The sequence below is a fragment of the Lepidochelys olivacea genome, assembly GCF_965140295.1.
Source record: "Lepidochelys olivacea isolate rLepOli2 genome assembly, chromosome: 4".
NCBI classification, from domain to species: domain Eukaryota; kingdom Metazoa; phylum Chordata; order Testudines; family Cheloniidae; genus Lepidochelys; species Lepidochelys olivacea.
Genome location: NC_140414.1, coordinates 122,394,869 through 122,537,889, shown reverse-complemented (window position 1 = coordinate 122,537,889; position 143,021 = coordinate 122,394,869). Strand labels below are relative to the sequence as shown.

The 143,021-nt window shown below is 42.6% G+C and overlaps 3 protein-coding genes and 1 long non-coding RNA gene across 6 annotated transcripts; 3 read left to right on the top strand and 1 right to left on the bottom strand.

The window, feature by feature from the left end:
- Window positions 1-4,156: 4,156 nt before the first annotated feature.
- On the bottom strand, window positions 4,157-33,316 carry LOC311520057. 3 transcript variants are annotated; one of them, XR_014711464.1, is made up of 6 exons: window positions 33,191-33,316; window positions 32,467-32,662; window positions 22,094-22,304; window positions 20,239-20,404; window positions 19,387-19,658; window positions 4,157-9,278 (listed from the first exon to the last, which is right to left on the bottom strand). It is a non-coding gene; the product is annotated as an uncharacterized lncRNA (long non-coding RNA). The 3 variants fall into 3 exon arrangements; XR_014711465.1 differs by having other exon boundaries at window positions 32,467-32,540; window positions 33,191-33,271; XR_014711466.1 differs by lacking the exon at window positions 33,191-33,316 and having other exon boundaries at window positions 32,467-32,784.
- A 5,462-nt stretch (window positions 33,317-38,778) lies between these two features.
- On the top strand, window positions 38,779-52,127 carry TMEM128 (transmembrane protein 128). Its single transcript, XM_084625444.1, has 5 exons — window positions 38,779-38,906; window positions 41,013-41,154; window positions 44,278-44,439; window positions 47,532-47,641; window positions 49,495-52,127. The coding sequence occupies exons 1-4, from the start codon at window positions 38,795-38,797 to the stop codon at window positions 47,629-47,631; spliced, it is 516 nt and encodes a 171-aa protein (XP_084481570.1). The 5' UTR covers window positions 38,779-38,794; the 3' UTR covers window positions 47,632-47,641; window positions 49,495-52,127.
- Window positions 52,128-72,873: 20,746 nt separating this feature from the next.
- On the top strand, window positions 72,874-108,309 carry OTOP1 (otopetrin 1; the record flags this gene model as incomplete). The annotated part of the gene is made up of 6 exons (XM_084627643.1): window positions 72,874-73,361; window positions 80,598-80,734; window positions 86,967-87,025; window positions 92,191-92,321; window positions 100,841-101,781; window positions 108,139-108,309. The coding sequence occupies exons 1-6, from the start codon at window positions 72,938-72,940 to the stop codon at window positions 108,307-108,309; spliced, it is 1,863 nt and encodes a 620-aa protein (XP_084483769.1). The 5' UTR covers window positions 72,874-72,937.
- A 21,634-nt stretch (window positions 108,310-129,943) lies between these two features.
- Window positions 129,944-132,016, top strand: DRD5 (dopamine receptor D5). The gene has a single exon (XM_084627491.1). The coding sequence runs from the start codon at window positions 130,016-130,018 to the stop codon at window positions 131,492-131,494; it is 1,479 nt and encodes a 492-aa protein (XP_084483617.1). The 5' UTR covers window positions 129,944-130,015; the 3' UTR covers window positions 131,495-132,016.
- Window positions 132,017-143,021: the final 11,005 nt, after the last annotated feature.

The following is a 143,021-nucleotide window of genomic DNA, read 5'->3' as shown; positions in this document are numbered from 1 at the left end:
TCAACTCCTTTATCTTCACTCTGCAGTGCAGCTTGTCCCAATCATAGCCTTTTTCGCACAAGCCTTGAGAAATCTGCCCATAGGTATCCCAATTCCTGTGGCTCAAGCACAGCTGGGACTGCACAGCCTCCTCTCCCCATATACTGAGCAGATCCAACAGCTCTGCAGCGGTCCAAGCGGGAGAGCATTTGCTGCGATAACCCGCTATGGTCACCTGGGAAGATGAGGTGAGACCTCTCCACGCCAAGCAACCAGGAAATGGAATTTCAAATATTCCTGGGGCTTATAAGGGGGAGGGGAGGATGGTTTTTTATCTGGTTGCAGGGCAGTGGAGTTCAAATTGCTGTCCAGAGCGGTCAGGATGGGCATTGTGGGACACCTCCTGGAGGCCAATTAAAGCAATGAAATTAAATGTGGTGTCTACATTCGCGCTTTGTTATAAAAATGTAGACGAAAAAGATGTAAATCTCTTGTGAGATGTATTTTGTTGCCAAAACCAGGCATTCTCCTGACAAAATTCACCTTGTAGTGTGTACGCACTCACTGTTTGAGTCGACAAACGGCAGCTTTGGCGACAAAACTTGGAGTGTAGACGAGGCCTTGGTTTCATATAGCACATTTTATACTCAGGATCTTAGTAAATACTTACTGAGAGTAGAGTGACTTCGTGGGCAGTGGAGCAACCAATAGGCACTTGCCCCAGCTCTCACATGTAGCCTGTTTTATTGAGAAAAGGGAAGCTTGGCCAGGATACTACTGTTTTCTCTTGAACCCTACTGTTTTTGAAAAGTACCTTAGGATCTTCAACTTCCTCCTGGATAGTGAAGAGATAGGCAGAAATACACTTGGGATTGTTCTTTTCCCACCTGCTTAGGATGTAAAGAATAGCACTACTGGCAAGAAGAAAAGAGAAACTGATATCTCTATTCCTTGCACTTTGTGCATAAAGTGGTGAGATTTGTGAAGGTCCTTAGTTTCCATGGGAGTTTATTCCACAGTCTTGGACTGCCCCCAGAGAAAGTTTTTTGTCCCGCACAGATGAGCTTTACTCTTATTGTTGAGAGTTCCACTGTGCCAGAGAAGCAGTTTGTTGACTCCAGTCTTTGTCCTTAAGTTTTAGGCAATCTGTTACATATCCTGAGCCCCAGGCAATGGAGCATTTTGAAGATAAGTACAGAGACCTTGAACTTTATTTGAGATTCTATGGTAAGCCAGTGTAAAGAGGAAAGGACGGGTCTTGGTATGTTCGTGGTAGACTGTGTTGCTAAGGAGACATGCTTCAACATACTGTACTAGTTGGAGTTCTCTGAGTACAGAGGGCTTCATGTCCAGCTATACTGCATCACTGTCATCCAGCCAAGAAGTGATGAATGCACGAATAACTGAGGCCAGGTCATCTGAACAAGCCAGGATGGGACAGAGTTTCCTAGCCAAGCTGAGATGGTAGAAAGCTTATTCCTCTCTACATATTTTTTAAAAGGTAATGGAAAGATATCATAATTGAGAGTGAGAAGGGAACAGAGGTTCATAAACTGTCCTGTTGGAAGAACGATTAATTGGACAATCTTTCACTATCAGCTCTTCCTCTTTTGGCCTTCAATATTTTTGGAAAAGAAAATATCCAAAGAACAAGCCAAATCTATACTCCAGTACAAAGGTGGGCAAACTATGGCCCATGGGCCACATCCGGCCCGCAGGACCCTCCTGCCTGCCTGAGTTCCTGGCCTGGGAGGCTCGTCCCCGGCCCCTCCCCTGCTGTTCCCCCTCCCCTGCAGCCTCAGCGCACCGCGTCGCTGGCGCAACGCTCTGGCCGGCCGGGCAGCGTAGTTACAGAGCCGTGGCATGAGCCGGTGCTCTGGGCGGCACGGCTGTAGCGCCACCAGCCACCGGTGCTCCAGGCAGTGCGGGAAGGGGGCAGGAAGGGTTGAATAGAGGGCAGGGGAGTTTGGGGGCGGTGGTCAGGGGTCGGGGCAGTCAGAGGGCGGGGAACAGGGTGCTTGATGGGGCAGGGGGGCAGTCAGGAATGAGACGGGGGGGGTTGGATGGGGTAACAGGGGGCAGTCAGGGGTGGGGGGTCTGGGGGTAGCCAGGGGACAGGGAGCAGGGGGTGGTGGATGGGGCAGGAGTCCTGTGGGGGGCTATCAGGGGACAGGGAGTGTTGGATGGGGCAGGAGTCCTGGGGGAGCTGTCAGGGGGTGAGAAGCAGATAGGAGGCGGCGGCCAGGCCACGCCTGGCTGTTTGGGGAGACATAGCCTCCCCGAACCGGCCCTCAATACAATTTTGGAAACCTGATGTGGCCCTCAGGCCAAAAAGTTTGCCCGCCCCTGCTCCAGTATCTACCCCTACCTGCAGTTTCACATTTCTAACTTTCCCTTTCTCTTTGACATCAGGATATCCCCTCATTTTATTAAGCTAAGGCCTGGTTTACATTTAAAATTTAGGTCAAACATAAGTACGTTACTCAGAGGTGTGAAAAATCCGTATCTCTGAGTGACATATCTATACTGACCTAACTCCTGATGTAGGTGCAACTAGGCTGCCGGAAGAATGCATCTCTTGATGTAGTCTGTCTGCACTGTGGGGCTATGCTGGCATAGCTATGGTTTTGTAGCTAAGCCAGTACAGTATAGGTTTTGCAGCGTACACATGGCCTATGCGTGTCAATAAATTAAATTGTCACCTTTCCTCTAAAGCCCTCTCTCTGACCCTGACAGCATGCAGGATAAATCTGTTTTAAAGCATTTAAATCACTGTGACACAAGTCACAAAATGAGTGAAAAATAGTGCTGCAATTTCAGTTTACTGCAAGTGGTATTCAGAGCTTCACAACAGATTTTCCTTCTGTTCTTCCCAGTGACATGTTCTCATGCTAGCTCTTAGCATATGGATATTAATGTTATGCTGAGGGCTGCATTAAAATGCCCTTCATTCGGGATCAATGTAAGAAACAATCAAGCTGCATTATGGAATAGACAGCTGAAACCATAGGAGCCCCCAAAACACGAAAGCCATGCAGAGCTGGTCAGACACTGAGCTATGTGGGGGGAAGGGTTTCACTGGTTATTGTTTGTTGGAGTTGGGCATGGGAGAGAGTGTAGACACATGCATAAACACCACTACAGGAGAAAGAAGGCAACAAGGTAGCACCAGACAACCACAGAAGCATTGGTAGCAGGACACTGAGAAAAAGTTGAGAGAATTTTTGGGCTAAGTGCTGGCTGGAATGGGGCTCGGAACTATGAGCAAACAAACTGTCCCCTGTTGTTTGAGTCCAGCTGTGTTCTGGGAGGCAGGACTTTGTATATTCTTTGTAAATAAACAGGATTGCATCAAAGAAATATCTGACTCCACATCAATTTCTCCTCATAACAGAAACCATCCTCAAGACTCCAAAACCTGGCTAACCCCTGAGGTAAAAAAGAACAACATTAATATATTATTGACAAAGAATGAAGGGCACTTATAGGTTTGATTTCTGCCCCTATGTTACCCTTTGATTCTTGGTGATGAATAAATGACACAGTCTTTCAGGGAGGGAGCATAAGGCTCATGGGTGTGCACCATACACACACATTTAAAGAGCAGGTTAGACAAACACCTGTCAGGGATGATCTAGATAATACTTAGTCCTGCCATGAGTGCAAGAGTCTGAACTAGATGACCTCCCTTCCAGTCCTATGATTCTATGTAAGGGGATTAATGGTTTGGTTTTTGGTTGGAGAAAAGTCTCCTCCTGACTCCTCTTTCTTAGCAGACAAAGTAAGAGCTCTGCAGCCAATCAATACTCTACTTCAAAATTATCCTGCCTTAGACCCCTAAATCATTTGCTAATGCAAAAGCTTTTATAAATTTTCATAGGCACTCCATTGAACTTCAGGCTTTTACTGATTTTCAGAAACACTTTAATTCATTAGAAAAACTGTTTGTTCTTTCAGTTTCCTTCTCTTACACCATAAAGTACACACCTGCTTTTTTCTCACTGTTGCAGTTCCCAGCTCATAGTTTCTAGCTTTGCTTTGTTTACATTGTTGACCATTTGAGAGGCAACAGATCTGGGGAGTTTGCAGTTGGGGAAATTTCCTCTGGGAAAAGAAATGGGTGACAGAGTCTGGGTATTTTCTAGTGTTCATTGTTTATTTACAAAATAAACCCAAGTCCTATTTACTATGAACAGAAAGTAACAACTGCAGAAACTGCACACAGACAAAAAATGCCTTGACAATATAATTTTCATTCACATTGTAATCATGATGTCTAATCAGCCCACACCTAACCCTGTGTGTCTTTCTTTTGTACATTTTTTTTGGTACATTTGGTACATTTGGTTGTTTCCTGAAATGGGCACACACAAACAGGGGCAATTACCCCTGAGCATTCAAAAATCAGAAAACAGACCAAGATGAAATATTTGAAATCAAATCTCATGATTAAGCTATAGTTGAGATATTTGAATCGGTGCGATTTTTGAATGTATAGGGTTGGCAATACTACTGTGCAAATAAGAAAACAATACAATGGACAGAAAATAACCCAAAAGAGAGTGTCTCAATAACTGTGTGTAGATATAGATAAATTTATGAACAGAATTATATGATGGGATCGCCTGCAACAGCATGGGACTGGACTTGTTGACCCAGGAAGTCCCTGCCAGCCTGCATCCTTTGTTCCTAATTCACTTGTAGGAACACCAGCTAAAATACCAGTGAATTCAGCTCAGTTGCCAAGGAACAGCTCCCTCTTCTCCCTTGATCTCTGTCTTTATGTTTAGCACAAAAAACATTCAGTTCCTTTCTCCTTCCTGAGCCCTTGACTGCTTTTGTCCATCGTGTCAGTAGCCTATAAAAGCATGACCAAACAGGATGTCAAAGCAGTGACTGATGAACTGTGGGATGATAGGAAAAGAGTTATTTGCCATGTTGAGGTTTATCACACCCAAGCTTGCTTTCTTGTTATCCTGGTACACAAAAAAATGTCTCCAGCCAAACAGAAGCAGCGAAAGTATGAATTTTAGTCTCTCCTCAACCTCATTCACGTCAGTGAGAAGAAAATTTCAATTTCTGTTCTGTCTACATTGTATTGTTTAACCAAATTTGTAACCAGTTAGCAAGATGGCTTACATCCACACAACAGGATTAACTCTCAATTAGAAATTACATGCAGTGTCGTAGCTGTGTTGGTCCCAGGATATTAGAGAGACAATATGGGTAAGGTAGTATCATTTATTGGCCACTCCGAGTATATTTCTGAGACCTGAAGAAGAGCTCTGTATAAGCTCAAAAGCTTGTCTCCCTCACCAACAGAAGTTGGTCCCATCTTGTCTCTCCAATTAGTAACTGTGAAAATGAAGTGTTAATCAGTCTTGCCAGTTGCCAGGGGCGGCAGGTTTGTATAATTTTTGGTGGTGCCCAGAATGGGTCCAAGTCCCACCGCCCCCCAATACCTGCCTAAGGCTCTGGGAGGGAGTTTGGGTGCAGGAGGCGGTTTGGGGTGCAGGCTCTGGGAGGTAGTTTTGGTGCAGGAGGGCTGTGGGCTCTGGGATGGAGTTTGGGTGCTGGGTGTAGGCTCTGGGCCGGGATGCAGGCTCTGGGAGAGAGTTTGGGTGCGGGAGGGGTGCGGGCTCTGGGACAGAGGTTTGGGGTGTGGGAGGAGGTGCAGGGCATGGGGCTGGGCCAGGAATTAGGAGTTTGGGGTGCAGAGGGCAGGCTGCCCCAGGGCTGGGGCAGGAGGCCAGAGGGGACTCCCCCCAGCCCTCTCCCCGCCGGCAGCAGTGAGTTGCGGACGAGAGGGGCCCCTCCCCAGCTCAACACTCACCCAAGCCCTCCCAGGCTGCTACTCAGGAGGTCCAGCCAGGATACCCCCCCGCAGTCAACTCAGAATCGCCTACTGGGGCAGCGGGGGCTTCCATGTGCCTCCTCCCTCTGCAGATGCAGCAGCCCCCTCGGTCTGCCCCTGGCACCACTCCCTTGTAGCCGGCAGTGAGGTAGCGCAGCATGGAGCAGCTGCCCGCTGCCCAGGGCAGGCGGGGACGCTTGGGGGAGGGGCATGTGGGAGCAGCAGGCGGGGCCGGGGGAGAGACCCGGCCCTGACCATTGGTAGAGTCGGGCTCCCCAGGCCCTGAATTTGCTGGAGCCCAGGCACCACGGTCCCATACAACTTGCCGCTCCTGCCAGTTGCCTATATTGCCACACAGTTCTTTTCCTCTAGTCGTATCATAACACAGTTGTTCTGCAATGCAGACAACGCCCTGAACCATGTTTGTGTAACAAAGTTGGCTGATCATTCTGCTTCCCAACTCTTTTAGCTGTAGGATATCTCCAAGTGCATTGCCTTGCCAAGGCTGCCTCTAGGTTTTTTGCCGCCCCAAGCTCCGAGAGCGCAACTGCCCAAGCAAAAAAAAAAAAAAAGGGGGGGGGGGAGATGGGGGTCAGCCAAAATGCCACCCCTGGAATTGTGCTGCCCCAAACGCTTGCTTTGCTAGTGCCCAGAGCCGGTCCTGTGCCTTGCTGTTTTTAGTATGGCTCTGTGTGTATTGTCCTCTGAAACAGTATGCCCAGATTTTCACAGTATACACTAATGCACAAAATGGTAGATGTGGAATATAAACACTTGACACAAGACTGTATTGTGGGAAAAGCTGCTCAGTAGACACAACTTAGCTGTGTTTGTTGTAACCAGAGCAGATGTGCGTGTTGCAACCTAATTACAAAAACATCTTAGCCCAAAAGATGTAGTCAATTGTTTTGCAAAGTACAGTCTTATCAAATTTAGGAGTGGAAGTCCTGAGTCTTTTACTTTGCTGCCTGACGTAGTAGAGACTCTTAAATGTTGCTTTGCTGAACCAATTTGGCCATTTTTATAAAACAAAACAATGTAAACAACCAAAATCCCCTACAATACTCTAGAGTAACTGCTGCAAACACTGCAGTTTCTCTATGATAGTGGTTTGGACTATTACTGTAAAATACTGTAGTATTTTTCTGTAAAGGTACTACGGTACTTACTTCTCCCACTCTAGAGCAATGATTTAAATGAGTTATTTTGAACAAATACGTGAGTGATTATTTCCAGGGGGAAAAAGCCTTCCTCTATTCAGCAATATTTTTCACAGATTTCACAATTTCCCCCTGGGCTCCACTACTCAGCAAAGCTTCTCTTTAAAAAAAACCCCACATGCAAAACCAATTACAGCATACAAAAAGTCTATTTAAGTAGTTTTGCCTTTCAGACATTAAGGAAATGAATGTTATAAGGAATAACGAGGAAGAGGATGTGCAGTGACCTGCAGAGGAGAGAAGATCTCATATAGGGATGACACACTGGACCTAAAAAATGCCCTCTACATTCTACTGCCATCCTTCATTCACACTCTTGAGGACCATTTGGAGCAACAGAAAACCCGGCAATCCAGGTCAGATGCAACACAAAAGTATCCATAGCCCACTTATTCCTGCCCTATTGAGTGGGCAGATCTTTCCCCACACATCCCACCAGCCCTTGGAGACTTGGGGTGTCTTCACTGCAGAGTTAACTTGAGTTGACTATACTTGAGTTACTTCTCTCCAGTTAGCCTAGCTCAAGTAAGGGTGGCCACACTGTGAAATAACACTTGACTTCTATATCCACACTAGTGCTGCATTCACTAAAGTTTCCAGGGACATATTCCATGGTTTATTATGCTGAAGTAAGCTGAACCACTCAATTTCTTTCCCAGTGAATTGTGGAAAAACTTGTTTGTCCTTTCTGGGCATACAGGGGAAATTGTAGGAAGGCACCGGAGGACTAGCAACACTTGAATGGAGCCAGCCTACGTCCGCACTGCAGAATGGAGCTGATAAGTTGTGGTAACTCAAACTTTAGCCTACACTTCCTGACAGGCCAGACAACTCAAGTTTAAAGCACTACCACACAGAAGTTCAGAGTTTTTGTTTGTGGACAGGATTCAAGGAAGGAGCAACACTCGGGTTATTATTCAAATTAACTTTGCAGTGAAGACAAACCCATAGAGCAGCAGCAGTCTGGATGGATTGCTGGGTCCAACCCTGATTACAGAGCAAGATCAAAGAAGTAGACTGGAACCAATGGAACCATAAAAGTTCAAAAGCGTTTATGTGCAAATATTTGTGGGCTCATGGCTGTTTCTTCACAGGGGCAGAGTTATATGAAAACAAGGGGGAGGAGCCAGCCAGCTGCCTCCATAAGCAAAGGAGAAGGACAAGAAACATCATTAAACCCTGTGACAGGTTTCAATCAGGCCACCAAACCCCTAGGGGGTGATGGAGAGCTATAGTCCCACGGGCAGGCCTTAGTCACACCTTTCGGGTGCTGGGGAATTAGCGGAAAACGTATGCCGGCACGAGTCTGCAGCGCGCGCCCTCGAGCCCCGGGGCGCGCCGGCATGAGTCTGCAGCGCGCCCCCTCGAGCCCTGGGGCGCGCCGGCACGAGTCTGCTACCCAAGGCAGGTTGGCCGAGGTAGGGGAACGCAGGCCCACCCAACTCCACTGCGTTCCAGCCCAGGGCCCTGACAGTGGCGGGAGGAGACGGTCCTGCCGCTGGGTCAGCGGGGGGCCATCCGCGCCCCGCTGACCAAATACACCCACCACATGGTGCAGTTCTGCCCCTGGGCTACTTCCTGGTCTCTCAAGTGGGCCTCTCTGGTCCCTCCAGCTTGTCCGGGCGTTCAGCTGCTGGCAGCTCCAGCTCCCCCCTCTGTGTCAGGCTCACGCTGGCCCGGGTTACAGCCTGGCCCCTCCAGGTCCTCCGGGTATTCAGCAGCTGGCAGTCCTGATCGCCACAGGCCTTCCTCCCGGTCAGGTTCCTCCTGGGTCGGCAGTAGGGTCTGGAGGAAGCAGCCTGTGTCTGTCTCTCTCCCTGGTGCTCCTCTCACTGGGCAAAGGGCCCCCCCCTTTGTACTTCCTGTCCCACCCCACCCCTTCCGGGGATCAGCGTAAGCTTGGTCTGGCCCCACCCACTCAGGCTGAGAGGGTGGCTCTTTACCCTCTGGTTCGGAGGGAAGCCACCCTGGCTCCCTACAAACCCCAATCCTTTGAAGATTAATGCACCTGCTTAATTTTACACACTCTGCACATTGACTTCAGTAGGACTATTCACAGTCCATAAAGTTAAGCAAGTGTGTAAGTATTTTTTGGAGTGGGACTTTAGATACTCCAGCCCCTAGAGGGACTACCAGTAACTACCCAGGTGCTATCTGCGGGAAAAGAATATGCAGAAGATTGGAGGGATGAGGACCAGCCAACAGGGAAGCATGTGCATGGAAATCTGGGGAAAAAACAGAATAGGTGGGAGTAAGATTTAAATGAAGAGCATAAACAATTTGTTTCAAATGAACAAAACATTTATCCTATTAGTCATCTTAAAATTCTTGACTAATTTCCTATTCTGATTTTTCCTTGGAGGCAATTGCTGCAGTTGTCATAGGCATGCTGATCGTGAATGGGACTGTGTTTGGATAGTAGAATGGGAATTGGTCAGTGAGACAATCTCTGTTCAGATGTGGCTCACACTATTAAAAGAAATGGAGAATTCCTGAACTGAAGTGAATTCTCAATGGATATTAAACTGCCCACTCTCTGTGGAAATTATGGATACCTTGCCCTCTACTGAAGTAAGTGCCCATGAGTCTCAAGAGGTTTAGCTACTTCAGAGAAGTACAATTCAGCTTTTTAAAAATATGTTCCCTTCAGCCATTGTATTGTATTGCTGTGCAGTGTTAAGGAGTTTTTGTATTCTACTGTAGAGGACAGTGCATTTCATTAAGGGATAAAGTGATCCCTGTGTATTTCAATGGTGGATGTAGTGATAATATAGTTTATGTGAAAGTTTTTAAAGTGCCTCAGGATATAGGGCATATATAAATTTAATAGATTACTAATTTTCTAAAAACTACCCACATGCTTGTTTTCAAGAGTAGATGCAAAACCACAGAAACCACCATATCCCTCCCTCTCTTTCATACATACAATAAACAAACACACCGTCAAAAAAAGTCTTAACACCCTGAAAGCTGCCCCCAGATGTACTTAAATGTATATGGAGGTGCGGGGAGGGGGAAGGGGAATTCTAGCAGAATAGTCCCACAGAGGAAAACATTCACAGTGTTATAATCCCTGTGAAAGTAAGAATAGTTTGTTGAAACTGTAAAGAGAAATACTGCAGAAAGTATTTAGGAGAGAAATAGTGTGTGGATTTGGTGAGAGATCATAATGTCTCCTCACATTATATTCTTACTGTTGGTGACGGCAAAAGTGAGGGCAAAAATCATCCCTTTAAAGTAGCCAGGGATTCTTTTGCAGAGCAATGTAAAGTGTTGAAACTATCTTTCATCAAGGAGAGAGTCAGGAATTTCAGACTAAAGCAATGTTGCTGGATAAACTACATGCTCCATAATTTGCACTGACAACTTTTGGAGCAGAGGATGGAGTAGCTGGGTAGATCAGATGACATTTTTATACAATGCCTCTCTTTTAAATTTTCTGCCTTAGACTTCCAAAGGTGCCCTGTTCACCTTTTAACTGCCTTTACATTACCTCTCTTCCCACCTCTCCCCTCATGCACTTCAAATGCATGCGTGCTTATAGCACATTCTTTGTATCAAATACACTATTATATGTATTGTCTTCCTCTTAAAGGGTCAGCTCAGGGTTGCACTGTAATTTAATACACACATGAGAATTCTCACTTGAACTCAACAGTTTGTATATGTATAATGTTCAAGTTAGATCAGGTTTTAACCTCTGGTTATACTTCAGCAGATTTGCATTAAGCTGCTGACTCCAAGTGCTTTCAACTCTTTGGTGATGTTTTATATTTAATAATGAATATAAAATAATTTTAAAAAAAGACAGGCTAGACAAAGCCCATTAAGATTTAGTACTATTAAACGGCTTCTTCCTAATCTCAGAGTTAGATTGTGTTTTTAATTTGCCCTCTGTAAGGCATGGCACCTAGATGTACCACCCCAGGAGCAGCCCAGGGAAGCAATTTTGCATCTCTTTTTTGCATGCCACCCTCTTGCTTCTGTGGTGTTATAATCTACTACAGAACCCTACCCTATAGCATAATCAGTTGGTGCGCAGATCCATTGACCACCCTCCCTGTGTAGGAGGGCATAGCACGTGTGGAGCAGTCACCCCCCAGAATAGCATCAGCATGAAAGGGAAAGCCCAGCCTCCATGCCCTCTGATTAATTAGGGGCTGGGCAGAGAGGGGAGCCAGCCCAAATCCCCAGTTCAGTAAGGGACTGGGAGAAAATCCCACCCCTGAGTTCCTGCTGCTGGTCCTCCTTCCTTTCACTGGAAGGGAGGAATGTAACACCATAGCAGAAATCTGTAGCCCTGATTGGCAAGAGCTCTGGTTGGATAGAGAGGTGGCAGGAAATCCTGCCCCTAACTTCCTGTTAAAAGCTCTCTGGGACTTGGGTGAAGAATTCACAGGCAACCAGAGAGGATGTGTGGGTGTGGCAACAATGGCTGCTGAGACACTGCAGAGCGTCTGAGCCCAGGTCCAGGGCACAAACTCAGGGAGCAGCCTGAGTGGGTGTCCTTGGTGAGCCAGCACTATGCTGCATGTGAAGATTGGCCAAGAGCCCAGAGGGAAGGATTAGTGACGGAGAAGCTGATGCTGGGGGGACACTGAGGCTGTTTGTTTGCTGATCAAGGTGCCTTGCTGATAAAGCTGAGTGAGACTAATAATGGTGTTGGCATCACTTGAGGATGAATTCTTGGCTCCTCACAGGCTGTAGGAGGGGGTCTCCACACCAAAGCAAAGGGTGGAGTTCTGGAACCCACTACTGGCAAGGGAAGTCTCTGCCCCACAGGCTATGCCCATGGGGTGTGATTGTAGTTGGAGAGTGGTGGTATGAGTCCCCCATGCCCTGACTGTGAAATGCATCCAGTCCCCTCAACCCTCCTCCCATGTGTTATTTCTGACCTTCCACTTTGATGGTATACATCTCTATACCTCTCCCCTATTGTCCCTTTCACTCCCCAATGTTTCATCTCTTTTCCCTTACCTTCTCTCCTACCTCTGGTGTCCCACCCTCTATGTCGTTGCAGGAGAACAAGAGTATATTGAATACCACTTTCTGACATTAAGGGAAGGACAGTGGGGATATCACCGTGCCAGTGTTAGGTCTTAAGGATGGGTGACTGCCTCATATTATTATTTAAACTAAACGTCTGACGACCACCAATAATACAAACATAAAACTGACCACAAACATTTCTGTAGCTTTGGATATGTGCCTTCTCTCTCTGGCCAAAAGTTTCTTTGTTTCTGAACAGACCTTTCCACCTTTGGTAACCTACAATTGCTACTGTGGAGCCTCAGCAGGTTTGTCTGTGTGATAAGGTGGCTACCCCAGACAGCTGAACAAAAGGTTAACAGGAGTTTGAGACCCCAATTAGCCCACCTTGCTGTACCTGGAGAAGGCATCAGGCTTGATTTATTATGACACCCCTGTAGGGAAGAGCTTCTTCATAAACAAGGAAGTAAAAGCTGAAGAGGAGATCCAGGAGAGGGGGCCAGGACAGAGAAACCCAGGGGAGAGGCAATAGGGAGTTCTTGCTCTCTGGGAAGAGCCTGAGGAAGGCAAGCTAAAGAAGGCCACAGGGACAGAGTTAATCCCGGTGGTGAGTTTTGGGGGGCAAGGCACAGAGAGGCAGTCAGGAAGGGTTGGCATTCCAGCAGAGAAAGAATGAGCTAGGAGGACTGAGGGAGAAGCCACAGGCCTGGGGCCAAGTAGTAAGTGGCCCAAGGAAACAGCAGTGCATCTGAAGGAGCAGACCTGCCTGCTTAATACAGGATCCCTGGATTAGAACCCAGACAAGAGGGTGGGATTGGGTTCTTCTATCAGCCCCAAGGAAGGGGCATACAAGCTCAATATAAGGACTACTGAGCCCAGGATGGACCTGAAGCTCAGCCTCCAAGAGGGGCCAAGGAATAGCCCAAGGGGGGGCAGAAGGAACTTTTGTGTTGGGACCTTTTTTTTACTTTTGTTACCCCAAATGGGGAGAGACTTTAAATTGACCTGATCAGAGGGATACGTCACAAGAAGAGAAATCACCACAGAGCTAGAGCAGCTGTCAGAAGGGGGCTGTATATGAGGAAAGAGCTGCTATGTATGCCCAGCCAGAAGGGTGCATGTCTTCCACAGGCTGCTTGCCATTTTCAGATTTTACCTGCTGTGCAATAAATTTGGAAGTACTTTTTGATGCAGGGAAATCCCACTTCACACTCTGAAATAGATCATTCTCCCAACTCAATGTACAGAACTGTATAATTGGCTAGATGCATTATGAGGTGGAGAATGTATTTTTTAAATTATTTTTTCCCTAAGTCTTGCTCTGAAGAACTGAGTTTTGACCACTGATGCAGACAGAATGTCAGACTGTATAGTTAGATGTTCCAGAATCTGCAATATATACTGAAAACCTCAAAAGGGTTGGATATTCTTCTGATACAAGTCCACACATTGAGCTCTTATCTCAAATGGTCCTCAAATCAAGAGCTGGATGAATATGGCAAGATTTTTTCCATGAATAGAAGTTCAAATTTTTAAACAAACTTGCTGAGACTGTTTACATTCCTTGTGTTTTCTTTATGCAGATATTCTAGTGAACAAGTATACTGGCAGGAATATTTGCCATAACAATAAATTTCATGGAACCTTGGAGAATACTTGTGGAAAATGAAATCTGAATTTGATACAAAAACCTGATTCTAAGAATTATACCTCTTCAATCAGGGAACCGAAACATACCATGCAGCCTGTGTGTCCAATCAAGAATTTGTGTTAAATTTGCCCAATAAGCAAACAATCTAGACACTAGAACTGGTCAGAAAATGGCAAAATGTAAACAAATTTTTCATTTTTCTAAACTCGATAAAAAACAAACAAACCAACCACCTTTTGGTGGAATTTTTCCAGTTCTTCAATGAAACAAAACAAAAAAACCCTTGGTTTTTAATAAAACATTTTTTTTGTTTGTTTTTTGAAAAAACTCGGATTTTGAAAACTGAAAAATGTTCAGCTTTTGGTATTTAAATTGAAAAAATAGACATTTTTGAACAAAACAACTTTCCATAAAAGTTTTCATTGAAAAAAGGGCCTTTTTTGTGGGGGAAAGTCTAGAGGAAAATTTTCAACCAGCTGGAATATGCAAGAGGGGCTCCTGGAGAATCCCTCCACTGAATTTTACCCAGAGTAGGAAAAGATATGGGAGTTAGTAACACAGAGGACATGCAAAGAACAGTCCAAGATAAACAGCAATGGTGGAGCCTTGTTTGTGCCCTAAGCAATTTCTGATAGTGTGGGAAACATTCAGATTCTACTAGACCAGGAATTATTCATAGAAATATATACAGCAAATAACTGAAAAAAAAAATCACAATCTGCAGATAGAAAGAGGTGCAATTAGTCAGATAAAGAACTTTGTTTGAATTTTTTTGCTAATCCCTACACCAATCTGCAACTTTAATGCCCAGGAATAATCATTACTTATGCAAAGAGTCCCACTGTTTTGATTCCTCACCTAACATTTTAGTCATTTTGGGGCAGTCTGCCTCCTAGCCTGATAACTGATAGTTCTTTACCAAGCTTTCAATTTCTCTGTTGGAGAAGCTCCATGAAAAGTGAACATCACCACCACTCTTCAAAAGCTGAACATTAGTGGTCTAGGGTTAAGGTCAATAGGGAGGTAGTGATGAGAAGCTCTTATTTCAGTACTTTGCACAATGCCTGCTTTATAGATAATCAGAGAGACAAGGAAAAAATATTATTTGATCATGTAATTTAAGACTTTATCACAGTGGATACACACAAGTGGTACGAATTAAGGTTGTACAGGCCACCTTAAATTTGGCGTTTACTAACTTTTGAGTGCTTGACTTTGCAGTCTTAATGCGAATAATACTGACGCCCACATAGGTCACCAGCAGGGTTGGAACCTGTAGATCCATGGCATAGCCATCTACCACCTGAGCTAACAGAGTAAATGATGGCAGTTGTAGGTTACCATCCTCTGTCGATGGTATTACAGAGGGATGGGGGACACCGTTTGTTACAGGGTTTCACATATATTTGCAAAAAGAGGAATGCTGACACTAGGGAATCTTGGGTTCCATTCCAGGTTCTGGATGGGAGTGTTCTCTAGTGGTACCACACCCTTCTTCCCCTGTCCCCTCCAGCCTAAGTCTGGTCTCCCACTTCCAATGGAAATCTCTTTGCCTGGTCATATCCAGTTTCTCTCTCCAGATTCACTATTTGAGCCTCAATCTTCTCCTCACCCTGGCTCCCAGGCCCAGTCTCCATCCCTGGGTTCCTCATCCCAGCCCCTACCCTACCACAGGGCTCCTCGCTGGAATGTAGTCATCTCCCGCTTCCAAACTCCTTGTCCCAGTCTTCTTGCCCAACCAGTCCTAGTCTTTCCTCCCCCCGAACTCCTCATCTGACCTCAGTCTTCCTGCCCCTCCACTTGCTCTCAATCCCCACGGTCCTCTTAGAATCATAGAGCCATAGAATATTAGGGTTGGAAGGGACCTCAGGAGGTCATCTAGTCCAACCCCCTGCTCAAAGCAGGACCAATCCCTAACTAAATCATCCCAGCCAGGGCTTTGTCAAGCCTCACCTAAAAAACCTCAAAGGAATGAGATTCCACCACCTCCCTAGGTAATGCATTCCAGTGCTTCACCACCCTCCGAATGAAGAAGTTTTTCCTAATATCCAACCTAAACCTCCCCCACTGCAACTTGAGACCATTACTCCTTGTCCTGTCCTCTTCTACCACTGAGAATAGTCTAGAACCATTCTCTCTGGAACCCCCTCTCAGGTAGTTGAAAGCAGCTATCAAATCCCCTCTCATTCTTCTCTTCTGCAGACTAAACAATCCCAGTTCCCTCACCCTCTCCTCATAAGTCATCTGTTCCAGACCCCTAATCATTTTTGTTGCCCTTCGCTGGACTCTCTCCAATTTATCCACATCCTTCTTGTAGTGTGGGGCCCAAAACTGGACAGAGTACTCCAGATGAGGCCTCACCAATGTCGAATAGAGGGGGACAATCACATCCCTTGATCTGCTGGCAATGCCCCTACTTATACAGCCCAAAATGCCTTTAGCCTACTTGGCAACAAGGGCACACTGTTGACTCATATCCAGCTTCTTGTCCACTGTAACCCCTAGGTCCTTTTCTGCAGAACTGCTGCCTAGTCATTCGGTCCCTAGTCTGTAGCAGTGCATGGGATTCTTTTTGTCCTAAGTGCAGGACTCTGTACTTGTCCTTGTTGAACCTCATCAGATTTCTTTTGGCCCACTCCTCTAATTTGTCTAGGTCCCTCTGTATCCTATCCCTTCCCTCCAGCGTATCTACCTCTCCTCCCAGTTCAGTGTCATCTGCAAACTTGCTGAGGGTGCAATCCACACCATCCTCCAGATCATTTATGAAGATATTGAATCAAAACCAGCCCCAGGACTGACCCTTGGGGCACTCAGCTTGATACCGACTGCCACCTAGACATTGAGCCATTGATCGCTACCTGTTGAGCCCAATGATCTAGCCAGCTTTCTATCCACCTTACAGTCGTTTCATCCAGCTCATACTACTTTAACTTGCTGGCAAGAATACTGTGGGAGACCGTATCAAAAGCTTTGCTAAAGTCAAAGAATAACATGTCCAAGAATAACATGTCCACTGCTTTCCCCTCATCCACAGAGCCAGTTATCTTGTCATAGAAGGCAATTAGATTAGTCAGGCATGACTTGCCCTTGGTGAATCCATGCTGACTGTTCCTGATCACTTTCCTCTCCTCAAAGTGCTTCAGAATTGATTCCTTGAGGACCTGCTCCATGATTTTTCCAGGGACTGAGGTGAGGCTGACTGGCCTGCAGTTCCGCGGATCCTCCTCCTTCCCTTTTTTAAAGATGGGCACTACATTAGCCTTTTTCCATCCGGGACTTCCCCCGATCGCCATGAGTTTTCAAAGATAATGGCAATCACATCCGCCAACTCCTTTAGCACCCTCGGAGGCAGCGCATCTGGCCCCATGGACTTGTGCTCGTCCAGGTTTTCTAAATAGTCCCGAACCACTTCTTTCTCCACAGAAGGCTGGTCACCTCCTCTTCGTGCTGTCCTGCCCAATGCAGTAGTCTGGGAGCTGACCTTGTTCATGAAGACAGAGGCAAAAAAAGCATTGAGTACATTAGCTTTCTCCACATCCTCTGTCACTAAGTTGCCTCCCTCATTCAGTAAGGGACTCACAATTTTCTAGACCACCTTCTTGTTGCTAACATACCTGAAGAAACCCTTCTTCTTACTCTTAAGATCTCTTGTTAGCTGCAACTCCAAGTGTGATTTGGCATTCCTGATTTCACTCCTGCACGTCTGAGCAATATTTTTATACTCCTCCTTGGTCATTTGTCCAATCTTCCTCTTCTTCTAAGCTTCTTTTTTGTGTTTAACATCAACAAGGATTTCACTGTTAAGCCAAGCTGGTCACCTGGCATATTTACTATCTTTCTACACATCGGGATGGTTTGTTCCTGCATCCTCAATAAGGATTCTTTAAAATACAGCCAGCTCTCCTGGACTCCTTTCCCCTCGTGTTATTCTCCCAGGGAATCCTGCCCATCAGTTCCCTGAGGGAGCCAAAGTCTGCTTTTCTGAAGTCCAGGGTCCGTATTCTGCTGCTCTCCTTTCTTCCTTGTGACAGGATCCTCAACTCCACCATCTCATGGTCACTGCCTCCCAGGTTCCCATCCACTTTTGCTTCCCCTACTAATTCTTCCCTGTTTGTGAGCAGTAGTTCAAGAGCAGCTCTGCTCCTAGTTGGTTCCTCCAGCACTTGCACCAGGAAATTGTCCCCTACACTTTCCAAAAACTTCCTGGATTGTCTGTGCACCACTGTATTGCTCTCCCAGCAGTTATCAGGGTGATTGAAGTCTCCCATGAGAACCAGGGCCTGCGATCTAGTAACTTCTGTTAGTTGCCGGAAGAAAGCCTCGTCCCCCTGGTCTGGTAGTCAAAAGCAGATTCCCACTCTGACATCACCCTTGTTGCTCACACTTCTACACTTAATCTAGAGACTCTCAGGTTTTTCTGCAGTTTCATACCGTAGCTCTGAGCAGTCATACTGCTCTCTTACATACAATGCAACTCCCCCACCTTTTCTGCCCTGCCTGTCCTTCCTGAACAGTTTATATCCATCCATGACAGTGATGTGAGTTCCAGTCATGTGACAGGTTTCAGAGTAACAGCCGTGTTAGTCAGTATTCGCAAAAAGAAAAGGAGTACTTGTGGCACCTTAGAGACTAACCAATTTATTTGAGCATGAGCTTTCGTGAGCTACAGCTCATCAGTGAGCTATAGCTCACGAAAGCTTATGCTCAAATAAATTGGTTAGTCTCTAAGGTGCCACAAGTACTCCTTTTCTTTTTGCCAGTCATGTGAGTTATCCCACCAAGTCACTGTTATTCCAATCACATCATAATTCCCTGACTGTGCCAGGACTTGCAGTTCTCCCTGCTTGTTTCCCAGGCTTCTTGCATTTGTGTAAAGGCACTTAAGATAACTCGCTGATCATCCCACTTTCTCAGTATGAGGCAGGAGCCCTCCCTTATTGCGCTCTCCTGCTCGTGCTTCCTCCCGGTATCCCACTTCTCCACTTACCTCAGGGCTTTGGTCTCCTTCCCCTAGTGCTCCTAGTTTAAAGTCCTCCTCACTGAGTTAGCCAGCCTGCTTGCGAAGATGCTCTTCCCTCTCTTCGTTAGGTGGAGCCCGTCTCTGCCTAGCACTCCTCCTTTTTGGAACACCATCCCATGGTCAAAGAATCCAAAGCCTTCTCTCCGACACCACCTGCATAGCCATTCACTGACTTCCACGATTCAATGGTCTCTATCCGGGCCTTTTCCTTCCACGGGGAGGATGGACAAGAACATCACTTGCACCTCAAACTCCTTTATCCTTCTTCCCAGAGCCATGTAATCTGCAGTGATCCGCTCAAGGTCATTCTTGGTAGTATCATTGGTGCCCATGTGAAAAGCAGAAAGGGGTAGCGATCTGAGGGCTTGATGAGTCTCAGCAGTCTCTCCGTCATATCATGAATCCTAGCTCCTGGCAAGCAGCAGACTTCTCAGTTTTCCCAGTCAGGGCGGCAGATAGATGACTCAGTCCCCTTGAGGAGGGACTCCCCGATCACCACCACCCGCTGCCTCCTTCTCCTGGGAGCAGTGGTCATGGAACTCCCTTCCCTAAGACAGTGCATCTCATGCCTTCCAATCAGCGGAGTCTCCTTCTGCTCCCTTCCCTCAGATGTATCATCTAGTCCACTCTCCGCATTACTACCTGTGGAGAGAACATGAAAATGGTTGCTTACCTGTATCTGCATTGCTGGTACATGGATGCTCCCCTTTCTTCTTCTGGAGGTCACATGCTGCCAAATTTCTTCACCATCCTTCTGTTTCCGCTGCAGAGCCTGTTCTGAATCTTCAGAATGTTATGCCCTTAGAAGCATATCCTGACGTCTGTCCAGGAAATCTTCAGTTTCTCTTATGCAACGCAGGGTCGATACTTGTTTCTCCAGACCTTGAACCTTCTCTTCCAATATGGAGACCAGCTTGCCCTTGTACAGACAAAGTCACTTCTGTCCTGTGGAAGAAAGACAAACATGGCACATCCTGTGCAGGTAACAGCAGCTGAACACTCACCATCCATATTACCTTCCTTCTAAGAGCTTCCTCAGGTGTTGTAGTAACTACTCAGAGAAGCCTGCAAGATGAAAGCCTCAGTGGGCTCTCCCCAGGCGAACTCCCAGGCAAACTCCCTCTGTTTGCAGCTCCCCTGGTTCGCCGCTGACTGCCTTTTTATAACAGTCAAGCCCACTTAAGGCTCACGTAGAACAAAGCACTCCCAATTCACACTTTTCAAACAATAAAGCACACGGTCAAATTGACAAACTGTCTCCACAACACACATTCAGATACTCACCAAGACAGCCTCCCTAATGCAGCACTTAGCGTAACTCCTCTCGGACAGATCCCAGGCAAACTCCCTCTTCCTTCCACATTCTTGCTAGTAATCCCAGCTTTCTTGCCCACCCAATCCCAATCTCCCACATCTCTCCCTTGAACCTTGTCCAACTGGTGTTTCCCCCATTTCACCCTTGGCTCCCAGTCCCAGATCTTCCCTCCTCCCCTTACCACCAGGATCCTTGTCTCAATCTACTCACTCTGTCTTCCACACCCCCAGCCCCTTGTCCAATCCAGCTCTTGTCCTCTCTGCATTTGAGTCAGGCTTGTCTAGGAAGTGTGGCAGAGGAGCCAAATAGCAGCAGAGGGACCACTGGGCACACAGGAGATCCAGTCGCCCTGCTCTGGTGCCTGATGTCACAGCAGCTGGGAAAAACAATTACAAGGCAGGTCTTGCTCAGCCTTTGAAGTTCTGGGCAAAGATCATATTCAACACATCTAGAATCTTCTGAGAATTTAGCTACCACATGTGCAAACTGAAACTTTTCAGAGGCTTATAACGTAATCAAATTTAGCTGTTTTTACGGGAAAAGCAAAAGGCACATTCCTGACACAAAAGAAATACCTTCTTCTACCAGGCAAAACTTCAAGTCCCTGCTGCAAAGCTTGTAGGTGCGCACTTCTCAACAAAACAATAAGTTTTTATAACATTAAAGGAATTTTTTTTTCCAAATCTCATTCCCAGAAACTGCTAAACTAGTTTTTGCTGAAAGTTTTTTTGTTTTTGTTTTTTTTAAATAAGCAGCCTAAGGTAGATTCCCTGTCTGGAAAATTTCAGACCAATGGTTAGTTTGGCAAAATTATAAGCAATTGAAAGCGTCTTGTAATATAAACTCTTGGACAACCCCTAGTTGTTACCTACCACCCCACACTGGAAACCATATGGGATATCATCAAACAACTACAACCTATACTCAATGGGGACCCCATTCTGAAAGAAATCTTTCCTGAACCCCTACTTCTGACCTTCAAACAATCCCCCAACCTCTCCAAGCTCATCAGAAGAAGAAAACTCCCCACAGACCAGGGCACACCAACTCAAAGTGGCACCAGATCCCACAAGAACAACAAACAGCAGCAAAACTGGCAGACATATCTACACTTCAACAATGATCAACTCTCCCCACAACACACTTTTCAAGATCCATTGATCCTACACATGCTTATCACAATATGTGGTATACTTCATCCAGGGCACCAAATGATCCTATAACAACTATGTGAGTGAACCCAGACAATCACTGTGCTCTCAAATAGGAAAAAGAAAAAAAAAAACACCTTATCACCTGTAGGTGAACACTTTTCACAAAGCGATCACTCTATATCTGACCTTTCAGTCTTCATCCTCAAAGGAACACTTTCAAAAGATAAACCTGAACGTTTAAATTCATTACTCAGATAGACACCAAAAATTACGGACTGGACAGAGACACTGGATTTATGGCTTATTACAACAATTTGTAACCCACAACCCCTCTTTTTTTGTCCTGTGACTGCAGAGGTGTTTGTGACGGGTTGGATCACAGAAACCCCGTTGGGGCTGCCACCTGATATGCTAAGACTACTTCTGCTCCTGCTTTCCCTGCCAGCGTGGGACTCCAGCACCCTGTCTTGTTGAGCCAGACACGCCAGTCTGTTCCAACATAGACCCAGGGTCTGAACCACATGCCCCAAAGTTGCAGACTTAATTGAAAGCAACTTAAGAAGTGTTCCTATCTTTGACACTCAGATGCCCAACTCCCAATGGGGTCCAAATCCCAAATAAATCCGTTTTACCCTGTATAAAGTTTATACAGGTTAAACTCATAAATTGGTCGCCCTCTATAACACTGATAGAGAGATATGCACAGCTGTTTGCCGCCGCCCCCAGTATTAATACATACTCTGGGTTAATTCATAAGTAAAAAGTGATTTTTTTAAATACAGAAAGTAGGATTTAAGTGGTTCCAAGTAATAGCAGACAGAACAAAGTGAATTACCAAGCAAAATATAATAAAAAAACATGCAAGTCTAAGTCTAGTACAGTAATAAAATTGAATACAGATAAAATCTCACCTTCAGAGATGTTTCAATAAGTTTCTTTCACAGACTGAACACGTTCCTAGTCTGGGCACAATCCTTTCCCCTCGTACAGCCCTTATTCCAGCTCAGGTGGTAGCTAGGGGATTTCTCATGATGGCTACCTCTTTGTTCGGTTCCACCCATTTATATATCTTTTGCATAAGGCGGGAATCCTTTGTCCCTCTCTGGGTTCCCACCCTTCCTTCTAAATAGAAAAGCACCACGTTAAAGATGGATTCCAGCTCAGGTGACATGATCACGTCACTGTAAGACTTCATTACCCACTTGCCAGCACACATTATACAGGAAGACTTACAAGTAAAACAGAGCCATCTACAGACAATTGTCCTGGTTAATGGGAGCCATCAAGATTCCAAACCACCATTAATGGCCCACACTTTGCATAACTACAACAGGACCTCAGAGTTATATTTCATATTTCTAGTTTCAGATACAAGAGTGATACACTTATACAAATTGGATGACCACACTCAGTAGATTATAAACTTGTAATGATACCTTACAAGAGACCTTTCGCATGAAGCACATTCCAGTTACATTATATTCACACTCGTTAGCATATTTTTATAAAATCATATAGAGTGCAACATCGCAATGTTAACGGCCACTCTACATTGAATAGTCCCTAACAATATGTGCTAAGTACTTATGCTAAACAATCTGTTCCATCTTGCATTTTACAGTTACTGTGGGAATACCTTTTCCAGACCTGAAGAAGAGATCTATGTGGCTTGAATGCTTGTGTCTCTCACCAACAGAAGGTTCTCCAATAAAAGATATTACCTCACTCACCTTGTCTCTCTAACCTTTTCTATAGGCATGGCTACCTGTCCTGACTATAATAATAATAAACCTGAGTTACACACATTAATAATGACAGGTTTCAGAGTAGCAGCCGTGTTAGTCTGTATCCGCAAAAAGAAAAGGAGGACTTGTGGCACCTTAGAGACTAACCAATTTATCTGAGCATAAGCATCCGATGAAGTGAGCTGTAGCTCACGAAATCTTATGCTCAAATAAATTGGTTAGTCTCTAAGGTGCCACAAGTACTCCTTTTCTTTTTACACATTAATAATGAACATTTGTGATTCTATTAACCCATTTCTTCTGAAAATTTACCACACAGTAACTGGAGCTTTCCTTTTACAGGGTCCATGCTACATTTCTTGTGCACTCAAAATTCCCATTAAAGTCAATGGGAGCTTTAGGTGTACAGAGAATATAGGCTTGAGCTCATCATGGAAATTATTTTTGTCCCTTAAGTTGAAAATATCCTATCCAATTGACTATGTTCAAAGCCACATCGTTGGAGGTTTCACATGTTCTGCTTTTTCAACACATCAAGCAACAGTTATATCCTATTTGTACAATATGTATTTTAGGCCTGATCCCACATTTTTTCAGCACCTAGATTTCCCATTACCAGACTAATTGGCTGTGTTGCAAAACTACAGTGTTATAAGAGGTTTAGGCCTGTTTCAAGTTCCTCAACATCATGAAAAACTTGGGAACAAGAAGTAATATTTGAAGACCGTGGTATTTTTGCATCATTTTACAAAAATCTGTCCACAGTCAATAATAAATAGAATTTATGATGAAATTCAATACTTGCAAAACTAAAAAGTTGCATAACATGACAGAAGTGTGCCAATATCTAAAATTAATAAAGTTGTAATTATGAAAAGCAACACATATTACAGTAATGCCATTCAGAATTTAGAAATATTTCTGGATATGAAATTTCATTTATTAAATAATATTTGGTGAATCAGCTACCTTGATGAAAGAATGTATATACTTATTTAATTAAAACAGGCCTTTTAATTTATCATAGAATGTCTTAAGGATGTCGAAGAAAATCAGCAGTTATGACATTCTGAAGAATGACTAGGAGTTTAGTGTTAGAATAATTGCACAGTGCTGTAAGCAGTTCAGAAAACAGGGGATTATTTAACGATTTAATTAAAAACAAACAACGATTTTATTGAGCTGACAGAGACTAGTATGATCTGCTTCCATAACAGTGTGTTGAATCTTCAAAGCAGCATTAAGTAAACTATTTAATTTTCATTCCTTATATAGTTCAGCTCTTAAATTTGGGAGCTGTTGACAAATGTTTTATTTTATAGCCTATATTTTTGCTATTATGACTTGTTAATTAGATATAGACCAGGAGTTCTAGAACTGGGGGTTGTGAACCCTCAGGGGGTCATGAGGTTATTACATGGGAGTTCGTGAGCTGTCAGCCTCCACCCCCAAACACCACTTCGTGAGCTGTCAGTCTCCACCCCCAAACCCCACTAGCATTTATAATAGTATTAAATATTTAAAAAGTGTTTTTAATATATAAGGGAACTCATAGGCTTGCTGTCTGAAAGGGGTCACTAATACAAAAGTTTGATAACGACTGGCATAGACAGTGCTGTAAGTTTAAGAGCATAGTTCCCTAACAAAATATTCTCCTCAATTTGAGTGGGGGTGGGGAAGTGTCCTTGCCTACACATACCACGTGTGTATTTTCTTTGTAAAAGACAGTTACTTGCCAGGCACTGCCCTCCTGCTGCCTCTAGGGGAAGGGAAGGGGAGTAGCCCCAAAGATTTCAGATCACGAGGTATCTGGGAGGAAGTGAAGATCCCTGCCAGAGCTGGGACCCTTGATCCTCCGAGAGAGTAGGAAAAGAGAAGTTAGTCAAGCTGAGATGGGTGACCCCCTGGCCTAACTTCAGTTCTTCCTTACCTTTAGCTGTCTTTTAGTTAAGAAGGCTGGGCTCTCTTATCTCAACTTCAGCCATAGCTGATTGGCTTTCTTTACCTGAGTCATCAGGTGACAACTAGCTGGCAGAATGTCCCATTCCACATCTGAGGGGCGCTGGGACAGCAAGGTAGACCTGTTCTCATAACCTTCATGGAGAAGTCAATGGGAGTTTTACATACATAAAGTCTGCAGGACTGGTTCTTCATTGTCCACATATGCAATATACTAGATACACTGTTTATACCACCCATGCAATACTTTCTTTCTTGCTCAATACCTTAAACATACATTTCATTATTGTCAGACTACCTTACTGATAGTTGGGGTTGGAAGTGGAGCCTGACTGGGAATTCCACAGCTGAGTTATCTGAATATTATAATATTTTAGTAGCATGGTTATTGGGTAGCTACGATGAAGCATTCGGTCTATTTTTGGTGCAGATGTGAAATTGTTGACAGCAAATATGTATATCCATTTTTATATTACAGCATTGGAATTTATGTGATTGGGGTCGGGTGAGGGTGTTATTTGTTTTTGTATCTCAGTTTCATTAAACTACAGTGGGTTCTACTATCATGCAGCAATCAGACTGACTCAATGACAAGTTCTGTTCTATCTGTTCACTGCAGTCCTGGTCAGACTCCATTCTAGTATGCTCCAGATTTGAAAGATTAGACCATCTTACAAGCAGATCCTTTCTTCAGAGGTACCAGTGTTCCAAACTATTTGGTAGATGTTTCACACAATTGTTATATGCCAAAACTGTCAACTCCAAAACTAATCTCATTTTATCTAATTACACACTGACTGCCTAACTGCTTGCTTCTCTTTGGGTTTGAGAGAGATCCAAAGTGAGCTTTTAAAAAAATACTGCTTCCTTAAAAAGTTACAACAGATGGTAAAGGAAATATTATAGAAACCAGGGAATTGATTTTTCCTCCTTTTAGCTGGTGAAACTACTGAAGTAAATGAGTTAAACGGTCATAAAACTGGAGTAACACAGTAATGAATTATGCTGTAAAAGACTTATTAGTTCACTGAGGATCTTTCCACTGACTTCAATGGGCTTTGGATCAGGCCCTTCGTTACCCCACCAGTTCAGGGTTTTTTCAAACAGTACAATATACTTTCCAGTACTCTGTCAAGTTCAGTTTCAAATAACTCTAGCAATTGGTTTCCACTCCAATTTTAAAATTACCATACTATGAGAAGTAGTGCAGTAATTAAGTATACTGTTGTTATGTAACTATAGCAAACAATTCCATCTTTTCTACTTTCTAATTTTCCACTGAATGATAAATGAATGTCTACAAAATCGAAGGAACAAAAAAAAAAGGTTATATACATTTCTCACAGCAAATGTTCATGGTGAGTAAAAGCTGACCCACCCCACCCCTCAATATTTCTTCATATTTATAGTGTTTGTTTTTTTAATCAATGGTTCTATGTAAAATATTCAGGCATGGTACTGTTTAAAGGTAAAACATACTGTAATCTATATAAAGAAAAGGAGGACTTGTGGCACCTTAGAGACTAACAAATTTATTTGAACATAAGCTTTCGTGAGCTACCGCTCACTTCATCGGATGCATGCAATGGAAAATACAGTGGGGAGATTTTATATACACAGAGAACATGAAACAATGGGTGTTACCATATACAGTCTAATGAGAGTGATCAGGTAAGGTGAGCTATTACCAGCAAGAGAGGGGGAAAAAAAAAAAAAGCATTTTGTAGTGATAATCAAGATGGGCCATTTCCAGCAGTTGACAAAAACGTGTGAGGAACAGGGGAAGGAGGGGGGAAATGTGATATATGCCATCAACTGCCAGCAATGCCCTTCTGCCATGTACATTGGCCAAACTGGACAGTCTCTACCTAAAAGAATAAATGGACACAAATCAGACATCAAGAATTATAACATTCAAAAACCAGTTGAAGAACACTTCAATCTCTCTGGTCACTCGATTACAGACCTAAAAATTGCAATTCTTCAACAAAAAAACTTCAAAAACAGACTCCAATGAGAGACTGCTGAATTGGAATTAATTTGCAAACTAGACACCATTACATTAGGCTTGAATAAAGACTTGGAATGGATGTGTCATTACACAAAGTAAAACTATTTCCCCATGTTTATCCCTCCCACCTCCGTTCCTCACACATTCTTGTCAACTGCTGGAAACGGCCCACCTTGATCATCACTACAAAAGGTTTTTTTTTTTCTCTCTCCTGCTGGTAATAGCTCACCTTACCTGATCGCTCGTTACAGTGTATATGGTAACACCCATGGTTTCATGTTCTCTGTGTATATAAAATCTTCCCACCATATTTTCCACTGCATGCATCCGATGAAGTGAGCGGTAGCTCACAAAAGCTTATGCTCAGATAAATTTGTTAGTCTCTAAGGTGCCATAAGTACTCCTTTTCTTTTTGCGGATACAGACTAACAAGGCTCTACTCTGAAACCTGTAATCTAAATAGTACTTCCGTTATATACATCATAAAACTTGATCTCTTTGATGAAGAATTTTCTCTCATCACATTTGTTTCATTGCCCATGTAAACAGAGAACTCTCTACCCTCTATGCAATAATTTAAAATGTAATACATTTAAAACAAACATTTATTATCCATCTTATTGTGCCTGGATTTCAGGTTACAGTCCATAGGTATGGTAAAGCAACACAATACAGAAATTACTTATTTTCTTCAATCCAGCAACAGTTTCTTACCAAGATCCTAACTCATACAGTTTCACTAAAGTATTTCTGCACAAATTCAATCACCACTAATGTTTATTTATTTAGGAAGTTTTAACAAGTTTACCAATCTTTGTCATGTAACTATCAGAAACATAACACTTATTACAAGTTAGCTTTTGTTTAAGGAGACAGGAATATAGTAATCAGATCTTTCTATTTTGTAGGGTGTTATCATATTACAGAGCGAGCGTCATTACACCACCTATAGTATATCATTACTAGAGTGAGTGAAATCTCTCTATTACACATATTTAACAGACCAGGCATGTCTATCAAATATTAATACTCAAAACAACTGGATAGGCGTACGGATTTTTTTTTTTTGAAGGTGAATCTACTTTTTCTGAGTACTGAATAAAAGGTAACCAAATATCTAGTATCTATTTGTCCTCTGTCTATTTTGCTGGATACATCATTGGTATCTTAATTTTTTTCCATAACCACAACTTCCCATATGTTTTTTAACCATTCCTCTATGGTGGAGCTATTTTTCTTTTTCCAGTGAGAGGCTACCAATAGCTGACCAGCTACTAAAGATTAATTCATTTCCTCCTGTGTGATCATTCACCACTAAAGTGTTACAAACATTTAACCTTAATAGATGCCACACTTGACAGTTACAGATATTGGGCTTTCCTGCAGCCTTTACTTAAGCAAAACTTCCACTGACTTTACTGATTCAAATGTCAGTATCACATCAGTAATCAAAGATATCATGAAGCAGAATTACCCTAATTAATTAATAATTACTATTAGTAAGATGTATGTTTGTTGCCATATAAAAAGCTACAAAAATATGATTACTTCATTAATTGTATTCAATTAACATATCATTAAAGATGATTAGATGAAAATGTAACAGAGACATCTTATAAATACCAAAGATAAATGGACTAGATAAATAAATTTTGAGCCCTAATTTTTACCTTGTCCACATGCTCGAGTAACAAAGAAAGCAACTATACAGTAAGCTTATTAGGAATTCTGTGGGCTGTGTTTATTGAAACATGCTTACGTGAATTTATCAAAAGTAGTTATATGACAGATAATTCATCTACTGAGAGTTGAAACAAAGGCAATCTATTGTACTGTTTTATTAGTTTTTTTAAAACTTTTCTTTTTATCTTCTGTTTTAGTACTAAGAACCTGGTTATTAAATTCAATTACAGGCTTCTCCCACAATATTACAGGATACCCAGAGTTCTCATAACTCCCAAACCCTTATATTTGACTCCTGTCTTGTCTAGACTTTTGTTCTATCTTTGTTCTAAGTGGATGCAACTGCACAACAAGGTTTGCAAAAGGCTTTGTATGTGTGAAGAACAGGGATGAATTGTTTTACAGAAATAATTTTATCATAAATACATATATTACACTTCTATACTTTTGAAGTTGGGACTACAGTACATTTGGAAAAAGATATGTAGCTAGGGCTTTAGATCCTAAAGCATCAGACATGATCAAAAGCATCAAAAGATCTATAGGATCGAGCCCACAGTGAATCACCACATTCTGTGATAATGGTTTATTTTCTCCTTTTTGTATCTCTATTAATGTAGCATTTGTCTAGTCATCCTTCTGAGGGGCAATATCTGCTTTGTAAAATGATCCTGGGAAAGTACAATTTGCAAAGTATTCCTCTGAAGTCTTGCCAAAGAACCATAATGTATAAAAATAGCACAATTCTTCTTATTTATTTGCATTACAAATAAATATGGGCCCTACTTCATTGTGCAAAGTGCACAGCCCCTGCCTTGAAGACATAACAATCTAAGTACGCAATTGGTGAAATCCTGAGCCCACAGATATCAATGGCAAAACTCCCACTGACTTCAATAGAGTTGGGTTTCACAACACACACTCTCTCTCTAAATCTCATGCTGGGATTTTCAAAAGGAGTCTATGGGAATTAGGGGCTCAAATCCCATTGAAAAAAATCAATGGAATTCCATCGCCTAAATCCTTTAGGCTACTTTGAAAATACAATAAACCTTAAGAATTAGAGTCCAATAACATGGCTTAAATTCACCTATTATCATAACTCATCAAAATAAATATACATTTGTAGGGCCAATTCCTAAATCGCCATTTTGTTTTACCAGGGTTGTTGTTTGGCCTCCATGTTGGTACCCCTTCGTGTTTGTTAAGATGGTGCCCTTTTTCAAACAAAGGCGGGAACTGATCATGTAACAAGTGTAATCTGCCCAGAGACAGGAAGTTATATAAGGACTAAGCGCACAGCACTCCAGATTGTCCGCCCTCAGAGCAGCCCAGTACCTAATAAGTGAAACCAGCTGAGATGTCAAGTCAAGTCAAGACCAGAAGCAGCATTCCCTCTAAGCTGCATGCCTGCATGGCCACATAACAGTCCATCAAGTGCCACGCACTTGATTATTACAGCTGCGCACATCCTGAGCGATGGCAACTTGTGTTTATCTTGGTAAATTCAGTCAAATAAACTTGTCAGAATGTCAGGGCTTCATTATGTTTTTGATAGGAATAAAGAAAAAAATAACTTGAATTTTGCTCCGTATTCGCTGGACTGGTGCTGACATCTCTCTTTGTGCTGGGAAACTGGGACAGAGAAGGACACGTAGCCAAGGGGCAGTTGCAATGTGGTGTGCAGTTGCTACTCTCTTGATTTTCACCCAGTTTTCGGTAAGATTGATAGAATTTATACTTGTAATATATGTGTGTTTTGCTGATAAAAGTACATATTTGCAATAACCTTATAGGGTTTTCGGTTCAATTTAACAATGTTGCTGTTCAATATAACGATTAACTGTTCCAAGTTGCTTCTCTCACATCAAACATATAAAACAAATACTATTGGTAAAGTCTTGCCTACAGTAATTGAGTAAAATGTCAGAGTTTAATGTAGAATTTTAAAAATTATTATTGATTTTAATTATTTTTGTGGAAATTCTATTTATTAACAAAAGCATATCCTTTTAACAGCCATGTTTAAATGAAGGCAAACAGTATCAACCAACAAAGGAGCAAATCCTAAGAAGAAATGCTGCCTCACGTTCAAAGGAGAGTGGCTGGATGAAATAGTAGAAACAGAATCTCAACAATCTAGAGGCAAGATTCGTGTACAACTGAGGGAAATATTCCAATACAGTGCTGATGTGGGCTTGATCTGCAAAATTTGTGCTGGAGCTAGAATATCCAGTGATTTCTCTACAGGCAAGAAATGGGAAGATAGATGGAAATTGGACTACATGAAGAGGCATTTATCAAGCAAAGGTCCTGAATCTGCTGCACATATTCTTAGAAGCATAAATTCTCGCCCACTGGGATTTGACTTGCAAAGTATTCTATCCGAAACCACTAACGACAGACAGAAGAGACTGGAACTGATGGAAAGACAATGTTCAAAGCCAGAAGAAATCAAATTTCTCATAACGTTCTGCTTGCAGTACAAATGAACAGCTCCATAAACTCTGTGCAAAATATAAATGATCACATGGCAAAGTATCTGCATGTACCAATGAGATGGCGTAGCAAAAACTATGCTTTTGAGTTTTTGGAATCAAACAACAGTGTTGTCCATGGAGAAATCATGTCAGAGATTCGCCTGTCTTCCTATTATACACTTATTATTGAAGAAAGCACAGATATTTCTGTTAAGTTCAGAGATGCAGCAGCTGCAGTGTTTAATACACTGTTTGGTGGATTTCTACACTCTCAATAAGCTAGACTTGATGAAAATGGCGACGTTCACTTCTGATGGTGCTTTTGTCATACTAGGAAAAACAATGGTGCTGCCGTGCAACTCAGGGAGTGCATTCCACATTTAACAGAAAAACACTGTGTGGTCCATTGAGAAAATCTGGAGTTAGTCGATGCGTGGAACAAAGTACCAATGTTGAAGAAAATAGAAACACTTTTGAAGACCATCTATACAGTCTTCTGCAGATCCTCAGTCCAAAGAGGACAATTTGAGGAAATGGCAAACATCTCAGAAAATGAGACTGTAGCATTTAAACCTCTAAATAAAGTCAGGTGGCTATCTAGACATTTCACAGTAAGTGCTTTGATGTGCAATTAAGAGACCCTTCCTAGATACTTTGAACGTGAAATCTCAATTCACCCGATAGCAAAGTACTGCCTGAAGAAGCTTTTTGACACTAATTACGGTATCACTCTGACTGCATTAAATGATGTCTTATATGAATTAGCAGAACTGACCAAATGCTTTCAGAAGAGCTCTTTAACAACAGTTGAAGCTGTACAGTTAGCAAGGGTCCAGATCCGCAAGATGAGAGGACACTATCTAGGAGAAACAGTCTCTTGGACCAACAGTGTGAAAAATCTAATTGCATCAAGCACAAGAGATGAACAATTCAGCGGTGAATCCATTCTAAGTTTCATATCTCCGGGGTGATCATCTGAATAAAAGGTTTCCAGAAAAGGAACTAAATGAATAGGTAGCTTTTGATTTTGCCTACTTTCATCACAGCAAATCAGTTATGATTTAGCATTGAAAACATTAGCAAGCTAGTTGACAAATACAGAAAAATTTTGGACCTTAGCCGAGTGAAGTCATCTACCCAAAACACCATGGGAAAAAAGGAGTCCATTGTGAACAAATACAACAATTAGAAATACATAATTGCAGAGAAACATTAAGCAAAGTTGATGATAAATTTCCAGGAAATGGTGACTTTTATTCTACAAAAATGCAGAACAATAGAGTGTACTTTCACAACTGGTGGATATATGTGCAACTTTCCAAGTCTCCAATGCTGACTGTGAGCATGGCTTTAGCCATATGAATAATATCAAAACTAAATCATGAAACAGATTGAAATAAAATCACCTGGATATGCCAACGAGGATCAAATTTCATACTTCAAGTGGTGAAGAAGTAAACCGTGACACTCTATATATACACTGGAAGAGTGGTAAAGACAGAAGAGAAAAGGTTCATAGCCAGTGGCAAGTGTCTGCCCCATCATCTAATCTGCTAACTACTGGCCTGGGGTCTCATTCCAATGACAGTGATTAGTGGTCTCCTAAATCAAGAAAATAAAGTAATTTCATACAGGTGTCACAAAAAAAAGGGAATATATATATCAATCATACATAAAGACACTAGATGAAAACTTTTAATATCAAGCCAAGAGATATCTTTAATTTCAAGCATAAAGTGTAAACATTTTATTTCATGCATCAATACTAATGATAAAATATTTTGTTTCTTATATCAAGAAAATTGATAATTTTCTTTTATGTCTCAAAAGGAATAGATACATGTAATCCTAATAGGCTACTGAAATTTTTGCAGTGTTAATTTTATTATTATTTGATTTCATATTAAATAAACATCTGAAGCAGTGTACCTTGTTTTAATATTCTTCCTTTCTTCTTCTTCGATACCTATGGTAACTTAAAAAAAATATGTTATATCTAGGTTTTTTGTTTCTACTGGTGGTGCCCATCCTCATATTACCTCGATATTGGTGCACATAACAAAATTCATTCTGCACATAGATGGAAAAAATTAGAGGGAACATTGACCAGAAGAGAAGACCAGAACTTACCTGTTGTTCCTGATTGCTCCTGATTTCCTGCGCTGTTCCTGTGGATTCCAGAGTTCCTGGTTCCTGTTCCCGAGTCCTCGTGTGATCCTGTCTCGTTCCTTGTTCGTCAGTGACATGGTGATGTATTAATTTTCTTGATTTATTGTATACCTACCAACCACCTGTATTGTTTGGGGACCTTGGCTTCAAGCCTATTTGTCTGTTAACATAGGAGTGCTTTATTGCTTGGTTTCAGAGTAACAGCCATGTTAGTCTGTATTCGCAAAAAGAAAAGGAGTACTTGTGGCACCTTAGAGACTGACCAATTTATTTGAGCATGAGCTTTCGTGAGCTACAGCTCACTTCATCGGATGCATACTGTGGAAACTGCAGAAGACATTATATACACAGAGACCATGAAACAATACCTCCTCCCACCCCACTCTCCTGCTGGTAATAGCTTATCTAAAGTGATCATCAAGTTGGGCCATTTCCAGCACAAATCCAGGTTTTCTCACCCTCCGCCCCCGCACACACAAACTCACTCTCCTGCTAGTAATAGCCTATCCAAAGTGACCACTCTCTTTAAAATGTGTATGATAATCAAGGTGGGTCATTACCAGCACAAATCCAGGTTTTCTCACCCCGCCCACCCCCCTCCAAAAACCACACACAAAAACTCACTCTCCTGCTGGTAATAGCTTATCCAAAGCGACCACTCTCCCTACAATGTGCATGATAATCAAGGTGGGCCATTTCCAGCACAAATCCAGGTTCTCTCACCCTCCCACCCCCTTTTTTTCAAAAAAACACACACACAAAAACTCACTCTCCTGCTGCTAATAGCTCATCCAAAGTGACCACTCTCCCTACAATGTGCATGATAATCAAGGTGGGCCATTTCCAGCACAAATCCAGGTTTTCTCACCCCTCCCCCCACACAAACTCACTCTCCTGCTGGCAATAGCTCATCCAAAGTGACCACTCTCCTTACAATGTGCATGATAATCAAGGTGGGCCATTTCCAGCACAAATCCAGGTTTTCTCACCCCCCCCCCCCCACACACACTCACTCTCCTGCTGGCAATAGCTCATCCAAACTGACCACTCTCCTTACAATGTGCATGATAATCAAGGTGGGCCATTTCCAGCATAAATCCAAGTTTAACCAGAACGTTGGGGGGGTGGGGTGGTAGAAAAAAACAAGGGGAAACAGGCTACCTTGCATAATGACTTAGCCACTCCCAGTCTCTATTTAAGCCTAAATTAATAGTATCCAATTTGCAAATGAATTCCAATTCAGCAGTTTCTCACTGGAGTCTGGATTTGAAGTTTTTTTGTTGTAAGATAGCGACCTTCATGTCTGTGATTGCGTGACCAGAGAGATTGAAGTGTTCTCCGACTGGTTTATGAATGTTATAATTCTTGACATCTGATTTGTGTCCATTTATTCTTTTACATAGAGACTGTCCAGTTTGACCAATGTACATGGCAGAGGGGCATTGCTGGCACATGATGGCATATATCACATTGGTGGATGTGCAGGTGAACGAGCCTCTGATAGTGTGGCTGATGTTATTAGGCCCTTTGATGGTGTCCCCTGAATAGATATTGCTTGTTCACTCTTATTGGTTGTGGGGTTCTTTGTTTAATAAACCTTGTTCTGTTTGTACCTCTATATTTACCTCCTAGTACTTTAAGAGTCATTATTACTTCCGGTGATAGATATGGGAATGGGGGGGAAGGAGGGGGAGAATCTGTACTGGAAGGGAGTTTAAGGGCAAATACTAGCTCCCTATGCTATTGACGTGCTAGAGGGTTTGTGTTGTAATAGTGACCTGCCTAGCCGGTTAACACATTCACCTTATCTTTTCATGTAATTAAACATATTTACAGCTCAACTGATAAATGATTAACAAAGAAGTGCCATTTCTATGTAAAATAGATTAAATAAATATTCAAAACAAGTTTTTAAAACTGTCCACATATAAAGCAAAGAACAAAAAATTAAAAATGCTACATTGGATTATTTCTTCTGCAATTTAATTTTTAAGATGGTAAATGTCCAAGAACCAGTTCCTATGATTCATTCTGCTAAAATCTGACCAAGCCACTGTACTTTGTTCCAGAAATTAAAAGTAAAGAAAAAACTAAATGGAAACCATTAGACTGATTAAATGCTACAGCATGAGACAGCCAAAAGAACCTACAGAGAGTCCCTGATTTTAAATTATTTTTATATTATGGGCCTCAATTCTGAAGCCGGATCCAGTTACCTAGCATTGACTTCACTGGTGCTCTGTGTGGTACTAAGATCTGTTTGTATGGGTTCAATTGATGGATTGGGGCCATAGCCATAATTGGTTATGGGTGAATGCATAAGATTGTCTCTCCCTAGAAAATATATACAAATTGTATCTCTCTTCCTGAAGCAATTCATGTAGAAAGCAGCTTTTATTTGTAAGAAGTGAGAAATAACCTAGGGAACAAAAAGTAAAGAACCTGAATGAAATGGAAAGGCATTTTTACTGGACCAGGGTGAATGATTTGTAATTAATAATTTATCCAACTAACTCAAATTTGTTTTCTAATCACAGAATACTGAAAAAAGATGTTAACATGGTACATGTATACAGGAATAGACCTCAACCTTACTGTTCTCCGTTACATAGTTTCCTCCAAAATTGTTCTAGTTCACACGCTCAGACACAAACACTGTAACAACCTGTTGAACACAAGTAAGGTTCCCTTTTAGGCATCAAGATGACCAACAACTGGCTTGTTCTGGTTATGATCTACCAGGAGACATGGGACATTTAATACAATTTAAAACATTTTCACCTGAAGGTTATTCTCTTTCCACTCCTTGGGAAAAATATACTTAATAAAATGGATCCTTCCCAGAAAATAAACACTCCACATATAAATATCAGATAAACACTTCTATTCTTATTACTCAATTACTGAAAATGTTTCTGGTTTATACATCCTATGATGTCTTCAGTCATCCCATGAAATTATAAAGTGTTTTGCCTTTATCTTCTTTGCCAAAGTTCAGGTAAATGCACTTGTTTTGTTTTGTCAAGTTTCAACCAACATTTCTATTTTTGGCACTCCATAACTCTTTATCAATTGTCTTTTAGAATAGTTCTCAAAGTGATTACAGAGTAAACCTCTTCTGTTACAAATTGACTCATGACTATACGGTAGCACAGTATTATTCTTATTAAAAATCTTTTGTGCCCTTTTTACCTATAAAAGGTTAAAGCAAACAAGTATATATCAAAACTTTTACTGGCAGGTTCATATAATGCTCCAGCCATAAATTATAACTTTACTTTTCTAACAGATTCTTCCAGGTTAGGAAAAACAGCAACCCTCTCCCACTGCTAATCATTATCCCAGTGAGGCTGCCCTTCTGAATGCGTTTTGTATATGTCCAAGGCTTTAGTATGGTTACAGAACACACTATATATAAAATGAAAATATGTAGTAAGTGAGTTTGGGGACCACCAGATGAGTCCCCTCTCCTGGTTGTATTTGTCAGGTAGGTGGGGTCTTGTAGGTAAAGACATGCTTGTACAATATTAGAACAAAAATATATATAAAACTATAAAAAGCCATCATATACAAATTTGATTTGTATTTTGTGATATATATAGAGAGAGCAATCCTATTTTCTGAAAAGAAACAACAAACTGCAGTAAACTGGATAAAGACTGAACACTTACTGACATACTGTGCTATATTTAAACCTTCTTTGGAAAGAAACTGAAAAATTGCAAATAGGCCTGAAGCCTTTCTATGGCTCCTGTCTTACCATGTACAGATTCTCCTGCGTAGGTATAAGAAGCGACTGACTTATCCCGGACACACACGCTTTGAGCAAGTCTGACACAGTGATGGGTTGAAGAAAGCTCTCAATTCCACCACCAAACTGAAGAGAGATGACTAACATACCTCAGAAGCATATTACCCACTCTCTGGGCACTGGTATATCATCCCTTGCCAGAGATGACTCCTTGGTGGCACTCAAAAATACTTCAAGAGATTTGCATTTTATTTGAATGTACCAGTGGATACCATCTATCCTTCCCATGGGCTCAAGGTGAGTCAAGATATAATGCTATCAAATTACTGGTCTCCCTGTGTCCTGCACCCATGCTACAGGTCAACGCCACTCACCCACCAAAGGGACACTTAAGAGGTTGAAATAGGTGTAGCAGTTGTGGCACTGGGGCAGGATGCAGGCACCTACCTGCCCCAGTGACTGGGGCAAAAACACTGTGGATGGACACCACAGCTATAGGCTTGGTCATCCCCAAGCCTAAGGTTGCCAACTTTCTAACTGCACAAAACCAAACACCCTTGCCCCGTGCCTTCCCCACCACTTCTCTAAGTCCCCCGCCCCCACTCACTCCAGCCCCTGCCTCAGTCACTCGCTCTTCTCCACCCTCATTTATTTTCACTAGGCTGAGGCAGGGGGTGGGAGTGCAGGAGGGGGTGGGGGCTCCAGGGTGGGGGCAGAAATTAGGGATTCAGAGTGCAGGAGGGGGCTCCAGGCTGGGGTGGGGGGAGCAGGCTAATAAGATTGGGGGTGTGTGAGGGGGTGCAGGCTCTGGCTGGGGCTGTGGGCTCTGGGGTTGAGCTGGAGTTTAGGGGTTTGGAGTGTGGGAGGGGGCTCCGGGCTGGGAGAGGAGGTTCAGGGTGCAGGCAGGGGCCCAGAGCTGGGGAAGGAGGTTGGGATGCAGGCTCAGGGAGCGAGTTTGGGTGCAGAATGGGGCTCAGAGCTGGGGTGCAGGAGGGGGTGTGGCCTCCAGGAGGAAGTTTGGGTGCGGGGTGGGTTCTGACCTGGGGCAGGGGTGTGGGCTCCAGGAGGGGGCTCAGGGCTGGGGCAGGTGGTTGGGGTGCAGGCTCTGGGAGGGGGCTCAGGGCTGGGGCAGGGGTTTGGGGTTCCGAGCTGGGGCAGGGGGCAGACTCCAGCTGGGCTGGGCTTACCTCAGGCAGCGGCACAGCAGGGCTAAGGCAGGCTCCCTGCCTGCCCTGGCTCCATTGCTCTTGGAAGCGACTGGCATAACCGGCCCCTGGTGGAGGGGCCAGGCAGCTCTGCACGGTTCCTAGCCAATGAGAGCTGTGGAGCTGGCACTGGGGCAGCACGCGGAGCTTCCCTGATCATCCCAGTCCCTGCGCCTAGAGGGAAATGCCATCCGCTTGCAGGAGCCGCATGGAGCCTGCCTAACTGGACTTCTAGCGGCCCAGTCAGTGGTGCTGACTGGAGCTGCCAGGGTCCCTTTTCGACCGGGTGGTCTGGTTAAAAACCGCAGGGCTGGCAACCCTACCCACGCCAGCACCACGTTTCGTCCCCGTGAGTGAGGGACGCCACCTGTGGGGCTCTTGCTTTTAGAACAAATTACTACAAAAGCGCACAGTGGTTTTTAATAAAAAAAAAAGAACTACCAAGACAATAAGTCACAAAAATGGACATCAAGGCAGCACACCCCCCGGCGAGCGCGCCGCTGAGCCCAAGGGCTACAAGTGCTTAGAACGCCTCTATTTATAGCTCCCGCTCAAAAGCCCGCCCCCCACCTGCACTTCCTCCTGGCGTCACTTCCGGAGCAGCCCAACATGGCGGCGGGGGTGGGTGACAGGGACCCGCTGCTACGGCTGAGACGCCACCTGAGGGAGGAGGTAGAGCCCCAGACGCTGCTGCTACAGCCTCCCCCCGGGGGAGTGGCTGGTAGGTGATTCCTGGAGCCTGTGGGGGGGACTCCCCCCTTTAACACGGCGGGGAGGGGGGAGGGGTGGTGCGTGACCGCTGCCTGGGTGGCGCACGACGCCTCCCCTTCTCCCCACGGCCTTGGGAGAGGAGGGCAAGGCGGGGCCCGCGCGCCCCGGTCCCTAGAGCCCTCGCGCGGGCGCAGCGGTGTCGGCTGCGGGGAGCGGGGGGGGGGCTCCCCTGTGGAATGCGGTACGTGCGGGGCGGGGGGGCGCCAGCGCCGACAGTCCCGCGGCTTTTCTTACAGCGTGCTGTGCCCGCCGCCGGGCTTTCCTGCAGCAGCTGGGGTGCCGGGCAGACGGAGCCAAAGGAGACCGGCAGGGAGAAGGAGCCTCCGGGCTGATGTGGGGAGGGGAGACGATCGCCCCGGGGCTGCCGGTGGCTGTACTAGATGTCTGGTCTAGGGGAGAAATTGCACCAGTTCTAGGAGTATTACACTGGAGGCAGCACTTTCAGCTCTAAGCCTGCCTTACACTTCCATTTTAGGGGGTTAAGTGTGTCGTTTAGAGGTTTTTAATTGAAGTAGTGAACACCAGTAAAACCCTGGTGTGGCCCCTATTATACCAGTATAAATGTGGCTCATGCCAGTGCAGTTATTAGTCTTCCCATAGGGGAATAAGTGGCTGTAGCATGCCCTGCTATAACTATATCCATGGTGGGGGGGGGGGTGCTGTGCTAAGGGGTGGTACCTCAAACTACACTTTCTCATGTGGACAAGCCCCTTGTGTGTGAGTTCCAATAGCTGGCCCTGTCTGTCAGGGTACATATTCTCTGCCCCTTATGCTAGCCCCCCCCCCACACACACACACACAGCTGCTGAGGAGAGTTTAACAGTACTTCCTTCTTGTGAATTTATAGGTGTGTCAGACATCAGGTTGTGGTAATTTATTGTTATGAAGCTATTAAAATGTTCATGAGAGGAGGGAGAGTAGTGGGGAGGAAGACCTGTACCAAAAGTGAAGGACAAAAAAAATCAGAGGTCTCACACCCTTGTTGCAGAGGATCTCAGGAATACAAGAATCGGATCTCAAAGCAATGTTTATAGGCAGCATAAAGGCCTCTGGAACTGTGGACCAAAGGGGGTTGAGACAAAGGGAGGTTCCAAAGTGGTAAGTTAGGTAAATTGTGTCATAATAGATTTAGCAAATGATTATGCAAATCACAGAAAAATATAAAGTGAAATAAAATATATTACCATGGCAAGGGTGTTACTGAATGTTTAGTACTCGGGAAAAGAGAGAGGCAAATCCAGGGCAGTTATAAATTAATATGCTTGTCATAATAAAGGAGGCTTAAAATATATGAAATGTTCAAATATGCAAATATTTCTGCAGATATTCCCTTTAGTTTAGTTAAATGTATGTGTTTTGTTTAATTAGTTGGTCTTTCAACATCGCAGGTAAAAGAACATATATCCTTGCTTTCAGAACCACATGCTCCTTTGCCCTCACACTGATTCAGTCTGCTCTAAAATTTGTAAGGCACTCAGATCTTACAGTGAGAATTCTAGAAAAATCTAGATTTCCATGTAATCACTTTTTTACAGTAACTTAAGTTAATATTCTCTACGTATCAAACTAGCTCCTGACACTGAAAACTTGGCATGTGACATTGGTAGGAAGACGATCTATGGGGAAATTCAGCTTGCAAACATCAGAATTAATGAAAATGGATGCAAAGAAATTAGTGTGTGGAACACTGGTCTTACCTTTGCATGTGTGTCTTTCATATCAAACAAATATATTCTTTCTTTATAATGATTCTTAAGTGGTTAAATAACCTTTTCAGCAATGTAAACAGCTCTTAATGTTTCTGGCAAGATACACAAACAGTGTATGCTGATTATTTTTCATCAAAAGGCACCTTGCTTAGTTTTTGTTTTTATTTCAGGAAATTTGCAGAACCTTTTTAGAATGCTTCCATTTTAATTCAAAATATTTTTATAGTGAATACATTAATCTCTAAAGAAGAATGAATTAGAAGGATTAAGTGTCCTATTTTATTTTAATAAAATGATACTCCATTTACTGGTGGTTTATAACAGAGCAATCATGATTTTGTTTACAGAAGAATCTACAAATGTGGAGAAAAAAGAGAAGCCTCTTCCCAGACTTAATATTCACTCTGCATTCTGGATTTTGGCATCAATTGCTGTGACATACTATGTTGACTTTTTTAAAACTATCAAAGAGACCATTCAAGCAGATAGGTAAGGGACCCTCTTCTTAAAAAGAAAAGTTCTATGTATATCGTCAGTGTCATACACAAAACATGGTATTTCTAAACTTTGCATTATTGCTGTAGATTTCATCTTTGTGGTCAATTAAAAAGTTAATTTTTCCATATAAGCATAAAAAATTCTTCTTACACAATAACACAGGATCCAGTAATCGAATTATAGTACATTATTTTGCTATAGTATATGGGAACAGAATTTAGAACTTGCTCTGTCTTTTGGTCCTATATTGGGTTACATTTTGGAAAGGACATACAGTGTCTTACTTTGGCTCTGCAGAAACTGTCTGTTTTTGGAAAATTCATTTGAGTTTGAAAGAAGTTAACACCATTAACCAAGGATGGCTTACTGCACTCCTTGAGAGTGAGGGAAAGGGAATTAAAATGTAAAAATGAGGGGATAATACCTGGATTTAAGATAGAAGTCAAAAGATTAAAAAGGTAATATTTATTTTCATTGCTATTTGTCCTATGGCATTAGTTTACACAGCTAATGTATTTGTGGGGGGTGGGTTAAGTTGAAACCATTAACCCAAAACCTTCATTGGTTTTGAAGGAGCGAATTGAGGATCGAGTCTTTTAAGTATTTTATAAGGCCTCAGTTGTGCAAACACTTACATATGCTTAAACTTTACAACTATGGATAATCTATTGAATATGAATGGGACTAACCATAGTAGTAAAGTGCATATTTTCAGGATTGGTGTCTGAGACTGCACACTCGTCAATAGAAGTACTAGTGTTATAGTTGAATTGGAGTAAAGATTTGTAGACCCTGTGCGGATACAAAATTTGTATCTGCGTCCAATCCGTAAACACGGTGCATGGATATCCGCATCCGCCAATGTGGCTATCCACAGATATAAAATGGATATCTGCAGATTTGCAGGGCTCTAAATATTGAGCTGGTTTGAAATAGGGGTAACACAAGTTATGAACTAATCTTTGTTGAGAAGTTTTGGGATATTGGAGAAATTCTAAAATTCTTGCCTAATATTATGTGAGCTAATACATAAATTCCATATATTGCACGTATAGCAGACACAGTCATAATAATTAATTTGTAGCACATAGTTTTCATTCATCGTGTGTGTGTCTTACTAGGTTATCAGTTTTGAATATTGCTGATATTTTCTGGGCTCTTTATGAAAATGGCTCTCATGGTGAGGAGAGGTGGCAAGCTTTTTTTTTTTTAAATGAAGTAGCTGCTTCCAGTGGCTTAATCTTGTGCCCAAGATTATTCTACAAACATTGTGAATTTTACATAGACAGTTTTATGTTTCAGGAAACCAGATAATTGTTACTGATAAGCACTTCCTTATCCAGTCATTGGATTTGGTTTGCCTTGATTATCACTCATGTAACTTGTCTCATCCATGCATACACATAAGAACAGATTTAAAATCCATAAAACATAGAAGTTTTCAGAGCTGTAAAGTACTATTATGGTACTATAAAAAGGTAATGAAATTTAATATCAACTTGTCTTCTGATGTGTGTATTTTTTTCTTTAAATTTAAAAATTATGTTTAGGATCAGATCAATAACTTTCTTCCTGAATAGAGTAGAAAGACTTGGAATGCACTAACACTTTTGCATTGTTTTCAGTTGGGCTGGTGCTTGATGAGTATTTTTGAAAATCTGTCCCCAAATGTGGTTGAGGGTCCGATTTTGTGCTGAGCTGTTCGGTCCCCTGTGATTTGAGAGTGCTTAGCTCCATGCAGAATAAGGTCCCCAGTGTCCCCTTGTCTCTACCAGTGCACATCTAAGAGCTTTGCTGCAATATTTCAGAGCAGGTGATCTCTTGAACAAAGACAATTGCTGTGCTGTCCTTTGTGGTTTAGTAAATTCAACTCAGGTGATATAAATTTGCTTAATTTGTAAAGTTGAGCATATTTGAACTCTATTTGGACATATCTCACCAGAAAATAATTTTAAAAAATAATTTTCTTCCAGGAGGTAAGAAGCCATCACCTATAGTCCATAATTTGTTAGCTTTCTAAGCTCCATACATGTTGAGTTCCATACACTGTTATGCCTGGATTTGAAATAATTTTTCCTTATGGTTTTGTTTAGCCAGTTTATTAAACTGTTTGACTCTATTAGAATCCTGTAATGAGTTTGCAGATGTGAAAGTTTATTAAGACATTTAACTAACTTTCCGTGTGAGAATGATCTGAGAAAATACTGTAGTTTAGGAGTTGAAAACAAGGTAATACTGTGTATTTAAAAAAAGAACTTTTTTCCAAGGGTTGCAGTACCGCAGAACTAAGTGGAGTTAAACTTTAGTTAATCCAGGAAGGCTTCTGTTTGATGATGTTCAAAGAAAAGCTCAGAACTTCACTTTATATAAAGAACTACATAATAAACTGTCATATGAAATACAAATGTAGTGGTTATCCTCTGGCTTGGGAATGTGGCCAAGTCTAAACAAAATAGTTTTGCCAATATAGCAATATCAGTAAGGGGGTGTGTTTAGAGAGGTTGTGTGTGTGGTTTTTTGTTTTTTTTTGGTTTGTTTCTGATACAGTTCTGTATCAGCAAAAGTCTAGAACAGATCCAGTTATACTGGCATAAAAATGCTTTTGGTAGTATAGTTTATTTCACTTTGATGATTTGGTGTAAGCTATACCAGCAAAAGCACTTTTGATGGTATAAAATGGATTGGTCCATATAGCGATATGGCTAAATCTTTTCTAGTGTAGACCTGGCATGAGCCTAACTATATAGGACTCTGTTAATCTGTTGACAAAGCTTGACTAACAAAAAGAATTGTTCCAGTATATTTATACACTGCAGAGCAGAACTTCACTAATTCCCCCTAATTACTGAGACTTGTTGCAAGTAACTGAATTTTGTGAATTATTGTGATACGTTATTCTTGCTGTTATTATGTATCCTAAGATATGCTTCAGTACTTTCTTTGTTTTATGCAGATGTGTTGTATTTTGTGAAAGTAATGTACTCCTAGTAACATCAGCGTTTACTACCACACAATAAAAATCTATGAAGTAAGGAGCTACTTGTGAATTAGAGTGATGGATAATAACATGCAAACTGAAATTTGTCTGTATTTAATTTCTTTATTTCTTTGCAGTTGGTGCTTTGTCCTCGGCAGCTGTTTGTTGGTTGCAAGCTTAGCTATTGCTTTTTACTGCATAATATATCTAGAGTGGTATTGTGGAATTGAGGATTATGATGCCCAGTATCCAGTATTGATACCTGTCACAACTGCCACTTTTATTGCATCAGCAGTTTGGTAAGTTAAAGTGCTGCAGAAATACATAAAACTTCTGCAAAACCTGAAGAGGGATTACCAATGGTAACACCAACAGGCTGTCTAATTTAGAAGTGCTATAGAATGGTCACTTCTGTAGATTTTGGTCAAGTCCAATAATGTTACTCACTTCCATCATTTTTTGGTTGCATTTTCCTTGTATTGAAAAAGTGAATTCCTAATTGTTGGAAAGCTATGATTGCAGACTGGAACTGAGGCCAGTAATGGTCAAAATTGTATATTAAGTCCACTTCTAGGTGTGCTGGGTCTTCTATTTTTTCCAAGTGTTACGAAGATAGAAAAGTCCTTCACTACTTTTTGTTAAATTAAAGGTGATTGTTAAAAATAAAGCTGAGAAGATAGTGTATAACTGACAAGTTAGTTGTACACCGACAGTATTTAGTTTTGTCCTGTTTTTCAAGGTGGCATCTACCTCAAATTGCCTTATAGCCAGACTGCTGGTCAGTACAGATAGCTTTTATCAAACTTGCAGAATACTGCTTAAATAGAAAAATTTCAAGATATTTTTGAAGGATTTATAACTTGGCTCTTACCTAAATGCTCCAGCCTGATGTCTTGCTTTGTAAAATGCTAAACTCTTATTCCCAGTCTATAACAATTTTGCATGGATACAGAAAAAGAAATCTGCAAAACAAGAAGTTTGTGTATTCCAAGTTTCACTATTGCATGAGTTTTCAGACAGTGCCAGTAGGTGACCTTATGACACATCTGCTACAAAACTTGAGAACAAAAGGGAGGGTGAAAGAAGAAAAACTGTCACACTTGGCTTAAAATTTCTGTTTTTGTTGCTTAAGTCAAATCTTATTCTCAGGTTATACAAGGATATCTTGGAGTTCTCATGGTCAAGGCTACTTAGCTGGATGATTTTAAAGCTTTTCATAATTGCCAGCCCTGCACACTGAACACTCTCTGAAAATCAAATTGCTCATCTTATTTCCTACATAAACACAGACAGTAAGAAGCCTTAAATTAAAAGTTCTTTATGCTGATGCCCTCTCTTCATGGCTGTAATATTTGTTGTATAGGACAATAATTAATAACTGTTTTGTTGGGAGGGTTTCTAGTAAACCAAGAATTGTGGCACAGGTGTGTAATAACATGGTGCCACTTCTATAGAGTTGTCTTCCACACCATAACAAAATTATTTGATTGTGTAGAAGAAGGAGAGAATTTATTACAATACTGACAGGTTTCAGAGTAACAGCTGTGTTAGTCTGTATTCGCAAAAAGAAAAGGAGTACTTGTGGCACCTTAGAGACTAACCAATTTATTTGAGCATGAGCTTTTGTGAGCTACAGCTCACTCCATCGGATGCATACTGTGGAAACTGCAGAAGACATTATATGCACAGAGACCATGAAACAATACCTCCTCCCACCCCACTCTCCTGCTGGTAATAGCTTATCTAAAGTGTTCATCAAGTTGGGCCATTTCCAGCACAAATCCAGGTTTTCTCACCCTCTGCGGCGCCCCCCCCCCCCCCACGCAAACTCACTCTCCTGCTGGTAATAGCCCATCCCACCATCAACCTCAGCCTGGTCCAGTCCACACAAGAGATCCACTTCCTGGACACTACAGTGCTAATAAACAATGGTCACATAAACACCACCCTATACCGGAAACCTACTGACCGCTATTCCTACCTACATGCTTCCAGCTTTCACCCTGACCACACCACACGATCCATCGTCTACAGCCAAGCTCTGCGATACAATCGCATTTGCTCCAACCCCTCAGACAGAGACAAACACCTACAAGATCTCTATCAAGCATTCTTACAACTACAATACCCACCTGCGGAAGTGAAGAAACAGACTGATAGAGCCAGAAGAGTTCCCAGAAGTCACCTACTACAGGACAGGCCTAACAAAGAAAATAACAGAACGCCACTAGCCGTCACCTTCAGCCCCCAACTAAAACCCCTCCAACGCATTATTAAGGATCTACAACCTATCCTGAAGGATGACCCAACACTCTCACAAATCTTGGGAGACAGGCCAGTCCTTGCCTACAGACAGCCCCCCAACCTGAAGCAAATACTCACCAACAACCACATACCACACAACAGAACCACTAACCCAGGAACCTATCCTTGCAACAAAGCCCGTTGCCAACTGTGCCCACATATCTATTTGGGGGACACCATCAAAGGGCCTAATAACATCAGCCACACTATTCACCTGCACATCCACCAATGTGATATATGCCATCATGTGCCAGCAATGCCCATCTGCCATGTACATTGGTCAAACTGGACAGTCTCTACGTAAAAGAATAAATGGACACAAATCAGATGTCAAGAATTATAACATTCATAAACCAGTCGGAGAACACTTCAATCTCTCTGGTCACGCAATCACAGACATGAAGGTCGCTATCTTACAACAAAAAAACTTCAAATCCAGACTCCAGCGAGAAACTGCTGAATTGGAATTCATTTGCAAATTGGATACTATTAATTTAGGCTTAAATAGATACTGGGAGTGGCTATTTCCCCTAGTTTTTTTCTACCACCCCCCCCCCCCCCGACGTTCTGGTTAAACTTGGATTTATGCTGGAAATGGCCCACCTTGATTATCATGCACATTGTAAGGAGAGTGGTCAGTTTGGATGAGCTATTGCCAGCAGGAGAGTGAGGGGGGGCGGAGTGTGTGGGGGGGCGGAGGGTGAGAAAACCTGGATTTGTGCTGGAAATGGCCCAACTTGATGAACACTTTAGGTAAGCTATTACCAGCAGGAGAGTGGGGTGGGAGGAGGTATTGTTTCATGGTCTCTGTGCATATAATGTCTTCTGCAGTTTCCACAGTATGCATCCGATGAAGTGAGCTGTAGCTCACAAAAGCTCATGCTCAAATAAATTGGTTAGTCTCTGAGGTGCCACAAGTACTCCTTTTCTTATTACAATACTGTTTTCAAATAAATTTTTGTCTTTCAAGATTGGGGTATTGAGTCCTTAATCTTACTTCTGGTACAATATGCCAAATATGTGCAGGATATAGTACGTGACATTAGAACTACTAAAAAAAATTTAAACTTTTTGTTTTTATTTCCAGTCTCAACATTGCCTTATGGCCTGTATGGTCATTTCTCACCCCTATGTTGCTGTTCACTCAGTTTATGGGTGTTGTGATGCTTGTGTCACTGCTGGGATGAGTCACATAAGGTAACACATTTTTAAATATTTATGTACATCCACACATTTGTTTTTTGAATTACAATAACTTTCATTTGACAAACCAATTGCACTCTAACAAATTTAGTCAATTATCTTGTCTGTAAATTAGTCCTTATGCAAAATATGCAGTTTTTACATGCTGAAAACTAATCCCTCCCCCCCCCTCTTCATTTCTGAATTATTTTTCAACCTTCAGGAAGGAGCCAGGGTTGGAATTTGTTACATCTGTGTTGGTGCTAGTGGGGTAGAGATGTTGGTAGGTGGTATATCAGTGTGTGTCTTCGTGGTGCTTTGGCCATAGTGCAGGAAAGAAATGTACTGCAGAATAGGATTAAGTGGCTTGTCAGGGAGATGGACCACTGATTGACTGAGGGTGGGGAGGTCTGTAGGTGAGTGTACGCTGTGCTGGCATTTATCTGGCTGAAAGGAGGAGTGGCAGCTACAGGAAGAGATGGGACTAAAAGCAGGAATTGCAAAGCATGCTTTGTATAGAGCATTGGAGTAAGGTGGGACTATGGCTAGCCTCTTAAGAATTGAGTTCCTAATATGCCATTAACATAGCATTAAAATTAATACGTATATTGGCAAATATGCAAAAAACAAAGTCCCTAACTAAAATGTTACCTCAGTATCTGAGGGGAAAACTTGGCCCAAACTCTACTAAAATTCCCAATAAATGTGGTATTAGAACACTAGTGACTTGAGAAGAACATTGCAATATTTTTTCTTTTGCCTCAAGCAATATGAACTCTTCACTTGAACCTTTTTTCATCCTGTGCATCTCACGTTCAAGGACAGGGCGAACTTTTAGGTTTCCTCCTCCATTTCTCCCACATACTTGTATATCTTATTTCCCATATTCCACATGCTCTGGTAACTGAGGGAGTTTTTCCATCCTTACTTAAAACATTGTCAGTCTGGATTGTAAGCAGTAGAGACCAATGAATTTAGACATCAGGAACTTTTGGCCAAGTGGCTGAAACTTTATTAATCACAAAAGGATTACTTCTGGGGGCAATCTGTCCTACTAGCAAAGGAAAAAGGAGAAAACTATTGACACCCATTTGTTACCATTTCTCCCCTTTCTTGATGCTCAAATCCAGAGCATTCCATTCCTAGGTCTCCTCCTTCCCACTTAAACAATAGCCTTTCTTTGTTTGCAATCCAGAATGGCTTGAGAAACCACTAAGTCTCATGAGGTGGCTCATGCTTCCTGCAGGTGAGCCACCTTTTCTAAGGGAAAAGAATTTCCCCTTGCAGATTTGAGACCACCATCCCAGTAACTACCCTCCTGAAAAGGGGATCTGACCGGCTGTACAACCCAAAATTGTGATCCTCTGAAAGTAAAGTAAAGCAAACAAAAAAATCCAAGCTGCACAACACAAAACCATGTATATCCATGTCAGTTCAGCAAACAGCTTATACCAGCTGCTGGAGCCAAGAAAGAGGCCCTCTTCTGTTTAGCCTGGCTCTTTATTAACTGCCCTGTGCAACAGACATCCGGATTATCCAATGGTAGCTCCCCTCCTAGAGAAACTGGTTCACTGGCTAGCTGACTGGTGTTACAGGGCATAGCCTAGTGGGTTAGCCTGTCCTCGGCTGCCCTCCGCTGCCTGCCCATCCTCGGCCCTGTAAACCCGTTCTAAGAGGGCCAGCATGCCTTTATGTGAACACAGCGATGAAGAATGTAATGTACTCCTTTCAGTTTCTGTCTCTAACTCTAAAGCTAACACATCTGAGATAACTAATAGTTCTGACAATATATAATGCTAGTTTTGCTTTTGTTTGCATAAAAGAGCTAAAATAATATAACTAATCCTTACTTTTCTTTGAGTTTCTAGGTGTCAAGAAATCTGCCTTTGCAAGGAGGTAACTAACTTGGTTCACTACACTGTGTGCAAACTTTAAATACTATGGATTCCTTGTGAACCTCTGCTGAAAAACATGGCAATATTGTATTTCAGAACTTTAATATCACATTAAGAGTCTGATTCACATTTACAAAAGCAAATCAATTCAACATTCATGACAGTTCCGTCTGTCACTAGCCATGTTATTGTTGGAATTTGTAGGGGGAAGAGGGGTGCATGTGCTGCAATGCCCAGAAGCTACAAGGCTGACTTAAAGAACTGATCAAATTAAGGTGTCACTAAAGAGTCCTAGAAGGGTCTGTTATTAGTAGCAGATGTCTGGAATGGGAAGCGAGTTGGATAACATATCAATGTCAGCTATTCAGAAGAGATGAGAACTTTCAACTTGAACAACTCAAGTGAATTCGGAACATAACCTCTGAATTGTGTACTGAATTTAATGATGCAAACTCATCAAAATATAGTGCAGTATAAGTATGTGTGCAGTCTAATTTGAAATTGAGTGGAAACTGTTGGCCCTACGAAATTTACACAAAATATTAGTTCCTTAAGCTTTGTATGTAAAGAGCTCGCTGTTTCAAATTATAAGGCAACAGTTTCCTTTTAAACTAAATTCCTGTGCTCTGTCATACCTTTTAAAAATGATAATTCGGAGAATCTCTGCTTAAACTCAAAAGTTGTGTAATATCTCAGCCAATAGCTTGTCAGTCAGTTGTTTGACTTTTTTATCAAAGTATAAATGCAGTAATGTAGAACCTATTTTAGTGACCCAAAACTTATGATCTTTCTATTTCTTGACCAAGTTTATGTATAGTATTACAAAGGTAGGTAACAAGCGAGGGATGTATTTTTAAATGCAATTTGTCTAAAAATAATAATCAGTTGACTTGGAAGTACTTGAGATTTTGATTTAAATGTTGTGCCACTTAACACAATTAAACCTTATTAATTCCATTTGAATTCTAAAAGTAATCCTACAATAGATGACAATTCTAACCCAGGCTTATACCCAAAGAGATGAGCTTCTGGCTGGCTGTCAGTTCAGTTTTTGTTTGTGTATCTTCTGCTAAATTATTGGTATTTGGAATTAGTGAATCAGGCTCAATCTAGATGGACAATGTTTATAAACTTCTGGTATGCCATATTTTATCTTTAAAGAAATATTCTGGTCTATTGCCTGTTACTGTACCTCCATTAAAATTTTGGGGCCAGATCATCTGCAATAGCAAAGAAGCCACAAGCAGGTATGGGAGTAGGCCTTCAACGATGGTGTAAACCTCACCTTTGCACACCCTTGATCCTGGTACCATTGTTAGCCACTTTAGTATCCCTGGCATAAATTAGAGCATCTCAAAAGAGTGGGTGCTACTAGAGGTTCCCCCTTTGCTGGTGTGATCCTCCTGTGGCTCTGTGACCAGATTCTGCCAGCACTGTGTAGCCATGCGGCAACAGAAAATATGCCCTATGCCTAGAAAAATTATTGATCCATAAAATTTTAGTACATATTTGTGTTTCTTTGCCAATTCAGACATGTACATTTTAAGATCTTTCCTAGACACAGTAAGTTATGAAAAGTACAAGTGCCACTTATTCTCTTGATTTTTGTTTGCTTCTCTGATACAAGATTTGGGGAATTAAATTGCACTTATTCACCATTCCTCCTCCCTATCTGCTGTTAAATTAATTTTGTGTATTACATGGAAGAGTGCCTATTAACCAGATTTCCCTTTCCTTTCTCATCAAGAAGGAAATCTACTATAAATTTAAAGGCAACTAGTCATGCAACATTGGGAATGTAAAACTGTTAGTTCATTTTGGTTGAGATTAACAAATATTTTTCTAGAAAACTAAGCATTTAATCACAGAGACGGTGTTGGGTAGAGTACTTAATGTAAGATACCACCAAAAAACAGGCATTTTAAAACTTAAGAATGCTTCAGCTCACATCTACTGTGTACTAAATTTATTCTTTGTGATTGTTACTTGAAATCTGAGATAGCAAGCCAGCATATAACGACTACAGGAGGCTAAATCATTTAACGTGTATAAATTTTCATAACTCAAGCTATAAAATCAATACTAGTGCTATTTCCACAGTATATGAAGTGTTTGTCAACATTTAGAAGCTCATGGGACTAGCCATCATTCTGATAGGCTCTAATCTGTCTTAAAACAAATTGCTTCATTTTGGAAAACATGTTACTCAAAGCATGCAACATAAGTGACCCATCAAATTAAAACTGGTGTTGTTTGAACTAGCTGGTACAATAAGTTGATCGGTTGAGTAAGTCTCTTTTAATTTTAACCTTGCTGATCTAATGAGAGCTGGAAATATTCTCCAATAATAAAAGGGAGACTTTCTGCAGGCTCAGGGTTTTCAACTTGTTTTAAAAATTCCTACAGTTTCTGCATGTGTGTATATATGTAAATTTGAGATGTATTTTGTTTATCATGATGCCTCAAATGTATTATTGCTCAGGTGTAGTAGTTCTGTCATTGTATACATCAACAACATGAATTGGTTCCTTTTAAATCTTGTATATTTGCATTAATAAAACACTATGCAGCACACTTAATTTTACAAAGCTTCTGACTGGAAGCTTTTAATAAAGTTTATATACAGATGAAGATGACTGATTCATTTTCAATGCCTCATTCCTTAAACAATCTGATTATGGTGTTCAAGAACACAGTAAACATGTTGATTTGTGAAGCAGGTATGTTGTAATAATTGGGCCTATGAATTTACCCAATTATGAGCTCAACTGTAAAATAAGTGAAAGTTCATAAAGTGTTATAATAATCTATAACAAATGTTGGGGGAGTGGATGAAATTAATCCAAACAAAGAGGCCTACAGATACAACTCAAGGACCATGTTAAGATCATACCTGGCAAACACAAATGTGGGACCAGAAATCAAGGGACTGAAATTGGTGTGTTAAAAATTAGGCCTATTTGGTTGGTATTTCACGCATCACTCCCTTTTGAGGGCCTCAAAAAGCAACTTTGGGGGAAATGCTGGCTGACTGAAAAATAAGAGATGAGGAAGGAGTGAGCTTCCCCATCATTGCTGCCACTGCCACCATTTCCTGGAACCACCCGATCTTTATCCTAATCCTGAGAGATGTTCTGACCAGCCTGGGCCAGAGAGAGGGGGACAAGAGCTCGCCACACCTACCTGCTCCAGCTAAATCCTGCCACCACTTGGGGAGGAGGGGTGATGTGTGTGTCTCATGCGTACATGCGCGTGTTGCTTTATTTCTTCTTTTGTATCCCTCTTCTCTTTTCTTCTGTCTAAAAGATCTGTCTTAACTAGTCAAGGCTACATATTTTGCAGCACTGCTGTAAGTCTGTGCCCAGAAAGGCAGCACCTAAACAGCCTACTGCTAGTATAAGTTTGCCAGGTCTCAAGTGGTTAATAAAACCCTGTTTTGTGCCTGCATTTTTCCAGCAGTGAGGTTGCCTGTGAAAGTCAGAGGCAGAGAACCTACATTTTCTATCTTTGCCCATTCTTCTCCTTTCCCATGTGTGTCTTGTTTTGCCTTTTAGGAAATAGGATTGGACGTTAGCAGCAGCAGCGACTCCGGCCCATCTCAGCTAACCTCTTTTCCCCAAAAAGGACAGTTATGGCCATCTGTAATGCCATGGGGGAGATGGTTTTTAAAAAAAAAAAAAAGGGGGGGGGGAATTGAGAGGGATCTTTCTAAAAGCTCTCTCCTGCTAACTGGAAAGGGAAAAAAGGTTGTTTAAAATAAACCCCTTATTAATACTCTACATTTTAAATGCTTTGACTATCTTTGCTGTACTTTCATTGAAGGGTAATAGATTTTTTTAATAGTGCCATGATTCTAAGCAGGCTAAGGGATACTGTTTTCAGAAATGACTCAAAGTTGATCGGAGTTAAATTTATGAAGTGTTCACTAACCAGCAGCCTCCAGGGCTGGACTGTCAAAACAGAACTTACACCTCAAGTTTGAGGTAACTCCCTCTGACTTTTTTTACACTCAAATCATGATGAAAACTAGATTACAGCGAGGCATATGCTCGACTGCCTCCTTGAACTGGGTCTGGAATTCTAAGTGGTTAGAATACCTGATTTACCAAAACTTGATTGCTAGCTTGTGTTGACAGACACTGAGTTATTATAAATACTCTGTATAACCACTTGGGACAGATTCATTGAGGCCAGGGTCTTGCCCAACTGCAAAAGAGCTCTTCTGCACATGGACATGTGGAAGCCTATGAAATAGTTGTCCTAGCTGCGCACCCATCTTGCATCTGTGTAGGTGTTTTGATAGGTACTGGTTGTCTACACATCATCACAGTGAGAGGAAATATTGTTAAGACACTGGCTGTGAATGTCTTATTAAATTTTGGACTGTAAATGAAACATTTTAGAAGCTAAATTCTGCCACCAAGCATGGGTTTTTTCAGATCCACAGTTGTGAAAATGTTAGACTTTCATGACACGCTAATAGATTCCAAGGCCAGAAGGGTATTCAGTCTGACCTCCTATATAATATAGTCCATAGAACTTCCTGAAGACAATTTCTTTAGAGTATATCTTTTTTAAAGTCAAAATCAGATTGTTTTGTTTTTTTAATTTGCCAGTGATGGAGAATCCACCATAGCCTTTGGTAAACTGTTCCAATAGCTAATTACCTTAACTGTGCCTTATTTCCATTCTGAATTTGTCTTTAACTTCCAGCCATTGGATCTTTTACCTTTTGGCTGCTAAATTAGAGCCACCTTCAAATATTTGTTCCCTATGTAGGTACTTACAGACTGTTGTCACCCCTTAAACCCTCTGTTTCTTAAGCTAAATAGACTGAGCTTCCTGAGTTTCACTATAAGGTATATTTTCTAATCCTTCAATCATTCTGCTGGTTCTCAGAATTTATCACCATTCTTGAATTGTGGAATGTACTCAATCTGAATTGTGAAGAGTGCTGTACCCACAAAGCATCTGTAGTGTAGACAAGCCCCTGACTCTAAAATAGACAATAGCTGGACAGAATCACTTGGTATAACATTGAAGGGTGTGGAGAAAAAGGTGGTGTTTTGTGCTTAACAGGCAGGGTGTATTTATCAAACATTTAAATATATTTTTCTTAAATAAACATTTTAAACCTGAAATTGACAACCTGTGTTAAGGCCTGCATTTACTATAATCTATTAAAATTACTTTAACAATAACTTCATCAGTAAGTCCTCTAACTTTAATGAGTTAAAGGGCGCTGATTTCTTTTAAAACTAGAAACAATCAGGGCTAAAACATCTTAACTTTTGATGTCAACAAAAGCTTTATAAAGGTCACAATGTAATTACTACATTAAGTAGATATGTTTTCATCCTTTATGATGGAGCGAATGCTGGTATTTACATTTTTCTCAAGTATTTTCAGTTTCTGCTGTACAGAAAAACTTTTGTCTTATTTAATTTGGTTTCAATTTAGCTAGTAGGGGCAGAGAGTATTTTCTTCATTTAGACTAGTTAATTCAAATTGAGAAACCAGTTGGGAGGTGAAGAAGCAGGAAAGCTTGTTCCCTCTTCCAGCATATGACTAAAGACCAGCTAGGAGCAGAGGTGGTCTAATTCTGAAAACTTGAAGGACGTGGGAACAGATTTTCAAAGGCATTTTTGTACCTGAAGATGTAGAGAGGTGCCTAATGTGACTTTCAAAAGTTCCTAAGCAGGTTAGGTGTCTGACTCGCGTTGAAATCAGTGGAAATTAGGCTCCTAAGCTGTTTAGGAACTGCAGCCTATGTCTTCCCAGGAATTTAGGTGTTGAGAGGCTCAGCTCCCTATATGATGCATGGGGATAGATAGGTACCTGGGAACAGGCTCTATAAAATCCAGCATGCTAGGTGGGGAACTGTCTAAGTCATTGGGACATGGAGACCAGGATGTGTGCTCTGCCCCACACCCAGGCTGGAGGTAAGCACCTCCCTCTGCTTGGGATCTACTGCTGTGAACCTACTTGAACTAGATGCCCAGGCTGCAGGAGGGTGGTTGCAAGTGGTGGGTCTTCTTTAAATTTTAGCCCAGTTTTAGAAAACTCAACTGGGATGTGGAAGACTTGGGCTCAGTTTCCCCACTCTGCCTGGTCTGGAGAAAGAGATGCCTGTTCAAGTCCTTCTCTCTTACAAATGTGCTTGAAGCACTGGGCTAGGGGGTGTTCTGATGTGGTTCTCTGTTAAAGCTGCTCTGTGTAAATAATGAACAAGTCTTTGGAGTAGAGGGACTAGATCAGGGGTGGGCAAACGTTTTGGTCTGAGGGCCACATCTGGGAATAGAAATTGTAGGGTGGGCCATGAATGCTCACAAAATTGGGGTTGGGGTGTGGGAAGGGGTGAGGGCTATGGTTGGGGGTGGGGCCTGAAATGAGTTCAGGGTGTGGGAGGGGGCTCTAGGGTGGGGTGCAGGAATGGGTGCAGGCTCCAGCTGGGGGTGCAGGCTCTGGGGTGGGACTTGGGATGAGAGGTTTGGGGTGCAGGAGGGTGCTGTGGGCTGGGATTGAGGGGTTTGGAGGGTGGAAGGGGGATCAGGGCTGGGGCAGGGAGTTGGGGCTTGGGGAGAGGCTCAGGGGTGCAGGCTCCCAGCGGCGCTTACCTCAAGGGGCTCTCAGAAGCAGCGGCATGTCCCTTCTCCGCTTCCTAAGCGGAGGCACGGCCAGGTGGCTCCGCACACTGCCCCATCCGCAGGCACCGCCCCTCCACTCCCATTGGAGTGCTGGAGGGGGCCATTGGAGCATGTCGGAGCCAGAACGGGGCCATGCTGCAGCTTTTGGGAGCCATGTGGTGCGGCCCCCCGAGCCTGCGACCCAGCTAGAGTGCCGGAGCAGGGCAAGCCCCAGATCTCGCTCCCCAGCAGGAACTCGCGGGCTGGATCAGGCCTGTGGATCATAGTTTGCCCCCCGCCCCCCCAGAATAGATCATGCATGTTCCAAGTGAGTGTCCTAACCAGCAGGCTTTGGAGTCAGTCACTCTCTCTTTGGCCCAATGACTCACTAGAGTATTTATCCAAAGTGGAATGGCTTCAACAGGAGAGACTCAGAAAGACCCATATCAGAATATCCCTTAGCCCAGTGATAGGATGCTCAGAGAGGCAGGATTTGAACAGGGGTCTCCTACATCCTAGTTGAGTGCTCTAACTGCTGGGCTAAATTATAAGGGAGGCATCACTACTATCTCTTCTTGGATTTTGAAAGGGGTCCTGCAGGTGAGAAAGGTATTCCCCCACCTATCTCCACCAGCTTTGGGGCTTGAGTTGGGACTTAGGCATGATCTAGGTGCCTGGATGTCTGGTGTAAGGCATTATATGCATGCCCGGAGGCAGAAACTAAGGTGCCGAGGGAACTTTTATCACAAAATTTTAGGCACTGAGTGAATTTAGGGTTAGGTGGCAGCTAGGCAGAGGGATTTTGGATCACAGTAATGCCTAATCTTTGTGTGGATCTGGACCTGCATTTTTAGGTATGTAAATATCTTTGAAAATCTGGCCAATGAAACAATCCAGCAATTACTTACTACAGTTAATATTTCTGTTGTTTATTAAATCAGTTTTAAGTGAGAAAATATTGATAAACTTACTTTTTTTCTTGTATATCTGCACATTTAAGGTATTTTTATTTAACTAGTAAAAGTAATTTAAAATGCTTATATATTTATTGAATTCTAATTTCCATCCAAAGACAGCTTGCCATATCCCAAGTAAAAGGTTATCTAGTAAACAAGAAATGTCATTCACCATTTTCTGACATAATGAAAAATAAATTGGAATAAATGTATGCTAGATAGCCTAAAATAAGTGCATATAGTGTTTCCTACTGGGTAGCTAAACTATGAAATTTGGCATAAAGTCAATATTGGGTTGCAAATCAGCAGGTTTTAATGAGTATACCATTAAGTGAGAAAGAACCTTTTTAAGAAAATAACTAAAGTACAAATGCAAGATTAAAACCAATTGTTTAAAACAGTGGTTTTCAATCTTTTTTCATTTGAAGACCCCTAAAAATTTTCAAATGGAGATGCGGATCCCTTTAGAAATCTTAGACATAGTCTGTAGACCGCCAGGGCTCCGCAGACCACAGGTTGAAAACCACTGTTCTATGGTAACAACAGTCTTTCACGGACCCCTTAGACCAGTGGTCCTCAACCAAGGGTATGCAGAAGTCTTCTGGGGGTACTCAACATCTAGATCAGTGTTTCTCAACCTGGGGGTTGTGGGATGGGTTTAGGGGCATCGCAAGTGCAGGGCTGGTGTTAGGGGTTGACAAGCAGGGCAATTGTCAGGGCCCCATGCCACAGCGAGCTCTGCAAAGCTAAGTTACATGCTTTGGCCCTGAGCAGTGGGGCTCAGTCTTCAGACAAAGCTGACAAGTGAAAAACAGGCTGAAGTATCACACTGAAATGTAAGTACAATATTTATATTCCAATAGATTTATTTTATAATTATATGGTAAAAATGAGAAAGTAAGCAATTTTTCAATAATAGTGTGCTGTGACCCTTTTGTATTTTTATGTCTGATTTTGTAAGCAAGTAGTTTTTAAGTGAGGCGAAACTTGGGATACACAAGACAAATCAGAGTCATGAAAGGGGTATAGTAGTCTGGAAAGGTTGAGAACCATTCCCTTAGACATAGTCTGGGGATCCCCAGAGGTCCGCAGACCTCAGGTTGAAAACTACTGGTTTAAAACAAGGTTTTCTGACTGCTGATTTAAATCATGATTAAAATCCCTGATTAAATGAGCAGTTCACACTGCTAAAATAATATAGAAAATATTATATGGAAGACTAGTGGACAGCATCTATGGTATTTAGGTATGTCAATGCCCTAGAAATACTTAAATGGTAGGTAAGATAAGAATATTGTAACAGGCTTGCTATTTAATGGGAACCCCCTAATGGCCAGAGATGCCTCTTCAGTATCCACCCTGTGTGCCCTCCTCAGGCCCTTTAGAAACTCCCTGCAGTCTCTCAGGCCTATCACTTACCACCGCTTGGGGCTAGCTTAATGGCTAAACACTGCTCAAAATAGCATTCAGTGTCCCAAAAAACTAAAGTGCATCACAGCCACGCAAAAGTTCATACTCATCTCTGGCTTTTCTGCCACACACACAGCTCTTATTCTTCCCACACAGAGCTACAGCTCCCATCCTTCCTAGTAAGAGCTTAGCCTACAGGATCTGGCTTGCTTTTCCCTGTCAGCCACTGCCCTCTTCTTTCTGAGTGGGTAGGCAGCCTATATACTGCTCTCCTTCAGAGAGCTTCCCACCAATTGGTTGAGGGAGAGGGGAGCCCTGCCCCCACTCTAAGCTACAGGGCTCCTGGTCCCAGGCCCTTAAAGGCACAATGTTGGATGGGCAAAACCAGGACTACTAATTCTGCAGGACTTCTTCCTCTCTTACTTCAACAAGACCATTTCTGGGGCCTTTGTTTATTCCAGCGTTCCTGGAAAGAGGCCTTTTGGTCCCCTCTAGTCTTAAAGGGCCAGTATTCCCTGTTAGAAATATATAGAAAATAATTCTTCAACCAGGTAGAGTTATTTTTCTAAAGTATTTATCCTGCAGAAACGACTTATATAAAATCATCTCCATAGTTGTTTAAAAGTCAGGTTAAATTAAATAAAATTAGTGATGACTTAGCCCTTCCTGAAGTTCATAAACTGACAGATATAGCTTTGCACTGAGAATGAAAAATCAAGGAAGTTGTAACTGTCTCTTGTCTAACTTTACCATTTGTTGATTACACTGTTTTTGAAGGTTGCACAATCTCCTATGGCTCAACTCTTCAATTTTGTACATTTGCCAACTCTCATGATTTTGTCATGATGTTATACCAATAAAAACAAAAACCAGCAGGATCTTATTAAAGGGAAAAAGGCAAAATACCACATTTATTGTGAATACAGAAAGAATCATAGTAAGCAGTTAGTTATAGCTATAACATTCCATTCAATCTCATATTTATTCACACATTCATTCATACACACACACACACACATACACACCCACACACAGGTTCTGCAAGGTTGTTATCATAGTTACTAGCCTCAGAGATGCTCATGCCAAGCCACTGGCCAGGTGGCCTGGACAAGAGGAGGGAGCAGGGCCTTGTCAGATGCTCATCTGATGCTCCTGGAAGTTGGTTTGCAGAATCAGACCCCAAAGTTCTCACTTTTCAGAGTCCATTTTTATAGGAATTTCTTCCTATGCCAGTCTATGGGAATTGCTTCATCATGCTGTTGCTGAATCAATCAGCAGATAGCACATTCCTGAGGACTCCGTGCTGCCAGATGTTATCTTGTTCTTTAGTTCTCCCATTCTTGAAGCTGTTGGGTAGATTCCAGTCTGCCCTCCGGGGGTCCTCTGGTTATTTCCACTTGACGCCTTAGAATCATAGAATCATAGAATATCAGGGTTGGAAGGGACCCCAGAAGGTCATCTAGTCCAACCCCCTGCTCGAAGCAGGACCAATTCCCAGTTAAATCATCCCAGCCAGGGCTTTGTCAAGCCTGACCTTAAAAACCTCTAAGGAAGGAGATTCTACCACCTCCCTAGGTAACGCATTCCAGTGTTTCACCACCCTCTTAGTGAAAAAGTTTTTCCTAATATCCAATCTAAACCTCCCCCACTGCAACTTGAGACCATTACTCCTCGTTCTGTCATCTGCTACCATTGAGAACAGTCTAGAGCCATCCTCTTTGGAACCCCCTTTCAGGTAGCTGAAAGCAGCTATCAAATCCCCCCTCATTCTTCTCTTCTGCAGGCTAAACAAGCCCAGCTCCCTCAGCCTCTCCTCATAAGTCATGTGTTCCAGACCCCTAATCATTTTTGTTGCCCTTCGCTGGACTCTCTCCAATTTATGCACATCCTTCTTGTAGTGTGGGGCCCAAAACTGGACACAGTACTCAAGATGAGGCCTCACCAATGTCGAATAGAGGGGAACGATCACGTCCCTCGATCTGCTCGCTATGCCCCTACTTATACATCCCAAAATGCCATTGGCCTTCTTGGCAACAAGGGCACACTGCTGACTCATATCCAGCTTCTCGTCCACTGTCACCCCTAGGTCCTTTTCTGCAGAACTGCTGCCTAGCCATTCGGTCCCTAGTCTGTAGCTGTGCATTGGGTTCTTCCGTCCTAAGTGCAGGACCCTGCACTTATCCTTATTGAACCTCATCAGATTTCTTTTGGCCCAATCCTCCAATTTGTCTAGGTCTTTCTGTATCCTATCCCTCCCCTCCAGCATATCTACCACTCCTCCCAGTTTAGTATCATCCACAAATTTGCTGAGAGTGCAATCCACATCATCCTCCAGATCATTTATGAAGATATTGAACAAAACCGGCCTGAGGACCAACCCTTGGGGCACTCCACTTGATACCGGCTGCCAACTAGACATGGAGCCATTGATCACTACCCGTTGAGCCCGACAATCTAGCCAGCTTTCTACCCACCTTATAGTGCATTCATCCAGCCCATACTTCCTTAACTTGCTGACAAGAATACTGTCAAGAATACTTGCTGACAAGAATACTTCTTCAGCCGATGGACACTAGATTCTTAGGCTGGCACCTCCCTGATCATTCAGTTATTATCCACACCAAGCATCCATCCACATACATCCTCTATTTCTATTTTAATCACAATTGTTAATACAACAAAAGGGCGGGGAGTCTCTGGGTGCTGTTTCTGTTGTTACAGAGTATTGCTTTGAGTCTCTCTCTGTGTGAATTGTTTTGAGAACAGACTCTGTTTTAGAATGTACTAACACAATTAGCAGCTTGCAAGTTTCACACATAGAGGGAAAGAAACAGTACCAAAAAACAAGAGACCTCTTAATTAGTAATACCCTGGAATTTAAACTATGGGGAATCAAACTCATTTGTGATTTTAATACAGAACTTTTTTAATATGATCCAACAATGATTCTTATGATAATTATTGTTTCCTTAAAGCCTCAGCTCCTGGAGTCAAGTGGATATGTGATGATTTCAGCCTTCATTCTTAAAGAAAAAGTAAGTTTCTAGCCCTGGTGGCTGTGGAGAAAGCTTCACAATGTGACCCAGTGCACCATAAAGGCTCAAAAAGCAGAAGGTAAATAAAAAGAACACCAAATCTACTATTTGTACATAATCTCATGAATTAAAGCCAATCTCATGATTTTTGGTGAGCCTTACTCATGATTTCTGAACATTTGGGGTTGGCAATACTGCATTTGGATTACAGATAAAGTAGTTGTTTTCCTGAAATCACAGAGATGGAAAATTGTTGTTTAATTATCAGATTCTTAACACTTTACAAGAGGCTGTCTAGCAATAGTCTATAGCGGACCAGAAAGTAAGGCATAATAACTTAAAATAAGAGAGGGGTGTGCGGTGTGGGAAGTCCTCCTTTGCTGTTATTCATAAGTCACTTAAGAGCCTGTCTACACCAACATTTAGTTCTCAGCAAGCTAGGGTGTGAATCTACCCTGCACTAGCTTGCTGCACACTAAATGTCCTCGGGGATCCTGCTGATGGGCACTAACAGTTCTTCAGTGTTCTTTGATCTACTCCACTTTGAAACAAATTGTCAGAGTATGTCAGTAGGATCTACATGGACATTTAGTGTGTGGCAGGCTACTACAGGGTAGATTTACACTAAGTGATCAAGGAGCCGAGCCCTTAGAGTAGATATTTTGTTACATGAGAACAATGACAGAGAGACCTAAACAATCATATCTTCCGTAAAACATTTGCATCATATTTGCCTGAATAGGTGATTGCACAAAATTCACTCAGTTACTTGCACTTAAATCATGTTTCCATTTTCCTTACCAGTAACACTAATATTAGAAGCCTATGTATATTTCAGAATAATCCCTATTATGTAACCAAAATAGTATTTCATACATTTATGGCACTGGAAAAGAAAAAAACTTTACAAAGTTCTAATCTACATAAGAACATAAGAATGGCCATACTGGGTCAGACCAAAGATCCATCTAGCTCAGTATCCTGTCTTCCGACAGTGGCCAATGCCAGGTGCTATTGGCCATTAATCAGAGTTGAATGTCCGTTATTATGAATATGTCGCTTTCTGTTGTGCTAGTCTTCCAAAATCCTCTCTTGATCAGCCACTTCATTATACTTAACACCATGTCTAATTGGTGTTTTCTCTTACTCACTCTTCATGTCTACCCTCTATTTATCCATTTATACTGTGTTTACATTTAATGCTATTGACCACAGCTGTTCTTCACACATTCCTTCTCTTTGTTTTTTTACATTCTGGTTCAATTGTTATACTTGACCCATCACAGTGGTATCCAGGTTCTTTTCAAAGCGAAAATTAAAGGTATATATAATCTATGGGGATATTTTGAAGTTAGAAATAGTGCAACAGATTTGATGCTGAGAGAGGTAAAAATATGAAGAATTTTAATAATCAGCAGTCAGTATTTTAATTAGTCGCTTGAGGACACTCATAGTGTCTGCTGTCTCTTTTAAGGAGCAATCATGCATCTGCATACCCCCAGGGTGTTTAGATCACTAGATAGTAGTGCTTGTGGTCATGAAAATGAAGCAGGTGCTTTTATTTTTTTTCCACTTGTTTCCAGCTTTAACTGCACCTAGATCTGTCATCTTAATTTGTTGAGACAACACGAGACATTATGGCCACTCAAAAAATAATTAAAGTTAAAAAAAAATTGAATGGCCTAGCTTGGACATTTGAGCTGAATGTTAAATAAAAGAAAAGTATTGTAATGTATTTAAAAGATGCTATGCACAAACCACATGCAGAAAAAACAAGAGGTAAGAATCGCCACACCAAATCAGACCACAGACCAATCTAGTTGGTATTTTGCCTCCAGCTGTGGCCACTATGTGATGTGACAGAAGAAAGAGAGATGCCCAACCCACAATTCACGTAAACCACTTGTGCAATGTTTTACACTGGAGTAAATTCCTTCTCCAGTCCTGCAAGCAATTGGTTGATGCTCCAAATTTTGAGATATGAATTTATAATATTCTCTTTACCTTGCACAGCTGTAAATGGTAACAATGATCATAAAGTTATCCAAACACAAACAAAACCTATAAAACACAGGGGAAAGGGAAGAAAATAAGCAATGGATGTTTAAACTGTTTGAGGACTAGATTCTAAAGAAGGCATTGCTATTTTTTGCTCATTCTGGCTATCCCACCTAGTAATAGAACTACTCCCCCATCTAAGTCCGTACAGTGTGTGTCAAAAGGAAGGGAAGAAGCTGATCACAGAAAGCTGCAGTGTAAATGAAAAGGTAAAGAATGATTTCAGGAGAGGCTATTACAAAACAAGGCCCCAAGGATAATTGTTATTTTTTAAACATTCGTCAATGAATTAACATGGATGTCAACAAATATTTCAGATATATTAATCCCAGCAATGTTTCTCTTTTGCCAGAGCAATACAACACATACTGCCAACTGCTCAGTCTTTTCTTACCACTTCATTTTCAGCACCAAGAAGAAACATTTCTAAGTGTATTTCTTGAGTAATGGTTGCTTGTATTTTTCAAACACAGGTGTCATTTAATCAGGGATGTAGCAAATCTTTGATTTATATTCATTTTACATGTAAATATTGCTTTTGAATTCCTCAAATATTGACCCTTCATCAAGTAATGATGCAATGTTCCACCTGATAACCTCTGACGATGTGGGAAATTTCTGTAATATTTCTATGATGTCGGTGTGCCTCAGTTTCCCTCTGCACTTTGCAGTGCTACCCAGTGGGTGCAAAAGAGTTAAGCTGACTTGGAGCAGAGCAGGAGACATGAGGTATTGTGTCACATAACTATCTGAGGTGGAATTAATGGGTTGTTAAAGGACTGGCTGAAACTGACCCATACCAACGTGGAAGATCCACCAAGATAATGGAAACCCCCAAGGATTAAGCAATTGACACTTATCCATGGGAATCTCCAACAGGTGGAACATGTGAACTCAGCATGGGTCAATGGTGGGTTAAGCATACTGCCAGCTGCTCAGTCTTTTCTTACCATTTCATTGTCAGCATCAAGAAGAAACATTTCTAGGTGTATTTCTTGAGTAATGACTGCTTGTATTTTCCAAATACAGGTGTTATTTAATCAGGGATGTAGCAAATCTTTGATTTGTATTCATTTTACATGTAAATATTGCTTCTGAATTCCTCAGATATTGACCCTTCATCAAGTAATGATGCAATGTTCCATCTGGTAACCTCTGACAATGTGGGAAATTTCTGTAATATTTCTATGATGTCTGTGTGCCTCAGTTTCCCTCTGTACTTTGCAATGCTACCCAGTGGGTTCAAAAGAGTTAAGCTGACTTGGGGCAGAGCAGGAGACATGAGGTATTGTGTCACGTAACTATTTGAGGTGGAATTAATGGGTTGTTAAAGGATTGGCTGAAACTGACCCATATCAACATGGAAGATCCACCAAGATAATGGAAGCCCCCAAGAATTGAACAGTTGATACTTATCCATGGGAATCTCCAACAGGTGGAACATGTGAACTCAGCATGGGTCAATGGTGGGTTAAGAGTTGGCTGTTGGAAGATACTCAGCAGCTCTCACCTCAGACTAAGGACAAAGGGTCAGAGACGGAGAGCGAGCCAAGACGACTTTGAGAGCAGCATGGCTCAAGGGCACCCTTTGCCTCACTCTGCTGACCTAAGGACTTTCAGAATCTCTAGGCCATTAATAAATTGTTACCTTGTTTTGAAGAAGCTGCCTGGTGTCACTTCAATACTGAAAGCATTGTACCCTGAAGTACATGTCTCTCCCACATGAGTGTGACTTGGCTGGATTCACTGCAGGGAGCCATGGAGAGACACTGAGATTACTCATGCCTGAAGGCCCAGTATCGGAGTCTTGGAAGCCATGGAACTGCTCCTGTGGGTCCTTGGCCGGAGAACATTAAAGGGGTCTCTCCCAAGGGACAGGTTACAGGCTAGGACATAGACCAGAGCTTGTGGATCTGTGACGTAAGCCACCCATTTGCAAAACAGCATGGGCACATGAGCACAGCATGGCAGCCATGTGTGGTCTTAGTATAAGTGAATGCCAACACACACGAAGCAGTACAAGGATGGTAGGCTATGTACAATCCTTACCATACTGCCAATTCCAGTATTGTACTCCGACTGCCACAGTCATTGGCACACCCAGTGGCAGCTATTGTTGACTGAAAAAAATTGCATGGTACACACCCACAGTTTCCCCACTTTGACTTTGATGTGCATCTCCCTCAGGAACCTGCTCCAAGGAATATTTTGGTACTATTTTGCAAAATAAAAGCTCCTGGTTAAAGTGAAGCCAGCTACAGCACAAGTGTTGCAAAATGAAGAGAAGCGCAGATGCCTATAAGAGCCAGGCAGAAGGAACCCATAACATTGTTATTTGTATTAATGTAGCACCTAGGAGCTCCTGGGACAGTGCAGCTGCAGAGCCGCGGCCTGACCCGGTGCTCTGTGCTGTGTGGTGTGGCTGCCTGTCTTGGTGCAGCCCTGCCGCCAGCCACTGGTGCTCCAGGCAGCGCGGTGTGGGGGTGGGGGGTGGGATGGATAGAGGGAAGGGGAGTTCGGGGGGGGTCAGGGGCTGGAGGTGTGGATAGGGGTCGGGGCGGTCAGAGGGCGGGAAACAGGAGGGTTGAATGGGAGTAGGGGTCCTGGGGGGCCATCAGGAAGGAGGGGGGTTGGATGGGGCAGCGGGGGGCAGTTAGGGGTGAGGTGTCTGGGGGCGGTCAGGGAGAAGGGGTGGTTGGATGGGGCAACTCCCCCCTATTAGTCAAATCTCCTATCAGGATGGTCCTACGGGGGTGAAACCCATCCTGATTGGTAGAGGGCAGTGGTAGGAGCTCTTAGAGGGGTCATATGACACACCTTGCTTCCAGTCATGTGTCCGGCTTCACCCTGGAAATAATACTCCCAGGACAGGACTTCCAGTGACAGATGGGCAGGGCTTAAGGGGTCAAGGGGCGGGACTGACATTTGATTGATGGTAGGGCCCTTATACTACTTGCCCAAATCAGTAACTAAGCATTTAAAAAGTCAGGCACCAAGCCTGAAGATTTGACTTGCTATTGCTTAGCTGCAAAAAAATTTCTCCAAAGATGAGTTAACAAGGAAGCAATGTATTTGATTCTGTGAAGGCTATATTTTGGCACCTAATATATATATATATATTTAAATTCTTGATAAAATGTAAGAGTGTTGCAGAATGCAGCAGTAATTTTGATGAAACTAAAAAAATCTGATATCCACTGTGACGTTCCCTTCTGGCGTTATCTGGACCGGTGATCTGCTAGGCCACTCCAATTCTTGGCTCTGGGAGCCAGCCTTACCCTGCTCTGCTGTGAGAACCCCCACTCCTTGACTGTGCACAGCCTCTGGCATGTCAGTTGCTCACAGCTACTTGCAAGCAAATGACACGAGCCAATATCTCCGTTCCCAGAAACAACCCTAGGAACCTCTGTCTTGCAGTGTCCAGTTATGCTCGCTGGGTGTGGCAAGCTTAGATAAATTCATTAATTTAACAAAGAGATTGATATGTACCAGGCTTGTTATTCCAAGGGGAGCCTCTGATACACTTCAAACCAAACTGCTTCAGGTAGAATAAACAAACAGATTTATTAACTATAAATGTAGATGTCATGGTGGGAGTCTTCTACAGACCAACAGACCAGGGGGATGAGGTGTACGAGGCTTTTTTCAGGCAACTAACAGAAGTTACTAGATCACAGGCCCTAGTTCTCATGGGGGACTTCAATCACCCCGATATCTTCAGGGAGAGCATGACAGCAGTGCACAGACAATCCAGGAAGTTTTTGGAAAGTATAGGGGACAATTTCCTGGTGCAAGTGCTGGAGGAACCCACTAGGGGGCAGAGCTGCTCTTGACCTGATGCTCACAAACAGGAAAGAATTAGTAAGGGAAGCAAAAGTGGATGGGAACCTGGGAGGCAGCAACCATGACCTGGTGGAGTTCAGGATCCTGACACAAGGAAGAGATGAGAGCAGCAGAATACGGACCCTGGACTTCAGAAAAGCAGACTTTGACTCCCTCAGGGAACTGATGGGCAGGAACTCCTGGGAGAATAATAACATGAAGGGGAAAGGAGTCCAGGAGAGCTGGCTGTATTTTAAAGAATCCTTATTGAGGATGCAGGAACAAACCATCCCGATGCGTAGAAAGAATAGTAAATATGGCAGGCGACCAGCTTGGCTTAACAGTGAAATCCTTGCTGATCTTAAACACAAAAAAGAAGCTTACAAGAAGTGGAAGATTGGACAAATGACCAGGGAGGAGTATAAAAATATTGCTCAGGCATGCAGGAGTGAAATCAGGAAGGCCAAATCACAGTTGGTGTTGCAGCTAGCAAGAGATGTTAAGAGTAACAAGAAGGGTTTCTTCAGGTATGTTAGCAACAAGAAGAAGGTCTAGGAAAGTGTGGGCCCCTTACTGCATGGAGGAGGCAACCTAGTGACAGAGGATGTGGAAAAAGCTAATGTATTCAATGCTTTTTTTGCTTCTGTCTTCATGAACAAGGTCAGCTCCCAGACTACTGCATTGGGCAGCACAGTATGGGGAAGAGGTGACCAGCCTTCTGTGGAGAAAGAAGTGGTTCAGGACTATTTAGAAAACCTGGATGAGCACAAGTCCATGGGGCTAGATGCGCTGCATCTGAGGGTTCTAAATGAATTGGCGGATGTGATTGCAGAGCCATTGGCCATTATCTTTGAAAACTCATGGCGATTGGGGAAGGTCCCAGATGACTGGAAAAAGGCTAATATAGTGCCCATCTTTAAAAAGGGGAAGAAGAAGGATCTGGGGAACTACAGGCCGGTCAGCCTCACCTCAGTCCTTGAAAAAATCGTGGAGCAGGTCCTCCAGGAAACAATTCTGAAGCACTTAGAGGAGAGGAAAGTAATCAGGAACAGTCAGCATGGATTCACCAAGAGCAGGTCATGCCTGACGAACCTAATTGCCTTCTATGACGAGATATTTGGCTCTGTGGATGAGAGGAAAGCGGTGGACATCTTATTCCTTGACTTTAGCAAAGCTTTTGACACGGTCTCCCACAGTATTCTTGCCAGCAAGTTAAAGAAGTATGGGCTGGATGAATGGACTATAAGGTGGATAGAAAGCTTGCTAGATCATCGGGCTCAACAGGTAGTGATCAATGGCTCCATGTCTAGTTGGCAGCTGGTATCAAGCAGAATACCCAAGGGTCGGTCCTGGGGTCGGTTTTGTTCATTATCTTCATTAATAATCTGGAGGATGGCGTGGATTGCACCCTCAGCAAATTTGCAGATGACACCAAACTGGGAGGAGTGGTAGATATGCTGGAGGGTAGGGATAGCATACAGAGGAATCTAGACAAATTAGAGGACTGGTCCAAAAGAAATCTGATGAGGTTCAAGAAGGACAAGTGCAGAGTCCTGCACTTAGGGCGGAAGAATCCCATGCACTGCTACAGACTAGGGGCTGAGTGGCTAGGCAGCAGTTCTGCAGAAAAGGACCTAGGGGTTACAGTGGACAAGAAGCTGGATATGAGTCAACAATGTGCCCTTGTTGCCAAGATGGCTAATTGCATTTTGGGCTGTATAAGCAGGAGCATTACCAGCAGATCGAGGGATGTGATTGTTTCCCTCTATTCGGCATTGGTGAGGCCTCATCTGGAGTACTGTGTCCAGTTTTGGGCCCCACACTACAAGAAAGATGTGGAAAAATTGGAAAGAGTCCAGCGGAGGGCAACAAATTAGGGGGCTGAAGCACATGGTTTATGAGGAGAGGCTGAGGGAACTGGGATTATTTAGTCTGCAGAGGAGAAGAATGAGGGGGGATTTGATAGCTGCTTTCAATTACCTGAAAGGGGGTTCCAAAGAGGATGGATCTAGACTGTTCTCAGTGGTAGCAGATGACAGAACAAGGAGTGCTATAGTTGCAGTGGGGGAGATTTAGGTTGGATATTAGGAAAAACTTTTTCACTAGGAGGGTGGTGAAGCATTGGAATGCATTACCTGGGGAGATCGTAGAATCTCTTTTCTTAGAGGTTTTTAAGGTCAGGCTTGATAGAGCCCTGGCTGGGATGATTTAGTTGGGGATTGGACCTGCTTTGAGCAGGGGGTTGGACTAGATGACCTCCTGAGGTCCCGTCCAACCCTGATATTCTATGATTTTAAGTGATTATGAGTCAAAGTATAACAAGTCAGATTTGGTCAAATGAAATAAAAGCAAAATGCATTCTAAGCTGATCTTAACACTTTCAGTGTCTTTAAAAACTTAGATGCTTCTCACCACAGACTGGCTGATTGCTTTTCAGTCAGGCTCTCCCCTTTGATAAGAGCTTCAGTTGCTTGGTGGTGGTGGTGGTGTCTGTAGATGTAAGAGGAAGAGAAAGAGCATGGCAAAATGTCTCTCCCTTTTATCATGTCCTTTCTTTCCTCTTGGCTTTGCTCCCCTCCCCTTTTAGAGTCAGGTGAACATTACCTCATCACAGTCTCAAACTGACCAAAGGAAGGGGGTGACTTGCTCAAGGGTCTAACAGATTCTTTTGTTGCTGCCTAAGCCAGTGTCCATAGTTCCTGTGAGGCTGGGCTGGGTTTGTCCCAACCATGCCCTGATGAGGTGTGAACTGCCTCTCTGTTCTTGGAGAGTTTTGTTCATGGGCTTGCTTTAAGCCATGAGGATACATTTTCAGCCTCATAATTATATACATGAAATTATGACTTATAACGTTACTGTAACAATTACTATAACATCACTATAATAGCCATGCTCAGTGCATTATGAGCCTTCCAAAGACACCCAACATGACAAACTTGGCATTGGATACCACACAGTCATTTTATAAAGATGAACATGGGGGTGTAGGGTGTTCCCCTGAGGTACAGAGCATCACATCCACTTTCTGGCTCTGGCTGTTAAGGTGGTGGATTTGGAGGATTTTACTGCATGTGATTCAATGAGACATTTATAGGCTCGCTCATGCAAATTGTGTCCCTATATCTTTCATGCTAAGCAAATAAAACGTGTGTTTGTATGTCACAAAGAGTGTGGGTGAGCTACAGTTTGCTTCTGGGGGGTGGTGGTGGGAGTAGGTATAGAGTGATGAAAGTGTGACATTATTTTTTTAGAATACCCCCCCCTGTCTTTTCCAGTCTACCCTAACTGGAAAAAACTGCATCTGTTTTTTTAAATGGAAATTATTTAGCAAGGGTGGGCAATTTCAGCCCAAATAAAGGGTGTTTTTAAATCTATCTTTTATTTATTTACTTATTTACTTATTTATTTATGTCTTGTATAAGCAAAAATAGGAGGTTATAACTAAACCTGTTTTGAAACCCTGAGTTTGGCATTCTCTACCAAGCAAACATTATAATACCACATATGTAACCATTTCACTGAAGGATCTCAGAGTACTTTACAAATGTTAATTAGTCAAGCACCACAACACTCCTGTTATTAAGGTACAGATGGTTCAGTGACCAGTTCTGCAGTGCCCTTGGTTGTCCTGTCTTTAACGGAAACTGAGGGAGTCTCAGCATTTCCCAGCTGCTCAGCACATTATAGGATCAGGCTATACAGTATGTGACTTGCCTATGTCACACAGCAATGCCTAGAAGTCGTGACTCTTAGCTCCTTACTAGATTGTACTCCCTTGGGTAACAGAGATGCTGCTTGAAAAGAAAAGTGTTTTATAGCCAGATGAAGTAATACCTGCCAAAATAAGATGAGAGGGAATGAAAGTCCCAGATCATGGCAATTACCACATTTCCACCTGAGTGAGATGGAATTGAATTACCTGTTATTAATTCCCCCCTCCGGATCCCAGACTCCATATGCCTTTCAGGAATCTGTCTAGGAAACACTGACATTCTATCTCTCTCTCTTGATACCACGTGGCTTAGCTCTTTGTCATTATTTGTGGATCCCTTCCACAAAGCTCCCCTGGGAAAGATAAATTAGCTAATGGATTTTTCTGCGCTGATTATTCTCTCTCTTCCTTTTCCCTTTCCTCAAAGCACATCACACCTCTCCACTTCATGTCAGGCGCCCCTACTCTAGGCACCCACAAACCGCCCACCTCAGTCCCACACCTCCGCTACAGACTCCCCACCCAAACACCGAGAAACAATCCACTCTCGCCCGCTTTCAGCACTGACAAACCACCCCTTCTTCAGGCCCCTGCACGGGGGAACCCCTTCACCTCTCTTACCCATCCCCTCCACAGTTAAGGCGACCAACACCTCCCACTCCTACCAGCACGCTCCACACACCCTGCTCCTACAGCTCCACCGCACAGCCCGGGCCCCGACACGCTGACAACCCGCCCGCACTCGAATCCCCGCACCTCTCCATTACACACCCCGACAAGGAAACCGCTCCAGCCACCGCTTGCGTCCTTCGCCCCTCCCGTCCCACCGCTACCGCTACACTACCCGGCTCCCCACCGCCAAACACCCTGCCCCTCTCTTCCAGCCCCGACACACAGCTCAGCCCTCCACCCTAACAGGCGCGCCCCACTCCCCGACGCCCCGCTTCAGCGGCCCGACGTGCAGCCTTCTCCAGCTGCCTTGCAGGCCCTCCGAAATCAGCCCCCTCCGTGTGCATCGCCCGACGTCCGTCACCCGTCTCACCCCTGCTGAGGCGCGGCACACAGACCCGCCATACCCACCTCCTCCCACACACTCCTCCAACAGGCGCACCCCACCCCACAGCCCGCTCCCCGCTCCCGCACCGGATACCTAGACCCCCGCGCCCCTGCTCGCGGCGCTCGCACCCGGGGCAGGGACAGAAGGAGGGACCGGGGCCCAGGGGCTGGCTGACGCTCGTGAGCTGCCCAGGGGTCACTACCCCCCCCCCAGGGCGGTGGGCGGCTGACATCCAATCCCCTCCCGCGCCAGCCCGGCGGCAGTGCCAGCGGGACCTGCCCCAGCCGCGCCGGCCGGCCGGCTCTATAAGAACCCGGCTCGGGTTCCCTGCGCTGCGAAGGCGAGGGAGCGAGAGCCGGGCGAGTGAGGCGCGTTGCTGCTTGAGCACGCAGCCCCTGCAAACCCGCGGGGAAGGAGGGAGGAACTTTGAGGCCACTGAGCCCAGCCCAGCCCGGCAGGGAGCAGGGAGGTGACCCGGGCAGGAGAAGGCACAGGCAGGGGGAGGAAGGGAAGGAGGCAGCAGGCTGGCAGTGGAGCTGAGCGGTCTCTGTGAGCGCTAACAGAGGCGGCGAAGTGACCCTGCTCGCTGCCCCCCCCCCGCCTCCTCACTGTTACACAGCGAGTAGGGGGGTCCCTGCTGCGGGGCCTTGTCTGTCACCCCCCGTTTCTTCCCCACCCGAGTCCCGCTGAGGAGCTCGGCCACCCCCAGCCGGTCTCAGGGCGCTTGGCGGGTGGCCGCGATGGTGGAAGATAATGCAGACACCACCTCCACCTCTGCGGGGAAGAAGAGCCGCGAGGGGTGCCCGGACCAGCCGCAGCCTTACCCAAGCAGCCGGCAGCCGGAGGAGTGGGAGATGGAGAAGTCGGCGCAGGGGCCCCCAGGGCAGCCTGGAGGCAGCCGCTTGGTGGGAAGCAGCTGCCCGCAGAAAAACGCTGAGATCCTGAGCAGCCAGTACGGCATCAACTTGTTCCTAGCCGGGCTGCTGCTCATGTTCGCCTGGGCTGTGCATGCCGTGGGCATCAGCAAGCAGGAGCTGCTCTCCTATCTCATCACCATCATGCTCATCCAGCTGCTCTGGATGCTGTGGTACATCTTCAGGAGCTACACGCAGAGGACGCTGATCCAAGAGAAAGACACCCACGCAGGAGCCCGCTGGTTAAAGTGTAAGTCGCGAGTCCCACTTCCATTTACTGGCAGAGCCAAGTCTGCGCTTTGGTTTCCCCTGCGAGGATGCCAAAAAAAACCCCACAACCTCCCAGGGGGCTCAGCGCGTTTTAGGGTCAAATCTATGGTCTGTGAACTTGCCCTACCCTTGGCCGTATAGTAGTGAAGGTTCCTATACTCAAGCAGAATGGAAATTTCTAGTGGATTCATTCCATGCAACCTGCAACTTCAGTCAGATTACTATGAAAAGAGAAATTTCACTCCCAGAGGGTTCCTCTGAAATCCCCTAATGTCTACCTTTCCTACCAGAGTCCGACATATGCTTGACACCAGTATATTTGAAGCTCCTTTTTATTTTGTTATTCTTCTGTTGTTCATAATGATAATTTTCTTATTTTCTGTACAAAAACAATAAAAACCAACCAAACAAAAATTAAAATCAACTACATAGTTATATCTAGATATACATAGTTATATCTAGATATAAAAATAGATGTAGATATAGATTATATGGATACCAATCACAGAGATGAACAAACTACAGATTGAACCCCGCCTCATGCACACTCCCTACTTACTTAAAACCTAGATAACCAGGATGGTGGGCACATTTAAAATAGGATAGTTAGGTTAGATCAGGCAATTGTGTAGGTGTGAGTCTATTTGTCTAGAGGAATTTGGGACTTGGGAAGTGAACTCTTTTCAAGCAATGCAATATTATTTATTTTATTGCAGAATGCATCACAGGTGTCAAAGCTTGTCTATACAAACAAACTGTTATTATTACCCGTGTTACCTGTAGGAAAGGGATAGATAAGAGAGTTCATATCATAATGCCACTCTATAAATCCATGGTACATCCACACCTTGAATACTGCATGCAGTTCTGGTTGCCCCATTTAAAAAAAGATGTATTAGAATTGAAAGAGGTACAGAGAAGGGCAACAAAAATGTTTAGGGGTATGGAAAACCTTCCTTATGAGGAGAGTTTAAAAAGACTGGTACTGTTCAGCTTGAAAAAAGAGAAAACTAAGAGGAGGTTATGTCAGAGGTCTATAAAATCATGAATGGTTTGGAGAAAGTGAATAAAGAAGTGTTGTTGATCCCTTCACATAACACAAGAAGGAGGGGTCATCTAATTAAAATTAATAGGCAGCAGGTTTAAAACAAACATGAGGAAGTACTTCTTCATGGGGCACACAGTCAACATGTGAAACTCATTGCCAGGGGATGTTATGAAGGCCAAAATTATATTGTGGTCCAAAAAATAATTAGATAAGTTCATGAAGGATAGGTCATCAGTGGCTATTAGCCAAGATGGTCAGGGATGCAACCCCATGCTCTGGGTGTACCTCAGCCTCTGACTGCCAGAAGCTGGGGATAGATCACTCAATAATTGCCATGCTTTGTCCATTCCAACTGAAGCATTCGGCACCAGCCATTGCTGGAAGATAGGATACTGGGTTAGATGGATCATTGGTCTGACCCAGCATTCTTATGTTCTTAAGGCACCATAAGTATTTATGGTACTTTTCAGAGAGACAAGAAGACAAGGACCCTCCCCCAAGGAGCTTGCAGTTTGGGATATGAACTATGTGTATCATACTGGTAGCACCTGTAGGCGAAAAAGGGAATTTCTGGGAAGCTTTGCAAGGCTTTTGCAGAAGCCATTATTTGCGCAGTCATGTGCATATGGGATGTAGGCCCGCAATGGTTTTATTGAATGTTGTATTGAATAGTATGACAAAATCACATTAACTGAAAAGAATGTTGTGTTTCAGGATTGCAGGAAAAAAGCAAGGTCCTCTGCAGTAACCATTGAGCTGTAGTTTGGAATTCCAGCTGGCAAGGCTGTTTTTATTAACAGTCTTTTTTTCTGCCTGTAGTGCTGTAAATGGTAGACTGGAAACACCAACGAGTTAAATGCAATATAGAGGCTGAATAAACCACTGGGGCCAGAGAAATTTTCAAATCAATATCTCATGGCTTAGATGCAAATAGAGAAAATTCTCTGTGCAGCAGCTAGTGACTATCACTTAGATGAAAAACACTAGGAAGTTTAAAATGTGATAATTCTAAACAATAAGTAGTTGCTAATAAACTTCATTCTTTCTCAGCCCTACTGCTGTGCCTTCTTTAGTCTCTTACTGCCAGTATTAACAGTACTTGAAATTTGTATTTTATTAAAACCCAAAGTTATACATACTTTTTCTGCATAGACACTTTGCTAAAAATTTATACTATTAACATGGCATCACATGAACAGTCACTGATTATTATTTACTATTTCCCATAATAATATGCCATTCTTAGCCAAATCCTGGTAGTTAAACAGTTTTACTTTAGGAAGATAGATGGATCAAATTATTCTTGGGTGTCATTTGATTTATGCCAAGGTTGAATTTGGCTTTATTTTGGGCCAAGCTCTGCTACCTTTACTCACATTAAGTAGCGCTTTACTCCTTGAGTAGTTCCATTAATTGAGGAGTAAGATACTACTCAACTTGAGTAAGGGTGGCAAAATCTGGCCCTTTATCTTTGTGGCACATTTTTTCACTTGCCATGGAGGATATAATGAATCATAGAATCTTAGAAATGAGATATGCAAAAGAACTATTAGGTCATCTTATCCATATCCCCCGCCAATGCAGGATTGCTCTTTACAGTACATTCTTTAATGCTTTGTCAAGTGATGAGTCTTCCAAAATTTCCATTGGATGACTATTTCACAGTCTAATAAATTTCACAGTTAGAAAAATTTTCCTGATATTCAGACCACATTTTCCTATGCTAAATTATTGCTTGGACAATTCTAGACAATTCCTTTAACCAATGTTAGAAGAAAACATACCTGGATTTATTAAAAAAGGTCTAATCCTGCAGTACTTACTCTGGCAAGACTCACATTACCTTCCTTTTCCAGAGTTAGAACTACAGTACTAATCTCTTAAAAAGTATCAATAATGTTGCGATAAAAATGATTAGCTAGTAGAACTGTTTAAAAGTTTGAAAAAAAAGAAACGTTTTGTCATTGATTCTTTGACTCCAAGACCAGAAGGGACCACTGTGACCATCTAGTCTGATCTGCTGTATAACACAGGCCATAGAACTTCCCTAAAATAATTCCTAGAGCATATCTTTTAGAAAAATATCCAACCTTGATCTTAAAACTGGCAGTGATGGAGAATCCATCAGAACCCTGGGTAAATTGTTCTACTGGTTAATCACTCTGACCGTTAATTAGTCTGACCATTTTCATGATTATTTTCACAAGTTTTCCTCATTTTTTTGGCCAGCTCTATTAGCTAGTTTTTTAGAATGTGCCTCTTTGTTCTCATTGCATAAAGAAAATGTGCATGAATTAACTGGTAAGACTAGAAAAAAGACTAGTTAGACTAGAAAATGTTAATATTTATCTAGATTACTTAGTTGGATTTAATTGTCCAGCATTTTGATATCCAATAAATAACCTATTTTATGAATTTTCTTTAGTCAGTGAATACCATGGTGAAAAACTGTAATTACTGTATCACTTATGGCTTGCATTTTACCAGCATAAATGTTGGATGAGAATTACTGAACAAAAACATCTTTTTATATAGTTATGTATCTTTTTATATCCATTTCTAACCAGATCCTTTTGTGACTAGATATTGGCAGTTTGAACCTTAGAGCATTGTTCTTTCCCAATTTGTATGGTATACAAAGCACATCTCCTGAAGTCTTAATGTAGGCAATGTTTCTATTGACTTCAGTTGCTGTTTTGCTTCCATTAGGATTATATGAGCATGCCCCAAGTAATCATTTCCTCAAAGCTTATCAAGAAAGATGCATAAATGAAGTCCTTTGCCTGACTTATTCCAGTATGGCATTTTCCTGTCTTGATCCCATGGTTAAAAAAGAGCCATAGGAACTACACAAGAAAACAATGAAGATCAGTCAAATGAGGTGGACATCTTATGAAAAAAAAGAGAGAAACAAACAAATTGTTCCCATGAGCAAGTTTATCCTATTTCTCCAACAGCACAAGTTATACATAAATTATGGCCAGCCTAGTTAACGTGGACTATGACCCTTAGCCTTAAATTTGAATGTTGGGCATTTTGTATATGTTGTTGGTGTATTGGCCTGAGACATTACCTGTACTACTTGTTGTTTGAACCAGACCAAACAAAATATTTTTATTTATATGAGTCACAGAAGACCTACCTGGCTTCCTTGAAGTCAATGGGCACAACTCTGGTTGACTTCAGTGGGAGTAAGTTTGAACCCATAGCATATTTAAAGAGAACCAAAGGAAGCATGTGTGCAGAAATACTCATTATGACATAAATCATGATTACGCTGTGTGGGGGGAAAGTAAGTGTTTCTCCACTGACCATTTAGAATAATTGTCTAAAACACTTGAAATCTAGAACCCTCATTAAAGGAAATCCATGACCATGTGTAATACCAAGTTACACAGAAGGGAGTTACAGTAAATATACAATAGCTGATTCATGCAAAAACAAATATGTGCGTAGTGGAGGGGTCTGATCAGGAATCTAAGATATGATTATTTTTGCTTTTGTGTGTTTAAACCTGATTTTCTTTCTTTCTTTTTCTTCACCTTAGTAATGCCTTAAAGTCAGTTGAACTCTTCTCATAAGTAATGAAAAAGAGCTTGCAGAATCAGACCCTAGGACTGTGCATCCTTTTCACCAACTACATTGCTTCACCATTTCACACCATTTTAAATTATAAATATATAATTATAAATGATAAAATATTATAAATCTACATTATAAATATATTTACTATATATAGTACTTAACTAAAGTGAGAGAAAATGGTGTATACATATATTTATAATATATAAATATTATATATTAGGATTTGAGCCTAAACCACTGAACTCAATGGGAGTTTTCCCACTGGAATCAGGATTAAGGTCTTAAATCATTTCCAGTCACACATCAAGTCAGTCTATGTATAAGAATTTATTAAACAAGAACCACATAAGTTTTTCTCCAATGTGATATAAACTGTTGCAGCAGAAGGATCTTGTTTCCTGTTGATGAGATAATTATATTCAAAAAGAAATAAATCCTCAAGGCATGTTGAAGCCATTAGAAAAAAAATCCAAATAGACTGATTTTTAAAATTGCATTTTTTTGGTAGTAGTTTCCTGGTATTTTTAGAAATTAATCCTGCAAGTTATTTTAATGGAATTAACAATGCTAATTCCCTTTAGAACAATATTAATTCCTTGTAGAAGGAAACCTAAACGACTAACTGCTAAAGCAGTCTAGAATCTACCACCTTACAGTACAATTTACTTGTGTACATAATGAAAAATTATACAATACGTGTAGTTAAACCTAGGGCCCAATCCTTCAAACACTTCCATATGTGAGTAACGTCACTCACATAATAACTAGTTCAATTGAACTCAGTGGGAATACTCGCTTGAGTAAAATTACGCACACACACAGGTGTTTGCAGAGTGGGCCCTTAGTTTTTGAACTATAAAAGTGAAAAGTTGAGGCCAAATTCTCTGCTGGTGTAAGGTATAACCCTAGGGATTTTGGTCTTTGGTTTCTTTATATAGCAAGTATTTGTAAAATATTAAAACTAAAAATACTAATGGAAATGAAATTCTTCACATTGCATTCTGTCCCCAAATCTGTATTTGTATATTGACAAAGAGCTAACAAATTGAATAAACTGTGTTATTTTAGAAATGGCTGTAGCAAAGTGACTGATGTATTTTTTTCTCCACTGCACCAGATTTGGAGCTTCTTGTATGCAGTGTTGTTGTAGCTGTGTCAGTCCCAGGGTATTAGAGAGACAAGGTGGTAAGGTTATACCTTTTATTGGACCAACTTCTGGTCCAATAGAAGGTACTACCTAACCCATGTTGGAGCTTCTTGTTCATTTGTAATGAACAGGTGAGTACACTGTAAATATGAATAATTCCCAAACAGCAACAATTACACTATATTTTAAACATTTTCATTCAAATAAATAGCTCACCTTTAGTAGGGTATTTAACATGTTATTATAAAAATGAAGGGTCTCCTTCGTTGACTTGTTAACTTTAATTTTAGGGAACAAAATATATATTGCCCCAAAACAATAATTCCAGTGGAACATCTCACGTTAATAAGGTGAGCAGGATTTGGACCTTTAAGTATAATATAAATACTTAATAAAGTCAACTCTTGTGATATCATTTACCATCTTCAGATCACAATTCTCTTTGAGCAATAAGAAATAGGGACAAAGACACAGTGATCTACGTTCTGAGGGTCCTTAGCCAGTTTTTACCTGGGCTTTATTCAGCTAAAGTTAAGTTAAAGTCAATGGGAGTTTGTCTGAGTAAGGACTTAGGAAAAAAACTGAATAAAGGTCTCAGAGTCTGGCTCAGTAATTTTATCTCCCGTTGTGTCTTGTTACTTAATTATGCTGGTACAATAAGGTTCAATAGCAACACAGCTGTATCTTATCATATAGCTTTCCACAATGAGTTCCCATTTAGATCTTTGAAGTGAAAGACATTGGAGTTATACTAAAAAAACCAGTAAAGGAAACATTTAAAAAAACCTTTTAAAAACATTATATAAAAAATTAGACAAACTATTTATTTATTTATGTATGTTAAAGTAATGGATCTCAGGATGAAGTCTGAAATCTGAGTGCATTTGTAAAAAGAAAGCATACAGTTTTTGGTCTCTGACTTATAGTGGTTCAGTATAACCTTCTGAACAATTGAGATGGCATACCAAGTGATTGTATTACTACCCAGTGTAGGACTCTTGGGTCAGGAGACTGTAACATTATTGTTCAGCTCTGTGAATGGTATAGTTTGCTGTGTAGCTATATAGTGCATTAATTCATTTGACTGTATAACTGGCTCTGTGCTACAGTTACTTGAGGCTCTGATCCAGCAAAGTTCTGAGCAGCTTCTACAAGATGCTGAATGCCCTCAACTCCCTGGGAATTGTAAGATTGGTCCCTACATACTGCATGAGCTATTCATGTATTGTGGTTATGTTTAAGTCATAGATTGTGAAGGAGCTTTCATGAATTACAGAGCTTTATTGCATGGAGTAAACTGATCTTATGACCATTTACTTATTTTACTGATTAGTAGGGATAGCCTTTTCAAAACATGAATTTTCATTTATTAGTACAGATTCTCTGAAGACAGGTTAACTGTATATTAACATTTTCTAATATTTGTTTTGTCTTAGGTGGGATTACATTATTTGCAGTGATTACTTTAATTCTGGACTCTTTTAAAATTGGATACTTTATTGGATTTTCAAACTGTTTATCAGCAACTGAAGGCATTTTTCCTGTCACACATGCAGTGCATACGCTTTTACAGGTAAAAGCAACCAGTTTTAGCTTGTTATTATGTCTGTTTTTCTGACCAAGCATAACTTTTGTCTGTTCCTCTTGCTCTGTTTTTGCTAAATTAGTTTATAAAAACATTAGGAGATAAGTAGTTAAGGGCTAAACTTTTTGTGTGTGCATACCCCTTTCTGCATGCAAACTGGGATTTGAGCATGCAGACCAGGCAGTTGAGCAAGAAGTTACCCAATTTGTATCCAAAAATGCCTGTTTGTATCTGAAAATGAACTAGCTCCTCACATATAGAGATGTATATATAAATGTTTCACATGGATAAGAAGGTCTCCTAAAAATTTGGTCCCACATTTGGAATGACATACCTTTTTGTAGTTCAAGTTAGGCACATAGTTGTCATAATTTTTTTTGTATGAAATGAGACAAATGCATTTCACTGAAAGAAAAGGAGTACTTGTGGCACCTTAGAGACTAACCAGTTTATTTGAGCATAAGCTTTCGTGAGCTACAGCTCACTTCATCACTGCATCCGATGAAGTGAGCTGTAGCTCACGAAAGCTTATGCTCAAATAAACTGGTTAGTCTCTAAGGTGCCACAAGTCCTCCTTTTCTTTTTGCGAATACAGAATAACACGGCTGCTACTCTGAAACATGCATTTCACTGTTGCTTCTGTACAGGAACTTGCCATACTGGTTCAGTCCATCGATCCATCTAGTCTGGTATCCTGCGGCTGACAGTAATGAATATCTGATTCTTCAAAGGAAGGCAAAACTCCTACATAATGTACTTATGTAGTTGTGCAATGCTTGTTCATCTGGGGAAATTCCTTCCTAAAACAAGTAAATGATGGTTTTCACCCTGAAGCATGTTATTTGATTACGCACATCACATTGTGGATAGCAGCAAACGTAGCCAATGAGGAGTGTACAGTTATCCAGTCGTATTCTAAGTCCAGCCATTTGTCTCCATGTCATCATGTGGCAATGAATTCCACATTTGATTACATGTTGCATAAAGAAGGGTTTCCTTTTCTAGTATTTTAAACTTGCAGACAACTCCCTTGTTATTATGTAATAGGTCAAAAGGGAGAGACTGTTGAGATTTCACAATAGCCTCCATAATGTTGAATACCTGAATCAAGATCCTCTTACAATTTCTCCATCCTGGATGGTGAGCCAGATTATGCACATGCATGAGGGCTGAGCACAGTGTGTGGTTGGGGGAGGCCCAACTAGCTTCCATTCCCTTGCACAACCAGCTCTGAAGCAGAATTCCAATTCCGATTCCATGTGCAACGCAGCGCTGTACTGAGGAAGGGAAAAATAAAAAACACAGATAACTGATGCTAGTCAGGTCACTTAATGCACCTCCAGAAGGTGCATAGATAACATGGCGATGGGCCACAGTATAAGAACTGTGCCAGAAAATTTGGATTTCATTCAAAACTTTCATAAAGTTTGGAAGCCTTTTGATCCAGTGTTTTAGTTTAGTCCCTTTTTAAATTTGGCAAATGTTTCACTGAACAGATGGGCAAATGTGGCAGGAATGTGGGTCTTCTGGTTAGGTGGCTGGAGATCAGAATTCTCAGTTTTGCCAATGAAATGTTGTGTAGACTTAGGCCCACATGTTCAAAAGTGTCCACTAATTTTGAGTTCCTTAAATCAGAGGTGCTGATCATGCATAATTCTAGCTGAAGTTAATGGGGCCTGCAGAAAATCAGGCCCTGGATATCAAGTTTGGCACCAAAAATTGAGGTGCCCAGAATGAGTGAACCATTTTTAGGTAAGGGAAGGGCATTAGATCTAATATACTTGGACTTCAGTAAAGCATTTAACTTGATACCACATGGGAAATTATTAGTGAAATTAGAGAAGCTGAGGATCAGTACAAGGCGGTGAATGATAAGGTAAATATAAGGTGAATTATTGGACTAGAGGGAGGTTATAGTGGAGTTCCTCAAGGATAAGTCTCGGGACCAATCTAATTCAATAATTTTATTAGTGGTTTTGGCACAAAAAGTCAGCATCTGCTAGTGAAATTTGCTGATGATACAAAGTTTTGAGGCACCGTCAATACACAGGAGGATTGGAATATTATACAGGAAGATCTGGATGACTGACAACCAGAGTAATACAAATGGGATGAAATTCAAAGTAGAGTGCAAAGTCATGCACTTAGGGTCTAATGCATTTTTTTGCCATAAGCTAGGGGCTCATCAGTTGGAAGAAACAGAGGAGGATAAAGATCTGGTTGTGTTGGTCTATCACAAGATGACTATGAATCATCAACATGATGTGACTGCAAAAAAGACAGATGTAATCCTAGGATGTATCAGGTGATGCATTTCCAGTAGAGACAGAAGTATTAATGTGGTTGTACCAGGCACTGGTAAAATCTCCTTTGGAATACCGTGTACAGTTCCGTTCACCCATATTCAAGAAAGATGAATAAAACTGGAACAGGTGTAGAAAAGCACTACTATGAATTGCCCTGCTCTGTTCACTCTCTCTGAAGCATCTGGTTATGGCCCCTGTTGGAAGACAAAATACTGCTCTAGATGGACAATTGGTCTGACTCAGTATGGCCATTTTTCTGTTCGTATGATGATCAGGGGAATGGAGGACCTATCTTATGAAAGGAGACTGGAAAAGGTTGGCATTTTTAGCCTTGTAAAAAGAAGGCAGAGAGGGGATATGATTGCTTTCTATAAATACATCGGTGGGTAAACACCAGGGAGGGTGAAGAGCTATTTAAGCTAAAGGACAATATTGGTACAAAAACAAATGGGTATGTACTGTCTATGAACAAATTCAGGCTGGAAATTAGAAGAAGGTTTCTACCCAGCAGAGGAATGAGGTTCTGGAACAGCCTCCCAGTAGGAATTGTGGGGGAAAACAATTTAATTAGATTTAAGAGAGGGCTAGACAAATTTATGAGTGTGATTGTATGATGGGGTTACTTGTGATGGTAGGGGCAAGCCCTGAGGCTCACTTCCAGTCTGATGTCCCTAAAATCTCATGCTTCAGGGTTTCAGCAAGCCATGTGCAGGAATCAGGAACGGATTCTTCTCTTCCCACTCCAAACCCCTCAATTATGCTGGGTTGTTTTTGTTTTTATTTGCTTTTTATCTCCTTGCTTGCCACAGCTGGAGATGGGACGTTGGATGCAATGGGCCAGAGCTGTGAGGTGACACTGAGAGCTCTCTCACTCAGGTCCTTGTCTGGCTGGCACAGCTCAGGAAGCTCACATGGTCAGGGTCCCAAATATCACATGATCACCAGCCATTTGTGGGACCAGGAAGGAATTTTCTTCCAGGTCAGATTGGCAGTGGCCTGGAGGTATTTTGCCTTCCTCTGCAGCATGGATGCTGGTCACTTGCCAAGATTATCTGGGTATATCTCACTTAATCATTTCCCTGCCATTGCAGGGGCCTTGGGCACTGGTGCACCTCAGTCTCTCCTGTTCTCTGTCTGTGGCAAATAATAGTCCTCCTGGGCTTGTAATACTGTGGTCTAATTTTGGTTATTGGGTTTAGGGTGTGAGTGTTGGTTGCCTGTGATATGCAGATGGTCAGACTAGATGATCTGGTGTTCCCTTCTGGTCTTAAACTCTGTGATTCTATGCCTGACCTCTTTTCAAGCACTTCCTCTATTGTCAAACTTCAGTATTCTGGGAACCTAACTGAGATTGATGTCTCCAGATTCCATGCCAGCATCCCTGTGGAATCTGGTGTATCCTTCTATTATCACCTTGCATTCCTCATTCATTCCACTAGACTGCATCAATAGGGAACTAAATCCTGAAGTCTCACTCCATTATCCTTCCACAACCTCAATATCATCTGATTCTTCTTTCTTCCCCCCCATTCCCACCTCTCAGACCCAGTCTCCATTGATGTGCTCTGCCTCTTTAATATCCCCCAAAACTGACCTTTCTATGCTCTCTTGGCCGCTACAACTTTTGTACCTGCTGTAGTTGTCTCTCAGATTGATTACTACCAACCTTCTCTCCTGCTTTCTGTATGTCACTTCTCCTCCCTGCGGGCTATTCACAGCACCCCTCCACTTTGAATCCCTTCATTGACCTGTCTCTTACCTCATCATTCTCAACATTCTCAGCCTCACCAGGCCCTACATAAATCTCACTGCTGGCTACATCTCTGATCTCACTTCTTACTTTCACTTCCTACATTCCTCTCATTCTCCTCTTCTTCCCACTCCTTTCCATTTCCTTCTTTTGGCTTCGTGCCTTTGCTCATGCAGCCACTTCATTCATGGAGCAGTCTCCCATTTCTTGTCCACTGGGAGCCCTCACTGTGATCGCCTTCATAGCCCTCCTAAAATCTCTCATCTTCCCGGAATTCTTCCTACCTTGTTCCACTCACCAATGATCTCTCATCTGAAATGTTATCTCGTAACTTGTCTCATGTGTGTTATTGTTGTCTATTTTAGACTTCAGACTTGGGGCAGGGGATTCATCTCCCTTGATCAGGCTGTAAAGCCCAATGTAAATGTACTGGCCCATACCTTTTAAATTAATAATACTGGTTGCTAATTGACAGGTGCTGCAAGATAAAAGCCCTTTATTAATTGGCAGCCTCAGGCAAGAAACACACTTTTATATGGGTTGGGAACCAGTTCGAACCTCTTACCCATCAAAATGCTCCTCTCGGAGAAGGATAGATGCTCATGGCAGCACTGCTACTCTTGCAGTTGCAATACCTGTCTTGTGGACAGAGTAGGGGTTGGCAACCTTTCAGAAGTGGTGGGCCGAGTCTTCATTTATTCACGCTAATTTAAGCTTTCACGTGCCAGTAATACATTTTAGCGTTTTTAGAAGGTATCTTTCTATAAGTCTATAATATATAACTAAACTATTGTTGTATGTAAAGTAAATAAGGTTTTTAAAATGTTTAAGCTTCATTTAAAATTAAATTAAAATGCAGCTCTTATCAGTTTAGTGTAATCCTTGCCCTTGCTTTTCTTTGCTGAGTTTTCCAATGTCTGGCACGTATTTGGATACTTTAAGCTCCACACCGGCTTCTGAGTAATCAGTTGTTAACCAGCTCCGAGAGGGACAGAGGACAGATTTCATGTGTGAAAATACCATTCACACAGGTATGTGGATCCAAATGCTGAAAGCATTGCAAACGCAGTTTTCTTCAAACAGTTAAATTTCACTGGCAGGGACGTCCAGCAGGTCAGAATAGAGGCCCCATGATCTCTCTCGGTAGCTTCAAGTGCACTCTGCAGATCTCCAAACTTTGATGCCCACAATTCTGAGTTTTTAACTGAATGAGCTGCATTTTGAAATCTTCAACACCTGCCCACTGAAATACAGACAAATCCAAGTCGCTTTTGTTGAACTTTTCAGGTTTAATTAGAAAAGAAAGCATTGGGCCAAATCTCTGGAAGTCTTGAAATCTGTCAGAAAATTCTGATTCCAGTTCTTGCATGTACATTCTAATCTCAATGTCAAATGCAGTGCGCTGTTCCATGTGGCGTGATAGTGATGGAAGCAGCAAATCAGGACTTAAAAATATCCAAGTACAGTGGCGCTGGAACAATTTTTAAGGTGGGGGTGCTGAACTGTGCCCCCTCTTGCCCCTGTCTGCACCCCTCACTGCCCCAGGCCAGCAGCAGAGCCCCCTGAACCGGTGGCTAGGACCCGGGGCCGGGAGCGGGCCAAGCAGGGCCGGCGGACAGAACCCCAACTGGCAGGGGGCCAGCGGCTGGTACCCCAGGTCAACAGCAGAGCCCCAGGGACCAGTGGGCAGGACCCGGGCAGTGTGAGTGCCACTGAAAATCAGCTCGCATGCCGCCTTTGGCGGCTGCCTACCCCTAGGACAGCGGACTTTATATTTCTGTGCTGTCAGTCTGGTACTTTCCTTCACATTTTTCACCACTACTTGAAAAATAAAAGTCTTTCCAGATACAGAAACTCAAAGTATGGGATATATTTTGGATGAGACATATTTAATGAAGTTTCTACTGCAATCTATTCCACTGTCTTGTGTGCATGAGAGATGTTAGATTTCTGAGTGGCAGGCAGTTCTGGGTGAATGGAACAGGGGACCAAGTGACATTTCAGATCAGTTGAGCCTGAAGGCAATGGATCTGCACCAATTTACACCAGCAGAGAATCTGGCCATCAGCGTTTTCCTGTATATCCACCTTCATTGTTAATACTCACAAATATAGTGACATTTACCCAAATGAACTGATTGTATTTTATCTGTATTTCCATTTAGGTGTATTTTCTTTGGTGTCATGCCAAGGATATTATCCAGTCTTTCAAAACACTTGAAAGGTAAAATGAATATGATTTAGCTCTAGAACATTACTTCTAGTTTGTATGTATATTGTTTTAACATGTACTGTATTATCATAAAAATGCAGATCGTGAAAACTTTTGGAGTCTGATTCTCCTTTTACTTATGTTTGTGTAAATCAGGTGCAATTCCATTTACTGGAGTAAGTGAGAGGGTGAATCATTATTTTTTAATTTATATTTTCAATTTAAACAGCGTTTATACTTCTTTAACAAAAATAGTCAAAGAATATGCTTATTTTCCCACTAATTGAATCATGTAACATGATTGCTACAGCAAAGTAACTTTTCATCTTGGGAGTTACACATACCCTTCTCAGAGTAAGGAAATATCACCTATATGTTTCATGTTTAATTTATTTAGCTGTCTGAAGGGTATTGGCATCAGCCACTGTATGCAGGAGCTTGCATTCAGTGACACACGTTTGACAACATCTTAAATTGTTATGGGGGAATGCCTTCTTTGGACCAGATATGAATGTACAAATATACTGTGGGACAAATTCTGCTCTGAGGTATGCCCATATAGCTCCCATTGAAGTCAGAGGGATTTGTGTACACATCTGATGGCAGACCTTGGCATCTACAGTGTGATTTACATATCCCATTAATTGGAAACACTAAATAAACTCAGATGATCTTGAAATAGAGGACTATATTCACTAGCCCGGAATTTGGAAGACCTGGATTCAATTCTCTGTTCTACCATAGACTTCCTGAGTGACTTTGGGCTAGTCATATAGTCTCTCTCTAACTCAGTTCCTCATCTGTACAATGGAATTAATAGCACTTCCCTACCTCACAGGGCTGTTATGAGGATAAATGTATTAGAGATTGTGAGGTGCTCAGATACTACACTAATGGAGACCAGATAAGTGCCTAAGGTAGATAGTATAAAGTCATAGATTACAAAGACTATACCCGTATCTTTATTCACAAAATACATATAGAATAGACAGCAGCAATTAAACCTTTCCTACCCAGCTCCCTAAAAGTTGGGCCAATTTCCAGGAATAATGACTCCCTGTATTGACTTCGCTTGGAGTTATGAGAGCTCAACACCCCTGTAAATTAGGCTCAGTGTGTCTGAATTCTGGCTTGGAAGGAACATCACCAATAGTGCTGGCAGCAGTCTCCTCTCTGCTTGCAGAAGTGTCAACTGTGCTACAGCCAGAGGATGGAGATCATCATCTGATTTCACATTGCAGGCAAACTGAACCAATGATCATGAGACAAATGTTTTTATACCCCATCCCCAAGTTCCTGAGCTGTCTAGTTACCTTACAATTACCTTAAAAAATCCATTCTTCTTTTAGGGTCCAATCCTAAAAATCTGCTATTAACTTTAGCGGGAGTTTTGCCTGCATAAGGTTTATGTGCACTCAGAAAATATTGCAGCTGAACAGTCAGGTAGGAAGGAAGGAAGGATCAAACCCTTAGTGTCAATTCCTGCTTTTCCCACCCCATCGTTTTTGGCTTTCTTCTTCTTTAAGGATCCAACGGGGCCTCTCATGTGGGAATACAGAGCAGCATCTTGTATATCTTAGTGATAGCTCTTTTTATTTTTAATTAAATAGATGGAAATGTCAAACTATGTAGTAACTATGAAAATACTTCTTAAAACTATGGTTGCACAGGTGGGCAGCATTTCAGCAGAGACAAAATTAAACCATGATTGAAAAAGTAATAAAAAATATAGGCAACAGCACTGAGAAAGGGGAAGAAATCAGCAAAAAGACTTACAGTGGCCAGGGATAAAATTTTCAAAAGTGCCTAAGTGACTTAGAAACCTAAGTCCTATGGACTTTCAGTAGGATTTAAGCTCCTAACTCACATAGGTACATTTGAAAGTTTTAGCCGAGATCTTCATGTGGCATCATTGACTTCAGTGGACCTCCACTCCTAAATGTCAAAAGATCTCTAGCAAGAATAAAAAAGAATGTCCATTCTACTGTCATCATGCGTGGTATTGTACAATGATGAAGCGCCACAGATGTAAGCCAACAAGTTTATCTGGTGATGCCTGACAAAGGTGGATGGAAAGCTGTCTAGATTGTCGGGCTCAGCGAGTAGTGATCAATGGCTCGATGTCTAATTGGCAGCCGGCATCAAGGGGTCAGTCCTGGGGCCGGTTTTGTTCAACATCTTTATTAATGATCTGGACGATGGGATAGATTGCACCCTCAGCAAGTTCGTGGATGACACTAAGCTGGGGGAGAGGTAGATACTGAAGGATAGGGATAGGGTCCAGAGTGACCTAGACAAATGAGAGGATTGGGCCAAAAGAAATCTGATGAGATTCAACAAGGACAAGTGCAGAGTCCTGCACTTAGGATGGAAGAATCCCATGCACCGCTACAGGCTGGGGACTGACTGGTTAAGCAACGGTTCTGCAGAAAAGGACCTGGAAATTGCAGTGGTTGAGAAGCTGGATATGAGTCAGCAGTGTGCCCTTGCTGCCAAGACGGTTAATGGAATATTGAGCTGCATTAGTAGGAGCATTGCCAGCGGATTGAGGGAAGTGATTATCCCCCTCTCTTTGACACTGGTAAGGCCACATCTGGAGTATTGTGTCCAGTTTTGGGCCCCCCCCTACAGAAAGGATGTGGACAAATTGGAGAGTGCAGCGGAGGGCAACGAAAATGATCAAGGGGCTGGGGCACATGACTTACGTGGAGAGGCTGAGGGAACTGGGCTTGTTTAGTCTGCAGAAGAATGAGGGGGGATTTGATAGCAGTGTTCAACTACCTGAAGGGGGGTTCCAAAGAGGATGGAGCTCAGCTGTTCTCAGTGGTGGCAGATGACAGAACAAGGAGTAATGGTCTCAAGTTGCAGTTGGGGAGGTCTAGGTTGGATATTAAGAAACACTGTTTCACTAGAAGGATGGTGAAGCACTGGAAAGGGTTACCTGGGGAGGTGGTGGAATATCCATCCTTAGACGTTTTTAAGGCCCAGCTTGACAAAGCCATGGCTGGGATGATTAGTTGGGGCTGGTCCTGCTTTGAGCAGGGGGTTGGACTAGATGACCTCCTGAGGTCTCTTCCAACCCTAATCTTCTATGATTCTATGAAATGTCATAATGCTCATCTTGAAACATCACTGCTAAACAAACTACAGGAGCTGGCCAAATATTTATAGAAAACAAAATAAGAAAATGACTCAGAAACCTTGCCTATGGGTTCTGTTCTCTTTAGGTTCATGTATAAATCCCATGAACACCAATGAGAATTAGGTAAACATATAGAAAAGAAAATAAGTCAAGTCCTATGACTATAAGGCTTTCTGATGTATTGAGCAGAGACAGGTGTGGTCCAGTGACCCAAGTTCAGTAGTTGGAGCCAGGAATTCATAAATCCAAATCTTGCCAGCAGTAATGACCCCCTCTGTGGCTCTTAGCAAGTCTCTTTGTATCATGTTCCGCATATTACTCAGCTACCTTACACAGTCACTGTGAGGAGTGAAATAGAAAGAGTGAGGGACAGTATGAGGTGATCCAGTGTGCTGTCCTGAGCAAGGGAGGCAGCGTGGTCCAATAGATACAGCAATGGCCTGGGAGCCAGGAGAGCTGGTTTCTATTCCTGGCTCTGCCACTGACCTGCTGTGTGACCTTAGGCAGGTCACTTTCACTATGTTTGGTCTCCCACCTTTGTTTGTCTTGTCAATTTAAATTGTAAGTTCTTTGAGCCAGGGACTTTCTCTTATTGTGTCTTTATACAGAGCCAATGAGGTCTGACCTTGATTGGGGCTTCCAAGTGCTACTGTTATACAAATAATAAATATCTGACCAGACTTGGCTTTCATTTTTAGACAGGTTCCTGAGTCCTGAATTAAAAACTCATATTTTATGCATCACAACTGTGAAAATCCACACACAATACCACTAACACTGTTAGTTGGATTTGGGGGCAGTTTATACAACTGTGGGAATGCTCTTGAAAACATTTGTGATGTATTAGTTCTTTACTTCCATTATTAGCTTCACTGCAGCAGCACAATAGAGCCTTTGTTATATGCTCTACAGTACCTCTATACAGGGTGACATTAAAACATATTGTTCTGTTTGTTTAAACATGTAAAATACTATTCTTTTAGTTTATTTTCAAAATAAGGCTTGCAGTGTGAGCTATTGAAATAGATCTTTTTATAAGTGGATTGCTTATAGTGTGTTACCTCTGAATCTGGGACTTTGTGCAAAAGCAAGATAAAGAATTGATCAGAGAAGCTGACTAGAAGAAGGAATGCAAACACATTGGAAATTTGGTGCAAAAGAAAGAAGTCTGTGGTAAGCAGTGGGAAGTGGAGGGACCAAGACTGGCTCACTCTTGGAAAAACTACCACAGTATTCTATAATAATGGATCAAAACATCACAGTTTGTAATTACTGTTATGTTTTGACCCATTATCTCACTGCTTACCCCAGACATCTTTCTCTTGCCCCAGACTGGATCACATTCTGAGACTGAGATTTCAAAGCCTTCTAGGGTGCTTAACCACACAATTTCCATTTATTTTAATTGGAACTGTGTGGCTAAATCCCCTATGTGGCTTTGATAATTTTAACCAGGAAATCTTGTTCAGTAGATGGAAATGAATGGAGTGGAATCTGGAGAAGGCAGAGGAATCTCTGTAAGGAAAGGATGACTACAGTGGGTGTGAGGAAGGAGTGCAGAATGCTTTGAGGTACCTGTGCAGGAGTGGGAGCAGTAGAGCCTATTAACACTAATCAATTCCTGTTTAGATTAGTAAATCATTGTCATAAATGTGAACATTCATAAAAACCCATCCAGAAAGTTGCCATATAATATACGACTATTTCCAAAGAATGACGTATGCTATTCCATAATGCCATCATATAAACAATTCCATTGTACAAGGGATTGTAGCAAATAAGAGCAGCATCCTACTTACAATGCAATTTAATAGATTAAACCACTGCCTTTTTATAACATCCTGAAAGACTCACCTTTCTAACCTGTTTCACCATGAAGCATGCCGTAAGAAGACTATTTAGCATTTGTTTTATGGCTATTGAGGAGTAAACTAGTGTCAATTGTTGTACCCAGGAAAAAGTGATGTATTCCATTTAAGATAGATGGGGTGAAATCCTTTGTACAGATTGTATCGATAACTAATCTATTTTCTAGGTTTGGGGTGATCCATTCCGTGTTTACAAATTTACTCCTGTGGACAAATGGAGTGTTAACAGAATCAAAACACCTACTCAATGAACACAAGGAAAGACTAATCACACTTGGTTTTGGAAACATAACAATAGGTAAGCTAAAGGGTTGGTACATTTTTGGAAGTTCTGCTACAATGCATGAACATTCTAAATATGTGTAAGCGGGGGAATAGTCCCGCTCTTGTGGGGAATTTTCCTGGCTTCTGTACTACCCCGGTGAAGTGGACTAACGAAAGGATCTGAGTCTTTGTTCCCATTTCCTTTACCCAGTGGCCTCCCTGCCCTTGAAGACTCCCCTTCCACTCTCCTGTCTGGCAGAGTCCTTGTAACCCCAACAAAGCTGGGCCCAGGATTCCTGGGGGGCTCGACCCCCAACCCTGCTGTGGTCACCTAGGACAGGGGCTAGGGTGTCCCCACTCCGGGGTACTTTCTCTGCAATGGGCACTTCTCTGACCCACTGACCATTACATACAAGTTAAAGCAAATGCAAGTTATTTAATCAACAATTAATTTTAAAAAGAATAAGGGAAAATGGGAAAGGCTAAAGGAAACACATCACCCCGCTCTGTGGCAGGGAACATCACAAACAGTGTCTCTGGAATGTCAGGGCAGTTCAGTCTGTTCCTTGTAAGACCCAGGCCTTCTTCCCAGGCCCGGGCTGTGCTGCAGGGATGCTGTGGGTCGGACACTTGCTCTGGTGGTGGCCACACGCTCTCAAGCTCTAAGTGGTAGGACCCTTCTTCCCAGTGTCACTCCCGCCCTGTTGGGGTTATGATCCAAGCCTGGCCTGCAGAGCCCCTTGGCTGAGGCGTCTCCCTGTGCTGGGCCCGCTGCCCAGGGTCCCCCTCGCTCTCTTCAGCTGCTCACCGCACCCAGCTCCGGACTGCTCCAGCCCCAGCTCCACCACTCTGTCTCTGCACTGCTGCTGCTGCTCTGCCTCCAGCTCCCTGGGCTGCTTCTTTGGCCCCTCTGGCTCTGGTTGCTCCAGCCCTGCACCCAGGACAGGTCTGCTCTGCAGGCTGCTTCCGTGACTCTGCTCCCAGCACTGACCTGCTTCCTGGGCTGGTTTTCTGGCCCCTCTGGCTCTGGTTGCTGCAGCTCTGCTCCCAGGACAGGTCTGCTCTGCAGGCTGCTTCCGTGACTCTGCTCCCAGCACTGACCTGCTTCCTGGGCTGGTTTTCTGGCCCCTCTGGCTCTGGTTGCTGCAGCTCTGCTCCCAGGGCAAGTCTGCTCTCTCTGGGGTGTGCCTCTGGCTTTGCGGCTGCAGCTCTGCTCCCAGGACAGGGTCTGCTCTCTCTGGATCTGGCACAGCTTTGCTCCGCAGCTCAGCTTGGGCCCTTGCTTTCTCCTTAGCTCAGCCCCACTCTGTCTGACCCAGGCAAATCCAGCTCACACGGAGGACGGGATCTCCCTGGCCTCCTGACTCTGTGATTAGTCTGCCTGCCCTGTCATTCAGGCTGACCTGGAGCATTGGCCTCTCCCTATTGTTCCTGGGGACTGTCAGTCTCAGGGTCCTGATTTCCCAGCGACCCTTCCCCTTTTAGTACTGGGAGCTAGCCAACCAAAACACTCCCACTGACTGTTAGTAAGGGGGCAACAGTCCCCTTACATATGGTATCCCACCAGGTCAACAGTAAGTATCATACCATACATAATAAGGTCCTGATCACCTGCAATGGTCCATACATAAGAATAATGGTCCTGATCACCTGCAACTCCCATTTACTTCAGTGGGAACTGACGGTTCTCAGCACCTTAGTGAATCAGGACCAGAGTAACAATAATGTCCACAGACTCTAAAAAAGGCATGTTGTTAACATTTATTTTGATGTATAAAATCCTCAAAGCACCTATCCAGTAAGAAAGCACAGAGGGTAATTGAACAAAGCATGTAGTTAAAAGAGATTTTAATTGTTGCCATATTACTAGTGGTAAGCATCATTCATGACATGGGCCCAATCCTGCAAAGCCTGTCAGGTGAGGAGTCCCACTGAATTCAATGGAACTGCTCCGGTGGCACCAAGCAGATATTTCTTAAGGAAGGGAAGCAAATTCCAGACCCTGTTCCACCCCCACCCAGGACCCTGTTCTGGTCCTCTTCCTGCAGGGTCTTCCTTGACTGGGGAGTCTCTCCTCTCTCTTACTAACACAGTATATGAGCCAGTGGCACCAGGAGTTGAATTCTCGGCAGACTTCCCTGCACTCCACTGTACAGGAACAGACTTCCGGTGCACCAGGCTAGGGGTTGGCGGGGAGGGGAGGTCAAATTTCAGTGGCATTGCGACTGCACAGCCAAAGCGATGTTCCAGACCACTCTGGCAGCAGCTGTACTTATTTAGTATTGAACCACTGCTTCAACGTGCTCAGGCTGTGCACCTGCTTCCCTGCTCTGCAGCCTATGGAACTTTAAGCAAGTGCAAAACCCTTCGGGATGGGGTGGAGCAGCATTTGCTCTCCTTCGCCCCTTCCCCAGCCCCCTCCAATTAGCGCTACCGAAGTCAAGATTCTGTATGTCAGTGCTGTTTGCCTTCTGTATTATAAGAGTCTCTTCTCATACTGGACAATTTTCTCCACTGATAATATGTCACAGACTTTGACAAACTATGAACATGATCCTCTGAGGTGCTGAGCGCTTTCAACTCCCAATGAAATCAAGGGAAGTTGAGGGTAGTCAGCAGTTTAAATGGGAGATAAATGCACTCTGCAAGTGAGGGTACTTCTCTTCTGCTCCCAAAATTGTTCTGTAGGATTTTTGGAATCATACTAATCCTCGCTGCAGGTGACGGGGAGGAGAGCCAGATATATGCAAGGAGGGAATATGCTTGCAGCTTTGGTGTAAATATTTTTTCCTAGCGAATCCAGTAGCACCTGGATCTTGACAACCCCTGATTTTGGTTTTTCAAAACCAAAACCCAAACCAACCACATTTTTGCCTCCCTCTGTTGAGGATTAGCTGAAAATAGTTAGTTTGCAATTTTCCATTGCTCCCAGTAGAGTTCAAGGTAAATTCCAAAACTGGTAAAAAATATACTTAATAATTAGGATTGCCAACTTTCTATTGGCACAAAACCAAACACCCTTGCCCCGCCCCTTCCCTGAAGCCATGCCCCCTTCCTTGTCCCTTCGCCCTAGGCCCCACCCCAACTCATTACATTCCCCCTCTCTTGGTGGCTTGCTCTCCCCCACCCTCACTCACTTTCACTGGGCTGGGGCAGGGGGTTGGGGTGCAGGAGGAGATGAGGAATCTAAATGGGGGTGCAGGCTCTGGGGTGGGGCCAGAAATGAGGGGTTCAAGGTGCGGGAGGGGATTCTGGGCTGGGGAAGGGAGTTGGGTTGCGGGAGGGGCTGAGGGCTCTGGCTGGGGGTAAAGGCTCTGGGGTAGGGCTGGAGATGAGGGGTTTGAAGTGCAGGAGGGGGCTCCAGGTTGCAGGGGGCTCAGGGCTGGGGGTTAGGGTGCAGGAGGGGTCAGGGCTCTGGGCTGGGGCCTGTGATGAGGGTTTGGAGTACAGGAGGGGGTTCCTGGTTGGGGGGGGGTCAGGGCTGGGGCAGGGGATTGGGGCATGGGGCTGGGGCACAGGCTTACCTGCGGCAGCTTCCGGTCAGCAGCTCAGTGCAGGTACTCAGGCTGGCTTCCTGCCTGTCCTGGCACCACAGGCCGCTCTACACCCCAGAAGCAGGTCCAACTCCTAGGGATAGGCAAGCAGGTGGCTCTGTGCGCTGCTCTCGCCCGCAGGCACCACCCCCCCCCCCCAGCAGCTGGTGCTGGCTGGGCAGCCAGGGTCCCTTTTCGACTGGGTGTTCCAAAAACCGGACACCTTGTCACCCTATTAATAATATAGTCCACATTTTCAAAAACTACCTCTGAAATTGGATCCACAGTTTTATACCTGCAATTTACAAGTTCTATCTCATATAGGTACAAATAGAATCCAGATGCCACATTACCTGATTGCTGCTGCAGATCCAGTATTTAGATATGTAGTTCAGAGATTTTCTCCAGTTGTACTGCATAGAGCACTGGTGGTCTGTGGAATACATGCCAGTGGCCAGCAGAAAGCAGGTTATTGGCTTCCTTCCTAGTTTCCATCTGTTAAATTGCATTTAGAGACAGCTAAAATCCATTCAAAACATTCAGAACCTCAAAGATATGAGCACCAGAGTTCTGGACTTACCAGTCAACTGGACACCCTCTGGAACCGGAAGTAATCAGGCAGCAGTGGAGACACGCAGAGACACAAAAAAAGGAAATACTTTACTGCCTCGGGACTTTAGCCCTGGGGCTCAGGGCTTCAGCTGGGGAGTGGGGGTTAAGGCTGCAGCCACAGGTGGGGGGTGTCAGGGCTCTGGGCAGGGTGGGAGTCATGGCTTCTGACCCTTGGGAGGACCAGGGCTCAGGGCTTGAGATCTGGGGGGAGCACTGGGACTTGGGGCTTCAGCCCCATGGCTCCTCTCCTGGTTTCAGCCTGAGGCTTCAGAGTGGTGACTTCTTTCCTGGCTTCAGCCCCATGGGTGGTTCCGGGGCTCGGGGCTTTAGCTACAAGGGAAGCACTGATTTCAGCCCCAGCGCTCCCCCCATAGCTAAAGCCCCGAGCTCTGGTGTGTCCCCTCTACCCCACTGAAACTGGGAGTGGAGCCATGGGGAGCCCTGAGCCCCGCCCCCACTGGCAGAAGCCAGGAGCGGAGCCATGGGGCTGAAGCTCTGAGCCCTGGTGCCCCGCCGCCCACGAGGCTGAAACTGGAAGCAGAGCCACAGGGCTGAAGCCCTGAGCCCCAGCGTACGCTCCAGATCTAAGGGCCTGAGCCCTAGTGCTCCCGAGGGTCAGAAGCTCTGACCGCCCCCTACCCAGAGCTCTGTCCCACCCCCGCGACTGCAGCCCCAACCCGCCTCCCCCAGCGGCTGAAGTCCATAAAGTCGTGTTCGGAGTTACGCACATTTCAGCGTTATGGACAACCTCCATTCTTCCCAAGGTGTCCATAACTCTGAGGTTTTACTGTATTACTCTTCTATGTAATAAATGGCTGTGGTTGCCACAGAGGAGATGCAATTGCAAATGGTAAAAGATAGTCCATGCAATTGTGGATGACTGGAGCAGGTGATCCATGAGTCAATCTCTGAATTAACATGTGTTCCACACCAAGTAATGATTTGAGAATTCTATTTGTTTGCACCTCTGTGTAGTTTGCACTAAAAACAAAAAACCCACAGGCACAAATATTTGTGGGTGAAATTTTAGAACCAAATTAACACATAAAAGCCATACTCTGTCAGACCAATGGTCCCTCTAGCCCAGTATCCTGCCTTCTGACAGTGGCCAATGCCAGTTGCTTCAGAGAAAGGGAATGAACAGAACAAGGCAATTTGAACGATTCCTCTCCTCCAGTACCAGCTTCTGGCAGGTTGAGGTTTAGGGAGCATGGGGGTTGCATCTCTGACCATTTTAGCTAATAGCCATTGATGGACCTATCCTCCATGAACTTATTTGATTCTTTTTTGAACCCAGTTATACTTTTGGCCTTCACAACATCTCCTGAAAATGAATTCCACAGGTTGACTGTGTGTTGCGTGAAGAATTACTTCTTTAGGTTTGTTTTAAACCTCCTGCCTATTAATTTCATTGGGTGACTCCTAGTTCTTGTGTTATGTGAAGGGGTAAATAACACCTCCCTATTTAATTTCTCCACATCATTCATGATTTTATAGATCTGTATCATACCCTCCCTTAGCCGTCTCTTTTCTAAGATGAACGGTCCCACTCTTTTTAATCTCTCCATGTATGGAAGCTGTTCCATACCGCTAATCATTTTTGTTGCCCTTCTCTACACCTTTCCAATTCTAATATATCTTTTTTGAAATGGTGCAACCAGAACTTCACGCAGTATTCCAGATGTGGGAATACCATGGATTTATATAGTGGCATTATGATATTTTCTTTTTAGATATTTTTATTATCTATCCCTATTTTTATTATCTATCCCTATTATCATCTATGTTCCTAACATTCTGCTAGTTTGACTGCTGCTGCACATTGAATGGATGTTTTCAGAGAACTATCCACAATAACTCCAAGATCTCTTTCTTGAGTGGTAACAGCTAATTTAGACCCCATCATTTTGTATGTATAATTGGGATTATTTTTTCCAATGTGCATTTTTTTCAATTATCAGCACTAAATTTCATCTGCCATTTTGTCACCGTTACCCAGTTTAGGAGATCCTTTTGTAACTCTTCACAGTCATCTATGGACTTAATTGTATTGAATAATTTTGTATCATCTGCAAATTTTGCCACCTCACTATTCACCCCCTTTTCCAGGTCATTTATGAATGTTAAATTTAACATCCCTGTAGGGGGGAAATACCAAAACCCCCCACTACAGTAGCATTTAACTTCAAAAAGGGGAACTACACAAAAATGAGGAGGCTAGTTAGATGAAATTAAAAAGAATAGTCACAAGAGTGAAATGCCTGCAAGCTGCATGGAAGTTTTAAAAAAACCCACAATAAAGGCTCAAACTAAAAAGAGGCCCCCTCCCCAAAAACAAACAAAACAAGTAAGAGGACCAAAAAATGCCACCACGTCTAAACAACAGTATAAAAGATGTGGTTAGAAACAGAAAGACTTATTTTAAAAATTGGAAGTCAAATTGAACTGAGGAAAAGCGAAGCATAAATTCTGGGAAGCCCGATTTATTGAAAAGTATAATTAAGTAGGCTAAAAAAGACTTTGAAGAGCAACTAGCGAAAGACACAAAAACTAACAGCAAATGTTTTTTTAAGTACATCAGAAGCAGGAAGCCTGCCAAACAATTAGTAGGGCCACTGGATAATCGAGGTGCTAAAGGAGCACTCAGGGAAGACAAGGCCATTGCAGAAAAACAAAATGAATTATTTGCATTGGTCTTCACTGCAGAGTATATGAAGGAAATTACTATACCTGAGCCACTATTTTTAGGTGACAAATCTAAGGAACTGTCCCAGATTGGTGTGTCAGTAAAGGAGGTATTAGAACAAATTGATAAATTAAAGAGCAGTAAGTCACTGGGACCAGATGGTATTCACCCAAGAGTTCTGTAGGAACTCAAATATGAAATTGTAGAGCTACTAACTGGGATGTAACCTACCACTTATACCACCCACTGTACCAGATGACTGATGGGTAGCTAATGTGTAGCTGATTTTTTTAAAAGGCTACTGAGGTGATCCTGGCAATTACAGGCTGGTAAGCCTAATGTCAGTACTAGGCAAATTGATTGAAACTATAGTAAAGAACAGAATTATCAGATACATATATGAACACGATATGCTGGGAAAGAGTCAACACGGTTTTGTAAATGAAAATCATGTTTCACCAATCTGTTAGACTTCTTTGAGGGGGGTCAACAAACATGTGAACAAGGGTGATCCAATGGATATAGTGTATGTGGACTTGGTGTCCTGAAACACCTGACTTCTAGAAGCTGGGACTGGGTGACCAGGAAGTGGATCACTGGATAAAGTGGCCTGTTTTGTTCACTCCCCTTTGAAGCACCTGGCACTGGCCACTGTCAGAAGAGGACATACTGGGCAAGATGGACCAACGGTCTGACCCAGTAGGACTATTCTTATGTTCTTTTGTTGAACAGCACAGGTGCCAGTATGGATCCTTGCAGGGATGCAGCTATTTACCTCTCCCCATTGTGAAAACTGTCCATTTATTCCTAACCTTTGTTTCCTATCTTTTAACCATTTACTGATCCATGAGGGGACTTTTCACTCTTATCCCGTGGCTGGTTTGTTTGTTTAACAGTCTTTGGTGAGGGACCTTGTTAAAGGCTTGCAGAAAGTCGAAGTACACTATAGTTGTGACCTGTTTGAAAATGTGTCCCATATATATAAATTTACATATTACAGATAAATTCAATGCAAAATAAAAGTGATAATTAGTTTCTCCTTTACTAGCCTGACAAGACTGAGCCTGTGTTTTCCCAACAACAGCTGGTAGAAGCCATAATTCACAGTTTGGTAGATAAATAGGAAGGGAATTGATTTTTAAATATTTTATTTTAAATTAAAATATTGGTAATATTTAAGTGTAAGTATATAAGGACCAATTATCCTGTCACTTATACAGGTGTAAATCAGGAATAAAGTCAGTGGAGTTACAGTGGTGTATAACTGAAAGGGGAACTAGGCCCTACACAGTTAGGACTGAATTCTGCATCTGTTCCGGATATGAAACTCCTATTAGCTACTGTAGGAGTTTCATCTGTAGAATGGCAGCAGAATCAAGCCCCTACTGGTTTGGAATCTTAAATATTTTAAATACATTGTTCTCATCAAAACCGTGCTGAACTTTAAGAGATGTGTGTGAAATTTTAACATTCACTTTTGATGAGGATTTTGCCTAGAAATTGTAATAAGGCGGTCGTTCAAGTTTTGGAGGAGGTGCAAAAGTTACTCTTAGACTAGTGATTTTAGTGTCCAACACCCAGCTAATTTTTTTTTTCAGGTGACTAAATGTACGACATGAGCTGTCTGACTGAAATCATCATTCTCCTTGTTATGGTGTTGTCTCATTTAAAAGAAAAAACGTTTATTGCACAACAAAATCTAATCTCTTTCTCCTTTTTTAGATTTAGATGACCATGCACCCCAATGTAATTGTACAACAACTCTCTGTTCGATATTTTCTCAAGGAATGTATTACCTATATCCCTTCAACATAGAGTATCATATTTTAGCATCCACAATGCTCTATGTCCTGTGGAAGAATATTGGACGCAAAGTAGAACACCACCACCAATACAAAATACCGTTCAAGTTTCATGGCATAACAGTGGGCACGATTTTTGGACTGATTGTGCTGATTAGCACAATAGCGATCGTTGTCGTGTACTTAATTCAGATAGGACGTTCGAAAATCAAGAGTGAGTTAGCACTTACTATGTTTTACTTATATGCTATCTCCGTACTGACTCTTATGTGTGCAGCTGGAATTGTCGCCCTTCTAATTTACAGACTAGAAGAAAGATCAATGGATAATTCAAAAAATCCTGCCAGGAAACTTGATGCAGACCTATTAATTGGCACAGCTTCAGGTTCCTGGCTCCTCTCTTGGGGTTCTATCCTAGCGACTATCTGTGCCCAGGCCCATCCAAAATACACATGGTACAATCTGCCTTATTCCATCCTGGTTATTATTGAGAAATATATTCAGAACCTCTTTATCATTGAGTCCATACATCGTGAACAGGAAAAGGTGAATGATGACATTAAAACTCTTCGAATAGTAACTGTATCCAGTCAGAGCACTCTGTCATTTACCCCATCATACAAAGAAATTTACAATGGAGCAGCTGATATGGACAATGGAAAGTTTCCATACATGTTCAATGAGAATATCTACATGAGAGAAAGAAGTGGTGGTGATGGTTTTGATGAAGTCAGGAGTCAAGCTAGCAGTCCAGTCAGACACTCAACCTCAGATTTCTCACCGTACAGTCGAAACTCAGTTAACAATAAGAGGAGAATCCTGAAGAACATTGCAGCATTTTTATTCCTGTGTAATCTTTCGGTAAGGTATTTTGAATGTAATTCACAAAATTAATACCAAAAAGCTCTCTAAAACCACCAAGACGAAGAATATTAATGTTACTCAGTTTTACTCTTTATAATAAGTGAATTTTAGTGCTTGTGAAAGGAGGTGGATTGACTGCACCATTGTAGAATAATGTCTATTTAGAAGTGGAATAGGCATGGGAGAAGGTATTTAACCTTGGAGACTAAAGTCTGTTTATCCACAGTACAGGAATGACACAGGCAGTGATCCCTGAAACTCTGCCCTCTCAATGTGCCCCCAAAATGATCTGGAGGACTACTTACAGAGGAGAAAAGAGTAATTCAGTCTCCATCCTTGGTCTTTCTGTTGTGACTGCTAACAAGACAGGATGTAATTAGTGACTATTATAGTGGCGAGAGTGGTCCAGTAGACTCCCAATCCATTTCATATTGGCCACTCAAAAGTTGTCAGTCAATTTACTGGTTGTCAGTCAACCACTATGCTCAGTGGTTTGAGCATTGGCCTGCTAAACCCAGGGTTGTGACTTCCATCCTTGAGGGGGCCATGTAGGGATCTGGGGCAAAAATTGGGGATTGGTCCTGCTTTGAGCAGGGAGTTGGACTAGATGACCTCCTGAGGTCCCTTCCAACCCTGATATTCTAGGATTCTATGATAAGAACATAACATAAGAACGGCCATACTGGGTCAGACCAAAGGTCCATCCAGCCCAGTATCCTGTCTTCTGACAGTGGCCAATGTCAGGTACCACAGAGGGAATGAACAGAACAGGAAATCATCAAGTGATCCATCCACTGTCACCCATTGCCAGGTTCTGGCAAACAGAGGCTAGGGACACTATCCCTGCCCATCCTGGCTAATAGCCATTGGCGGACCTATCCTTCATAAATTTATCTAGTTCTTTTTTGAACTCTGTTATGGTCTTGGCCTTCACAACATCCTCTGGCAAAGAATTCCACAGGTTGACTATGTGTTGTGTGTTGAAATACTTCCTTTTGTTTTAAACCTCCTACCTATGAATTTCATTTGGTGACCCCTAGTTCTTGTGTTATGAGGAGGAGTAAATACACTTCCTTATTTACTTTCTCCATTCCAGTCATGATTTTATAGACCTCTATCATATCTTCCCTTACTCGTCTCTTTTCCAAGCTGAAAAGTCCCAATCTTATTAATCTCGCCTCATATGGAAGTGGTTCCATGATTAGCTGTTCCTAATCATTTTTGTTGCCCTTTTCTGAACTTTTCCCAATTCCAATATATCCTTTTTGAGATGGAGAGACCACATCAGCACTTAGTATTCAAGATGTGGGCTGACCTTGGATTTATATAGGGGCAATATGATATTTTCTGTCTTATTATCTATCCCTTTCTTAATGATTTCCAACATTCTGTTAGCTGTACATTGAGTGGATGTTTTCAGAGAACTATCCACAGTGACTCCAAGATCTCTTTCTTGAGTGGTAACAGCTAATTTAGATCCCATAATTTTGTATGTATAGTTGGGATTATGTTTTCCAATGTGCATTACTTTGCATTTATACTTTGAATTTTGTTGCCCAGTTACTCAGTTTTGTGAGATTCTGTGATGGGGTGGGAATTGCCACTGCAGCACCCCCTGCTGGATGCCCCAGGGATCAGCTCTGCTAAGAGTGTGCCCTCTTCTGATAGCGTCTCACCGCCATCACTTCTGCTCCAAGACCCATTTCCCTCCAAGGACTGCAATGTCCCCTTCAGGACACAGCCCTCTGGCTGTGCCACACTGATCCTGCCTTCTGCGGGGACACTATCTCAGTCCAGCCATTTCCTCAGTGGTGAGGGGGGAGTGAGGGGAGGACCCAGGGACTCTGTAGATGACAGCCACATGCTGCGTCTCCTCCAGTCTCAGTCTACTTCCCTGGGCCACTTCCCCGCAGCCCCATCTCTGCCCTTATCTCAGGGCTTCAGCATGCCAGTCTTGGCAGTCAGCCAGGAGTTCACTCTCACTCCCCTGATCCTGCCCAGCACTGCTCTGTCTAAAATGCTAGCATTCTTCCTCCTTCAAGGCATCTAGTTCTTCCTCCTTGGTCTCCAGGGAGCAACTGAAGCTGCTCTAAGAAAAGGAGTACTTGTGGCACCTTAGAGACTCCTTTTCTTTTTGCGAATACAGACTAACACGGCTGCTATTCTGAAACCTGAAGCTGCTTTGCAGCCCTTCTTATATGGGTCAGCCCAGCCCTGATTGGCTGCTCCTCGCAGCCCCTCTCTAATTGTCTGTCTCCTGCACAGCCACCCTAGGGCTCTATTAACCCCTTATGAGCCAGTGTGGGGCAGATGCCCCATCACAGATCCGTTTGCAGCTCTTCGCAGTCTCTTTTGGACTTAACTATCTTGAGTAGTTTTGTATCATCTGCAAATTTTGCCACCTCACTGTTTACCCCTTTTTCCAGATCATTTATGAATATGTTGAATAGGACTGGTCCCAGTACAGACCCCTGAGGGACACCACTATTTACCTCTCTCCATTCTGAAAGCTGACCATTTATTGCTACCCTTTGTTTCCTACCTTTTAACCAGTTACTGATCCATGAGAGGAGCTTAGCTCTTATCCCATGACAGCTTACTTTGCTTAAGAGCCTTTGGTGAGGGGCCTTGTCAAAGGCTTTCTGAAAATCTAAGTACACTATATCCACTGGATCCTCCTTGTCCACATGCTTGTTGACCCCCTCAAAGAATTCTATTGGATTGGTGAGGCATGATTTCCTTTTACAAAAACCATGTTGACTCTTCCCCAACAAATTATGTTAATCTATGTGTCTGACAATTCTGTTCTTTACTATAGTTTCAACCAGTTTGCCTGGTTCTGAAATCAAGTTTACTGGCCTGTAATTGCCAGGATAATTTCTGGGGCACTTTTTAAAAATTGGCGTCACATTCGCTATCTTTCAGTCATTTGGTACAGAAGCGGATTTAAATGACAGGTTACAAGCCACAGTTAGTAGTTCTGCAATTTCACATTTGAGTTCCTTTAGAACTCTTGGGTGAACACTATGTGGCCCTGGTGACATATTACTGTTTAATTTATCAATTTGTTCCAAAACCTCCTCTAATGACACCTCAATCTGGGACAGTTCCTCAGATTTGTCACTTAAAAGGAATGGCTCAGATTTGGGAATCTCCCTCACATCCTGAGCTGTGAAGCCCGATTAATTCATTTAGTGTCTCCTCAATGTCCTTATAGTCCTTGAGTGCTCCTTTAGCATCTTGATTGTCCAGTGGCCCCACTGGTTGTTTAGCAGGCTTCCTGCTTCTTATGTACTTAAAATTTTTTTTGCTATTACTTTTTGAATCTTTGGCTAGCTGTTCTTCAATATTTTTTTTGGCCTTCCTAATTATATCTTTACCTTCATTTGCCTGAGCTTATGCTCCTTTCTATTTTCCTCACTTGGATTTAACTTCCATTTTTTAAAAGGATGCCTTTTTGCCTCTCACTGCTTCTTCTACTTTGTTGTTTAGCCATGGCGGTACTTTTTTGGTTCTCTTACTATGTTTTTTAATTTGAGGTATGCATTTCAGTTGAGACTATTATACTGTCTTTAAAAGTTTCCATGCAGCTTGCAGGGATTTCACTTTTGGCACTGTGCCTTTTAAGTTCTGTTTAATTAACTTCCTCATTTTTGTGTAATACCCCATTCTGAAATTAAATGCTACCATGGTGGGCTGCTGTGGTGTTTTGCCAGCCCCAGGGATGCTAAATTTAATTATATTATGATCACTATTATCAAGTGGTCCAGCTATATTCACCTCTTGGACCAGATCCTGTGCTCCTCTTAGGACTAAATCAAGAATTGCCTCTCCTCTTATGGGTTCCAGCTGCTCCAAGAAGCAGTCACTTAAAGCGTCAAGAAACTTTATCTCTGTGTCCTGAGGTTACATGTACCCAATCAATAGGGGATAGTTGAAATACCTCATTATTACTGAGTTTTTTTATTTTTATAGCCTCTCTAATCTCCCTGAACATTTCACAATCACTATCACCATCCTGGTCAAGAGGTCGGTAGTATATCCCTACCGCTGTATTCTTATTATTCAGGTATGGAATTACTATCCATAGAGATTCTATGGTACAATTTGGTTCATTTAAGATTTTTACTTCATTCGATTCTATGCTTTCTTTTACATATAGTACCATTCCCCCACCAGCATGACCTATTCTGTCCTTCCAGTATATTTTGTACCCTGGTATTACTGTGTCCCATTGATTATCCTCATTTCACCAAGTTTCTGTGATGCCTATTATTTCCATATCCTCATTTAATATAAGGAACTCTAGTTTACCCATATTATTATTTAGACTTCTAGAATTTGTATATAAGCACTTAAAAATTGTCACTTTTTAGCTGTCTGCCATTACATGTCAGTCAGCCCGCCCCCTCTCCATTCTGAGAATGATAACATAGCCACATCATTATGACTTCACAGTTTCCTTTTTAGGGTACATCTACACTGTAGCTGGAGATGTAATTTCCAGCTTGGGTACATGCATTAACTTTTTGATTGAACTAGTGTGCTAAAAATAGCAGTGTAGTCTGAGTGGTGCTAGCAGCAGCCTGGGCTAGCTGTCCGAGTCTCAGGTGAGACTGTACATGGGTGACTAGCCAGTGCTACTACCTGCTCTGCCAAACAGATTTGCTTTGAGGACATGGACAATACAAAACCCCTTAAAGTCCCTTTTTTTAGCTTGTGTATGAGCAGCTGCTTCCCCAATTACAACATTTTTAGGCTAAACTTTGTACGTAGTTATGTAAAAATGTACTGTACATTCAGTAGAACCTCAGGTATGAACACCTCAGAAATGGAGGTTGTTCGTAACTGAACAAAATGTGGCTGTTCTTTCAAAAGTTTACAACTTATTAACTTAATACAGCTTTGAAACTTTACTATGCAGAAGAAAAATGCTGCTTTTAACAGTCTTAATTTGTATGAAACAAATAGAGGAACAGTTTCCTTACCTTGTCAAATCTTTTAAACTCTTTTTTCAATAATTTATGTTTAATACAGTACTGTACTGTATTTGCTTTAAGAAAAAAACTCTGTTGCTGCCTGACCAGTTGCTGTCTGTGGTTTCCTGGTCAGTTTGTAACTCTGGTGTTCATAACTTCCCACCCACGCAACTTCCCCAAACCAGAAACACTATGGGCCTGATTCTGCAACATACTGTATTTCCTCAACTGAAAGCACTCATCACCTTCCAAGATAGGACCATATTCTGTGAAATAACTAGCCCCAAATTATAGGTTTAATATGATGGTAAAAGTGGGCCCTTCCATGGGATCCTTGTCTACACTAGGGCTCATGCTAGTGCTAAGACCGGTTCAGTTGTCCCTGTGATACCACCTGTGGGAATTTTTTTTTTTTTTTTTTTTAAAACTTCAGTGTAACGTGGCCTAAGGGGTTTATTTATCTGTCAACTCAGTGCACAAATGTAGCTCTCCTTAAAGTAACTATTAATTATGTACACACATTGAGACAAGAATTCCTTGATAAGGGTTCATTTACTTGCTGTGGAATTGTTTTATAAAAGTCACTAAGGCCCCAGTTTTAAAGGTATTTAGGCATTGCTCTGCTCAGCACTGCAAGGCCCAAGGGCAACATTTTAAAGTTATTTAGGTATCTGAAGATGAAGATAGGTGCCTGAGGCCAGATTTTTAAAGATATTTAGGTGTCTAAAGATGCAGACAGGTCTTTTTTAATGAGGTTTTCAAAAGGCCCTACGCACCTAACTCTGCCTGGGTACTTTGGAAAATCCCACTAGGCATCTATCTGCATTTTAGACACCTAAACACATTTAAAATTCTGGCCCTCAGGAGCCCAAGTTGCATTGAAAGTCAGCAGGACTTAGTCTACTATATGCCTAAATAACTCCTGAAAATAGGACTTACTTGTCTCATTCACTTAGGCTGTGAATGTTGAATGGAACAACCCCTAAATACCTTTAAAATCTGGCCCTAAAAACTGACCGTTCTTTCCAGAAATCTTGCTATGGAACTAAGCAATATACATTATATTGTAAGTACACAGTTTTGCATTACAAGCCACCTCTTAATGTACTATATGGAAAGGAACTCAGGCCACATCTGTTAGCTTTAAGCAAGACAGAGGGCCTGATTCTCCACTTGCTTACACTGGAATAAACTAGGAGTAACTGCTGAAATCCATGTGAATAGAGAATTGGGCTCAGTGATCTTTGACACCAAATGATATTGGTTCATTTGCAGTATCGAAGGAATGAGTATGTTATACCACAATCACTATAGGCAAGCATCACGTGATGAAGATGATGATGACTGATACCAGTGTTGTTTTCTTTCCATGCAGCTTTGGATTCCACCAGCATTTGGTTGCCGCCCAGAGTATGACAATGGACTGGAAGAAATAGTTTTTGGCTTTGAACCTTGGATAATTGTTGTTAACCTTGCAATGCCTTTTTCTATTTTCTATCGTATGCATTCAGCTGCCTCACTCTTTGAGGTCTATTGCAAAACATAATCTATAAACAGTCTCAGTGAACAATGAGTTGAATGCATGACTGAATAAATGAAAAGGGACAGAGTGAATACACCAGCAGCTGGTTGATATTAACAGGTTCTACAACTATTTTAATAAACAAGACTATAGTTAATAGAACTTAATATTCAATATCATTCATTCCCCCACATATTTTATTATACTTTTTTTAGACAGACACTTCGATATTATTGTAAAGTTAACCAAAATGTGTCTAAATCTTTTGCTGTCTAAATCATCTGAGGCTCAACATGTGGAAACAAGATATAGTCTCTGAATTATTTGTACTGATGCAGTTCTCCTCTGCGTGTTGCCTCTGGATGGGATTTTTCAAAAATTAGGAGCAAAGATCCCATTGACTTTCCATCAGACCTACGCTTCTAAATTATTTAGGCACCTTTGAAAATCTCATCCTCAATTTTTAGCAAAATGTTTTATAATATAAACTGGAAACATAATCTGTTATTTAGAGGGGGAAATTCTATTTAATTTTCGGACTGAGAAAAATAATATGTTATCTTCCTGAGTACACTGTAAGAAAGTACAGACACTGTATAAATTTAGATATGGTACTGTATATAATTCCTTATGAGTTAAACATGATTTTATTCATGAACTCCCATTGTTTTTTACTTACTATATGAAATAACTAATGAATAAAGTTAATTTCTTTAATTGTTCAGGTTGGCTTCCAGATCTTTGAAACTGTTTGAGGGGAAAGCTAATCTTGTAGTTTATGTTCAGCTCCAGGTGACCTGTGTTTTAGTCCCAGCACTGCTACAAACTTCCCATGTGACTTTGGAGAAATTTCTTAGTTTCTCTGTACCCCAGTTTGTAAAATGAGGATAATAATACCTATTTATCTCACACTGGGGCCGTGAGTCTTAGCTAATAATGCCCATGAAGCTTGGCAGGATCCTTGGGTGGAAGATCACACAGAAGTACAATTGTTATTTTTCATGAGCTGCTGTAACCATGAATATGTGGTGTCAGGAACATAGGAACTGCTATACTGAACCAGGTTAGTGGTCCAATGGTTTCTCAGTGACCAGTACCAGACGCTTCAGGGGAAGAAGCAAGGAACTTGCAATACACCATTAAAATAACCTATCCACAAGGAAAGGGGTAACAGGGATAAATATTGTTTACTCCCACCCTGCCTTTTACTGTTAAGCGTACTAGTTTTTCAAGTTCCTTTATACCACACCAACTGTTGGGGTATCTATGCTTTTAGGGCTGGACAAAGTTCCTTACAGCGAGAGGTTTAGGGAGATCAATCTGTTTATTTTATGAAAAGGAAGATCAAAAGGTAACTTGATTACAGTGTGTAAGTACTGTCACAGGGAGAAAATAGCAAGCATTAAAGCACCCTTTAATCTAGCAGAGAAAGGCATAATCAGAACCTATGGCTGGAATTTGAAGCCAGAGAGATTTCAGTTAGAAATTAGGCACAAACATTTAACGTTGATGGTGATGAACCATTGGAAAAAGCTACCTAGGGAAGGATTACAGTTGTCTGCTTAACTTCAACTGATAAAAACAATGTTGCCTGCACACCACTAGATGGTGATCTTACACCAATACAAATAATTGAAGTCCTGACAAAGCAGGAATAGTGCAGTAAATAATTTAAGTGATTAGATTTAAGGAGCACCTCATAGCCCAATTACTTTGGTTTTATTCTGTGAAATATTAGGTGAACAGGTGGAGTTCCATGTAGCTTATCTACTGCACTTTATGGGCTGGATTCCCAAAAGGTCTTACCTAACTGCTACTTTAGGTGCCTAAATCCCAGAATCAGCCCCCACTGTAATTCACAAAAACCTCCGCTTAGCTGCCCCAAATCCTGTAGATGCTTAAACTTGCTCAGCACCTAAAGTTGCCTAGGCGCTAATGTTTCTACCTCTGAGCATGTGCACTGAAGCCCTACACCATGTGTCCAGATGCCCAAAACAATTCCCTCAGGGGAAGATAGACATTCATCTGCCTCATTCCTCTGCGGGGCCTGCTCTGGTATGTAGGCTTAGAGCTCACCTACCAGACTGGCCCCTATAGACAAACTTACATGCCACTGCCACCAGCCAGTGGCAAAGCTACAATGGGGCAAGTGGTGCAGTCATGCCAGGCATGGGTGGCGGGTGAAGCCCCACTCCGGGGAGGCTAGCCCCCAGAGCCGTCCCTTCTGCCCACACCCTCTTGATGGCCACAAGACCCCCTTCATGCCCTGCCCCCGTGGCCAGAGCCACAAGCCCCCCCCCTCTGCCTGGAGAGCCCCCACCCCAGCCTGGAGGAGCCCTGGACTGGCCAAAGCCCTGAGCCCCCCCCTCACCTGCCCAGAAGAGCCCAGGCTGGGCTGGCTGAAGCCCTGAGCCAAGTCTCCCTGGCCTGGAGGAGCCCTGGCTGGACTGGCCAAAGCCCCGAGTCTCCCCCGCCTGGAGGAGCCCAGGACTGGCCACAGCCGTGCTGTGCCTCCCCTCCCCGGACCCAACCCGCCCACTGCGCAGGGGAAAAGCGTCTGTAGAAGATGCTTTTTGATATGCCCCATGCAGGTTTCAGGGTGGCTGAGGAGGTGGTATATGTCTCCTCATCCGCCCTGGTACCTGCAGGGGGCATAATAAAACAAAAACTTCACTGCCAAACCCCACAACTGAGGGTCTGGCAGCCACGGCCGCACCGGGGGAGGCAGAGCCTCCCCCATGCCTATTAGATCCGCTGTCCATGGCACCAGGGCCCACGAGGATCATATGGGGGCCCATTCAGAGGAAATGGTGCTCTGGCACTTCATCTGGAGCACAGGTCATGACAGCGGGGCAGACAGGCCAAACCAGAGTGGTGCTGCAAACCTGTGCGCTGAGTCACAACGTCACTCATCACTCAAATTTCAACTGCACCACATGAGTGCGGGGCGACCAACGGCAAAGAGCAGAGCCGCTGGGCAGCCAGGACTTGGGGGAGCTGCCCTAGCTTGGGAGAGGAGTAGAGTGCTAGGCTGGGGGTGTGCTGACATGTGGCCAGGAAGGTTCTGGAAGCAGTGGGTGAGGGGCTGGGGATGAGTTGTTGGTGGATTGTGGGGAGTGATTGGAAGGCTGCCGAGTGAGGGGGTGGAGGATACAGGGGGGGACTGTGGGAGGAATGGAGGATGTTATGAGAGGGGAGGGATAGCTCAGTGGTTTGAGTATTGGCCTGCTAAACCAAGGGTTGTGAGTTCAATCCTTGAGGGGGCCATTTACAGATCTGGGGCAAAAATTGGAGATGGGCCCTCCTTTGAGCAGGGGGTTGAACTAGATGACCTCCTGAATTCCCTTCCAACCCTGATATTCTATGAGGCAGTGGGGTAGGCTGAGGGATGTGATGTTGGGGGAAAGGAAAATTTCAGACTTGGGAAAGGTATCCTAGCCTATTCTTGCACCAGGATCCTCTGGGGCCTTGTGTCCCTGCCTCGTAACTTTTAGCTCAGTAGGTAGGGTACTCACCTGCAATTGTGGGAGACCCCAGTTCCAGTCCCTGAGGGGGAGAAAGGATTTGAACAGGGAATCTGCCACCTTTCAGGTGAGTGCCATGGGATATTCAGATATGGCGGGGCGGGTGTCTCTCCTGTTGAAACTATTCCACTGTGAATAAATAATAATTGGGCCAGAAAGCAAGAGTAAGCACAAGATTGACTCTGTAGCTAGCACATTCCAGAGGTGAGAAACTCAAGATCCAGTCCCTCTACTCCAATGACTTAGCACACACCCTTTGGTTTGGCATCTCCCACGGGCTAATGTGGGTAAGGAGCTGCCTTGCATGCTGGTTTTGTAAGTCCCATTCAGAAGTGCCTCTCACTTCCTGTTCATTGCATAGGGAGCTAGGCACCAAACACAGGCATTGTAAATCAAGTGATTTCTAGATGCCTAAAAGTTACATGTAGTGATGCTCAGCATCATCACAATTTTCTTTGTGAATCTAGCCCTATATGTTTTTTGCACCTTCCTCAGAAGCATCTGGTGCTGGCCACAGACGGGATACTGGTTTAGATGGACCACAGGTGTGACAGGGTCTGGCAAGTCCTTTGTTCCTGCAAAATTCTTTTACTTGAACCACCAAAATGTCCATGTTCTTAAAATGAGTCAGTGCATAAGCACATTACTGTAATCTCGGTCTTTCCTTACTACCCCAGCTCCTGGCTCTGCACCTGACCCCGTCCCCAGCCTCAGCATGGAGCCGTACCTGGCCAGGCTGCTGGCCCCACCATGGCCTAGCTGCAGCTCCACTCCTGGCCCCTCCCCCAGCCTTGGCCCCTGCTTGTGGCTTCGTTCCTGGCCCAGGGCTGAGGCTGGGAGTGGAGCCGCACCCAGCCGTGGGCCCGGCTGCCAGCCGCTACTATGGCCTGGCTTCTGCCCCCAGCCTCGACCCTGGCTCTGGCCCCAGACCCACCCTCAGCTGCAGCCCCAGCTTTGGCCCTACTCCTGTCTGTGCCCCCCCGGAGCCATGGCTTCGCTCCTGGCCCTGACAGGGGAAAGGGGGGCGCGGGACCACTGTCCTATTGGAAAGGGTCGGACATCTTCAGAGTCCTGCAGTGAATCACCATGACAATGCACTTTACTATTCTGTTGCAAATATAAGGAGCTAGACTGTGATCACCTTTCCTCACATCACATGGCACCTCACTCCATAAGTAGCCACATTGAGTTCTATTTGGAGTAATGTACTATTCAACATGACTAAAGGTATCAGAATCTGGCTTGAAGTAAAGGGTCCTGTATAGTTCAAGTTTCCTTTTAAAAGACTTCTGCCTTGGATTCATTCTTTTATTTTGTAATCTTCTGTCTTTATTTTTAATCAGGTGTGATAGCTGACATCTATCCTATTCAATCATATTGTTTAGATGCCACTGAAACCAAGACAATGTTATTAACTAAAACAACAAGGCCCGGATTATCTCTCACACTATATCGATAGCTTCCACTGAAGTCAATGGGCATTTCTTGTATCAGCAAATAAACTTTCTTCCCAGCATTCCTGGAGTCACACTATTATTAAACTCAGAGCATGCAGGGAGAGTATGCCAAAAGTTTATATAACTCATTGAAATGCTTCCAATTTAGATATACTACACATTATACTCACCAACATATTTCTCTCTTACTTTCATTCTTATGGGCAAACACACTCACTTATTTCTATATACTGTTGTAAATACAGTTAAAAGCCACAGAGAGATGGTAACCCACGGGTACATTCCCCTCTCAGAGCAAATAGAACTCCCATTAAATTAATGGGAGGTATGCAGCACATTTATAGAAGACTATACCCTCAGGCATCTATTTGAACAAATGCTGTACTGACAAGGTAAAGGAACAACTCCGTAAGCACTTATCTTCCCCAGGCTAATATTGCAGTCCTGAAGTAAAGAGCTTTGCAGCAACTCTCTGAACTCTTAACCAAGGAATCGTTATACATTTTTGAAAATGTTACCTAATATTTCAGGGATGAGTGAGCAAACATAGTTTACAAAATCCACAACCAAACAATATTGTCCAGCTTTGTCAGGATCACCTGGAGCAAGTTTATATACAGTTAATATTGGAATACTTATTAACAATTTACAAGTAGTCTTCCTGGGCCTCACTAAACTTTAATAAATCAGATTGAAATATTTGGTCCATCTCTCCCATTTCTTCACAGTCTCTTGGATAGTTTTTAGAAGACTCTAAAATTAGAAGGCAATTTTCAGCTTTTAATGGGTTTCATAAAAAAGTTCAGAAAAATATACCAATGCAATTTTTTGTTTGATTTTTGTTCTTCAGTATGAGGTTCCAAGATGGAAGAACCTGGAAGATGTTGTTTAGAAATATTTAGAGATTCCTGGCATTGTAGAATATCCAGCCTTGTAGATCTTTTCAAAGGTTTGTTCAAAAACATTTTTTTCAGTGGGAGGTCTTAAAGAGAGAGGGAGAAAGGGAGAAAATAATGCTTTTAAAGCTAAAAGATTCAGTTATTTACCCTACAAAGTAAAATATTAAAAAAAACTTAAACTTTACAGAGGCTCTGTCAAGGTTCCTCCCCCACTCTGAACGCTAGGGTACAGATGTGGGGACCTGCATGAAAACCTCCTAAGCTTATCTTTACCAGCTTAGGTCAAACTTCCCCAAGGTACAAAATATTCCACCCTTTGTCCTTGGATTGGCCGCTACCACCACCAAACAAATACTGGTTACTGGGGAAGAGCTGTTTGGAAACATCTTCCCCCCCCAAATACTTCCCAAAACCTTGCACCCCACTTCCTGGGCAAGGTTTGGTAAAAAGCCTCACCAGTTTGCCTAGGTGACTACAGACCCAGACCCTTGGATCTTAAGAACAATGAACAATCCTCCCAAAACTTGCACCCCCACTTTCCTGGGAAATGTTGGATAAGAAGCCTCACCAATTTGCCTAGGTGACCACAGACCCAAACCCTTGGATCTGAGAACAATGAAAAAGCATTCAGTTTTCTTACAAGAAGACTTTTAATCAAAATAGGAGTAAATAGAAGTAAAGAAATCCCCTCTGTAAAATCAGGATGGTAGATACCTTACCGGGTAATTAGATTCAAAACATAGAGAATCCCTCTAGGCAAAACCTTAAGTTACAAAAAAGATACACAGACAGAAATAGTTATTCTATTCAGCACAATTCTTTTCTCAGCCATTTAAAGAAATCATAATCTAACACATACCTAGCTAGATTACTTACTAAAAATTCTAAGACTCTATTCCTGGTCTATCCCCGGCAAAAACAGCAGACAGAGACCCTTTGTTTCTCTCCCTCCTCCCAGCTTTTGAAAGTATCTTGTCTCCTCATTGGTCATTTTGGTCAGGTGCCAGCGAGGTTACCTTTAGCTTCTTAACCCTTTACAGGTGACAGGAGTTTTCCTCTGGCCAGGAGGGATTTCAAAGGGGTTTACCCTTCCCTTTATATTTATGATAGGCTCCTATTCATAATAGTATTTAAGCATGTGTTTAAGAGCTCTGATGAATAGGCTGCTTTCCTGAATCATGGGTTTAGTCTTCTTGGACTTTGATTGTGAACTGTCAATAGGGTTCATGATCCTGAATCCTGCAAGTACTTTTAAAAATCCCCCTACTCCTGCCCTTATTTATTATTTTAGAGAAACTGTTGCTGGAGAAAAGATGGGGTTTGAGATGTGCTTTGAAAATGGTCATTCTGTTAGGCACAGAGACATGGAGGTCCTATTCTTGATGGTGGGGGTAACATGAGAGAACCATCTGCAAAAGTCCACTTTACACTATAACTTTGAACTGAGTTTGTAACTAATTAGGAGAATGGATGGCTCTGTGCATAGTCTGTGTCCACACAAAACATGGCTAATACTCTGTTAGTAACTGACAGCTCACCATGCTTTTCCCTTGCTAGTAGCCAAGGTTGGTCAATGGTTGTCTTACTCCAGCTTGTCCAGCATGCTGCTATTCTGCTTTATGGATGTGACGCCCTGTGATAAAGTGTACTCCCCACACCAGCTGAATGAGGCCAGGTGGGCCCAATCAGCCAATTAAGCAGCAAACAGGGGAGAGTTTAGGCTAGGAAGAGGCCACTAATTGGAAGTAAGCTCACCTGTGAGGGAACAAGCAAGGACTTACACAAAGCCAAGACTAGCAGTTATCCTCCATGAGGGAAGGAGAGATAGGAATTCCTGGGATCTAGAAAAAAGGGGTCTGACTAGGAAGAGTGGAATCAGTCTAGAGGTAAGAACAGTAAAGTTTGGGAAGCTGCAGACCTTGATTGCTTGGTAAAGGGTGCTAGACTGGACTGGACTGACCTGAACCCAGAGTAGAGGATGGGCCTAGATATCCCTTCCAACTACTGTAGGGTGGTATGATAGTATCAGGGCAGTGGTCATGAGGACTGCCTGATGCCACTTGAACAGAAGAAACTTTGAAGGACTTTACCCTGGAAGGGGAAACCACTTAGTGACCTGGCTGGAGGGCTGAGTCACAAAGAGAGCACTACAGCTCCTGGAGTAAGAGAAGGACTGCAGCATGAGTGAGAGACTCAGAAAGTGACAAAGATTGCATCCTGCAGCTGCAATCAGCCTGGCAGAACTAATCCCCAGAACCACCAGGAGGAGGTGCTGTCAAGTGGTGAGTAGAAAACCCTCACTCTAGTCACACCCGCTAATCATGATTGTGTAGCTAGTTTAGTGAGTTCTCCACCCTCTGAGGCCTGTGTGTGGCAGGACATTTCAAAGTACATGGCCTTAGTGCTGCTGGTACTATGCTGTGTGCATGTCCTAAGGACATTATCCTCTACTGAGGCTATAGGGGACAGCTGAGTTGGACACACCTGTCCCCAATTCATGAGATTTGTTTAAACATAATGAGATTCTTGAAGTATGACTGATTTTTTTTTATTGTATCTGCTACCTTTTTTCTGAGCCCTGAGTTCATAGTTTCAAGCCTTCTGCAACTTTAAGATCTAAATTTAAGTGGGAGCTGAGATTCTGGTGCATTCACATCATTCATTAGGAACTGGGGATTTTAAGACCACCACTGAATGGAGTGAGACTCATGATAAGTTAGCAACACTGGTGAGTGTCACAACCCAGCTACAAAATCATGGTGTACTTGCAGGGTAGCTGGGCCCAGATGGGGGGGAAAGAAAAGGACCTCTGGTATTTGAGGACCATAAGGAACAGGCTGGGGAACAGAAAGAGATTAGGTTAATGGATCTCTTGTAAACATCATATCCCTTCTTTTATAAATCTCCCATTTTAAATTTACCTATGTGGCAAGAATAGTAAGATCAAGACTAACAAACATTCCCTCTATAAACCTTGAATATATTTTATGATAAAGCAGCTAAACAAAGGTGCAGACAAGTGGCAACAGGTTTTCTTATTTTGACTAATCAGGCTAGAGATAATAAAAATAAACATCTGACCTTGGATCACTTAAATGCTGGAATTACTTCTCTAAGGATTGTGGTCTCATTCTATAAATGCATGAATAAAATAAAATCTTGGTTTATATGTTAAAGCAGCTGTGATTGTCACAAATAAACTTTTTTTTTTTAAAGTAGCCTAGTCTACTGAACCCAAAGCCTGAATAGGATTGAAAGTAATAGCAAAGCTCCCATTGACTGGATGGGTTCCTTATTTTTTTTTTTTTCTTTTTAATCTGGCATGTCTTTTTTTTTTTTTTTTTTGTAAAATGGTTCCCTTGTTTCCCCCAATAACACTAGTTTGGCTTAAGATTAAAACAAATCTTACAGCTCCCTCTGGAATGCTTCATACCTTCCCCTGCCCTCTGTACTGCATCTTCCTAGCTTGTTAGGAAAACACTGAGTTTTCATCTTTATATCAAGTGCCCCTTAGTAGGTCTCAATCTATACATGGCTCTTGCCAGCAGAGAACAGCCCATAATTCAGAACTAAGGATAAAATTATTATATAAAGATGAGTGTGACAGGTAAGGGGGTACCAATGAATAGGGACATATTTCAGGAAAATAAATTGGCCTTCCTGTCTTTAACTCACAACAAATACAAATGACTGCCTTCATGCAATCCTTCATATCAAAAATAGCAGAAAGAAATTGGCACTGCTTGGTCTTCTTCCAATGAATCACCATTAGAGGGTCACTGCAGCAAAACTGGAACTAAACAGAAACTTATAAATGGATCAACTCACTCCAGTAAGAACTTTATCACCACTTTAAAGGAAAATGGAGTGAAGAATTGCTCATATCCTCACAGGTAAAGAAAGGGACTCGGAATCTGTCAGTACATCAAGGACAACTCTAGTTTCTTAGGACCCTATTTTGTTCCAGGATAAAATACTCCATACATATTACTGGAGTCCAGACTACTGGTATAAAATATATTTGTTACCTTCCAAGGGACTATTAAAACATTTTGTACATTTGCCATAAAATAGGTGCTCCAGTGATTACATATCTTCAAAGGCCCTTCAAAGCACCTATCGCCTATCTTCAAAGGCCCTTCAGTTCTGAACAGACAAACAACATCACCAAGTTTGGGTACTAGGATTGAGATCCTGGCCCCACTGAAAGCAATAGAAAAAATCTTATTGATTTTTAATGTGGCTAGGATTTCACCATAAGTCTATGGAACAAGCTATCCAATGGAAGTCAAAAATGGCTTGCAGCACTTCCGTTTCATGGGACTGACTCTTTTGGCTAACGGAATGGAAAACAGGATCTCCTCCTTCTGATGCACGTTGGCTGAGTAAATTATCCATAATGGTGTAGATGGAAATGTGGGGAGGGGGAATGACAATATCTGGGGAACTCCACTCTTATGTTCTTTCATAACCACTAGATGTTGTCCCCTCACTCAGAATCCTTAATTCTCAAATTTAAAAAAAAATTTCTTTGATCATTATTTCAAAAGCCTTTCCAGTTATAAGTGAGATCAGGGTCAGGTACCCAGGCCCCAATACAGCAAAATACTTAAGCACATGACTTTAATGGGACTACTTGTGCTTAAAATTAGGCACAGGCTTAAGTATCTTGCTAAACTGTGGCATGAGGTTCTTAGTGGGTAGAGATTAAAACCAGGTTTGTTTGAAAACCACTAGATGGGGATATTATACTTTCAAAAAAAAAAATGAAGTTGGTGGGACAGAATAGATATAGCTAGTAGATTAAGTGATTCAAGGAGGATGTATGCCTTACTTCTGTATTATTCTCTCAAGTAATAAATGAGTAAACCTCTTACACTACAGTAACTGTTGTTTTGCTAAAAATCAGTGTTGAAACGGTGTCCTCTAGTCAGGGTGAAAGTAACTTAAAGGACTCACCAGTACGCCTGGAGTCCTGAGCAGGGGGTATGGCCTCAACCAGAAAAGGCAGAGCCTTTAAATCAAGATTTAAAGGCCCTGGGACTCTGGCTGTGGGTGCAGCACCAGGGGACTTTAAATCACCCCCCCAGAGCTACCTGCTGCAGAGGAAGCTGAGAGCCCCGGGGTGTTTTAAAGGGCTACCGCAGCGGAGGTCTGGGCCCTCTAAATCACTGCCAAAACCCTGCTGCTGCTCCCCTAGGGCTCCAGCAGCGGGGCTCGGGCGGCACTTTAAAGGGCCCGGGACTCTGGCTGCTGCAGGGAGCCCCGGGCCCTTTAAATTGCCAGCCTGGGGAAGCCAGTCTGGTGCGGCACGGCATACTAAATACACTGTACCGGACTGTACTGGCTTACTTTCATTTCTGCCTCTAGTCATAAATATTTGTCCATAAAGCAAAGGTAAAATTCCTGAACTGACAAGCAGTTATTTTCAACTAATAAGTATGACCAAGTAGCTGTAATTTTTTCTGAATCAAAAGGACATTAAGAGTTGGGTAGCATTACTATATATAATTGCTGCAATCAGGAGAGACTGTGTAACAAAGGATGGCTTCACAAATGCCAGATGTTTTGATCTGCAATTGCTGCCTTAGCTGAATGCAGCTACACAATATTTGCATTGATAATGACTGGCTAAGTTTTTTTTTTTTTTTTTTTTTTATGCGGCAAGTTTTATTTACCTGTTTTCATTTTCTCATATGTCAGCTTGAGAACTAGCCAATCACTAAGACAACTCGTTTTTTCAGATCAATATTGTTTAATGTTAGATGGAAAATTGGTTCATATACAGCTATTGCTATTGAGTGTCCCTGGTTAAAATAGTGTGGGTGGGTTTTGTTTTTTAAAGCATGTCTTGGAAAAGTCAATAGTTTAGAGTCCACTAAGGGCCCAGTTCTGCCATCTGCTCTACTGGCTTGTGCAGTGGCCCCAGCTCTTCTCTGCTCTTTCCCCTGTGAGATGTAAGGGCATTCCCTACATTAAAGGGAGTGCAGGAACTGCAAGTATGACTGGAGAGTGTGTCTGTGTGTACACAAGGGGCTTGCACATCCAGTCACACTGTTCAGTGAAATGCCCCAAGCAGCATCTGTGCAATACTCAAGTGGATATTCATAACTCAGAATATATATGCTAATGCTATTTTGGGGATGTCCAAGCATATATGCATTAGTTCTCCTTTATCACTTTAGCCCAATCAAACCCTGCCTTGGGGGGGTCCAGAATGTTATAACATGTCCATCATTCTAAAAAACAATTTGGCTTGCTTCCTACTTGCAATACTAAGATGATAAATCAATGTGTGTGTTGTCAAAGTTAATGGATTTTCTAATCTGTTTTCACTCTGCTGTTTGAATGAAGACACACAAGCCCTGTTGATTCTAAAGGAGCATTTGATTTTAAGTCTCAGTCAAGATGTAAAGCAAAATGAAGAAGGAGCAGGAATTTGATGCTGCTTGGGTCAGAGGTGACACAGTTGCTGATTCTTGAAACTAGCTTTTTATCTGAAACAAGATTAGAGCCCAATAATAAATCCTAAACTGTAAAATAGTTCTGGGATAGTCAGGCCCATGAAAAGTATTGCAATACTAACGCAGAAAATCTAACTATTTAGACAGTTATAATTTTTTTTCTCATTCTCTGATTCGGGGCTTAGAACAGCCTAACTGCTGCTGTCAATTATGACAGCTGTAATGATCTCATGGGGCAGTTAACAATCGGGCAGAGCATTATAAGCTCTGGCTCCCACTCTCCTGCACACCTTGCCCTTGGTCATGACTCTGGCCTGACTCTCTCTATCTGCAACTGATTGCACCCTGTATTTACACCCTATACCACCATTGTAATTGTTGTACAAAATATGCCTTGAGAGGTTCATTTGATTACAAATAACTTGCTGGTCAATATCATGGTGAAATGTATGTAGCAACATTATATGTAAAGTTATGAATGCCCCCTGAATGAGGATGGTAGCGCACATTCAAACCTATGTAGTCCTGATTAAGCAGGAGTGGGTTAAGCAGGTCTATCTTAAACAAAGGAATGTTTGCTTACCTCAGTTTACATATAACTAGTAGACAAGGTCCTTGAGAAAGCAAGAAGACAAGGCAAATCAGTATACACAGGGGAGGGGTGAGCATGGGGACACAGTCACCCCAAGACTCCTGTTGCCTAATTTACTGTTTGAATAAACTTTGCTTTATGGAGTAATCTTCAGAAGACTCCACTTCAAAGGGGGACTGGACTATAGAAGTGAGGGGCAAAACCACCCCAGATATTCTTGCTTTCTATCTCACTCACTCTTTCACTTAAGAAGACAAATGAAACCAGCCCTTTGGACTTCGGGAGCAGATGCTGACTTGCGAATTTGGTCAGCAATGTTGCTGGGAACCTGGGGTAAGGACTTCACGTTGAAGCAAGTCTAGTTCAAACTTTAGTACTAGAAGGCATTTTAGTGCCTTAGATTTTAAATGAGTGCAAGTATCTTTGCAGTCAAACTTGTTTTATTTCTTAATCAAAACTAATCCAGTGTTGGGAATTTTTGGTAATGCCAATTAAAGTAGCAAATTGTTGTTTATTCCATTATGGGGCAAAGGACCTAAAATATCAGATGGCTGAACAGTGCAGAACCCACGATTTGGGGGCAAAATTCAGGAGTAGGAGTGTGTTGGGATCACACTGCAAGTAGTAACTAAGACTGCTGAATGCCAGTGTGTGGCTGGTGTGCTGCTCACAGGCTGCTGGGGTCAGAATTGCTGGGCCAGGGTTCTGGCTATACACACACACTCAGGGTGTGACCTGCAAGCTGATTGTGAGCAACTCAAGTTGGAAGCTACAACAGCAAAGCATTGTGAGGCACCCAAGGTTGCAGGGCATGGGTGATAACATCTCACTGGTCTGGATTGCAGCTAGAATGCTATAGCCATCTTCATAGAAGGGGGCAGAAGGTGAGGTGTAGAGCTGTCTATAAATGGCTTTACACCAACAAGGATACCCCTTCACAGGGGTGATTCTTGGCTGCCCTTTTAGAGTAGCTTTGTCTGCTCTGTACTTCCAGAATAGTGCAGAGTGGATGAACAGGGAAAGCAGAGTGGATGAACAGGGAAAGCAGTGGATGTATTGTTTCTTGACTTTAGCAAAGCTTTTGACACAGTCTCCCACAGTATTCTTGTCAGCAAGTTAAGGAAGTATGGGCTGGATGAATGCACTACAAGGTGGGTAGAAAGCTGGCTAGATTGTTGGGCTCAACGGGTAGTGATCAATGGCTCCATGTCTAGTTGGCAGCCGGTATCAAGTGGAGTACCCCAAGGGTCGGTCCTGGGGCCGGTTTTGTTCAATATCTTCATAAATGATCTGGAGGATGGTGTGGATTGCACTCAGCAAATTTGCGGATGATACTAAACTGGGAGGAGTGGTAGATACGCTGGAGGGGAGGGATAGGATACAGAAGGACCTAGACAAATTGGAGGATTGGGCCAAAAGAAATCTGATGAGGTTCAATAAGGATAAGTGCAGGGTCCTGCACTTAGGACGGAAGAACCCAATGCACAGCTACAGACTAGGGACCGAATGGCTAGGCAGCAGTTCTGCGGAAAAGGACCTAGGGGTGACAGTGGATGAGAAGCTGGATATGAGTCAGCAGTGTGCCCTTGTTGCCAAGAAGGCCAATGGCATTTTGGGATGTATAAGTAGGGGCATAGCAAGCAGATCGAGGGATGTGATCGTTCCCCTCTATTCGACATTGGTGAGGCCTCATCTGGAGTACTCTGTCCAGTTTTGGGCCCCACACTTCAAGAAGGATGTGGATAAATTGGAGAGAGTCCAGCGAAGGGCAACAAAAATGATTAGGGGACTGGAACACATGAGTTATGAGGAGAGGCTGAGGGAGCTGGGCTTGTTTAGCCTGCAGAAGAGGAGAATGAGGGGGGATTTGATAGCTGCTTTCAACTACCTGAAAGGGGGTTCCAAAGAGGATGGCTCTAGACTGTTCTCAATGGTAGCAGATGACAGAACGAGGAGTAATGGTCTCAAGTTGCAGTGGGGGAGGTTTAGATTGGATATTAGGAAAAACTTTTTCACTAAGAGGGTGGTGAAACACTGGAATGCGTTACCTAGGGAGGTGGTAGAATTTCCTTCCTTAGAGGTTTTTAAGGTCAGGCTTGACAAAGCCCTGGCTGGGATGATTTAACTGGGAACTGGTCCTGCTTGGAGCAGGGGGTTGGACTAGATGACCTTCTGGGGTCCCTTCCAACCCTGATATTCTATGATTCGATGATTCTAACTGGGAACCAAGGACTGAGCTCATTGACTGCAAACTTAGTAAAATATGAAACAATGAGGAGAATTTCTCGGTCCCTGTTGTCCATGTTAAAACTGATCACTCCAACTGTGTTACAAATGTTTCCAATGTTATAGTGTTTTGGGCTCTATAAGTAGCTAATACCAATACGGAGTTAAAAATATAGAGGTAGATACTGTGTCTGGGGTTAAGTTGTAAAAGGATTGCATCAAAAAGTATTCTATCAAGCAAATTCAAAAGCAAGCAAGAAAAACTACATGAAAAGCAGTTGAGAGCCATAGTACATTAGTTTATGGCCTCAGTTCAGCAAAGCATTTCAGCATCTGCTTAACTTAAGCATAATATTTAAGTCCATCCCTATTCAGCATATCAGTTAAGCACGTGCTTAATTTTAAGATTACTTACATTCCATTGATTTCACTGACATGATTTAGTGCTTTGAAAGGGATGGAAAACACATGCTTGGATGTACAAGCAGGAGACTATTGAGTGGTTCATGTGGTATTGCCTCTCTATACAGCATGGGCGAAAAAAGTACTTTAATACTGCATCCAGTTCTGTTGTTAACACTTCAAAAATGGAAGTTTAAAAACAGAAGAATGATCCAAGGAAACCTGCCTTACAGTAAGATTTAAGAAGCTCTGTATTTTTAATTCTTCAAAAGAGAAGGATAAAAGATTAAGACTTGATCATAGTATTCTCCTCTCTGTCACAGTTAGGGATTTTGAGTGGCTATACCTCTTGTCTGATCTTTGTATTTTTATGTAAATATTTTACTGTAGTGCTCTGGGTGCCTGTTCTTAAATGGATGTAGGTTTTGCTATACTAAAGAGTACAAAAAGCTAGACAAATTTCCTGAATAGAGATGCACAAACTCTTCTCTCTGAACCAGTCTAATTCCATTGCTTCCAATCTGCCAGCTGTATGAGAGAAGCACAATTTTTACAGGCCTAAAAGAGGACACACTGTTTCAAGGGAGAAGCACAAAAACCACTAGAACATTAAAAAAGTAACACATCTCTTTGCAAGTGACAGTCTTAACCTTAATGGGCTACCCTTGAAATGGAATATATATGTAAACTGCGAGAGGGTGGGTAACCTATCAAGTGTTAAAGATTTTTATCTTATCTCAAAGAGTATGTTGCATGAGCCTTCCAGAATCTGATAACCAACCACAACTGTGATCCTGCTATTGCTGCTCTGTGATCTGCTAGAAGTTTGTTCTTGACATCCATGCTGACTGTTAGTTATCACTCTATCTTCTATGTGTTTGCAAATTGCTTAATTATTTGTTCCATAGTATTTCAGTATCTTAGGTTAAAGCTGACACGTCTGTAATTTCCTGAATTGTCCTTATTTCCCTTGCTGTAGAATGGCTCTATATTTGCCCTTTTCCAGTCCTGTGGAATCTCTCCCATCTTCCATTACTTTTTTTTGAAGATTGAGCCAGTAGCAATTATATCTCCTCAGTCAGCTCCTTGAGTATTCTAGGATGTGTTTCATCAGGCTGGTGACTTGAATACCTCTAACTTGTCTAAGTAATTTTTTAACTTGTTCTTCCCCTATTTTAGCCTCTGATCCTACCCCATTTTCACTGGCATTCACAAGATGTCCAATTGCTACTAACCTTTTTGGTGAAAACAACTGAAACAAAAGTCATTTAGCACTTCTGGTATTTCTAAATTTTCTGTTCTTGCTTGCCCCCCTTATTGGGTAATGTGCCTGTGCTGTCCCTGGTCTTCCTCTTGCTTCTAATGTATTTGTAGAATGTTTTCTTGTTATCCTTTGTCTCTAACTAGTTTAATCTTATTTTGTGCCTTTGCCTCTCTAGTTTTTGTCCCCACTTACTTGTGTTCTTTGTTAAATTAGAAAGGATGAATATAGGCATAGCCAGCCTCAAGAGGCAACTATATTAGTATAGACAGTTTAAAAATTTTATTTGTCTGCAAAGTAACTGACTGAGTTTTGATTTAGTGATTTTTTTTTGGGGTAGGGGGGGGAGGAGGAAGGAAACTAATAACTTCCTGAAATTAATGGAACAATCATGATGGGATGAGTAAAACTCTTTAAACACACACCACAAACTTTAACACACCAGATTCTCAGCACACTAATGTCAAATAAGGATGCCCTTCTCTACCCCTGTGAGCGTGACCCCAGGCAGGGGACTGTTAACATTAACATAATTTATGTGGCTTTTTTCTTTGCTAGCTTTCTGTCTTGGTTTGGCTGGACAGGTTTTTTTTTTTTTTTTCTTTCTCTTCCCTCCTCCCCCTCCCCTGCCCCAATCTTTTGTGGTGTCTGGACTCCACTTCTTGTGGTCACTGGAGTTCCCAATATAGGAGATTATCTGTAAATAATATTTTTAAACCATAAGTCCAAGTCTTTAACTTCAGTTCACTAGGACATAGGGCTCCTAAGTTGAGTAATGGTCTCAAGCTGCAGTGGGGGAGGTTTAGGTTGGATATTAGGAAAAACTTTTTCTCTAGGAGGGTGGTGAAGCACTGGAATGTGTTACCTAGGGAGGTGGTGGAATCTCCTTCCTTTTGAGGTTTTTAAGGTCAGGCTTGACAAAGCCCTGGCTGGGATGATTTAGCTGGAGATTGGCCCTGCTTTAAGCAGGGATTTGGACTAGATGACCTCCTGAGGTCCCTTCCAACCCTGATATTCTATGATTCCAATAAAATGCCAACTGAAAACAGATATTGAATCTTGAACAGATTTTTTTTCTTCCAATTGTTTAAAATGTTTTGGTGCACCTATTTATTTTTTATAACTGTCTGAATAAAAAACACTTACCTTTTGAGTCAAGCCTCTGATCCTCCAAAAACATATAGGCTTAACTTTACACAAGTGAATGGGGAATTCAATGAGACTAGAACATTAAACTCATGCTTACACTTTTTGCAGGATTAGAGCCTTAGACAGAATAATGATGGACTCTACAGAAAACCCAGAGACGGATGGAATCAAATTTTCATTTGCTATGTTGTTTGAATGTTATAAACAAGTCCTCCAGTTGTCCATTGAGTCTTCAGGGGAGATCAGGTACAGAAGGCTGGAATTATTAAGATTAAAATAATTTTCAAGCTTTTTATTCCTCAGGGAGAAGCAAGAATGACTTCAAAAACTTCTTTATTGTGGGCTACCTTTAAATATGTAGGGTGCCTTGTGTCCCTGGTATAGGCTGAAAGTAAATTAGATTTTGCCAAATGTGTGTTACAAAACTCTACTTGAACCTCTAATGCTATTTCCTGTAATCCTAATAATATATTAGGAAGGATCAAGTGCGAGTATAATCCACACACCTTCTGGGTGTGGTGTTCTGTCCCATCTAGTGGCACGGAGACCACTTAGAGATTTAATGAGTTTGCCCTATAGTCTAAGGGCATGGTGTCAAGGTTCCTTCCCCACTCTGAACTCTAGGGTACAGATGTGGGGACCTGCATGAAAACCTCCTAAGCTTACTTTTACCAGCTTAGGTTAAAACTTCCCCAAGGTACAAACTATTTTACCTTTTGCCCTTGGACTTTCGCTGCCACCACCAAACATCTAACCAGTTTTATTTTATTAGGAAAGAGCCCATTTGGAAACATCTTTCCCCCCAAAATCCTCACACCCCCCTTCCTGGGGAAGGTTTGATAAAAATCTTCACCAATTTGCATAGGTGACCACAGACCCAAAACCTTGGATCTTGAGAACAATGAAAAAAACATTCAGTTTCTTAAAAGAAGAATTTTAATTGAAGAAAAAGTAAAAAGAATCACTTCTGTAAAATCAGGATGGTAAATACCTTACAGGGTAATTAGATTAAAAACATAGAGAATCCCTCTAGGCAAAACCTTAAGTTACAAAAAGACACACAGACAGGAATATCCATTCCATTCAGCACAGCTTATTTTCTCAGCCATTTTAAACAAACAGAATCTACCACATATCTAGCTAGGTTACTTACTAAGCTCTAAGACTCCATTCCTGTTCTGTCCCCGGCAAAAGCATCACACAGACAGACCCAGACCCTTTGTTTCTCCCCCCTCCAGCTTTGAAAGTATCTTGTCTCCTCATTGGTCATTGTGGTTAGGTGCCAGCGAGGTTCTCCTAGCTTCTTAACCCTTTACAGGTGAAAGGGTTTTTCCTCTGGCCAGGAGGGATTTTAAAGGTGTTTACTCTTCCCTTAATATTTGACACATGGTTACACTGGAAACTTCAAAGTGCTGTGACGGGTGTGTTCCCACAGCAGCGCTTTGAAGTGCGAGTGTGGTTACGGGCGAGCGCTGGGAGAGAGCTCTCCCAGAGCTCCTGGTAATCCACCTCCACGAGGGGATTAGCTCCGAGCGCTGGGAGCATGGCTTCTTGCCTGGGAGCCTGTTTACACTAGCGCTTTAAAGCGCTTTGACTTGCTGCACTTGGGGGGTGATTTTTCACACCCCCGAGCCAGCAAGTTAGAGCGCTATAAAATGTAAGTGTAGCCAAGCCCTTAATTAACAGCCTGTTGGCTTTTAGCTCATGCAGTACAGGCTCATGCACTAAGCTCCAGAGGTTCGATCCTACCCACCAGGCACTACACTAGGTTGTGAAATGTATTGTGGGGGCAGGTGCCATTTCATAGAATCATAGAATATCAGGGTTGGAAGGGACCCCAGAAGGTCATCTAGTCCAACCCCCTGCTCAAAGCAGGACCAATTCCCAGTTAAATCATCCCAGCCAGGGCTTTGTCAAGCCTGACCTTAAAAACCCCTAAGGAAGGAGATTCTACCACCTCCCTAGGTAACGCATTCCAGTGTTTCACCACCCTCTTAGTGAAAAAGTTTTTCCTAATATCCAATCTAAACCTCCCCCACTGCAACTTGAGACCATTACTCCTCGTTCTGTCATCTGCTACCATTGAGAACAGTCTAGAGCCATCCTCTTTGGAACCCCCTTTCAGGTAGTTGAAAGCAGCTATCAAATCCCCCCTCATTCTCCTCTTCTGCAGGCTAAACAAGCCCAGCTCCCTCAGCCTCTCCTCATAACTCATGTGTTCCAGTCCCCTAATCATTTTTGTTGCCCTTCGCTGGACTCTCTCCAATTTATCCACATCCTTCTTGAAGTGTGGGGCCCAAAACTGGACAGAGTACTCCAGATGAGGCCTCACCAATGTCGAATAGAGGGGGACGATCACGTCCCTCGATCTGCTCGCTATGCCCCTACTTATACATACCAAAATGCCATTGGCCTTCTTGGCAACAAGGGCACACTGCTGACTCAAGCATTTGTAATGCTTTCCTCACCAGCACCACTCCCTTATGAAGTTATGTGATTGAGTTTGTTTTTTTTAATAAACATAATGCAAAAAAGCACTAATTTAGTAGTCCCCCTCTCCCAGGTGCTGATGGATGATGGCTCTAGCCTTATGCATCGAAAGAGTCACTCTAGATTAGCCAAACCATGTAGGAAATGATCCCCCGGACATCTCTCTGTTAATTCAGATGGAGCCCTAATCATTTTGGCCAATCTTGTCCAACTGCCTGTTCCTTGGATCTGGCCACATGGAGACACGAAATACAGACCCCTGCACAAGGGATATTGGTCATAGAGGGACTTCTACGCAGTGTGCCATCAGTCACCCCCTTCTGTCTCCTACCTCCGCTCTGCATCAACAGGACCTCTAGGGCAGGTATTCTCTTCACCTTTTATCCCCATGGGCTTCCTAGAAACTGACAAGGGCAGGACAGAGGGCGAACCCCCCCCGCCCCCCGAGATGAGTGTAACCTGCGCAGTGTGCAGGCGTTGGAAACAGTCTCTCGGTCTCCCGTGGCGAGCTGAGCAGCACCGGGCGAGCGTGTGCCCGGAATGCCCCCGCCCCCTGTGGGCAGCGGCAGCGAGCCGCGCTGGGCGAGGCGGCGCCCAAGCCCCGCTCCCGTGCGCCCACATCCCAAAGTTTTGTCCCCACCTCGCTCAGGGAGCGGAGGTTCAGGACAGCGGCTCCCCTTGCTATTGAGCATGCTCGGCCCGCCGGAGCGCACCCAGCGGCTCGGGGAGCGCAGGCGAGGGCGGCGGGAGCCGACACTGTGGCGGCAGCACTCGGAGCGCAGAGGGAGTCTCGCCGTCGCTCCGGGACGTACCCACAGCAGCGGGCGCAGCTAGAGCACGAGGGCTAGGCAAGCGGCGGCGCCCGGCGCGGAGAGCAGGAGCCCCCCCCCCCGCACTCGTTCAGGGGCGCGCTGAGAGCAGGGCACTGGCAGCGGCGGGGGGCAGCGGCAGCACCCCGCGCTTCGCGGAGAGTCCAGGCAGCGCAGCAGTGCCACTCAGGCGCACCGGCTGCAGGAGGGGAGCCTAACAGCAGCCCCGATGCCCCCTGAGTGAGTGCCGGGGGCGAACCGGGGGGCCGCCGCCTCGGAGCAGGTGGCCAGCAGGAGCGAGCCCGGCAGCGGTCCGCGGCGGCTGTGGTGGCGGCGACCGGCTGGCGGAGCGAGCGCCCCCGGGGGATCCAATGGGGCCAAGCGATGGGCGCTCGGGAGAAGTATTAGTCGTGCAGCGCGCTTCCGCTGCCCTGGCCCCGGGGGGAGGGACCCAGCCATGCTGCAGTCTCCAGGGGAGAACCAGACCCTGCTCTCCCAGCCTCTCCCGCTTTCGCTGCTGTTGCAGCAGCCCGGGCCGCCTGCAGTGGGCGCTGGGGAGGGGTCAGGGGAGCCGCCTGTGGCTGCGGGGCCCGCGCAGATAGTGGCTGGCAGCCTACTGTCCCTGCTGATTCTCTGGACGCTCTTCGGCAACGTGCTGGTGTGTGTGGCCATCATCCGCTTCCGGCACCTGAGGAGCAAGGTCACCAACATCTTCATCGTGTCCTTGGCCGTCTCTGACCTCTTGGTGGCCCTGTTGGTGATGCCCTGGAAGGCAGTGGCCGAGGTGGCCGGCTACTGGCCCTTTGGGGCCTTCTGCAGTGTCTGGGTGGCCTTTGACATCATGTGCTCCACCGCCTCCATTCTGAACCTCTGTGTGATCAGCATGGACCGGTACTGGGCCATCTCCAGCCCATTCAGGTATGAGAGGAAGATGACCCAGAGGGTGGCTTTGGTGATGATCAGCGTGGCTTGGGCTTTGTCTGTCCTTATCTCTTTCATCCCTGTCCAGCTCAACTGGCACAAAGGCGGGGATGTTGATGGAGGTGGGCCTGGCACTACCTCAGCAGCAGCAGGCACTGGCCCCAGCTGGGCGGAAGGGATTGGCACTAACTGGACAGTAGTATTGAGACCCTCAGAGGGGACTGCCAGCAGCAATGAGACTCTTGAGGGACAGGCTGAGAGCTGTGATTCCAGCCTCAACAGGACCTATGCTATCTCCTCCTCGCTGATCAGCTTTTATATCCCCGTGGCCATCATGCTAGTCACCTACACACGGATCTACCGCATTGCCCAAGTGCAGATCCGCAGGATTTCCTCCCTGGAGAGGGCAGCTGAGCATGCACAGAGTTGCCGGAGCAGCCGTGTTGACTGCCACCACCACACCAGCCTCAAGACTTCCATCAGAAAAGAGACCAAGGTCTTGAAGACCCTCTCAGTCATCATGGGAGTCTTTGTCTGCTGCTGGCTGCCCTTCTTCATTCTGAACTGCATAGTCCCCTTTTGTGAGAGCCCGCCTGACAACCCTTATGCTGGCCTTCCCTGTGTCAGCGAGACCACCTTTAATATTTTTGTATGGTTTGGCTGGGCCAACTCATCCCTCAATCCCATCATCTATGCTTTCAATGCTGACTTCAGAAAGGTTTTCTCCAACCTCCTAGGGTGCAGTGAGTTTTGCTCTAGCACTCCAGTGGAGACAGTCAATATAAGCAATGAACTCATCTCCTACAATCAAGACACCCTTTTCCATAAGGAAATAGTGACTGCTTATGTCAACATGATCCCTAATGTGGTTGATTGCGAGGATGATCCTTTCGACAGGATGTCCCAGATCTCCCCAGACCATGAGATTGCCACCGACTCTGTGTGTGAGCTGGACTGTGAGGGGGAGATCTCCCTAGACAAAATAACACCTTTCACCCCAAATGGTTTACATTAAATTGCATTGTGTCCTGTCTGCTTTTACTGGATTGTACAACAAATTGCAAACACAGAATGAAAAGACTACTGGACTATTGGTCAGTCAATTCACTCCAACTGTGTCTTGCACTTTCAGGGTTTAGAAATTGCCACACAGAGTTGATAAAAACAAGCTTAATTCAACATCCCCGAAACTGAGAGAGGACTAGGAAGTTAAATCAGCCCTGGGGTGTGATCCTGGGATATGACTAGTTAGTTAGTGTTTGTAAAAAGCTCTGAAGATGGAAAGTGCTCTCAAAGCATAAAGTATCATAACTTCTAAGAACAGGGACAGATGCTGTAATGACATGGTCACTAAAAATAAAAATTATTAGATTGTCCAATTCTTGTTTTTGTTTGAATTTTATGTGGAGCTAAGGGTTGGGCTGGTGGTGAACTGGGTGATTATTTAAATACTTGTTTCTGTTTCTTTCAAAACAGTTTCTCTGTAATTAATGTGTTTTCCTAGGCAGCATTATTGCCTTTGATATCTTTGCCTTGTCCTGAAGATGAAAATAAATGTTGTTGATCAAGGAGTTATTTTTTCCTTCATTAGCATGAAGATTTACATTGTGTAAACAAATGTTAGCATTTCTACTTGAATGATTAAAGTAACTTATTATTTCAAAAGCAATCTAAAGTCCGTGTGGAAATAGAATGTCTGAGTTAAAGCAGTGCTCACAGGAAAATCTGATTTTAAATTAGCTCTTTTTGATACTTCTACTCAGAGCTAGATTAATGCTTACAGTTTTTGTTCCCTTTGCATTAATTGTCACTGATGTCCTTTATTAGTCATGATTTTCTGTAGCTAAAATATCAAATGTGTATTTATAAAATATTAAAAATCATTTTAATTCTAAACCTGAATGGACTTTTAAGATGCTAATAGTGAGCAAAGAATAACCTCCTGATAGTGTTCACAAAACTGTTTTCTATAGTAACTATTTTAGAAAATGAGAGCAGTAATTAGTCATTCCCAGTGTTGCTAGTAGGTTTTATAGTTTCAGGGAGCTCTCACCAATGCCAAAATGCATGACAGTACTGCTGTTGGATTTTAAACTGAAATCTCGTCTTGCTGAATCTTTAATTCAAACTTTTAAAATGTTAAAGGTATTTAATGAGATTTAGGATTTAGAAGATTTTAATACAGGTTTAGAAAAACATTACATTGAGATGTTTTAAAGAAACTTTAATTCTACTAACTCATTCCAAGTACAATGGAGTGATTTTAGAATAGTTAGGTACATTATTTTAGAAACATTCTAAAGCATTTCAGCTCAGAAAATGGAAGTGAGAAATTGCCTGGGAAGAAGTAAATCAAAGGGAGCAAATTAAATATTAAAATGTGATTTTTTTTTTAAGAGTTGGCTTTGTTTTATGAATAATGTTTGAGTTTTGTCTTGTTTTAAAAGTGTCATTGCTCATTTGCTTAAAGTTAAAAGAGCTTAAATAAGACTGAAATCAAATTATAAATGGCTTGATCCCACAGTCCTTATTCAGGCAGCACTTCCACTGAACACAGTAGGAATTTTGCTTAGTTAGGATTTAGTGATCAGACCTTTTTATGTATGTAGTATTTTTGGTGTTCTATTTGACATTAACTGGTTATGTAGATGTTTGTTTTCATTTTTCTCCTTTGGTCGCTGAGGGTGGATCTTCCTATTACTTATAGGTCTCAATTCATATCTTCTTCTGCCTGCCTTTTGGATTAGGGTATTGTGGATCTGGTTTAGGAAAGTTTTGGAAAGCAATAGTCTCTTGTACATAGTCAGGGTCATCCGACCACTAGGTCCACCTTAGGGATCAAAGAATACAAGCAAACAGGTTCTGTTTGCAAGATTAGTATTTACCCAGAGTAAAATTCACTTTCCCTGACTAATTCAGAGTAACTGGACTTTTTGTGGGTGGAATACCCAGAATATGGTGGTGGAGAGAAATATATTCTCAGCTAGGAGTCAGGTCTCCACAGCTTCTCAACTGCTACTCAAGTTTATGGGCTTGCACAGTGTTTGAGGGACATTAGGTCAGCACAGGTTAAGGGAAAAACAGAAATGTCTCCTGTGAGTTCCCTGGGTTGCAACCTGGAACTGGAGTACCACTGCGCCATCTGTCTCACCAACCTGGGCTCCCTCTCCCACTGTGATGCTGTGACAAGTTGCAAACCCCTCCAGGTCCTGAATTTACAGACATCCACAGGTAGGGACACACCCAGCTGAGTTACATGAATGCTTTTGCCAGCCGCTCAATAGGCTCCAGCCAATTCCCTATAAGATCTCCAACCTAGGACCCCAGAACTATACCATCTTGCCCTGGTCAGATGCCTGACAAGTGTAAGTTTTTTTTATTTACCCAGTCTGCCCCTCCCTCAATGTGGAGAGGACATGCACCAGTTTTTGTTCCTGAGCAGGTTCCCAAGCACTTGAAGCAAAACACAGTTTCAGGTAAAATATAAAGCAGATTTATTAACTACAGAAAGATCAATTTTAAGTGATTATAAGTACTAAGTGTACAGATCAAAGCTGATTACTTAAGAAATAAAAGTAAAACCACAATCTGAGTTCTATAAACTAGACAGGATTTGAATCAAGCAGTGTCTCATCCTGATGGTATTGTTCCTTAATACACAGGTTGGGATTATCTTTTCCAGCCTGGGACCACCTTCCTAGTTCAATCTTTGTTCTCGACACGTTTCCAGGTGTTGAGTTGTGGAGGAAGTAAGGATAAATGATGTCACTTCCGCTCCTTTATAGGCTCTTCCAGCAAAGATCTTTTGCTATGACATGGGTCAAGCAGTGTCCATTGTTTACATGCTTCCACTGAGAAACCTTCATTGTACGCAGATCCTGCGATAGTCGTTAGTAGTGTGGATTTCCCTTAATGGGCCATCAGCACCATCTGGATTCTCCGTTGTTGTTCCAGAAAGACTGGTTGTGGTTGTTTCCAACTTCACAACATATTTCAGTAATACCCACATAGCAGAACTTCATAACTTCTCTCAAAATGATAGCACATACAATTCAACAGGATATTAATATTTAACAGAACAAGACCTTTTAAATGATACCTCACAAGGCATACTTTGTACAAAACATATAATTATATAACAATGGTGAATATAGGGGTGCCAAGTGGGTGTTTCTTTGGGGTACAGTGTCACATCTCCATACCCCCATATAATGATGGGGTCCCCACTCAGGTCTTGCATAAATCAGTCATGATGGGGCAAGTAAAGAGAGGGGCCACAACATCCTTGTTTATGTGGATCTAATGTAGAGTTTGAATTGCGTGGAGGACCTTGTGCTGGCCCTTAATCCAGGTGAATTTCACTCCAAGGAAATAGCTCCCTCAAGCTTATTTCCACCCATCTCAAGAAGGTATCAATCTCAAGATGAACTTCAAAACGTCAGCACACAAAATATGAACCCGAGGAACGTAATAGTCTAAAATACAGTGTAATGTGACAATCTATCTAATTGTATATCCCACTGGTGTCTGCCAGACAGTGTTTGCCCACATCTCCAAATGCCCTGTCATGTGCCACCTGTGCTGGTTCCTCCATCCCTTCAATTTCTGCTTCACAAATAGCCCTGATTTTAGACACCTAAATACCCTAGAAGATCTGGGCCTTAGCCTTGCTGTGCCTCAGCACCTCATTTGTACACTGAGGATAAATATTTAGTTACGTCTCGAGGGGTATGAGGATAAATACAATAACAGAAAATTAGAAATATAAGAATTGTCACTCTCTGGATCAAACCAATGGTTCCTCTAGGCCACTATCCTATCTCCCATCATGACTATACTAGCTACTCCAGAGGAAGAAACCCTGCAGTAAGCAGTTATGGGATAACCCACCCCAGGGAACATGTCCTCTGAGCCCTTGGTAGTTAGAGATAGGTTTATATCCTTTCCAAAGCTCTTGTGTATTTTTTTTTTTAAATTCCTATTATACTTGGATATTCTTATCTGTATAAATCTCTAATCCTTTTAGAATCCTGCTAAACTTTTGGTCTCCGATAACTTGTAGCAGTGAGTTCCAAAGTCTGAATGTTATGGGAAAATATTTCCTTTTATCAGTTTTGAATCTGCATCCCTTTTATACCAATGAATATGTTCTTGTGTTATGAGAGAGTGATTGGAAGTTCCCAGTCTCTGTGATATTTATTAATATCAGTTGGTTCACCTTTATCCACTATCTTATTGACCTATTCAAAGAATTCTAACAGATTAGTGAGGCTTGATATTCCATTGCAGAAACTATGCTGGTCATTCCCTTTCATATCATGATCTTCAAGGTATTTTATAATTTTATGTTTAATTATGGTTGCAACCGTTTACTGGACTTTTCAGTCTATAAGTCACTAATCACCCCAATGCCTTTTTTAAAACATTTTGTGTGGTGCTAAGATACTATGGTAACTTGGGCCACAAAAATAGTTAATAAAATGCTCTCTCCATTTGGCTTTTCAGCAAGGTGTCCATTTTTAAAGGGACAGTGCCTTTTAATTTTCATCTGGTCATCTTCATACTAAGGGGAGAATCTTTTTAAATTTGAAAACACCTGTCATAAATATAAAGAGAAGGATAAACAGCTTTAAAATCCCTCCTGGCCAGAGGGAAAAACCCTTTCACCTGTAAAGGATTAAGAAGCTAAAGATGACCTCGCTGGCACCTGACCAAAATGACTAATGAGGAGACAAGATACTTTCAAAGCTGGGGTGTGGGGGGAGGGGAACAAAAGGTTCTCTCTGTCTGTGTGTTGCCTTTGTTGGGACCAGAGCAGGAATGCAGGTCAGAACTCCTGTAAAGGGCCAATAAGCAATCTAGTTAGATATGCGTTGGATTCTGTTTTGTTTAAATGGCTGATAAAATAAGTTGTGCTGAATGGAATGTATATTCCTGTTTTTGTGTCTTTTTGTAACTTAAGATTTTGCCTAGAGGGATTCTCTGTTTTTGAATCTGATTACCCTGTAAAGTATTTACCATCCTGATTTTACAGAGGTGATTCTTTTACTTTTTCTTCTATTAAAATTCTTCTTTTAAGAACCTGATTCCTTTTTCATTGTTCTTAAGATCCAAGGGTTTGGGTCTGTGTTCACCTATGCAAATTGGTGAGGATTTTTATCAAGCCTTCCGCAGGAAAGGGGGTGTAGGGTTTGGGAGGATTTTGAGGGGAAAGACATTTCCAAGGAGGCTCTTTCCCTGTTACATATTTGATAGATGCTTTGTGGTGGCAGCAATAAAGTCCAAGGACAAAAGGTAAAATAGCTTGTACCTTGGAAGTTTTAACCTAAGCTGGTAAAAATAAGCTTAGGGGGTTTTTCATACAGGTCCCCACATCTGTACCCTAGAGTTCCAAGTGGGTAAGGAACCTTGACAACACAGATATGTGGAACTCTACTGTGATTCTATTTGAAACATATTGGACCAAGTGTTTGGAAGTTGCTCACATGGTTGTAGTGTTTGGAGTTGACAAGAGTTTTGTTTCTGAAATGACAGTCTTGCCTGTAACTATATAAATGACAGAGCATTTTGATCAGAAGATTTCAAAAAAGGATTTGCCTCATTTAGTTTCTCTCAGATGAACCTGCTACCCTGCCTTTTAAGTGGTCTCCCTTTTTAGTATTACCAACACAATTTTTCATCTTTTTTTCTGTTTTTACTGGAACAGCAAGTAAGGAGAGTGATCATTATACATCTACTCTCTTCTTAAGACTTTAGATATACCTTGTACCTCCCAGCATCCAAGTAGCATGATTATTCCATGAATGCCATCCTATTCCTATCATGGTTTTTGTTCCCTAATTAAATATCAGAACACTGTGTTATCCTGATTCTTTCTTTTAGTGCTTTAAGTGTAGCTTTTATGAAGTAATTTAAATGTATAATACATTTTGGCTTTTGAGTAGTTCTTGTTTAGTAATCCCAGTTCAGCCTAATAGGTGGACTTCAAGATCACAGGCTTATTTTCTGTTTCTAGCTTGTGTTATAGTTCTGTAGAGTGGTAGCAAATCTTACATTGCAATATTTATCACTGTTAAATTTGATTGAAGCTGATGCAGTGGTAATGATCAGGTCTTCAATGTGGCCCAATCCAAAGCCTAGTATGAGATTTGCTTCAAAGCTGGGAAAGTCCATCAGCAGTAGAATGTTTTCAATTAAATCTTTTATGTGAATTAAAAAAGACTATGCACGGATCTCTTCGTTAATTTTTAACTTCTTTTTATGAGAAGCAATATAGATGTGGAACATTTTATGTAAAAAAGCAGCAAACAGTTATAAATACTGCTTTAATTTTCAAACCCCAAAAGAGCCATTGCTGGTGTCTGCTTTTGTGAGTGTTATTTTTTTCTGAGATAAAGAAACTTAGAAATTTTTCCTTGAGTTGGATACAGATAGAATGTTTGTCAAAAGGGAGGAAAAGTGCTGCAATAAGCTCAGTGCTTTGCCCTCACAGCTTTTGTTGTGTTCTTTATTGTTGCTATCGAGCCACTCACCCACATTTTGTGCATTCTTGTACTGAAAACTCTTGTTTAAATTTTTAAACAATGCTAAAAATTGCTTGACTCCAAAATGGAGAGGATCAGTGATATCTAAATGCCAAGTATTTTATTTTGAGGGGTCAATTGTATATAAGCGCTTCATGCAAAAGGGTGCAGAGCCTTAGTGCGCTGTCCAGAACTCACAGTTATCAAGTTGCAGGTGCATAAGGGGAGTAAAATCCTTTCACTGTGTGCATGTACCTGCATTCTCCTATCCATCCTGGGTGAAATCCTGGCCCTATGCAAGTAAATGGGAGTTTAGCCACTGACTGCAATGGAGCCACAATATCAAACCCACCTCCCCAATTTTAAGCTGTGATATGAGTACGTAGCATATGGATATGAAAGAGAGTGATTGTGGGAGGTGTGTGTGAGTGGTCATTAGTGGGGTAGGGTGCAGGGAGATGTGTGTGCGCAGAGGGCCATTCTGTTACTCCACTAACTAAAGCAGGAGTTTGTGCCTGGGGCAGATTGTGCTGCGCAAGCAAGGTACAGCATGGGGCTGCTAGTTGCTCTGATACATTTCCTTGAGCTTCTCTCTCTCCCCTGCTTTTACTCAGGGCAGGACCTGGCCTCTTCATCTTCAGGGCACTGTAAAATTATAACTAATTAATCCTTCTGACAGCCCTGTGAAGTGGGTAAAGGAGAACAACTGGCCTTTTAAAGAAAGCTTTTTAAATGGGCTGTGGGTAGTTGGGAAGAAGGTGGTCTAGATGGGTAACTGGTTGTGGAAGGGAGGGCACATGGTATCTCATACCTAGTCATGCCCAAATCTGGAGATATACTACACAACTTCTGCCAATCCTTTGGGGATCTTTTAAGCAAAGTATCAAAATTGACAGTCTTTGTTTGTTTGTTTGTTTCTCTCATTATTTAGGATATTTCACCAGGGACACTAACTTCTTTAGAGGACAAGATTAAATAGCTAATCTCTTTGAGAGCACTTAGGAGTCTTGCCTGCATAAAGATAATGGTACTGGGAACTTAACTGGCACCCAGTTAAATTGTAAACCTACTTACTAAGGGCTTAGTCTTAAATTGGATGGGTAAGCACATCAAGGCAAGGGCTGTTTTGTACAGTGCAAAGGGGCCCTGATCCTGATTGGTGTCATTAGGCACAATATGAATACAATAAGTAAATAATAAAACTTAACTTCCTCAAGGAATTCTGAGGGGAGCAGGCTTATATACACAAATCTTACAATTTTTTGCTATTTCTTTAATCACACAAATCAAAGACAAGTACGGTTTCCCAAATACTTAAAACATCCTGTTTTTAGTTAAGTACTGTAAATCTTTGAAAATTCGAAAGTAGATTATTCCACCATGACAGTGAAATGGAATATACAAAATTGTTTTGCCCAATTATTTTCTTCACTGAAAGAATTTTTAGCAAGATTTGCCTATTGATCTTAAATGCTACAGATTATTTTGAGACTTGCAGCAAGGAAGCTTGATCATTTAAAAGCATCTGTGTATTTGAAAAATAAGTAGTAGACAATATCGGTGTCTTTCATTTTCAGTGAAAAGAAGCTGCAACCTGCTAGATAGAGTACAATGAGGTTCTGTTTCATCAACAGACAATGGGAATCTGCATAACCTATTATACAGAGTATCCAATTTAGGAAAAATAAATCAAGTTTCCTGAATTATAAATTTTACAGTCAGTTGCAAGGAAGAATATTTGCCAAATTAACTATTTTCTAACAATAAAACGCAAACTGCTTATTTCTGCAAGTAATTTATTAAGGGCAAGATTCAGTAGTAAACTCTTGATGTTTTTATGTCACTCTGGTGACACAAACAGCTGTGAGTCCAGTTTAATAGGACAGTCAAAGTGCCAATTATCTGGCGTATACTGGTGAATCAGGCTGGAAGTGTAATGTTTGTCACATAATGATCAGTCCATACAAGCATGCACATGTATGTTGTGGTAAAAATGGGAGTGACCTGTAAGAAGTTCTTAATCCTCTGCGTGCACCTGTCTCTAGTATGGTATAATATTGATTGATTTAAAGGGGATGGGGCAGGCAGAAAGGAGATGGCTAAAGGTGGTCCTTTGCTCAGCTTCCATTTAAAGGGACACAAAGCCAGAAGTATTACTGCTGATGACTCTGGCTTAGTCTTCCAAACGGCAGGCTGTTGCCCCTCCTGGATGCTAACACATAAAGAAGCCAGGTACAGGACAAAGAATAATACTATATTGGGGGCTTGGAGTAGGGGGAAATACAGGGACACACTCAAACACTGGAGCCTGTCAGGGGAGGGAAGGTGCCTGAAAAAGCTATGCCTGGCCTATGTCACCATTAAGGGATGGCAGTACTTGAGGTAAGACAGATATGCATGTAGGTTGGTGTATTTTTTTTTTAATTTATTTTAGTCCTTTAAATTCTGTTTAATTCTCTAATGCCTTGTTCCAAGTGCTAAATAAAAGTAGTTTGAGGCAGCTGGTTACTATATCACAAGTTCCTAAAGGGAGGAAGTGCAAGTGCCCCAAACCCATTCCAATCTGGAGTATGGTCCATGTGGGCAGCCTGACCTAGGCCGCAGTCTGAGTGGAAGAATTGTGAGATTGGCTCCTGACACAGGCAAAAACCAGATGCACAAGTCCTGAGCAGGGGGCACTCAAAGACCAGAAAGGAAACAGAGGTGCACCTTGTCCTGTGACTGACACATTGACTGTCTAGATATATATCAATAATATCGCTTCTAGGCATAGACAGTTTCTTCCCCAATGTGGTCAAATATATGTCTGAAGCTGAAGGGCACAACGCTTTTTTTCGTTTCACTTTTTAGATGAGTATATTTAAATTATATTTGGATATTAAATATGCTCCGGTAAGCTTTTTTAATTTTTTTTATTTTGATTTAACAAAATTTATACACTGTTACAGTATCACTGGCTGATTTCATAAGGTGAAGGTAAATCATTAAATGACCATATTGACTCTGTGGTCAAGAGGTGAACTGTTGTGAATTTTTGAAGTGATAGGCCAAAAAAAAGTAGAGCTGCAAGATAGTTCAGCCCAAAGCAAGGAGTTACAAAAGGGATCTCACAAAAGGGGTGACTGGACAACAAAATGGCAGATGAAATTCAATGTTGATAAATGCAAAGTAATGCATGTTGGAAAACATAATCTCAACTATACATACAAAATGATGGGGTCTAAATTAGCTGCTAACACTCAAGAAAGAGATGTTAGAGTCCTTGTGGATAGTGAAAAGTGAGGCCTTACTAACACTGGCATAAATCAGAAAAGTGGGGGCCTCATATTAGTTTCCCACAAAACTGTGCCAGTGTCTTCACTAATACTTTTCCACAAAGGTATCATGGGAGGTTTTCTCTGAAAACATCCACTCAATGTGCAGCGGCAGTCAACAAAGCAAACAGAATGTTGGGAATCATTAAGAAAGGGATAGATAATAAGACCGAAAATATCATATTGCCTCTATATAAATCCATGGTATGTGCACACCTTGAATACTGTGTGCAGATCTGGTCACCCCATCCCAAAAAAAATATATTAGAATTGGAAAAGGTACAGAGATGGGCAACTAAAATGATTAGGGGTATGAAACAGGAGGAGAGATTAAAATGACTGGAAATTTTCAGCTTAGAAAAGAAACTACTAAGGGGGGATATGATAGAGGTCTATAAAATCTTGACTGGTGTGAAGAAAGTGAATAAGGAAATGTTTACTCCTTCACATAACACAAGATCTAGCAGTCATCCAATGAAATTAATAGACAACCGGTTTAAAAAAAAAAACAAAAGGAAGTACTTCTTCACACAGCATAAAGTCAACCTGTGGAACTCTTTGCCAGGGGATGCTGTGAAGACCAAAACTATAACAGGATTAAAAAAAGAACTAGATAAATTCCTGGAAAATAGGTCCATCAGTGGCTATTAGCCAGGATGGGGAGGGATGCAACACCATGCTCTGAGTGTCTCTAGCCTGTTTGCCAGAAGCTGGGGAATGGGGAACAGAGGATGGATCACTTGATGATTACCTGTTCTGTTCATTCCCTCTGAAGCACCTGGCCTTTACCACTGTCAGAAGACAGGCTACTGGGCTATATGGACCATTGGTCTGACCCGGTATGACCATTCTTATATAAAAATTAATTATAATAATAAAAATGTTTAGTACAGAAACTCCCCAACATAATGACCTCTCAAGATAGCAATGATGTGAGATAACAACCTTGGCAAATAATGCATTTTAAAAATCTTGGCCTACTAGGAAACATATGTATGTTTCCATTGCCAGTCACAAATCTAGCATTCTGGAGCAATGTCACTAAAATATAGTCCAACGAACAAATGTTTGTTTAATGTGCCCCTCACTTTTCCCTCCACAGCACCCCACTCACTAGTGTTGTCCTTGGTCAGTGGAGACTCAGAGTTCAGAGGTGCTTTTGCATGAGTTCACCTCCTAGGTGGGGGGCAAGAAGGCACCTTGCTCTTTTCTTCAGCTGCTCACAGTTTGCTCTGTCCACTGTTTGTTGTGCCACCGTTCACTCCACTGCTCTGTTGCCAATGGCCCTGCGCAGTCACCTTCTGCTGCCACTGTGACCTCTGCGAGTTGGTCTCTTGAGGTTCCACCGGCTCTCGGTGATTTCAGCTGAGATCTCAGTGGGGGGACCTCCCTGCTAGTGCAGGCTGCGCCATCTCTTCCACAGAAACGCTGTCCCCATAGGCAGCAGGACTAAGCACTTAGACCTGATTATCAGTGATTTCAGCTGTAGTGGTCACTTAACAAAACAAAAGATTATCTATGGAGCCTAATCAGCTCTGTCTTTAAACAGTGGAGAGGGGCAGGTCAAATCATACTTTTGACTCAGACCATCAAGCAAAACACCTGTCCCCACTGTCTCTCTTGATGCCCTCAATCAACACAGGCTAAGTACAGTTCTACTGCCCTTTACTTATACAATAAGAATAACATTTCATTCCCCCCCGCA

Bases quoted from the DNA above. Each gene is read 5' to 3' on its own strand.
- TMEM128 (XM_084625444.1), top strand. From the start codon at position 38,795: ATGGCGGCGGGGGTGGGTGACAGGGACCCGCTGCTACGGCTGAGACGC. The intron at 38,907-41,012 runs GTAGGTGATTCC...TTTTGTTTACAG, and splicing joins TCCCCCCGGGGGAGTGGCTG to AAGAATCTACAAATGTGGAG. The intron at 41,155-44,277 runs GTAAGGGACCCT...ATTTCTTTGCAG, and splicing joins GAGACCATTCAAGCAGATAG to TTGGTGCTTTGTCCTCGGCA.
- DRD5 (XM_084627491.1), top strand. From the start codon at position 130,016: ATGCTGCAGTCTCCAGGGGAGAACCAGACCCTGCTCTCCCAGCCTCTC.